Source organism: Mesoplodon bidens, assembly GCF_964165515.1.
Source record: "Mesoplodon bidens genome assembly, chromosome: 7".
Classification (NCBI taxonomy): domain Eukaryota; kingdom Metazoa; phylum Chordata; class Mammalia; order Artiodactyla; family Ziphiidae; genus Mesoplodon; species Mesoplodon bidens.
Genome location: NC_138164.1, coordinates 69,089,432 through 69,217,052, shown reverse-complemented (window position 1 = coordinate 69,217,052; position 127,621 = coordinate 69,089,432). Strand labels below are relative to the sequence as shown.

Here is a 127,621-nt window from a genome sequence, read left to right as displayed (position 1 = left end):
CTTCCCTGGTGGGGCAGTGGTTGGGAGTCCACCTGCCAGTGCAGGGGACATGGGCTCGGGCCCTGGTCCTGGAAGATCCCACATGCTACAGAGCAACTAAGCCTGCGTACCACAAAAAAAAAAAAAAAAAAAAGATCGTGTTGGAGGTCACAACCATAGAGGAGTCTAGAATAACTCAGGAAATATCATTTGGAGACCAATTCAAGAAGAAATCTAATTGGGAACTAAAAGTGTGGCTTCTGAGAGCAAAAACTTGAGCTAAGAAGTGATGTTTCTTCTATCTCCATGGCTTTGCTTAGTTTCCAGAAGCAGCCATAGTTCAAAGGAAGTAGAAATCAGCTGAAGGTCACACATTAGTGAAAGGATAGGGCCTTGGAGCCAAGCCTTGAGTCACTCTAAAGCTCTGTGTGTGACACCACACTGCTGCTGTAAGAAAGAGCTGATGAAACATGCCAGCTGTTCACACTGACATGAAGATGAAAAAGTCTGAAGATGAAAAGTCACTGCAGGAATATTCTGAAAACAAAGTGCTGAGCAATAACATTCTTCCTCCAGCTTCCCTTTCTCCTCCAAGTTCCTGGATCCTTTGTAAGAGGCATTTCTTCTGTAAGAAAGTTGAGAGTGCAGACGTTTTCCTGATGAGGGTGAATGATGGTGAAGAGTTCCTTGCTAGATAGATCTGGGAAAGCTGATGTGGAATTTCCTGTGTCCCAGATCCCCTTCATGTCCCCCTCTACCCTGTCAGTAACTCAGCATCTGATACAAGAGTGGCTGTGAGTTCATGAGATCTCTGCAGCCCATCTGATGGGAAAACTGGCACCTCAGGCACAGCACCATGTTTCCTTTCTTAGGGCATCGCTGGTACAGGGCCAGAGACAAAAGGACTTGCTAGTGTTTTTAAGAGTACTTCACAATTTATAAAGGGCTATAATCCATGTTTCTCTTGTTACTCAGAAAAATCCTGGGAATTACTTTCTTATGGGGAACCCAAATCTCAGAGATGACAGGTGATTAATCCAATTCACACTGCCTAAAAATGTTAGTGTTGGGATTTGGGACCTAAATTCTTCTAACCTTAAATCTCACAATTACTCCCATCACTGCTGCCTGTCTTCTAGGCAATTAGTAAACATACCAATAAAATCCTGTTTCTGAGGACCATCTTCTGAGGACTTGAGCTTTTGGATATGAGAACTTATTATTAAAGGATTTGGCCTCAACTCTTGCCCTTCTTTCTGGTAATAAAAACTACCATTTACTGGGCACATTCCCTGTACTATGCATCACTGAAGCAAGTAAGTTTTTCAAAGCTTAACTATTGATTATTCAGACCTTAAACACGCTCCTTTCCAAAACAACGTGAGTCCTGCTCATCCCCTCAAAATGTTACAATCTTTCAAGTGCCTACTTTTATTTTTCTTAATATTTATTTATCTGGCTGTGCCGGGTCTTAGTTGCAGATGCGGAATCTACTTCCCTGACTGAGGATCGAACGCGGGCCCCCTGCATTGGGAGCATGGACTCTTAGCCACTGGACCACCAGGGAAGTCCATCAGGTGCTTACTTTTAATAAAGACTCTACTACGGTTTCTCAACTAGATGTGGTCAGCCCAGTTTTTGGACTTTGGGTGAAATTTGCAGGGTTGACATCTCCAGGAATGCTCAAGTGTTTTGTTGAAGGTACACATCCTCTTATCTTTCAGCGAGGAGGGTCCTGTGTTAATTTTCCTGAAGGTTTAAGATGAGGAAGGAAGTCACAATGAAGAGAGGGGGTAGGTCAGGAACGGGAACTGCACGACATCTCCTGATAGGAAAGATTCAGAACAGGGCCCCTGTGTGCTCACTGCTTCACTTAGTTGATTAGCAAATATTTACTGAGCACATGCAACACCTACATGCTAGCTGTATGGGGCCTCTGGCCATATCCTCCTAGCACATGGGAGTAGATAGACAAGTTAATAGGTCATTTTAGTTTCCTCTTTCTACTCAAAATGCCTGCAGAGATTAAAGGATCAGTACTCGATTTTAAGTTCTAATCACAGATATTGATCTGCAGGTTGGGGAACATTGCTTTTATTCTTTTTTTTAAGCTCACATATTTTGAGCTTTTACTATTTGCCTGGTGATATGCTAAATACTTTTATATTCATCATCTCAGACTCTTGTTTCCTTATTCGTAAAATAGAGGCAATAATGGTAGCTGGCTTGTGGGGTTATATTAAATGAGATGATGAAAATAATAGCTACAATTTGTTGAGAGTGAGCCTTATGCCAGGCACCATTGTAAGCATAGTAATTATTTAATTCAATCCTTACAAAACTCATGAGGTGGATACCCTTTTCTTTTATAAATTGAAGTATAGTTGATTTATGATGCTGTGTTAGTTTCAGGTGTACAGCAAAATGATTCAGTTATATGTATATACATATATAATACATATATATATTCTTTTTCAGATTCTTTTTCGTTTTAGGTTATTACAAGATATTGAATAACTATACAGTAGGTCCCTATGCTATACAGTAGGTCCTTGTTGTTTATATATTTTATATAAAGTAGTGTGTATATGTTAATCTCAAATTCCTAATTTATCCCTTTCTCCCCCAGCCCCCTCCTTTCCCTTTTGGTAACCATAAATTTGTTTTCTATGTCTGTGAGTCTATTTCTGTTTTGTAAATAAGTTCATTTGTATCATTTTTTTAGATTCCACATATAAGTGATATCATATGGTATTTGTCTTTGATTTCCTTCACTTAGTATGATAATCTCTAGGTCCATCCATGTTGCTGCAAATGGCATTATTTCATTCTTTTTTATGGCTGAGTAATATTCCATAATATTCCATTGTGTGTGTATATATATATATATATATATATATATATATATATATATACACCACATCCTCTTTATCCACTCATCTGTCGATGGATATTTTGGTTGCTTCCATGTCTTGGCTATTGTAAATAGTGCTGTTATGAGGTGGATATTCTTATTAGCCACATTTTACAGATAAGCACATTGAGGCTCAGACTGATTAAGTAAATTGCCCAAGCTCACAAGGAAAATAAGGGACAGAGTTTGGACTCTAATCTAGGTTGGTCAGAGATTAAAGCTATGTGCTCAGCTACTGATCCATGGTGCCTTTGTAATAAAAGTGTAAGAAGATTCTAATGCATGGTTTGGCGATGGCCGCTCTCCATTTGTAGTTTCTAATCTATTTTGCAACACTATAAACAGTTTTATAAACTAAAATTAAAAATTTTCTCTGCTCAACAGCATTGCACAGGTTTATTCTTGATCAAACAAATAGAAAAACAAGGCCATCCCTTTGGGGCTTGGAAGCTAAAGTGAATACATTTCCACTGCATGCTCCCTTTTTGCCTTAATTTTTTTTTCTTTGGTTAAAAATAGTCTTTGATGACCTTTGGGAGCAATCTTGAAGGAGAAAAATTCACCAAAGGGCAACATATAGCCTGAACTGAAAGTGAGAGGGTAGAGAGTAGGGAGGGAATTAATATGTATTAAACTCCTCCATATGCCAGTCATCTTAAGTATGTTATTCAACTCATGTTGCTCAACAAGACTTATTGAGCACCTAAAACACACCTGGAAGTGCGCTGATGATGATCTATCAAATTCTTACCACAACACTGCAAAATGAGGACACAAAACCTCAAAGAAGTTAAGTAATTTGTCCAAGGTCACATGACCGGTTGTTGACAGAAGCAAGTTTCAAACTCTGGTCAGCCTGCTTTCAGTCTGTGTTATTTTTATTACCTTTCTGCTTTGCCCAGGTGATGCTGGAAAAGGAATTCTCTGAGATTCTAAGTTGATAAGCCCAAGTTTTAAGTCCCAGTTGATAGACCCAAACCACATCCCAGCCCCTCACCCTTATTCACCATTGGTTGACTCACACCTCCAGAAAACATGGGAAATTAGAGGAGACCAATAAATTCAGATTCAGTGAACTAAGCATTGCTTTCAGCGCTATTTTGGAAAATGTCTAGTAATTTTCAGTTTGGCTTTGAACAAATGCCTTTTAGGAGTTGTTGATTGCTCTGGAGAGTCTAAATACCACGGTTTTCCAAAGTTTGGAAGCTCTGCAATGAGTGTAGTGTTTGTACATCTCAGAGGCAGGTCACTAGAGCTGGTGGGCCCAGAAATCCTCTGACATGAGGCAGAGCTCCTCCAGGCATAAACAGGCTTGGGGCCAACGACTCCTGCTCTGAGCAGTCCAAACGGAGCTAGAAACAAAAGGCATCGAGTGAAATGTTTCACAGGATAATCCACAAGGTCAGTCTCACACTTGCCCCTGTCAGCTATGTGGAGAGGCACGTGTTTTTAGAATGTTTTGTACTATTCTCTTATGCATTAGAAAACCAAACATCAAAGAGAATAGCTGGTCCTGAATTCTGTGGCTACAGTGTTTACCATCAAGGTTCCACTTTTTCCTTTTTATTTTTAAAATAAATTTATTTATTTTATTTATTTAATTTTGGCTGCTTTGGTTCTTCGTTGCTGTGTGCATCTTCCTCTAATTGTGGCAAGCGGGGGTTACTCTTCCTTGCACTGCACGGGCTTCTCATTGTGGTGGATTCTCTTGTTTCGGAGCACAGGCTCTAGGCACGTGGGCTTCAGTAGTTGTGGCACGTGGGCTCAGTAGTTGTGGCTCGCAGGCTCTAGAGCGCAGGCTTAGTAGTTATGGCGCACGGGCTTAGTTGCTCCACGGCATGTGGAATCTTCCCGGACCAGGGCTCAAACCCGTGTCCCCTGCATTGGCAGGTGGATTCTTAACCACTGTGCCACAAGGGAAGCCCAATTTTTTCCATTTTAAATTGCTTGGTACAATGAAGACAGAAATTAAAATAGTCTACCTTGGGAGTTCCCTGGTGGTCCAGTGGTTAGGACTTGGTGCTTTCAGTGCCATGGCCCGGATTCAATAACTGGTCAGGGATCCAAGATCCCTCAAGTTGTGCGGTGCAGCAAAAAAAATTAAAAAATAAAAACAAAATATTCTACTTTTTAGAAAAGATGGCAGGTTCTAGCATTTACATCTCATAAATATCTGGTTGCTAAAAGAAAATCATGTGTTGATGTCAACAAACTTTTACTGAGCACTTACTGCACCCCAGCCATTGTGATAGTAGTTGATGATAAACTGATGAATGGCTCTTGCTTTCAAGAAGCTTCCAATCTAGTGAAAAAACAGCACAGACATGCAGAGTCATACTTAAAATAAAATGGGGTATTTTTCACAATTTAGGTACTTCTGAGGCAGGCTGTAGGGAGTTGGTGCCAGGTAGGGCCAGGCTCATATCGCTTCTGCTTCTTAATGACACGGGGACCTTGTCCAGACATTCCATCTCATCCATCATCAGTTTAGCTTTTTGTTAGAGATGAACAATGCCATCTCATAGGACTGTTTTGAATTCAGCACAGTACCAGACTCATATATCATCAAGGTGATCTGCCATAATTTGTTTAGCCATTGCTCTGGGGTTTTTTTTTGAAAAATAATATATGTTCCTGGTGAAAAAAAATTCAAACAGTAGTGAAGAACATAAAGCGTAAGTCTCTCCTAGTTCACCTCCTTGGAGGCTATCACTCTTTTCAATCCTTTGTATGTTACTCCAGAGATGTTTTAATACTTAATATTCATGCATATGTATCTTTTAAAATTTTATACAAATGATAGCATCCTACATATGCTACTCTGCATTTTGGGTTTTATTTTATTTTAGAGATTTTAAAAATATCATTGCACATGGGCTTCCCTGGTGGCGCAGTGGTTGAGAGTCCGCCTGCCGATGCAGGGGACACGGGTTCATGTCCCGGTCAGGGAAGATCCCACATGCCGCAGAGCAGCTGGGCCCGTGAGCCATGGCCGCTGAGCCTGTGCGTCTGGAACCTGTGCTCCACAACAGGAAAGGCCACAACAGTGAGAGGCCCGCGTACAGCAAAAAAAAAAAAAAAAAAATCATTGCACAGAGATTGCATCATTCTTTTTGACTCTTTAGAATTACATTTTGTGGATATACTGCAATTTACATAACCATCGCCCTGTTGATAGACGTTTTGGTTATTCTCCACCTGTTACTGTTCCAATGCTGCAGTGAATATTCTCCATATATATCTTGTATGTATATTTCTGTAGGATAAATGGGATGCTGGGTCAAAGTTATGGTCATTTTTGATACATATTGTCAAATTATTCTCCAAAAAGATTGTACTAATTTATGCTCCCATCAACAATGTATGAGAATAGTTCCCCATACACTAGCCAAAATAATGTATTGTCAAACTTTTTTATCTTTGTCAAACTGATGAAAAATAATATCTTACTTAGTTTTAATTTTCAGATCTCTCATTCTAAGTGAAGCTGAACATCGTTATTATATGTTCAGGTACTTCCCCGGTGGCCCAGTGGGTAAGACTCCATGCTCCCAACGCAGGGGGCCCAAGTTCAATCCCTGGTCGGGGAACTAAGATCCCGCACACATGCCACAATTAAGACCTGGTGCGGCCAAAAATAAATACATAAATAAATAAATAATAAATATTTTAAAAATAAAATATTATATGTTCAAAAGCCATTTTTTGTTCAGAAAGTTTGCTATAACCTAATGCAATAACAGAAAGTTAAAGAAGCTAATGGAAGAGGGTGGATAACATAGAACACCCTGTTTGATATCAGAGATGAAAGATGAAGAAGACAAGATCTGTGCAGTAAAGACTGGCCATTAAAAGTACTTAGGCGGGGCTTCCCTGATGGCGCAGTGGTTGAGAGTCCGCCTGCCGATGTAGGGGACATGGGTTCGTGCCCTGGTGCGGGAGAATCCCACATGCCGCGGAGCAGCTGGGCCCGTGAGCCAAGGCTGCTGAGCCTGCACGTCCGGAGCCTGTGCTCTGCAACGGGAGCGGCCACAACAGTGAGAGGCCCGTGTACCGTTAAATAAATAAATAAATAAATAAATAAATATAACTGAGGACATTGGGGGTTCCATGGAGTAATAAAATTTTTTTAAAAAAGTACTTAGGCAAGAGAAGTTGCCATAGTTAAAACTGTGTTTTGAGAATCTTTGGACAGTGTGGATGATGTATTGGAAGTGCCAAGGGAACTGGAGGGAGGGAAAAACCTTAGTTAAAAACTTGCCGCAATAATCTAGGCTAAAGACAATAGTATCTTGAACTAAGACATTGTCAAAAAGAATGGAGGTGCTGAAACCAATTTGAAAAGCATTTCAGAAGCAGAATAAAAAAAAATTAACCCAATAAATGTCAGATATGAAAGAAGAGAGAAGTAATTTAGGCAAATGAATGGACTGCAAAGAAAGGGAACACATGGTGGGGAATTTGGCCTCTAACATTACTAAATACCTACTAAGTAAGGGTTTTTGTTAGTTGGTTTTATATATATATATATATATATATATATATATATGAACATTGAACAATGACAATAATACACACACATTGTATTAATCCAATTCACAATAACCTTATTAGGGAGATATTATAATCCATTTAAAAATTTAAAAACCAAATTAGAAAAGTTAAGTAACATGCAAAATAAAAAACTATTGAATTGTCCTGATTCATATCAGAGTTCAAAGTCGGACATATCTGACTGTAAAACCATTTACACTATTTCAAGTTACCCACGCTTAAAGAAAAGATTTAAGGAGAAAAAATTATCTTACATCATGCAGGGAAGCAAACTGCCCACAACACTTGCAAAGCACCAGGAATTATTCCCTGAGCTACCATATCATCAGTTTAGTTTAAATATGACAATTATCAGAGGAACCCATTATAATTCACAGCTGTGTCCATTCTGAATTGACCAAGGTCAGTCACCCTCTTCACAGAAAACAACCTCTTGCCTTACCCCCGTCACTTCTTTGCAACTCATTTGGGAAAACATGTCAAATTGCATTAAGATTTTTGATACTGTAAATACAGTTATATTCAAATGTTACACAAAAATGCCTGGCCAAGAAGATAACATGTTCATTAAATATATTGACTGTTAAATTGGATGGGGATTGTGAACACATAATTAATGTAACTACTTTGGAAGAATAATGGGCTACTGGGGAAAAAAATCTTATTATTTTGACTGGATGTTAGATAGTATCCATAAAAGCAGATTCTATACCGTTGCTTATCTTGGAGAAATCATATATTTCACTTAGCACAAATCAATTTGCTAGCTTCCTTCCATATGCATTATTATTTTATTCTGTCTTTTCATTGGGTAAATGCTTTTATCGTTGTAACCAGCTAGTGTTTGCTGAGCCTGGCAAGGTAACTGATTACATGGCTCTTTAGTCTATTGTTTCCAAAGCTAATTATACACTTCACATACTAACTCCTTAATGAAGACAGTTTAAAAAAAGGAAACACTAAGTCAAAACAAAAAAATATGAACAAGAATATCTAACTATATATAATGAACACTAATTCCCCAGGTATTGAATTATGGAGTAAAGGTAAAGACATGACATAATAACTCTTCAGAAAAATAACACAAAAGTACAAGTTTCAAGTTTCTTAAATTTGGACCAGGATAAAGAGGGAACTTGGAGTGAGATCAGGTTAAAAAAAAAAAAAGAAAAAAAGAAAAAGGGATAAGAAACCCCACAAGGGGGGCTTCCCTGGTGGTGCAGTGGTTGAGAAACTGCCTGCCAATGCAGGGGACACGGGTTCGAGCCCTGGTCTGGGAGGATCCCGCATGCCGCGGAGCAGCTAGCCCCGTGAGCCACAATTACTGAGCCTGCACGTCTGGAGCCTGTGCTCTGCAACAGGAGAGGCCGCGATAATGAGAGGCCCGTGCACCGCGATGAGGAGTGGCCCCCACTTGCCGCAACTAGAGAAAGCCCTCGCACACACAAAAAAACGAAGACCCAACACAGCCATAAATAAATAAAAATTAAAATTAAAAAAAAAAAAAAAAAAGAAACCCCAAAAGGCTATGATTAGCTTTACAAACATCTGGGGTGTGAGCAGCATAGGAAGAGAGATCAGCCTTGTTCTATAAGAGAATTTAGACAGGAAACTAGAAGACAGAATCTGCCAGGAAAGAAACTTTCTAAGAGAGTTGTCCTTTTCTCTGAGTTCCCCCAGAGAGGGGAGTGAATCTTGATTACCCATGTTTCTTAGGGCCCCACCCAGTACCTGATGAAGAGAAGGGTTTGCGGAGTAAATTGAGTAAATGGAATGGACTACATGGGAGGTAGGGAGCTCTCTATCACTGGAGGTGGCTGGGAAGTTGGAGTGAATCCAAGAAAAGATAGGATTAGAGTACACACTTGATTATATTTATGGTCCTTTCTAACTAACTATGATTCTTATATTCTGAAGATTTCCAAGATGTTTGCAAATCTTTAACATAATATGATCAGCCTGTTCTCTGCCACATATTTTACCTTTGAAATATATTTCCAGTCTATTGACTTCCATCCATCTCTGCTGTCAGTCTCTTAGCCCAAACCACAATCTTTTCATACCTGAATTACTGTACTGGACTCCAAAAAAGTTTCCTTGGTTCTGCTTTTGCAGACAATGTAATCTTTAATATTGTAATCAGATTAGATAGCCCTCCTGCTTATAACCCCTTAATGGAAAAAAAAGAAGAGAAATAAACAGTAGAAAGAAGGAAATAAATTGTATATTGTTTAGAGATGATATAATTGCTTACTTGGAGAAAAACAAGAGAATCAACTGAATAACTATTACAGACAAGAAGAGAATTTAGTTCAGTGGTGGATTACAAAATTAACTCACAGAAAAACTACTATGCAAACTTCAAGCAAACAATGCCCAGTTTGAAAATATAATGCAGTAAATATCTTCATTAACAATATCAACAAAAAAGACAAATGTCTAGGAATAAATTATGAGAAAGGCACAAGGTCTATATTATAATACTAAGGAACACAGAACAATTAGAAAGGCAGCTCCTCTTCATGGGTAGAAAGACTCAACATCAGAAACAGAATGTATAATTTCAAGCTCTCCTAATGAAAATCCTAACAGAATTTTCTTTTGGAAGTAGATAAGCTGATTCTCAAATTCATATAAATAAAATTTAAAAGAATAGCAATAAATACTCTAAAAAAAAGTCCCACCATATATTAAAATATTTTAAAGTTAAAATAACTAAGACAGAAAGAGATCAGTCAACAGAGGAAAAACCATAAAAAATACAGTCAAATACACATAGGAATTTAATATATTATAAAGGTCTCATTTCAAATTATTGGGGAAAGATGGCTTATTCAATAACTGTTAAATAAAAAATCAGGATATCCATCTGGGAAAAAAAATTAGCTTGGAGCCATACCTCATACTGTATACCAAAAATAAATTCCAGATAAATCAAAGATTTCAGTATCATTTTAAAATTACTAACAGAAATAAGGAGGTATTTTGTAATTTCAGAGTGAAGAAAAGGAATAAACAAACTGTCATTATTCACACATGACATGGTTATATACACAGAAAATCCAAAGGAACCTACAAATAAATTACTAGAATTAAAAAGCGAGTTTAAGAAGGTTGCAGTATAAAGACCAAAATACAAATCAATTGTATTTCTATGCACCACCAACAAACAGGAATTAAAATCTTTAAAGTTTCAAATAATACTTAGAAATAAATTCACACCAAAAAATGTGCAAGATATTTGCATAGAAAACTATGAATTTTATTGAGAAAAATTAAAGAAGAACTAAAAAAAAGAAAGGAAGGATATACTATGTTCATGGGTTGAAAGACTCGATTATTTTATAGATAACAATTCTATTATCTATAGATGCATTGTAATTCCAATCCAGATCCCAAGAAGACTTTTGTTTTGTTTATGAAACTCCATAAGGTGATTCTAAAATTTATAGGGACATGGAAGGTCCAATAGTAGCTAAGACACTTTTGAAAAAGAACAAGGTAGGACTAACTGCTTCATCAGATATCAAGATTTATTATAAAGCTATAGTAATTAAGCCAGTATGGTAATGGCAAGGCAAGAAAATAGACCAATGGAATAAAACACAAAGCTTAGGAATGAACTGCCGCATTAACATCTGATTTATCATAGAGGTGGAACTTCAAAACAGTGAGGAAAGGATGGTCTTTCAATAAATGGTACTGGGTCATTAGATATCCATATACTAAAAAAAGGAAAGACAATATACAAAACTCAACACCAGGTAGATTATAGCCCTACATGTGGAAAGTGGAACAATACAACTTCTAGGAGATTGCATCAGGGAATATCTACCTTGAGATAGATGAAAAGTTCCTAAACAGAACCCAAAAAAGCACAACACAGAAAGATTGATCAGTTAACTACACTAAATGAAGAACTTCTATTCATATAGAGACAGCATTAAGAAAATGAAAAGGCAAAGCACAGACTGAGAGAAGATGTGCAACACATATAATCTACAAGGACTTATATCTAGTATATAGGAAAAACACCTACAAATCAATAGAAGTCAAACAACTCAAATTTATAGATGGGCAAAAACCTTCAAAGGCATGTCACAAAAGATGATATCCAAATGGTCAAAGAACATCAGTACTCAGGGGAATGTTAATTACACAGTGATATACCACAACATATTCACTAAGATGGCAAGCATTAAAAAGAAAAAGAAGGAAAAGGATGTGGAGCAACATCTTTTCAAACATTGCTGATGAGAATGTAAATTGGTACAACCAATGGGGAAACTCTTTGGTATTTGCTGTGGAAGTTGCATTTATACATACCTATGACCCAGCAATTCTACTCCTAGGAATATACCCAATACAAATGCATTTACATGTGCACCAAGATACATATACAAGCACATTCACAGCAGCATTCAGCATTATTCATACGAGTGAAAAACTGGAGACAATCAACATGACCTAAACAGTACAATAAATAATAAATGGTGGCATATTTTTATAACAGAATACTATACAATAGAGAAATAAACCCACAACATATGAGCTAAAGAAGTTAGATACACAAAATATTGCTGTATGTATTATTCCATTCTTAAAGCTCAAAAACAAGCAAAAACTGAAACTATAGTGTTTAGAAATTCACTATTATGCAGTAAAACTAGAAGGAAAGGCAAGAAGTTATTACTATGAAAATTCAGGATGGTGGTTACCTTTAAATGCGAGGGAGTGGGCACAAGGGGGCTGTGGGGATGCAGGCAGTGTACTAGTTCTTGATATTGGTGTTGGTTATATGGGTGTTAGCTTTGTGATCATTCATTGAGTTATACATTTTGTTTTGTGGACTTTTCTGTATGTGCATTATATTTCACAGTTTGAAAAAAGCTTTAAAAAAACCCTTCTCTCTAGAGAGAAAGCAAATATGGCAAAATGTCCAACAATTGCTACAACTAGGTGAAGAATATATGGGTATGGTGCTATTCTTTCAACGTTTTACATTTACAAAAATGTAAATGAACATTTTTAAAAGTTGGAGGAAAAACTCTATTTTGACCTAACTTCTCCTGTGGCTACTACCTAATTTCATCCATTTCCTTATGGCAAAACTCCTTGAAAGTGTCTCTATTTTCAAGGCCTCCAGTTCCCTTACTCCAATGCTCTCTGAACATACTCCTACTGGGCTTTTGCTTCCACTATAGCAGTGAAACTGATCTTTCAAGTCACCAATGACCTCCACCTCCACATTGCTAAATCCAATGATTGTGTCTCAGTTCTTATCTTTATTTACTATCTGCAGCATTTTACACTGTTGATCTCTCTCTTCCCTGAAACGTCTTCTAGCTTCCAGGACAATTGCCTGATTTTTCTATTACTATTCCAGATACTTTTGTCATTCCCCTTTCCTGGTGCTCTTCATCTTCCTTGACCTCTAAATATTGGGCTCTGCCCCTGGACAGCACATGGACACTTCAAATCTTTACATAAATGTAATTTTTTCAGTGTGGCCTTATCTGGCCCCCCTTATCTAAAATTGCGACCCTACATGTAACTCCTTTTCTTAGTTTATTAAAATATTCTCCTTAGCACTATCTAAAAATGCTATCTATTTTACTTATTTATTTTGTTTACTCCTTGTCTCCCGCACTAGAATGTAACTTTCAAGAGTTACTTTCAATGTTGCATGTCCAGAGCCTAGAACGATGCCTGGCACAGGTTAGACACTCAGTGTTTGTTGAATAGTTAGTAAATTACACTTAAAGTAAAATCTATAGTCCTAGCTTATAAAACCCTATTTAGTCTTCATTTCATTTCATACTCCTTTAATTTCTCTAAACATACCAAGCTCTCCCCCCTCTCAGGGACCTTTCCACTTACTGTTCCCTCTGCTGAGAAAGCTTCTTCCTGGCTTTTCTCATATTGGCACCTCAGGGCTCAATTTATTTATTTTTATTTTAAAATATTTATTTATTTGGCTGCATCGGGTCTTAATTGCAGCATGCGGGATCTTCCGTTTTGGTGCGCGGGCTCTTTGTTGAAGCTTGTGGGCTTCTCTCTAGTCATGGCATGCGAGCTCTAGAGCTCATGGGCTTAGTTGCCCCGTGACATGTGAGATCTTAGTTGCCCAACTAGGGATCGAACCCAAGTCCCCTGCATTGGAAGGCAGATTCTTAACCACTGGACCACCAGGGAAGTCCCAGGGCTCAATTTAAATAGGCCCATTCCGACCACTCTGTTTCCCCTCTCTACTTACTTACTCTTTTATACATTACCTGTTTAGTTCTTTCACAGTAATTATCTATCACAATTTTCTTGTTAATTTATTTGATGACATGATTTTTGGTTTTTTGGTCTGTCTACCCTGGTCTAGTCTGTCTTTTTCATTGATATATCCCCAAGATCTAGCACAGGCCTGGTACATAGTTGGTGGTCAATAAATGTCTAGTGGGGCTTCCCTGGTGGCGCAGTGGTTGAGAGTCCGCCTGCCGATGCAGGGGACACGGGTTCATGCCCCGGTCCGGGAAGATCCCACATGCCGTGGAGCAGCTGGGCCCGTGAGCCATGGCCGCTAAGCCTGCACATCTGGAGCCTGTGCTCTGCAACGGGAGAGGCCACAACAGTGAGAGGCCCGCGTACCGCAAAAAAAAAAAAAATAATAAAAATAAATAAATAAATAAATAAATGTCTAGTGAGTGAATGAATGAATAAATGATGAAGTAAATAAATGAAAAAAACAACTTTTCAGTGTTTAGAGCAGGGTTCAAATAGAAACCAAGAAGCTATGGCGTCACTATCCAGGAGAGAACAAAGGATATTTGTCCTGATGCATCAAGAGCCCAGGATGACATACTCAGCATTCTTCTACAGTCAACAACCTTTCAAGATCCTTTTCCCTTCTGTATAGTCTGACCAGTTACTGAGGGATAAAGAGCAAATGTGGAAATAGTCCACCTACACGCAATGGGCTCCTTTTGATGTACTAATCAGAGATGGCCTGAAATGCTTGGTTTTGGGCAATTAAGGATGACTGGCCTTTGAGACCCAGTAGTTTGTTCTTGAAACAATGATGGTTGCGTGGGAAGAGAAGTGGGAGGGTGGCTTCCTGGTTGGGGGCAAAGTACACTGTGTGTCCCACTCACTTCTCCATTTATTTTATTATTATTATTTGTTGGAGAGCAGTTTTACAGCAAATTAAAGTCAGGTTTATAGGGGAAAAGAAACCACAACAAAGAAAAATGCAATTTGGAGGGGAGAGGTTGGAGGGGCAGAGGGCCGATCAATTTCATGACGAGGGGGAGCCACTAAAGGCCAAGCATATCATTTACATGACACCACTGAATCTTTATAATACCCTTTCATGGTAAGTATTTAGTTCCCATTTAACAGACGAGGAAATGGGGGGTTAGAGATATGAAGAAATTGTTCTAGTTCACACAGAAAGTAAGCAGCACCTTGATTCAAACCTTGATCCCTCTGATGTCAAGCTCATACATTTCCCACCATAACTGGTAGTCTGCCCCTTCTTCCTCCAAACGAACAGTCCTGGACCCCCAGAGCTTTGTACCTGAGATGATCGCCCCAGAGTTCCCTCTACAACGTTATTTTATGATGTATTTCTCTCCATTCTCAGTGACTAGCATAGCACCTGGTACATAGCTGGCTCTTCAATAAAGGTCCATTGAGTAAAAAATAAAAGAATGAACAAATGAACAAAGGAGGTATCTTCAACAATATAGCTTCCCTGTGAATCACATGTTGAGAACCAAAAACACTTAGTTTCCAGGGGTCTTCCTCCCCTCTGCAGCTCTCTAGGGAAAGGATGCCTCTTTAAGAATAGCACAAAAGACCTGGCAAAAAGAGGCTGCAGTTAGTCTGGGGTTGTGCTTCCTCTGCCTTGATCTGGGCAATACTCGGGTTGTAAAGCCTGTGGGATTATCTTCTGGTGGTATAGTAGCTGCCAATAACAATAAATGCCAACAACATTTACTAAGCACATACTATGTGCTAGGCACTCTGCTAAGCCCTTTCCATTTTTTACTTTATTTAATCCTAAAAAGTCTGAGAAAGAGACATAAATCTATTATCTCATGTCACAGGTAAGGGAAAGAAAGTTTTGGCTTGACTATAAAATTTAACTGCCAGAGAGGGGGGGATAAATTAGGAGGTTGGAATTATCAGATACACACTACTATACATAAAATATATAACCAACAAGGACCTATTGTACAGCACAAGGAACTATATTCAATATTTTATAGTAAGCTATAAGGGAAAAGAATATATATATATATCATGGGTTTGATCCCTGGTCAGGGAACTAACACAACATTGTAAATCAACTATACTTCAATTAAAAAAAAAATCAACGGCCAATTTGTGAAGCAAGTATTTTAAAGTCCCTACTTTTCTTTCTCCTTTCTCTCCTTTGCTTTCCTTCTAAGATGTAAAAATATAATGCCTTTAGAAACAATTGTTTGAGCAGAGAGGCATCAGGAAAAGATTTGCCCAGTCAAAAGACTCAAGAATCTGTAAGACATTGTATTTACCCTGAAAAAGTGGTAGGACAGGGTTGCTCTCAAAAATATGCTGTTTATAGAAGAGAATGCATCAAATTTGATGTCAAAAGCCCTGGATTTGAGTCCCAGCTTTATAGTTGACTATTTTTGGTTGTCATTAACCTTGAGGAACCTCAGCTTTCTCACATATGAAATGGGGGTATACAAAACTGCTCCCCATAGGCTTGTACTAAGGATCAAAAGAAGGAATGTGATTTGGATAGAGTGAACCCATCTATAAATGCTGACTTTTCTTCTGTTTGGAGATGTGCTGGGCTTCCCCTGAACTCTCAAAGGTCAGGGTGTACCATGTAGTCCCAGTAGAGTGTCCCTTGACATCAGAGCTGGTGACAGTTAAGTTTGTGTCCAGGATTGGACACAACAGTGCTGAGACTATTAGGAGCTATTTCTGTGCAGAGTTTTAGTTCTTCCTTCTTATCCAGACATTTGTTTACAGCAACTAAGAGCTGGAGACAGGAAGGTTTCTGAAGCACCAGGACTTGGGTTTCAGAAACGGTATTATATTCAGAGCATTAAGAAGTGGGGTGAAAGACAGTTAGTCTGAACATGGAATATTTCTCTATTGTGTCTTCTTTAATGTCTCTGAATAAAGTTTTGGTCTTCTCTCTAGAGATAGACACATCTTTTGTTAGATTATTCCTAGGTACTTGTTATGTTTAATGCTATTATAAGTTATCCATTTCAGATACTTTTAAAAACTATTTGTGGGGCTTCCCTGGTGGCGCAGTGGTTGAGAGTCCGCCTGCCGATGCAGGGGACACAGGTTTGTGCCCCGGTCCGGGAAGATCCTACATGCCGTGGAGCAGCTAGGCCCATGAGCCATGGCCACTGAGCCTGCACGTCCAGAGCCTGTGCTCTGCAACGGGAGAGGCCACAATAGTGAGAGGCCCGCGTACCGCAAAACAAAACAAAACAAAACAAAACAAAACTATTTGTAGCTGGTATATAAAAAGCAATTGATTTTTATAATTAGTCTTGTATGCAATAAACTTTCTAAACTCTTATTAAGTCTAATAATTTAAATGTAGTTGTTTTTGGATTTCCTTTCTCCCTTTCCAATCCTTAACACCTTTATTTATATTTCTTTCTTGCTTTACTGTGCTGGCTAGGATCTCCAGGACAATGGTGAATAAAATAAGTCTTTTATTCTTGATCTCAAAGGAAAAATTTTCATCTTTTAAACATTAAGTATTATATACTTTTAAAAGTTATCCTTTATCAATTTAATACAGCTTTTGCTTCCTAAAGCATAAGTTTTTAAAAAATAGATATCCTTTATCAGCTTAAGAGCTTCTCTTCTAGGAACTTCCCTGCTGTGGTTAAGAATCCGCTTTCCAATGCAGGGTGTGTGGGTTCAATCCCTGGTCAGGGAACTAAGATCCCACATGCCGAGGGGCAACTAAGCTTGTGAGCCACAACTACTGAGCTCGCACGCCTCAACAAGAGAGCCCACGTGCTGCAAACTACAGAGCCCACTCATTCTGAAGCCTGCGTGCCACAATTAGAGAGAGAAAATCCGCACGCCACAACTGGAGAGAAGCCACAATGAAGACCTGATGCAGCCAAAAAACAGAAAAAAATAAATTCTAGTCCCAGTTTGGTAAGGTTTTCGGTTTTATGAATGGATGTTGAATTTTATTAAAATTTTTTCTGCTTCTATTGAAATGATGAAATGTGTTTATCCCATCAATCAGTTAAGGTATAAATTACATTTTGATTTTTTAAAATATTAAACCAAACATATTCCTGATATAAATACATGGTTATAATGTACATTCTGGATTTGGTTTGCTAGTATTTTAAGATTTTTTATCCATATTAAAAAAAATGAAATCAGGGACTTCCCTGGTGGTCCAGTGGTTAAGAATCTGCCCTTCCACCACAGGGGGTGTGGGTTCAATACCTGGTGGGGAAACTAAGATCCAGTATGCCATGCCACATGGCCAAAAAGAAAAAAAAGAAAAAACAGATATCAGCCTATATATCCCATTTATCTTTGCAAAGTGGGTTTTACCATCTTAATTTTAGTTGTGACTCCTAAGAAGTGAATAACTGACCAGTGTCATATGTAGATAGTTGGTGGCTATGCCAGTACTGGAAATCAGGTCTCTCTGAATACAAAGCCTGTTTGTCTCCTCTAAGCCACATAGCTTCCGTGAACACTTATCAAGGCTTCAAAACCCATTGCCCAGCTCCTAAATGTTTTGAAAACATAAGATTCAGAGAAGGAGCATGATAAGGGTAATAGCAGCAAATAGTCTTGGGAGGCTGTGATAATATTCTGATTCACCAAAGTCAAGAAGAAATAATTCATCTGCATTTGAGGAGAAAACGTGAAGCTAAAAGCCTAAGTAGCTATCCGTGCAATTCCATAGGAATCAACTTTGCAAATAAGCATAAAAAAGAGAGAAAACACAGCAAAAAGTTGCTAGATCAAAAATATGACACAAGGGCTTCCCTGGTGGTGCAGTGGTTAAGAATCCACCTGCCAATGCAGGTGACAGGGGTTTGAGTCCTGGTCTGGGAAGATCCCACATGCCGCGGAGCAACTAAGCCCGTGTGCCACAACTACTGAGCCTGCGCTCCAGAGCCTGTGAGCCACAACTACTGAAGCCCCCATGCCTAGAGCCCGTGCTCCGCCACAAGAGAAGCCACCACAATGAGAAGCCCACGCACCGCAACGAAGAGTAGCCCCCGCCCGCCGCAAAATAGAGAAAGCCCCCACGCAGCAACAAAGACCCAACTCAGCCAAAAATAAATAAATAAAATTTAAAATATATGACATTAGGGGCTTCTCTGGTGGCGCAGTGGTTGACAGTCCGCCTGCCGATGCAGGGGACACGGGTTCGTGCCCCGGTCCGGAAAGATCCCACATGCCGTGGAGCGGCTGGGCCCGTGAGCCATGGCCGCTGAGCCTGCGCGTCCGGAGCCTGTGCTCCACAACGGGAGAGGCCACAACAGTGAGAGGCCCACATACCGCAAAAAAAAAAAAAAAAAAAAAAAAAAAAAAAAATATATATATATATATATATATATATATATATGACATTAGATCATTCAAAAGCCAAGGGTAAGCCAAATTATAGAAATTCAATTCCTCGAGATAAAAATATGGCTCCAGCTAAATACCGCAATGTTCAGAAAATGTGTTAGAGTGAAGGAAGCTATTGACTATATATATAGGCTAACTTGAGGGAGAAATTGAAAACCCACATTTCAGCTCTTGGATTTGAATAAACAAGAGAAGAACATCAAGATGGAGGAAGGATTCCCAATGCAGCATAAAAACTGTATTCATACTTGTTATTATATCTTTATAAAACTTAGTGAAATGTGTTCACTTGATTTAGCAGCACAGCATACAAGATACTGTAGGGATGGTATCTTCATTCCTTGAGGTGTCCCCAGGGTGTCTATGAAAATCTTTGGAAACAAGAGTGTAAATCCTCACATTTTTCACACTTTACCTGAAGTACTTTAACAGCTATTTGCTCATAATATCTCCCATAAAGGTAATCGTCATCTTTTAAGTTAATGAGGTTAATCACCCTTTTTATTGTACATAATGAGCCAGACACTGTGAACAATTTCTCTCTTCCTTCTCTGGGTTCTTGTCAAACCTTGTTTTAGTCAGGGTACACTAACTGCTGTAACAAACAGTCACATCTCAGTGACTTAACACAACGAGTTTATTTCTGCCTCAAATCACAATCCAATGGAGGTTGCAGGTGGTAGGGGGAGAAAGAGAGAGACCCTTGCATAACGATTCTGCTGGATCCTCTGATAGATGAGGGAAGAGAGCATGGAGAATTGCATGGGAAAGCTTCATGGCTCAGGTTTGGAGGTGGTGTTGATCACTTCTGCCCATATTTCATGGCCAGAACACAGTAATGTGGTTGCAAAGGAGGCCAGGAAATGTAGTCCTTTTACTTGCCCATGTTTTGATGAACAACTGGTTAGTCTCTACCACACTAGTAAATCAGGAAGATTAAATGAATTCTTGTAAAGAGTTTAGCTCAGCATCTCTGAGCACACAGTGACAGTTCAATAGCATCATGTTAAATTCTTCTCAGTGAGGTAGGTACTGGTGTTAATCATCCTCATTTCAGAGATGAGAAAAAGACTACAAGAGGGTGCTTTCCCCAAATTGCATGACTCGTAAATAGTGGAGCTGGGATTAGATCTAAATAGCTCTGACAAGGTCCGTTTTCTTAAAAAACAGAATGTATGCTTTTGAGCCACTCAGTGAATGTATGTTCTGCCTTTGTACAGACAGACCACACTCTCAAAGGTTCAGCTATGCTCCGCATTTCTGATTTCTGGCAAAGTCATGTCATAGCCTTCCCATTTGTCATTCATAAATGAATCTGGACCAATCATTGCTAAAGATGAGATTGGGTATTCCCACTTCATTGCCCCGGGTCCTGTTGCTTAAACCACTGATCTCCAAAGTGGAGTGTGCTCAGTCTAGAGGTATGCAAGACAACCCACTGAGGTTTGGTAACAATTTCTGTAGCTTCTACGCATGTTTGTTATTCATCAGAAATAAAAATTAACCTCTATTAATATGAATTGAGCTTGGCATTCCCACACTGTCCCTATATTTGATGTTCACATGTCACATGAGGTATGAATGGGGGTTCTTTCACTTTCAGCATTTAGCGACATATTGCAGTTCAAAAAAGGATTTATGGATTTTTAAAAAATCTAATTTTCACTAAATTTCACAAAATGAATTGGTTTAAAAAGATTGCTTTAAAAAACTCTGAACTGAAGATGACACATAGAAGGACAAAAAATATGGCAGAATTTATATTTCTACTTAGTGTCAGTCACATTACGAGGTTAAATACAACGGTGATCTAATCAAATCTGACAATTTGACAAAAAAAAATCCAAAACTATTAGTGTATTTGAAATATCAATTTATATCCACTATTAATAACAAGGTATAGAATTCTAAGTATACATTTTGCCCTGTGATAAAATTATTTAATTCAACTTCATTTTATCTCTTAAAATCTTTTATTGTATCTACATTTCATAATGGACATCTTATACTAGTAGAGTAATATACATATATTGTATGCCTAAATTAGTTGTACTTAATTTGAGATTACTGACTTAAAGCCTTTCCACCTTTCTGCAGTTAAGAGTTCTGGCCTGTGAACACAGCAGTGACTATAGTACCTAATGATCCTACAATAAGTGTTAGTTGTTATTACTTATATTAATTCAGTTACAAAGCCCAAGGTTATATAGATGCTTCTGATACAGACACACATCATTCATATATAATCCCCACCATTTTACTTCAAGTAAATAACATAATCTGGTCTCTCTGGAGATAGTTTCTTTGCCTGCAACTATAACATTTGCTGCAATTACAATGCTGGATCTAAAAGGCAGTCATATTGACTTGAGGAATTCCAGAAAGGCCTCCTTCTAACCACTCTCCTTTAATGTGACTTGAGGAAACCCAATAAGACCTCTCTTGCAAAAAAAAAAAAAAAAAAAAGCCCCCAGGGCTTCCCTGGTGGCGCAGTGGTTGAGAGTCCGCCTGCCGATGCAGGGGACACGGGTTCGTGCCCCGGTCCGGGAAGATCACACATGCCGCGGAGCGGCTGGGCCCGTGAGCCATGGCCGCTGAACCTTCGCGTCCAGAGCCTGTGCTCTGCAACAGGAGAGGCCGCAACAGTGAGAAGCCCGCGTACCGCAAAAAAAAAAAAAAAAAAAAAAAGACCTCTCTTAACTCTTCCTCCATCAGCAAAAGCCTCCTACCTCATTCCTACCCAAAGCCCCACTGTTGGCATTTATTCCTGTGAAGGGGACTCACTTAATTTCCCCCAGCCCCCCAAGTTCACCTTCCCTGCTCTGGACTTCCAAGCACCAAGTACAGTTGTCTCTCGTATCTGCAGGGAACTGGTTCCAGGACACTCTGTGGATGCTCAAGTCCCTTATATAAAATGGTCTACTGTATAAACCTCAATAACAGCACTTTGAATATAGATACTTGTTGATGTGTCTGCCTGCCTGCAGAATAACATGCTCCAGGGGGCATAAAGGTTATCTTATTCACAAACTTTGGAGTTAGTGCTAACTAGAAAAATCTTAGGCATGTTACTAAACCTCTCAAGACTAGGGTCTCACTTATAAAGTGGGAAAATACTTCATAGGGCTGCTGTGAACATTGAGACAACACATTTAAAAAAATATCTGGCTCATTTTAGGTGTTCAAAGAAAGTTCTCTATCCCTCCCACCGAACACACTAATAAATGCCTTTTGGATGTATGTTAAGTGAAAGAAAGTGAAATTAATTAATTTTGTTTAAGCCTTGAGATTCTCATAAAATGACTTTTCTCTGAATAATGACTGTTTCAAGAGTGTTTATTACTACATCTTAGGTACTGTGATATATGCTTTATACTCATTTAATCTTCACAATAACTATATAAAGTAGATACTGCCTTAATCCCCACTTCACATGTGAGAATACTGAGGTTTAGTAATTTATCCACAGTTGAGTGGAGGAGTCAAGACTGGAATCCAGGTCCATCTAACTCTAGGGCCCATATACTTTAAAAAATATGTATTTATTTGGCTGTGTCAGGTCTTAGTTGCAGCACGTGGGATCTTCCTTGCCGCGGGTGGGATCTTTTAGTTGCAGCATGTGTGATCTAGTTCCCCGACCAGGAATTGAACCTGGGCCCCCTGCATTGGGAACTTGGAGTCTTAGCCACTGGAACACCAGGGAAGTCCCTAGCACCCATATTCTTAACTGCTTATTTACTACAGAGGAATACTTAAGGTTTAATACCCAATTTTCAGCCATGCTTAGGGCCGGCCCTGGGGTTTTTATTGCCAAACCCAGAAAGAGCTGTATGTATCTGGATTTAGAGCAAACACTGCACAGGCCTTTCACAAACACCTCATGGAGACTATCCTGTTCTCTCCCCAACAAGGCTGTGCCCTCTGAAAAGCAATGTGCATCACAGTGTCAGGAATCAGATCCTTTGAAGTATACAGCCCATGAAATAAACCTGTCTGGGCTTTGGTCAATCCCTCAGCTCTGAGTCAGCTGACAGGCAAAAGGCCCAGAGGCTCAGATGTAATCAGTTCCTGGACAGGCTCAACCATGCCACCTACACCTTCCTCAATCTTTCTTATCCTTCCCACCTGATTTCACTGCAAGAAACTTGTAGTGAAATGCACTTCTTTCAGAAATTGCCCAATAGCACCCCCTTAATCCTCCCCTTACTGACTCCCTGCCATGGACAGCCACACTTACTCCATAAATGACAATAGTGATTAGAGGTAATTAACAATGGAAGCGTTGGTAGTGGATTGGAATGGAGTAACAGATTTTGGTGTCAAATAAGCCAGGATACAAAGCCCCGGCTTGGCGATATTGCTGAGCAAATAGCCTAATCTCTTTAAATTTCAGTTTTCTTATTGATAATTTAATGATTACAATATTAACAGTATTTTAGTGAGTTGTTATAAAGATTGAGAAACACGTGAATGGAATGAATGTAATGCCCTTGGAGCAGCACCTTCGCTTACAGTAAGCACTCACCTGTTAGCTATAACTGTAGCCTGGGGTGAGTGAACAGTGGAAACCCGATTACTCTTCATCCAGAAAGTTCTTGTGTAAATTAAAAAGCCACTGGCACATAGTAAGTGATCAAAATATTGATCCATTTGATCAACAAACTTTTTGTTTTCCAGCTTAATAATAATACTAGTTCCATCACAAGCCTGGGTTAGATGTAGTCTTGCTGTCATGTATAAAAGGGACAACACTATTGGAGATTAGGTAAACATCCAAATAGCTTCTCTAGTTAGACTGTACTAGGCTCTGAGGATTTTATAAAAAGTTAGGGGCTAGATGTGTTTAGAAAACTTTATATTTTACAAGGCATTCAGTTTTCCCTTAACCAATTTGGCCCTCACAATTTTATGGGGTAGTTATCATTCCATATTTGGAATTACTTGGAATGTTTGTTTTACACAACATTCTTCTCCAACTATAAGACAAGGACAATTTTTTCATCATATTTCTCTACCCAGATGAAAATTCAGATAAAAACACAGGCCTAAGTGTTTTAAGTGGGTTTCTGAATGGGGAGAGGTTAAAAAAAAGAAATAGAAATCATTCCATCTAGAAAGCCAGAGATTTGTTACCAACATAAAACAAGCTTTGGTACAAACCTTAATTTGTAAAATTACATAACCTCTACTTCAAAAACCTTAAAAAGATAAAGAATGTAATGCTGATCTTTTGGTTGGCACACAAATTAACGAACTTAAAAGCAAGTTGGATATAATTTCTGCTCATAAAAGGCAAATTGAACATGACTGTCAGTTAATGATCAGGAGGCATGGAGTAATTTTCTCAAATCTATAAAGGACGGATAAAGGACGGCAGCACTATACAGTACTAGAAGCACAACAAATTAATGGAATATGTATCTAAGCTGTCTAAATACCCAGAGATGTTTCCAGGGCTGTGTTCTTACTCAGGTACATGAACGAGTTACAGAGGGGCTGAAAACATTCCAAAATTATGGGTTTTGCACAAATGCAGATGTGGTATTAGGGCAAGGAGAGGGACTTAGCTGTTTCTTTTTGTGTGTAATAGGAGAGGTGACATCCTAGATGGGTCCACAGATTTTTCTAAAATCCTTAAGAGGTCCATGGATCCAGAAAATCCTTCTAGGGCATGAGTAAAATCCCTATTCATTCAGCAAACACCTGTCTAACACTTACTGTGTAGAGGCTTTCTGTGCCCTCATAGTGGAGAATGACATGAAAAACAAATATTCTGAACAATTCCCATGAATTCCTATGTCTTGTTATCAAGACAAATAGGCTCCCCTTTGTGATGTCTACCTATATGCTTATCTCAGTGACCTAAAGGAGATAGGTGTATATAAAGTGCCTAGCACATAGTAGGCCATCAACTGTTAGTTCCTTTCCCTTCACATATCAATTTAAAGCCATATACATCTTCCCCTCTCTAGTGCTACTTCTAATATTCACTGAAATGGGATCTTGCATATGGAGGAATGTTTTCTAGGATGAGGCATGGTGTGAGTTTCCCATACCTGTACACATATAAAGGTCAGCAGCACTATAAAAATCCTTAAATAATGTAGGTAAAATACCATACATTAAAAGTTCCGGCACATAGTAGGTACTGAATGAATAGTGGCTCATTAAAATTAAAAAAAAATCAATGTCAGAACAGATGAAAACCCAGAGGAAGAGAAAATAGAAGTAACACTGGTAGTTTTAATAGGTTTCATAGTCATAAAATGTGAGAACTACAGGGAACCATAGAGTATATACAGTCATTCTATAAATGAGAAGACTGAGGGTCAGAGAGCTGTGTCACTGAAGCCCAATTCAGATCAGCCTTAACTGTGCTCTGCAGCTTCTGACATCAAACTACATAAAATTTTAGGGGATCATAATGCGTGCTAGAGTTTGGTTATTGTTATCTACAGATGGGTCTCTTTAGTTGAAACTGGAGGACAGAAATTCAGAAACACACACACACACACACGTTTGTTTCTAGTTGAAGAAAACTGAAATGGGCTTTAGAATACACTTAATCCAAACTTTTTTATAGATGATGAAACTGAGGCCCAGAAAGGGGATGTGACTTTTTGAGAACAGGTTACTGGCAGAATCAGTACTAGAATCCCAATTCTGTAGCTCCAGATAAAAAATCATCTTCACATGAAGACCTCCTCTTCAGGGTTCATCTCTTTATTTGGTGTTCCTTATCTCTGAGAACCCAGTGACCTTATACTAAACACAAAACACACTACCTATATCTACCCTTCCATGTACACTGTTCCACTGTCAGGCCCTAATCTCCAATTCTGCCCACTGACCCCTATCCTCTTTCTAACCTAAGACACACACACTACATACACCATGCACCCTTTACCTTTTCTGAGTCCTAATTCCTTTCAACAGCTTCATCTACAAACCAAGGTGTGGATGACTAACAATGGTATAATGATTCAGCCCCTCCTTGGATATCTGTATTTCTAAAGAGGCTTAAGATAAAAGGTGCTGTCCCAAAAGACATACTTTTTTGAATTAAGAGTAGATATACATAGAACATTCCAGCATTAATTTTAAAAAAATAAAATTAATTTTTATCACAACAAATTATAAAAAGAGAATTTTGGGGGGTGATCGAACTGTTCTATATCTTGATTGTGGTGATTACATGACTGTGCATTTGCCAAAACCTGTAGAATTATACATCAAAAAGAGTGAATTGTACTATGTAAATCTAAAAATTAAAAAAAAAATTAAAAAAGGGGAATAAAAAAGTGATTTCACAGCCCATTAATATCCTTTAGTTTTCCTGCCCAGAAGCAGCCACAGTGCAATGTCTTATGACATTCTAGTGGTGGAAATTTAGTCACTGAGTCAGATTTACTGGGGAGATGTTTTTGGAAATGATTTTTTTAGAACTCTTAAACCAGGAAATCATCTATTCCACTATAATATTACACTGCAGCTTTTTTGACTTACAGATCTATTTTTCCACTTCTCCTCCACAAGACTGTTAGACTCCGAATAGCATGTTCCCTGTTTAGTTACCTTGGTGTCCCCAGATCTACCTAGTGTATCTGACACCTAGTGGATACTCAATGAATATTCACTGAAGAAACAGAAGTCCTGTTTTAAGCACAGAAGGAAATGTGAAAATAAATACGGTATAGCTCCTGGTCTCAAAGAATCTTCAAACTTAGTGGTCATGTTACCTCAATATAGTTAGTAGTACACAAACTAAGTGGGAAATAAGAAGACAAAAGGTAGGGAAAGATTTTTGTGTAGGCTGATAATGGAAGCTGTCATCTTATTTTAATGTTCTATAATGAGCATTAGTATATTGTGTGTAACAGGAGACCCTTCAATGTCCTTTCATAGAGCTGTGGTTGATGAAAAACCTGGGTGATAGGAAAAGAGACCAGATGGAGGTAGTCTATCTAAAAATGTTTCACCTAATTGCAGAGTATTTTTTTTATTTTTAAAGAAACTGAGGATGGAAGCCTTTGACGAAACTGCATCATCTTGGAATCTACAAAGAATCAGGTCCCAAAGGAAAACAACAACTAATATCACTAAAAACCAAGTCATTCTGGAAACATTTCGCAGGCTTCCTTTAGAAGATAAACTTAAGTGTTACAGTAATGGCTTTATGGTCATGACATTAAACATATGATATAAAGCTCAGCTATTAATATTTATATTCTTAAATATCAAGGCCCTCTCTGCACTGGGAATTAAGGATTCCAATTTAGTCTCCTGTCCAGGCCATCTAGGGTTTCATAAACAATGTTCTATTTCCTTCATTGTCTGTAACAGTACACTTCACTAGCTAAAATCTGTCATAAAAGAATAAGGTTATAAGAGGTGATGTAAGTCAATTATTACTTAAAGGATTAAGCAATCCATCAAAGTGTTATAATTTAACAACTTATTTATCCATTAAACCATTGCTGCATGCCTAACTGCGTATGTGCCAGGCAGAAGAAAAGAGCGTATTACCTACTGTTAACAATAACATCTGGTGGCCAAAGGCAGTTTACTGGTTTATGACCCAGTCACGTTGCAGCTTTGCACTGAAAGGGGAGAGGTTAGAAGGTAGAATATTGTCACTGTATTTATGCTATGCTTCTAAGTACCAAATCACCTAGATGACTATTCTGGAAAGAAAGTAACTACAGGTCAACAATCCCTTATTGTAAGCCCTTGGGACCAGGTGTGATTCAGAATTCAGAATTCCTTATAGTTTACAATGGCAATAAGGTCCATATACCACATATTATGGAATATCTCCAGCAGGGACTGGGGCAGCACGCTGTGTTCAAACAGTATTTCTGCAGTGAAGTGAATGAATGCTCACACTAAGCAGCATGGATAAAGCCTATAAATGGTTTCACATAAGTACAGGCCAAGCCAGGTTTTACTTCCCAGGTAGCCAATTTCTTCATATGTAAAATGAAGTTCTATTGAACTTCTCCAAGTTATGGATTGACCAACATGAATGCTGAGTCAGAATTGAAATATGTATCTGTATCATGCATTAATTTAGATACTGGTCTAGTGCTCCCCATGTGGATCAAAAGGGCTTGAAAATCACTCCACTTTCATAAACATTTCCTTAGTCTAAACAATGATGTTTTTGTCTAAGCTGCTTTACTGCCTTCTAAACAAGCTATATGAAAATATACCCATTGATACTGGTGGGTATAGGTAGGAGAATGGGCATTAAAGAATCCTTTTAGCTGTAAATTACCAACAGAAACCCCAGAAACCCTGAAATGTTTTTCTTGGAGGGCAGAATAGAAAATATGAGAATATCAAGTACTAATACATTGTGAAAATAAAGCAGAGATTATTGCAGCATAAACTACAGCTTACCTATATTTAAAGTTTAAAAAACGTGTATTTTCAAATGAGACTTTAAAAAATGTGATTTAGGGGCTCCCTTGGTGGCGCAGTGGTTGAGAGTCCGCCTGCCGATGCAGGGGACAAGGGTTTGTGCCCGGGTCCGGGAGGATCCCACATGCTGCGGAGCGGCTAGGCCCGTGAGCCATGTCCGCTGAGCCTGCACGTCTGGAGCCTGTGCTCCACAACGGAAGAGGCCACAACAGTGAGTGGCCCGCGTACCGCAAAAAAAAAAAAAAAAAAAAGAAAGTGATTTAACAACTTACTGAACTTCCGTTTTGTCATCAAAACGCCTTGGTGTCACATGGTTGTTGCACCTCTGAGAAATGAAGGGAAAAAACTACATTTGTAGTCTTGGCCAAATGGAAGCCTACTTAGGTCTGGGACATTTACTTTTTCCTTTTTTGTTTCACCTAAAAGCAAAAGATACTAGCAGCAGTTCTTGTGTAGACTTAAAAAATGTCAAACAAACCTGGGTTCTATTTTCAATTCCTCTCTACTTGTTAACAGGTGACCCTCAGCTGATTTGTCCCTTAATTTTAAAATGCAGGTGATTTCTACCCTGAAGTACTGTTGAATGAAAATGGTAGCTAAACATGTATTTATGGGGCCTCCCTGGTGGCGCAGTGGTTGAGAGTCCGCCTGCCGATGCAGGGGATACGGGTTCGTGCCCCGGTCCGGGAGGATCCCATATGCCGCGGAGCGGCTGGGCCCGTGAGCCATGGCCGCTGAGCCTGCGCTCCACAACGGGAGAGGCCACAACAGTGAGAGGCCTGCATACCGCAAAAAAAAAAACCCAAAAAACACAAAAAACAACAACAAAAAAACATATATTTATGGCAGTACTTACTAGCTTGCTGAGAAAAACAATATCCCTCGATTCACTTATTGAATGTCTAAGGAAGAGGTATTCTTTTTAATTTCCATAGTTGCAGGTAGGTTAATGTTGAAATGTTTGAGCAGTGTCTAGAGAAATAGAGGTACCACAGATTTGAGGCTGATTAGGTAAGAATAAACTAGTTGAGTGTGCCAGGAACTTTCCTAGGTTTTTGGAATATATCATATACAGTGAAAAAACAGACAGAAATCCTTCCCTCAGGGAGCTTACACTCCAGTACGACCACTTGAAGATACTAGCCCTATTCTTTCATTCTATCTATAAGCGATACTAGTTACAAACACCTCTAATCTGTTCACTTATGGAGCAGAGCATGTACTCCCTAGCATGGTATTCCATTTTTCATGTTACACCTTGATGAATTTAATATTCTCTAAAAGGGTGAACCCCTTATGGTAAAGGTTCATTCATTTATTCTGTTATCAAGCTCTTAACCACGAACCAAGTATAGCAGATATAGACAAGCTTGGATACTTTCAGAAAACAGCAAAGCAGCCTCTTTCCCTGCCTGCCCCCACGAAACAAATGGAGATAATTTAGTACTTTCTAAAAGTATCTATGTCCTCAACATGAGAAATTTGAGAACTTCCTTAAGTCCACTTTATGGTGCAACTATTTTGATTTTGAATATATGAGGTAGAGCGTCACAAGTTTTTCAGTGCTTGGGTCTCTAAAGATCTTAATTGGGTCTTGGGTACAACAGTGAAAAAGAGAAAGTTCCTATCATCAAAAAATTTAGCCAGGGTTCTTAATCAGGGGTTCATAGTCAGAATTCAGGGGTCCATGAAATTGGATGGGGAAAAATTACATCTCTATTTTCAATAACTTCTAATAAAATTTGAATGCAGGCAACAGATCACAGTAGTGTTAGGCGTAAAAGTGTCACAGCTGAACTCTGATGTTTTCCTATTACGAATGTTGCAGACAACTTGCTCGTTAATGAATTATAAGGCATATATATATTTCTATGTCCAAAATTTGTTTAAAATTTTGATAATTATTTCAATATTATTGTCTCCCTTTATTATCCAATATACTGTATTCTATGTTTTTTTTTTTTTTTTTTTTTTTTTCTGCGGTATGTGGGCCTCTCACCGTTGTGGCCTCTCCCGTTGCGGAGCACAGGCTCCGGACGCGCAGGCTCAGTGGCCATGGCTCACGAGCCAAGCCGCTCCGCGGCATGTGGGACCTTCCTGGACCGGGGCATGAACCCGTGTCCCCCGAATCAGCAGGTGGACTCTCAACCACTGCGCCACCAGGGAAGCTCTGTATTTTATGCTTTTTAAAAACTTTTTTGAAAAGTGATACATAGACTTCACTAGATTAACCAAGGGGTATATGACAGTAAAAAGGTTGAGTCTAATGGTCTAAAGGGTCATAGTAATCTTTGTACCTCCACAGCCTCTCACTTGGTAACTAATCAATACATATGTACAGAACAAAAGAAATGGATTTAGAACTGGTTGAAACAGTGCCCCCTATCCCCAAATACTGACACTCTGGGTGTCTATAATAATAAGTAGGGCTGCTTCTTATTCAAAATTTTTTAATCAAATGCTTTAGATGAAGACATGGATCATATAATTTGTTCATTTCCCAAAAATGAACACCTGAATTAAGCAATACTTGATGTGTGTTAAGTATTAACACACATTCAGTATTATTGATGTGTTAAAGAAACATTTAAAAAGTTTTGGCAACTGTGTCTTGGAATTGCAGCAATAAGTAGTGAGCACAATGGAAAGTAGAGTTAGGAACACAAAAATGAGAAGAGGCCTATGTATTGAGGCCTGACTTTGGCAAGTTAATTTACCACGGTGCTTTGAAGTAAAACTAGGTGAAGAGGAAATCACATGGTGAATGCCTTAAAAATACAGGTCCCCAGGGACTTCCTAGTGGTGTAGTGATTAAGACTCTGTGCTTCCACTGCAGGGGGTGTGGGTTTGAACCCTGGTCAGGGAACTAAGATCCTACATGCCACGTGGTACGTGGCCAAAAAAACAAAAAAAACCTATGGATCTGGTGTTCTATGTTAAATGTTACTGTATTTTTAAAGATAAGGAAACAGATTCAAAAGTTAATTTGCCTAAGCTGATACCTTACTTCCTAGTTTATTAGACCAGAAATCCAGAACCCAGGCCTGACTCAAAGGCAGTTCTTTCAAACTATGCCTTTGGAATGTCTTACAGACCTAACATTCTTAAAGTGGACCATAAAGATTGAACTCACTTCAGGTATTTGCAGACCAAACCCTGAAAATGGTTTTATTTTAGACAATACTTTCCTTATCTTCTCAATCTTTAAACTGTGATAGAATCCCTCAGTTAATTGTAAATTATGGTATGAATATCACACATATATGTTATGCATAAAATAGAGTATAAAGTATCATTTACTAAGCTAGGTATTTGGTAAACTGTTAAAACTGATGAGGCATTAACTTATAACATCTAAAGCACAGAGAACCATACTCTTCATGGTTAAAAATGGTTTAATTTTGAAGGATGTATGTACTTTCAGCGAATCCTAATACATGGTGAGTAGATTTTCAAAAAACTAGTTTTTGCCTCAAGTGATCTCACAGGCGATACTGCTTTATATATGCATTCAATTCTCACAGCAAGCCAATGAGGGAGGTACTATTCCCACTGCACAGATGAAGCTGAGGCAGTTAAATAACTTGCTCAAAGTCAACACAATCGGCAGAAGTGTGACTTCAACCCAGGCTGACTGGCTCTGAGACTATGCTCTAAGCCACTACACTATACTGCCTTTTGAGAGCTTATTAAATTTCATATTATTTTCTTAATTCTTCAGAAAACTCAATGAAGCTGACAAATACTATTTTTATAGGATTCAAAGTCTCAGACTGATGAATATACCCCAAATCACGTAAGTACTGAGATTCAAACCCAGGTCTTTCCATTGCTAATGCTCATACTCTCAACTACTAAATCAACTTCTCATGATCCTATGGTGATGATCTTAAGTGGATTTAACCATCATAATGCATAATATAAACAAATACAATGTGACAGATAGGCTGTAGGTCTATTTTGACTTCAACTAGCACAAAAATATTTTAACAGCATGTCCTTGCCAGTGTTATCAGAGGAATTACTTTCCAGTTACTTGAACTGTTAAGTGCATTTTAAGTGAACTTTACACAGTATCAAGATATATTCTAGAAATTTAGGGTTCTCTCAAGCTATGATGGGTTACACATAACTTTTAAGTTTCTACTCAGATTACTGAAAAGCAGAATGGGTTCAGGTATGTAAATTAACAGCCTATATGAAGTTTATCTTTATCTGACCACTGAGCAGGTATTAATAATTAACAATTACATAACACCTTAAATAATTAACTCAGCAATAAACAGGGGTGTCCAATAACTTTCTGAATCTGGGTATAACTTTGGGCCCATGACAATTACTCTAGTAACGTTGTTTTATCTTTTCCTCTCTCCAGATGGTTGAAGAGGTGGGAGACTGTGAGATAGTCTTAAATTTGTTAGAAATAGGTTATTAGGGCTTCCCTGGTGGCGCAGTGGTTGACAGTCCGCCTGCCGATTCGGGGGACACGGGTTCACGCCCTGGTCCGGGAAGATCCCACATGCCGCGGAGCGGCTGGGCCCGTGAGCCATGGCCGCTGAGCCTGCTCATCCGGAGCCTGTGCTCCGCAACGGGAGAGGCCACAACAGTGAGAGGCCCGCATATCGCAAAAACAAATAAATAGCTTATTAGTCTGGACAGTCAAGTTTTAGCCTAAAATGGGGCATCTTGCTGGATGTATGGAGGCTTGTACTATGCACTGCAATCCAAAATGTAACTTATAGCAGAGAGCAATTCACGGGTAGCCCTAAGTTTGTCTTTTCATGGAAATACCTCAGGTTATTTCTTCTGGTACATCTCATGAAAAGCAATGAAACCTGGGTTACTGTGCCAAGATCTAGTAATAACCAACACCTTTGATATATTTTTTGATTATACAAAATCTTATCTGTCTTACCTGCTTCCTTCTTTCGCTGACATCTTTCCATTTATTCTGCCAGTTAAACTCCCAGAGAGAAACAGCAGCTCATTTACATTACTGGGTAATGGGGTGAGAGTGAGTACAGGTTATGGAAAATTTAGTTCATCAGTCAGAATTGTATTTTCCACTTTTGTGGAGGGCCTGGTTGTCCTAAGGTGTTAGTTGCTTTTCTCTCCTTGTGACAATTATACCCTCCTCATTTAAGTAATCTAAAGAATTTGACTATCTCAGATTTCTACTCCTTTAGGTAAATGTACATTGATAAAATCTTAGCTGGGCAAGAAACAGACACGTCTTGTTCAAGTCTAACCTCCTGGTTCAACTGAGCACCATTTTTTCTAAAAGTGGTTGTGAAGATCATCCCAGTCAGTCTGGCTAGGAAGAATTAATGATATAGGTATAAAGGGCAGACACCACCTTTTAGAACAAGGCATTTTTCAAAAGAAGCCGAGGCTCATGGTCATTGCTATGCTTTTTTTGGAACTGTCATAAAACCCACTATTCTTGGAGTACAAGTTAGGTTAAATGAAAAGACCTGAAAAAATAATCAAATCAAATGAAAAGCACTGAGTATTATGTACAAAAAAAAAAAAAATCACAAAAATACTTCAGAGCTCTTCCTCATCTCCTCCTGGCCTGATTTCAGGGCAAGGTAGAATTTTAAGTCCTGATTCCTTTGGGCAATGATCAGACTGCATGAAGTAGAATGTGATTTTGACCCCGAAGTAGGAAGATTTAAATATAAACCCTCTTTCAATCCCACATGCCCTCTGTAAACTCTTTACCTCTTTTGAAGCCAAACTTTTTTTTTTTTTTTTGCGATACGCGGGCCTCTCACCGTTGTGGCCTCTCCCGTTGCGGAGCACAGGCTCCGGACACGCAGGCTCAGCGGTCATGGCTCACGGGCCCAGCCGCTCCGCGGCATGTGGGATCCTCCTGGACCGGGGCACCAACACGCGTCCCCTGCATCGGCAGGCGGACTCTCAACCACTGCGCCACCAGGGAAGCCCTGGAGCCAAACTTCTTAAAAATTATCTACATGCAGTGCCTACTTCTTTCCCCATTCCTTTCACTCACTCCTTAAACTCCTGAAATCTGGATTCCTCTCAGTACTCCATAAATATTAGAATTTCCATATAAGAACCCAGAACTGCAACAAATGCAAAACGGATTCCAAGAATGAGAAAGACGAGAGTGCAGAGTTTATCCGGAAAACAAGAAAATCCAGCAACCCATCTTAGGCAAATAGACTGCCAGATGAAATGCTACAATAATTGCTCATAAATTATCTCAGGACTAGTAAGAAACAAAGAAGCAAACAATTTTAGAAAGACAAAAACATGAATACTGAAAACAGAATAGTCATGGGACTGAAACTCAAGAGGCATAATACCTGATATTAAAGTTACAAAGAGTGAACAAAGCAGAGTTGAAATGGGGATTCTTCCATTGAGCTTGCCAAATGTAAAATAAATAAATGTAAAGTTCATCATCAAAAACAGTACTTCATGTACTTAGATTTCACATGACCTTTAAAAAACTGAGACTGCAGGTTAGTATCAAAATCAACTTTTCAACCAAGGTTTTTTGCCTTCCAGGCCAATTCTCTTCCTACAGATGTGTTACCCACGCTGGGCACAGAACAGGACATTTCTGTCCCTTCATCTCAGGGACCAGATTTCAACCAATCCACCTAGCTGTCCTCAGGCTTTGCGTCAGAACTCTCCAACCTTTGCAACTTTAATATCCCAAGCTCAAAGAAAAATGTCATAAATTCCAAGTATAGGCTTTTTAGTAAGCCTATCCCCAGAAAAGGACCAGCATTTCTATCATGTTTTATCTAGCCAAGAAGAAAATCCATCTCCTCTGAAGCACCTCTGAAGCCTTCCTTTTAGTAGTTCGTATGGATTTCTTTATTCACTCATCAAGTCTTTGTTAATAGACTAATATTTCTCAGTTCTGCAGTTACTTTAATATTTCAGATCGTTCTGTTTAGAATGCTTGCTAACAGATCACTCTGATAGATATGCTTAGGTGTTTAGTAAATGTTGCTAAATTCCCCAAAGGGTATTACACAAACACACATAGAACTGTGTTGATTACTTCAGAGGTATCTTATGTTTTTTGATGGAGTTTTTGGTGGAAGGAACTGTATTTCAGATGTTTGTTTTAATCCATTGCAGTATTAGAAAAGTTATCTTTCTTGTACATAGTAGATGCTCAATAAACATCTGCCGACTTGAAATACAAAAAACAAACAAAAAAAGCACTTAATTTTCACTACATTCTCAATTTTGGGGACAGAGTAAACGCTGTACCATCCTACTATTAGGAAAGTATTTCACTGAAATAGCATAGGACTGGTAAAGGTCATTTATATCACACTTATGTAAGACATTATTTAGTTGCAGCTTAGCAATTGTAATGAAGTACTGTTAACGTTATTTGCAATTGTATACTTTTGTACATCACCACTTAGGCAATTGCTTTATTTCAGCATGTTTAAAAAATAAGCTTTTCTATAATTTTTCTGTCTTGTATATAAAATATTATGAAACGTTCACAAGAAAATGGCTCTACATATGCTAACACTGAGCCAACAGCATAAATGCTGTCCAGTTCAATGGGGACAACTGCCAAGAAACTATGAAAGATCCCACTTAATACTACATTAATGACTAAAAGTCTGGTGGTGCAGGGTAAGGAAGGAGGAAAGCTGAGTTTTATTTTGCCTCAAAGGTGAAAAAAAATTATCATTTAGGTTGTGCCAAGCGTTATGGTTACTGAACTTTATCTTATGGTGGTGGAGTAGCTCAAAAAGTCTCCAAGCTGTTCCATTTACAAGCACCTATGTGCCAAATTCATCAAATCATGACTTAGGTGTAAAGAGGGTGACTCTGACAAACATTTCCTAAAATGTTTTAAGACAGAACTCACTGAGGACTAATCTTTACAGCAAATTCAAAAACATACAGCACCATCAAATAGTCCATATCAAATTAAGAATTATGAATATGTACCAACTTACTGTACATTAATTGCTTACAATTGTATATCTCTGCACTTTCCTTAAGTGGCTATATTCATTAACATATTTATATTGGATTCAGTTCATCTTCATATTCTTGTGAAGAAATGTTTTTCTAGTGCCACTTTAATTATCCAAACCTATTAAAAACTGAAAAATAAAAATCATAGGATAGAGGGCTCACTTTTCTGGTTAATCATCAGCTATGAGCATCTTGATTTTGCATCTTGACATCGGGATATTTATATTTACTACATATACCTTTTGTGGCATATTAAACCCAGCAGGTAAAATTATGCCAACTTGTTACAAACACAACAGTGGGTCAACTAAACAAGACTAGAAAACATACGTTTTAGTTTTCTGAATGCTGTTAAAGTAAAATGCTTAAAATATGAAACATTAAAGTTTGCTGAATGAGTTAAAGATCTTCCCTGGAGAAACTCCAACTGCTGAACCCTGTATGACAGGCTACTTTAAAAATGTGTCTACTTTAAAAATACATGCTGTCAAAAACATTTAACTCAATATAAAGCTATAATTATAATAATTATAATAATTATAATATATAATTATATTATATAAGGTATAATAATATACCTTTATAATATATAATATAAAGGTAACTTTGGTAAAATGTTTTTCATGTTCCCCCTTAAGTTTGCTTGTCTCAATTCTGTGATCAGCTTAAAATAATTCTTACTGTAACTGCTGGGTTTACATCACCTTTGGGTTGCCGGCATTTCATTTCTGAGAATGCTAAGAAAATTGATTCTATTTTGGAAGAGACACAGACAGGTGGACAACATAACTGATGGCTATTCTCTCAAATTTCATAGCTTAAAATATAAAAGCATTTTAGAACTTTGAAGGCATAAAACAATTCTAACATTTTTCATAATTTAGGACATCATCTTTTACAGAATTAATTAACTACACTGATTCTCAGTAAAGACAGGGCCTAATTTTCATAATCAACTGTCGGGATTTTTCAAACTATACAAGAACACAAACAAAATTTTATTGTAATGTAATTTTTTTGACTTCAGCCACCCCAGGCACTACCACGATCTCAATAACAAGAATTTTACATTCCTTACGTGGTATGGGCTGAAAAAAACTGTTGCCCTGTATCACCACTTTATCAAAGGAGAAACTGGAACTGTATTTTCCTAAGAATTTGGTCATACAAGTTTGACTTATCAACAAATTGTTAAGAGTTCAGCTGAGGTAATCCCTGTCCTTGGGTCCTAAGTACTTTGAGACTACTTTTTAAAAACTTAAAAAAAAAAAAATCCACAAGAAACTTACATGTTCCAAAGTCCTCTGCTAAATGCTTTACATAACTCTGTTTAATCCTCACCATCACCCCCACGAGGCTGCTATTACCATTGAGGCTTAGAATGTTACGAATTTCTGTAAAAAAAAATTAGCAAGCCATTCAAGATAGATTTAAAACTGAAGCAACAGGAGTCCAGAAAGGCCACTAATATTACTGTCCAACACACTAAAGTCAGTCTTCATATACCATCTCCAAGAGGACCTCCCTCCTCTGAAGGAAGACTTACTGAGTGTTTGACTCTTGGGGCTGCTTTAAAATTTTCATATGCTTGTTCTCTTTGTCTTGTTTTTATCCTTTAGCAGATATGAATGAAAGAATGTTACATGATTTTGAATGTAAAGATCACAAATGTAGTAATGAGTCAAAGAATTTTGAGCTAAAAAAGATACTCTCTTATATATCATGTACCCAAATACCAAGAATACTACAATAACATCAATAATTTTAAAAAATTAGGATTTAGGGCAAGGAGTTAAAGAAAAATTATTTTCAGAAAATTCTAATATCTTTTTGCCTCTGTCTAGATACTTCAGTTTCTTTTAAATATCTTAGTAACTTTACCATAATTACCATAATTCTGTCATAGCTTTGAGCTCTTACTGGTTAAGTGTCTCTTATGATCAGACCTTCTTCGTATTAGACTAAACCCTCACTCTAAGAAATATCCAGGAAGTCAGGATATTGTGGTATTCTTAAAGCTAAAATTGATGTCCCCTCCTCCACACCATGCATAAATTGATCCCTAGGTCATCTACACATCTTCAAAATTCATTTATGAATGTATTTAGTAATAAACCTAAAATCCTTGCCAAAATTTAATTATTACTTGTGTGACACACCATAAAAAACCACAAATATGGGATGTGGAAGGCTGCTCTACCCCACCCCTGTGCACTCACCTCTAGTGTTTTAAAAATACAAAACAGCTGGTTATAACCCTGGACAATAATTCAGCTGGATGAATGGTGGGCAACAGCTACACATTTCTAGAGTTCTACAGGTGATCCAGACACTTGACCCTGTTGAAAAAACCCTTGATATAATAGCAACTAACTCAATACTCTTTAATGAACTACCTATAATTATAATACAAATCAATGTCCTAACTCCCTTTTGACAGAGAAAAAGAAGGTAGATTTCTTTATATACTTAAGACATTCCTAATTCCACTTTTCAGCTTTCTAACCCAGTTTTTTCTCTGGGACACTGAGGTTATTCTTTCAGAAGCTAGCATCATCAATTCCTCTAACACTAATTTTTTAAATGAAATTTCTATACAGAGTACATAATTTTTTTTCCTAAAAATTAAGGGTCATGGAGTTGTTTTTTGAGATAGTAACTAGACTTGTTTCATTTCTTTATGGTTAGATGTCCATTGAATATAAGGCTGGAAAAATTTCTAACTACCCAATCACATGACAAATTATAGAAATCGCTACATTATACAGGTCTCATTTCTCACATACAGTATTTCTGTGAAATCTGCTGGGTCCCTCCCCCCCCACTCCCCGCCATTTGTCTTCCATAGTAACTCAAATTGAGGAGGTTATTGCTTACATAAAGAAGCATCATAAAATGAACAAGATAAGCTCATATAAGACACAACACCACCCCTGAATCACCAAGCCCTAAAAATAATTTGTAAGAGTTTGAAACTAAGCCTAAATGTAAACCTGTTCAGTCTATTTCATCTCTATTAAGCTTAAAACACGTCTATAGTTATACTGATGATCAGAAAGAAAATAGTAAACATTTTGTACCTTTTCCTATACTTACCAACATTACTTGCAAAGAAGGTATTTCTGAATAACAAATAATTTCATAAGCTCTTCCCATTGTTGTATCCATGGATAAGTGAGGCCAATACATATTACCTTTGTTTAAAAATGAAACAAAGCCACTCATCTGCCTTGTTCCCAGAAACATGACATATATAAGATCATTCTTTATAAAACTGTTTTTGTAGTTATCATCTGCATACATTTGAGACATGTTTCGACCATGCTTTTGTCGTTTATAATCACTCTGCCTAGTCTTTCCTTGATACGATAATCCATTTATCAGCTATAATTTTAACTAACAAGTGAAGTGCATACCCCTAATGACCCAAAGTGTCAGTTAATTTTGTTTTTCAGGATAATGCACAAAAGGAAAGGAGAAAAACAGCACATATATATCGGCATTTTTAGCCCTTCGGACACCCTCAGGAAGAAAGAAATTTCCCATCTTTTCATAGTGTAGACAGACTCTGAAAAAGAACAAACACACAGCATTGTTTTAGTAACACAATTGAGAAAAAAAACACAGTCCATTTGAAATACTGGGCAAAACAACTTAAAGACCAATGACTTCGGTTTCAGCTACCGAGTTTAAGAGAAAATTAGTTCCTAAAGTGGTCGTATATATGGAGTTCCACAAATTAAACACTAAATGTATTTTTTAAATAAGTCCGTGATCCATGCTACTGAAGATCCCGTCTCCGCAGTATTTTTAGCATAACACTCTAGGTTTATTCAAGAATCCCCGTTACTCCGGAACCAATCGCCAGCCGCCAATAGGTCTATCATCAATATTCCCTTTCAACACCTCCCTGCTTTCGTTGGCAGGTATGAAGATGACGTTTTAAACCGGGTGTGTTACTCCTGTAGGACGCTTCCTGTCTTGTCTTTATTTCGGGGCCAAAGCACCGTCCCTTTCCACCTTAGCTACCTTCCAACATCGATTTCTTTGGAACCTTTTGCAAATCATTCCTGTATGAAAAACCAATGAGGGTACGACACCCTGGGAAAGGGTAAGGATGGTTGAAAAATGAATGACAAGAAGATAAAAATAAATTTGGGAGAGCCCAACTCCGTAGGTGGAAGCTTCTCCGACCAAAGGCGGCAGAATCGCCACCCGGGGTCTCCGCACCCCCCAAAAATCACAACCGCCCCGACTATCCTATTAGCGGGTCTCAATGATGCTCTGAGCCCAGGAGTAAACTGACTCCCTCAATCCCTTAGTTATAAAATGGAGCAAGAGGAGTAGAGGGCCTCCGCAGCCCCTGCAAGACCGTGAGGTCAAGGCCCACTCGGTCTCTCATGCCGCCACCAGACGGACGCGTCCTACTCAGTCCCCAGATGCTGCCTCCATCCCCCGGTGCCCAGGTTTGGAACCCAGGCTCTCCGACTGGCTTGTGCTCCTCCTCACCGTCCCCTCTGCACCACCACTCGGCTCCCGCGTTCCCTAAAACCTCAGACGGCTCCGCAGAAACGTCCTAGCACTCCTAACATGGCGGCCAAGTCCCCTTCTCTCCCTTTGCCAGCTCTGGGCGGGTCCGACCTTGGCGCATTTTGGGCATTGTAGTTCCGGCAATAGCCTCTGTGTCCCCGCCAGGCCTTGAGGAGACTACAATTCCCAGAATGCATCGCACCTGAGCATGGCTATTGGGGCCTTTTGGACAGAGGGATGATGTCATTGCAAAAACCCCACTGCATTCATTGTGCTAAGGTCTATCCACCCCCCTGCTGCTGCTAGGCTTGCGATTGCCGCTCGCTCCAGCTGAGCTAAGAGTAGCAGCAGCACCAGGGCAGGGACTGACTCCAGCCCTTGGACTTAGGACATCGCAACACCTTCCCTTGCGTGCGTGACTCATTCGCACATCCTTTCTGTTTATGCCTGGGGTGGGGAGAAAAATCCCAAACCAGGTGAGTTGAAGTGATTTATTCAAATGGTTCTTACCAAGTTATTCCTCCCGCTTAGTTCTCAAGCCTTTCTTTTGGGAAGATGGGGGCGGGAGGACTGGGGAGGTGCTCGCAAACGCTGCTAAGCGAAAAGCTCTGTGCAATTTGGGTCACTGCAAAGAACAACTCCAGCAACCTTCCCCCGCCGGAGGACCTATGCCTGCCAGTTCCCTAGTCGCAACTCCCCTCAACCTTTTTGGAGGCTGGGAGAGGGGGCTGGGCTGGGGAGGACGTTGGGAAGTGCTCTTGGAAAATCAGAGGAAGGCAGAGGTTGGGGGACTGCAGTCCTGTCACACACGGCCCTAGTGCTGAGATTTGAGTGGGAAGGGGTGATGCGTGGGGAGAAATGGAGACAGTGATTTAATGTGGTCGCACTACTTTGGAACATTTCATGTCACTTGGGCGAGCACACACTATTCATTTTTAAGATGAGCGTGCTTCTGAGTAGGTTAAGTTTTGTGGGGCTTTATTTTATGTATGTGTGTGTGTCTACGTCGTTTGTCTCGCCTTTTCTGCTGATTTGAGGTGACAGTGTCCTTTAATGGTGCACTCCGTGCCTGTCAGGAACATTTCACGTGTCTCGTGAAGGTTCTCTTGGGCTTCTAGATGCAGCATTTTTGTTAAGTGTTTTTCTTCTCCCAACTGCAGGATTTCAGGATTGTTTGGAAGTGGAGCCGACGGATTTGTGCTTGTGTGAGTGTTTTAAATTACATTGCAATAGGCTCCTTGCCACTGACAATGGTACCATAATGAGCTGCCGTTTCCTGAGGCACAGTCACCAGTAACGGTTTGGAGAAGAGATCATTAGGGACACTCCAGTTCATTTTAAAGCATTAGGGAAAGGAAAAGTTAGAAGCGCCATTAACCTTCATTTGCCATTACTGAAAGGTACGCATGGAAGAGTGATCCTGGAGGTTGAAACCGAGGAGGATAGTAGAGGTTTTTTTTTGCTTTTTGGTTTTGGTTTTTAAACAAACTGACACGTTTAACAAGACAGAGAGCATTTTGACCCGTATGATATTGGCTCTCTTCTTGTAAGAGTTAGTAGGATGATTAGTACAATAAATATGTTATTTTGAAATAAACAGCTGGCTGACTCCAGAACAGATGGGGCCAGTCTTAGCTGAGAGATCTACAACCTTGGAAATGAATGGACCTGGGGTCAACCACACCCCCTCTTGGAATGTCAGAAGGAGAAATGCCAGAGTGTTTTATGCTTAACTTCAAAACGCTAAACCTTTCATAGCCAAGGCAGGCATTGGGGGAAAGTCATTACTGGTTGTCTTCTGTTGCTGAACCAATTTTGTTCATTTTTAATTCAGACCCTTAGGTCTCCAAAGTTGCAGCTGGGCGATGCTTCGTTAAATGCTGCTTGTTACTGAATGCAAAGGACAGTCCATTGTATGGGCTTTGTGGTAGAGTGATTTATTGGGATGCAATGAGCAGCTTTGGGATTTGGGAAAAGATGGACTGCCTGGCTTTGCTTCTCTCTCTGTTTTTCTGTTGCTTACTGTCTGCTTTGCTGAGCATCCCTCCCGCTGTACCTTCCTTTCCCCACCCCTCTGTGTCTCTTGAAGTTCTTCCAGTTTCTTTCCCTGCCTCTCCATTTGCCATTCTCATTTTTCCTCTGTGTTTCAAAATCTCCCTTCTATCGCCAGTAGATGACATCTCTTTCTCTAAGTCACTTTCACTTTTCTCTGAATACCCTCTCATCCATTCTCTTCTTCACCCAGAAACTCCAGGGTGAATGAGAATGTGCTAATAGTTATTCTACAGAGTCCTCATTGAAGAGGCTTTGCCTTTTCTTTTTCTTGCAGTTGGTGCTTGGCAGGATGAACAGCAACGAACCTGACCCCTTGGCCTGGTTTGTGGCTTCTGTGACAGACATAGTTTGGCCTCAGCAGCACGTGGACAGTGAACTGTTGCGGTTGAGCCCATGCCACTTTTCCTTTCCTTGGTACCTGTATTAAGAGCTGCCAATGCATTAGCGAGGTTTTTAAATGCTCTACGCAAAATGTTCTCATAATTCCCAAAGAACAAGTAGACTTCGAATGGCTTCTGCCTCATTTAATACTTTTTTTTTCCTTTTCCTGCTTTAGTATGTGGTGGGAAGGCTGTCTTTTCCCCTCCCTTCCCTGTTGATTGCTGAGGAGCAGGTCCAGGTGGCCAAACTAGCCATTTGGGTTTTTTTTTTCTTAAGGTGCTTGGAGCAGCAACAGCTTTTCCTCCTGTTATTTCTTCTCCTTTGTGGATGAAAGAAGTTTGTTATTTTATAAACTTCCTATTAAGGAAAAGGATGTGGTAGTGGTTATGTTTGTGTAAGACAGTGCTTCTCTAGGCATGAAAAGTCTAACTGCTGCCCATCTGGAGGCAACTAGTGTGACAGGCAGATTCAGAAGCTGTCATCTTGGACCTCTCACTCATCATCTTTTCATCCCTCTTCTAAGCTGTGCCCTCTCCTACCCAGGGTTTTTAGTGTTTTAGGGAGGAGAAATGAGCAGAATGGAAGGTTAGTTTTGGCCCTATCACTGCTATCTCTGTGACCTTGAAAAACTATGCATTTCTTTCTCCCTTATTTTATTTTATTTAAACATTTATTTATTTATTTATTTATGGCTGCATTGGGTCTTCATTGCTGCACGCGGGCTTTCTCTAGTTGCGGTGAGCGGGGGCTACTCTTTGTGGCGGTGCACGTGTTCTCATTGCAGTGGCTTCTCTTGTTGTGGAGCACGGGCTCTAGGCACGCAGGCTTCAGTAGTTGTGGCACGCAGGCTGTAGAGTGCAGGCTCAATAGTTGTGGCGCATGGGCTTAGTTGCTCTGCGGTCTGTGGGATCTTCCCGGACTAGGGCTTGAACCTGTGTCCCCTGCATTGGCAGGCGGATTCTCAACCACTGCTCCACCAGGGAAGTCCTCTCCCTTAGTTTAAATCCTTTGCAAAGGGATAAGAATCCTTTCCCCTTGGTTTACTTGGCCTGATGTTATGGCCTCAGGCTGTCCTTCTGTCAGCAGATATGGTGAGCAGCTACTATATTCTAAGGACTGGATACCTCAGTGAAAAGAGACGCTTCCACTGCCATCATGGAGCTTATGTTCTAAATAGGGGAGATAATCATTGGAGAAGTAATTGCAGGTGTGATGAATGCTCCTGCCAAAGGGGGATGTACTACAAGGTGGTATAGAAGTGCCTAATGTGGTGTGCTTCCCTTGTTTGGGGGAATCAGGGAAGGCTTCCTGTAGGAAGTGACATTTCAAGAGACTTGAAGAGTGAGTGTAAGTAATTTAGGACTGCAATGGGAGGTGCTGAGAATGGGAACAAAGGGCAACTGCATGTTCAAAATACAAAGGAAAGCGATAAATATGAGGATTTAAAAGGTTAGTATATGGAGGCAGAGCAAGGGAGAGAGACCGGAATGAAGACAAATGAGGCTGGAGAGGTGGACAGAGTCTAGAGAGTGGGCAGTTTTCTGAGCCACAGGTGAATTTGGTCTTTATCTTAAGTGAACGGCTTTAATTAGCTAGATGAATTACATATGCAGGTAGAATGATGTTAAAACCATCACGGTGGCTGTTAAGTGGGAAAGAGACTGGAGAGAATTAGCCAAAGTGAACGTGAGATGAGGTAGCACGTCATTTTTGTAGTCTACATGTGGCATGGTGGTGGCTTGGATCTAGGGTGGTGGCAGGGGCTAGGAGAGAAGGGAAGAGATTGGAGAGACACTAAATTTGAAGATTATAAGTGATAAGACTGTAGACTGATTGGATGTGGGTGGGTATAGGGAAAAGAGGGAGTCGAGATGACTTGAGTTTTTCCTTGAGCCACTGGAGATGCTGCTTACAAGAGAAAGGTAACATTCGCTGGGGACCAGATTTTTGTTTGTTTTTTCAGGGAGGAGGAACTTTTGGTCATATTGAGTTTGAGCTTCCAGGAAGGCATCTAAGATCTCTCACTCACCCTGTCTGTGTGTAGGATGCAGCATGGTGGAATGGAAGAGAGCTCTGGTGAGGCTTTCTAAGACTGAATACTACTTATTTATTAGCTGTATGATTTTGGACACGTCATATTTTTTTGGTGAGCTTTAGTTTCCTCATCATAAGATATATTTATTCCACTAATTTATACTGATCACCAGGTATACGTGCACTGTGCTAGGAATACAGCATTGAATAAGATAGTATTTGCTTTGGAAAAATTGCTCAGGTGAGGGAGCGGAACATAAACATATAATCACACACAGAGAGGTTTGTAGGCAGTGCTAGGAGAGCACAGCCCCAAGGAGGACGGACTTTCATGCTTCCTTGGCGGGGGAGGAGCAGTGTTCACAAAGTTGATGGTGACCTTTGACCTGAGACATGGAGGCCAGAAAAAACTCACCAGGCTGGGTTCTCAGGCACCTAATAGAGTGCCTTGCACAAACTGGGGACTCTGTGAATGTTTGTAGATTGAATAAACTAATCTAAGTCATAAGGGCCCATTCAAAAGCAGGAAATATCAACATATCGGAAGATGGCAACGAGTAATGCAAATATAAAATGTAAAATGGTGGCTTCCCTGGTGGCGCAGTGGCTGAGAGTCGCCTGCCGATGCAGGGGACACGGGTTCGTGCCCCGGTCCGGGAAGATCCCACACGCCGCGGAGCGGCTGGGCCCGTGAGCCATGGCCGCTGAGTCTGCGCTTCCGGAGCCTGTGCTCCGCAACGGGAGAGGCCCAACAGTGAGAGGCCTGCGTACCGCAAAAAATAAATAAATAAATAAATAAATAAAACGTAAAATGGTTTTAACAAATGCATTAAAATGAGGACACCCAAGCTTCTGAAATGTTTTTTGGATGACTTAAAGGGAAATTTCAGAAATATTTCAGATCTGGTTTCTTTTTGGGCTGAACTTCATTTATTCCAGTTAGTTTCTCAAAAATAATTTTGATTGTATAGAATTCCCTAGATCAATGGGTTTCAGACTTTTGAATTTTATAGATAAGTAAAAATACAAAAAATAAGATAAAATTGGGTGAGTTGTTGCCAAGGGTTATTTTTCTGTAGTAAAGATATTTTAAAAATATGTCCTCCTTCGCTTTATCTCATGAAATAAAGGACATTTTATATCAAAAGTTGTAGAAAGAACTTAATTTTAAAATTAAAAATATATTTAGCTTTGTGAAAAATTCTCTATTTTTTTCATTTTGTTGCAGAATAGTAAAAAACAAGACAAACAAATACCAGAATGTTAAAATAATTTATGGAACCATTGCCCTATTTTCTTGGCTATGGTGGAAAGGTGGCCCATCTCTAAATATTTCCAAGTTTGGAATAATTTTGTATGGACCACAGATAATTTATTTTCAGTTTATTCTTCACAGGAATTCAACCCTTGAAAGCTAGGTAGGACTCCTCAAGATTAGTTTAAGGTAGGGCTTTTTTTTGCTGTACACGGGCCTCTCACTGTTGTGGCCTCTCCCGTTGTGGAGCACAGGCTCCGGACATGCAGGCTCAGCGGCCATGGCTCACGGGCCCAGCCACTCCGCGGCATGTGGGATCTTCCTGCACTGGGGCCCGAACTTGCGTCCCCTGCATCGACAGGCGGACTCTCAACCACTGCGCCACCAGGGAAGCCCTAAGGTAGGGCTTCTTAACTTGTCACTGGAAGATCCTCAGGGAGACCATGAACCCCAGAGATCATTTGTTTGTGTGTGTGTGTGTGTGTGTGTGTGTGAGTTCACATGTGCATGTGTGCACTTTCCTATCACTACATGTGTGTCCTTGGGCAAGTGACTTAACCTCTTTGAACCTCTTTCTTTGCATGATTGTCCTGAGGTTTAAATGAGATAATACATTTTGAAATGTCTGGCACTGTGCCTGGAATAGCTGGTGCTCATTGAAGCTGTTTTTGACATTATTTATTACTTTACATATTTTATTTATTGGCTGATGCTTTCTTCGTACCCACAGTGACACAATGAAGAAAAAGATAACTCAGTGTAACTAGACAACTTGATGCAATGGGAAGTACACAACATCGCCAAGGTAGAATTTTTGCCAGAAATGTTTAACCTAAATCTAATCATGAGGAAATAGTCAGGCAAGTCCAGATTGTGGGACATACTGCAAAACAGCTGGCCTGCGATCTTCGAAAATGTCAATGTCATGAAAGAGAAACAAAACAAAAGAAAACAAAATGAATGGGGGACTAATCTAGATTAAAAGAGACTAAAGTGCTGTGACAACCAAATGCCACATGCAACCCTTGATCGGATCCTGGACTTAAAAAAAAAAAGCTATAAAGGACATTGTGGGGACAGTTGGGGAAATTTGAATGGGAGCTGCATAGGAGATGACAGTGTAACAATAGTAGTTTTCTTGGATGTGATAATGATTCTGTCTGCTTAGCCTGCCGCATTGTGGATATTGGTATCCAGGTCAGTTGCCCATTCCTGAATGTCATGTTTAGGAATGTCACAGCAAAGCTAGAAGACATCAAGGCCTGCTTCAGAAGATAGTGATTTTCTTGATAACTGCACATATTTAATTAGCCTATGGGCTGGAATACCATTTGTTGGCAGATATTGTAGGTGACCTTTTCTGTCCTTTCTAACCATGATTCTGTCATTCCCTAAGAGTGCAAACTTCTACAGCCAGCACTCTTTATTTCTAGAGGTAGTAATACAGGTAGAGCGCTAGCGGTTTCCAAAGTGAAGAGCAAAGATAAGCGGGGCTATAACTCAGGAGTAGAGCATTTGACTGCAAAGAGGAAAGGCCACGAAAGAGCACATAAATATATATCTTAAATTAGTTTTTTGATTCTAGACATAACATAAGATTAAGCAAAATTCATTACAGAAATATACAACGAACTACTGTACAAAGGGAAAATTCCCTTAATTCCACCCCCCATAGTCAATTGTTGCGATTTTGATGTGTATGGCGGTCATTTTGTCCCACACATATGCTAACGATATTATTATAATACGTATTCTGCTTGCTCTTTTACTTAATATATTTCAGGCATTTGCCCCGTGTATTTGCATGTTCCTCTAACTTGCCCTTTTCAGTGGCTGTTGGACACTGCTGCAGTGAGCATTTGAGCATGCATCCTTTTGTAATGAACTTGTGGGAATATCTCTGTAGGATTCATTTCTGGGGTAGAAATGCTGGGTCAAAGGGCACGGACAGTTTCCCTTTAATTGCCCCCTGATTTAAATTCTTATCGCAGGGACTTCCTTGGTGGTCCAGTGGGTAGGACTCCGAGATCCCAATGCAGGGGGCCCAGGTTCGATCCCTAGTCGGGGAACTAGATCCCGCATGCCTTAACGAAGACTGGTGCAGCCAAAATAAATAAAATAAGTATTAAAAAAAATTCTTATCGCAGTCTTTGACACTGCCATTTGTCAAGTCCATTAGCCACTTGGGCTACCCTCTCTTACTAAGGGAAGGAATTTGTGATGGGTGGACAGAAAGTGGGGAAAAATGGAATTAAGAGTTCCTGCTGGTTTTTGTGATGGCTGTAGTAAAGGTTGATATGTAAATAACATGGAAACCTCTGGAAGAGAGAAATAAAATATATTTCCCAGTCTGCAACACAGCAGGATGTTTAAAAAGTGATCTGAAATAGTAAAGCAGCCAAGAGTTTTCCCCCAGAAAATTCTGCAGAAAAATTTTATTTTTGAGTTAAGGTTAACTTCACTAAAATGCGGACACCATCAACCTTGAAGTGAAAATAACCTCTTCTGCTCACTTCCTCTCCATCTCCGTCACATAACCACACAAGAAAGGGGAATTTAAGCTCCACTGTTTTAATATCTGAAGCACGTGGTAAAAAGGCCTGATTTTTCATCTTTCTGAATATCCACAGAAGCAATCCCAAGGCAGATTTTTGGCATTTTTTTTGTAGAAAAGGTCTGAGTTTAGGAGTGGCCATCAGTGACTCACTGTCCCAACAGAGACCCTGGGATCGCTGAGCTGTGAATTATTTCCATTCTTTTAGCCAGTTATTTTCGTTCTTCTGTGGCTGGGTTGAGCAAACACAAATTTGAGTTGTGTGCTAGGTGGGTAATTTGTCTTTTCAAGCCTCAGTTTATTCATCTCCAAAATGGGGATTATTGCGAGGCTCAGATGAGATAATGTGTGTAATAGGGCTTTGGCAAATTTATGTGCACATAAATATGTGTTTTTGTTAAGGTGTTGCTGTCTCTGGCTGGGCCAGCTCATATTAATCTTTCCTCTAATTCCAGTGGCATCTGTTACCCAAAAGACTTTCTTTAGGCATTCTGTCTCATAATGTCTTATTATTATGTCTTCATCCAATATTTGTGAGCATAAGCTAAATGCAAATTCTTCTGCTGGGTGTTCTGATAGGGAAACAAAGGTGGAACCATCCAGGAGCTTTCCTTCTCTGCTTTTATTCTAGGAGACTAATATCATTTTTTTTGAGACTAATATCTTTTAATGAGAGTCTTCAATAATATATACTTTACAAAGGTGTATTATGTATGCTGTCTTATTCTGTCAACCTGGGCGGTAGATTTTAGCTCCACTTTTCCATGTAAATGAGGAAACAAATTCTTAGTGACGTTAGGTAACTGGTTCTGTTTTGTTTTTTAAAGTTACCTAACTTAAAAAAAATTTGCAGTTGTAGGCCCCAGGTAGATTTTCTGGAACCGAAACCTTACTTCATCTCCAGCTGCTTCCTGTTTTTGCCTTGCCATCTGATCAAAAGTGTAAGCATTCTGAAGGCAGGACTGGCTGGCTGGTGGTGTTTACTTTGATTTGGTTTATTTTACCCATGGGCACAGGGGAGGAGCTTTTTGTAATTGTATTGAGTTAGTTGAAGCCATGATGGGAACAATCATAGCACCTACTAGGTGTCAGGTGGTTTACATGTTTGGTTTGATTTTTTTTCCCCAACTTATTTTGAAAATTTTCAAACATATAGAAAAATTGCAAAAGTATTACAGTGAACACTCTTACACCCTTCATCTAGATTTGTTTGCTTTACCATTCTGCGCATGTGCGCACACACACACGCACACATACTCACACACACACGCGCGCACATACTCACACACACACTTTTTTTTTTTTCTAACCCATTTGAAAGTGAGTTGCAGACACCACAACACTTTACCTCTAAGCATAGGAGCATGTATGTCTAAAGAACAAGGACATTCTCCCCTGTAACCACAATATCATTATATTGAAACAGTAATATTTTTCAGATTTCTCCAGTTGTTCCAATGTCGTTTATAACCTTTTGGGGGGAGGGGGACCCAGGATCTAATAAGGATTACTTACACAATGTAGTCGTGTCTCTTTAGTTTCTTTTAATGTAGCAAAGTTTCCTTGCCTTTTTTGTCTTTCATAATATTGACATTTTGATCTAAGCTGCTTTGTAGACTGTAGATTGGATTTGTCTGATTGTTTTCTCATTCTTAGACTCAGATTAAACATTCGTGGTAAGAATTCCCTGGAGGCGATGCTGCATCCCTCCCCGTGCATCACATTAGGTGACACATTCTGTCAGTCTGTCATGTCACTGGCGACATGAGGTTTGTATTTTGGATGAGGTGACATTGCCTGATATCTGCACTGTAAAGGAACACTTTTCTCTTTGTAATTAATAAAATTGTCTGTGGGGTGATACTTTGAGATTGTTTGGATATCCTGTTCCTCAAAAACTTTCATTCAGTGGTTTAAACATCTATTGATAATCCTGGCCTAGGTTAATTAACATCTATTAAAGGATGATTTTCTAATTCGCTCTTCCGTTCTGTATTTGCTTCCTGACATTTTTCTTTTTTCTTTTATTTTTTCACACACACACACACACACACACACACACTGTATTTTATTTTTACAAGAGATAAATAAACTGACACCAAGCATTGTAAATGGATGACCAAAACAAAAGCAACAATGATTGCAATTGCCAAACACGAAACACACTCATACTATGTCATAATATTGACATTCAGTCCAGTAATCCTCCACTGTAACAGCTCCTATACTTTGCAGTGAAAATTGGTTTGTATATTTTTTGCCTCTGAGCCCTTGTGGGATTTTTTTTTTATTCAAACAGAAAGTCACAAAAATTATAATCATCCTCATCAGTTCACTCAGTCCCATGTAATTAATTTTTTTTCATCTTGATCTTTTGTTAGAACTTTTATGAATTCATCAGTTTTCCATTAGAGTTCTGAAAATGCTTATTCATTCAGTTCAGCAGTATAGTCAGTTACCAGAAACCTGTACTTGTCAGAGTCTGACATTTTTCTTTTTTTTTTTAATAAAATAAATAAACTTTATTTATTTTATTAAAAAAATTTAGGCAGTAAATTTTTTCTGTATTTGTTTCCTGGCATTTTTCTGATAGATTAGCTTTCAGCTCCCCTCCTCTTTTTTTTTTTTTTTTTTGCGGTACGCGGGCCTCTCACTGTTGTGGCCTCTCCCGTTGCGGAGCACAGGCTCCGGACGCGCAGGCTCAGCGGCCATGGCTCACGGGCCCAGTCGCTCCGCGGCATGTGGGATCTTCCCGGACCGGGGCACAAACCCGTGTCCCCTGCATCGGCAGGCGGACTCTCAACCACTGCGCCACCAGGGAAGCCCCCCTTCTCTTTTATTTTTGTATTTTTATTTTATTTTTTAGTATCACTTGGATTCCTGGATTCTTTTCCCCCCAATGTGTTATAATCCATTACCAACCTTCTGCCTCCCCTCCCCCAATATTTATGCTTTTTGATACAAAAATTGTCCCAAGTTTGGCCGGTGGGAGCCAGTCTTATCTTATTGAGCCCTAAAAGCAAACTGATAAAGTAGGTGGAATTTTGCCCACTTTATGAAGTGAGGAAATTAAGGCTTGGAAAATACAAGTAACTTTCCTAGAGGCATGTAGCTAGTAGCTAGTTAGCAGAGGAGGTTAGATGCAGACCCGGTTCCAACTAACTCTGAAGTGGTTCCTGCTATTGGTGCTGTCTCCTGACAGTCCAGGAGCAGAATGTTACCTGATAAAACCAAGTTAAAAAGGAGGCACACCCTGGTGGTGCAGTGGTTGAGAATCTGCCTGCTAATGCAGGGCACACGGGTTCGAGCCCTGGTCCGGGAAGATCACCTGGAAGAATCCCACATGCCACAGAGCAACTAGGCCCGTGAGCCACAACTACTGAGCCTGCGCGTCTGGAGCCTGTGCTCCGCAACAAGAGAGGCCGTGATAGTGAGAGGCCCGCTCACTGCGATGAAGAGTGGCCCCTGCTTGCCACAACTAGAGAAAGCCCTCGCACAGAAACAAAGACCCAACACAACCAAAAATAAATAAATAAATAAATATTTTAAAAAAAGAAAGCACAAACATTGTATCATTGTTGCTAATAGCAAATGATTGGCAAAAACCTTAAGTGTGCATCAGTGGGAAACTGGTTAATTAAATGGGTATGTTCACAAAAGGGAAAGCTATTAAACTACAAACAAAAATGAGGGTTTCTCTAAGTATTGATATGCGAAGATCTCCAAGCATATTTTAAGTGAAAGAAGGATGATCCAAAAAGAAGAAGAAAAGAAGAACGCTGGTGTAGAAGAGTGCATACTTTGTGAAAGCAGTGGGGATAAGAAAATACATTTGAGGGCTTCCCTGGTGGCTCACTGGTTGAGAGTCCGCCTGCCGATGCAGGGGACACGGGTTTGTGCCCCAGTCTGGGAAGATCCCACATGCCGCGGAGCGGCTAGGCCCGTGAGCCATGGCCGCTGAGCCTGTGTGTCTGGAGCCTGTGCTCCGCAACGGGAGGGGCCACAGTAATGAGAGGCCCGCATACCAAAAAAAAAAAAAAACATTTGAATTTGGAAGGATATAAGATAACAGAATGGTTACAGGTACAGGGCAGTAGGAGTGAATGGGGTGTGTGTGTACATAGTGAGCTTTCTTAAGATTTACTATTTTATATAACACTGCCTTAAAAAAATTTTTTTTAAATTATTTATTTTATTTATTTTTGGCTGCATTGGGTCTTTGTTGCTGCACGCGGGCTTTCTCTAGTTGTGGTGAGCTGGGGCTACTCTTCATTGCGATGTGTGGGCTTCTCATTGCAGAGGCTTCTCTTGTTGCAGAGCACGGGCTCTAAGCGCACGGGATTTAGTGGTTGTGGCTCGCAGGCTTTAGAACGCAGGCTCAGTAGTTGTGGTGCACGGGCTTAGTTGCTTCGCTGCATGTGGGATCTTCCCAGACCGGGGCTGGAACCCCTGTCCCCTGCATTGACAGGCGGATTCTTAACCACTGCGCCACCAGGGAAGTCCTATAATGCTGACTTTTAAAATAGCTTTATTGAGATGTAATTCACACATCACACAATTCACCCATTTAAACTGTACATACAATTCAGTAGTTTTTTAGTATATTCACAGAGTTGTGCAGTCATCACCAAAATCAATACTTAGAGCATAGTGTTGTCGTGAAGATTAAACAGGGCCCTGTGTTTCAAGTCTCACCCTGGTGCCCTTCACCTAATGGACCTCGACGTCATTTGGGTATCCTGGGTGGGTAAGGCAGCAGTAGCCCTTAGCTGTTGTTTGGGAGCCAAATTAAAATTGACACGTAGCATATGGGGAAAGTATTGTTCTGAATTCAAAATTGGAAGGTATGGTCTGACAAAGAATTTTTACCCTTATTTATAAACTAATTGCAAGGTCTTACAAAATATATGTATATCATCACATTTAGTCATCCATTTAACAGATCATCTCAGCATAGAGTTAAATTTACATGAAGTCATGATTGTCCTAGGAAAGTTAGGAGTTATGGTCCCTTGGGGTCACATTTGGGCCAATATTAGCATTCGGGCGACTCTGTCTTACCTTCTCTTTTTCTTCCCTTCCCTCTCCTCCACCACACAACTGAGTTTCTGATTTTGTCTCAGAGAGCCATTTAAATTAGCCATGGCAAATGTTAATTGTTTTGGCAGACAAAAAGAAACTCGACTAAGCTTTTCCTTCTAAGATTTAAGAACTCTACTTTCTAAGAGCTAACTTTGGAAGGAATGTTTCTGGTCTGGAAAATTTGGATAGCAACCTCAAAAGGAATTCATGTCCAAGAAGATCTGGGAGTGGCGTGGGGACACTCAATTTCCTTTGAGACAGATCGAAATAAATACTTCTGTCTGAAATAGTAATAAAGATCTATTTATTTCTTTCATCGTTTTGTTAAAATGTTCAAAACATGAATGATCAAATTCAAAATAGATTTAGCCCAGGCACCAAAAAAAACCCTCAAGTCATCCTGATTAAAAAAACGTTTATGAGGGACTTCCCTGGTGGCACAGTGGTTAAGAATCCGCCTGCCAATGCAGGGGACACGGGTTCGAGCCCTGGTCTGGGAAGACCCCACATGCTACAGAGCAACTAAGCCCGCGAGCCACAACTACTGAGCCCACATGCCACAGCTACTGAAGCCCACGTACCTAGAGCTCGTGCTCCGCAACAAGAGAAGCCACTGCAATGAGAAGCCCACGCACCGCAATGAAGAGTAGCCCCCGCTCTCCGCAACTAAAGAAAACCCACGCGCAGCAACGAAGACCCAACACAGCCAAAAATAAATAAATACATAAATTTATTTTTTAAAAAAGAAAATTACAAACAAACAAACAAACACAAAAAACGTTTATGAGATCTTAGGCTGCTTTGCTGAGTGAGATGATTCTTAGTACAACATTTAAGTCTGTCCCTTTGATGTGACAAAGTTTTCAGCTCCCAGAACCGCAACTGTGTAGCTCAAGATTCCATGTTTAGTGATACCAGTCTGGATTCATTGTAACTGCTGTATAGTGTCTTTCTGTTTTGACTATGACCTGTCATAAATTGTTTGGTTTCAGAATTCTGTACGTTCTTTGCTTTTAAAGTCATCTTGGCCAGGAAGCTAAATGGCATGTTTGTATGTGTAATAAGTTACTTTTATTATATAACTTTATAATAATAATATTGGCAAACATTTTTTGAGTTTATGGTGTGCCAAGTGCTGTGCTAACTGCTTTACATAAGTTATAGTATTTAATTGTGGCAAAAACCACATAAAGAAACTGAAGCTCTGAGAGCTTAAGCAACATGTCTAAGATCACATGACTAAGAAGAAGCAGATCCAAGACCAGAAATCAAGACTGTCTTACTGCAAAGACTGTGCTTTTCTGCTGTGTAATACTGCCATTTTGCAAATTTGTGTGTGGAAGATCATTACTTTTTTCATCTTTGGAGCAGATTACTGTCTTATTTATTTGATAGGTATTTATTGAGTGCTCATCATGTGTCAGATATCTTGAGAACTATAGAGACCCACCCTTTGTCATTGAAAAATTCACACTTAAGTAGAGGAGATAAAACAGATATACCTCTATACACCCATGTTCATAGTAGCATTATTCACAATAGCCAAAAAGTGGAAGCAACCCAAGTGTCCATCAACAGATATATGGATAAGCAAATGTAGAATGTACATGCAATGGAATATTGAATAATCATTCAATGTATTCAGCCTTGAATGTAGTTCAAAGCTGAATAGCCTTGAAAAGGAAGGAAATTATGACACATGCTACAACATGGATGAACCTTGAGGGCATTACGCTATGTGATATAAACCAGACACAAGTGGACAAATATTGTATGATTCTACTTATATGAAGTACCTAGAGTAATTAAACTCCTAGAGACAGAAAGTAGAATGGTGTTTGCCAGGGTATGGGAGGAGGAAGCAATAGGGGAGTCGTTGTTTAATGGGTATAGAGTTTTGGTTTTGCAAAATGAAAAAGTTCTGGAGATAGGCTGCACAACAATGTGAATATACTTAACAGTACTGAACTGTACACTTAAAAATGGTTAAGATGGTAAATTTTACATTATATGTATTTTGCCACAATTTAAAAAACCAAACAGATACACCCCTCTACTCTAGGGTGGAAAGTAATTAGTGAGACAGGAAGGACTGAAGACATCATAGGAACGAGAGAGGGCTTTCTAGACAGGGCATATATAGCTGGGTAATGGAAGATGGGTAACAATTGTGTGGCAATGAGGAAGGTAGCAAGGGCAACCCAGGTGAAAGGAACAGTGAGCAACATTACAGAGGCTACTTGGCTTTAAAATCCAATTCCAGCAAGAAACAAACTCCAAGTACATGGCTCTATAATTATGGGTGTCCCAGCCACCTTCCACGTGGGCAGAGATTTAAGTATAAAGTCTAAGCCAGGATCATGAAGTCGTGGTATGCTAGACAGGGACTCATTCATGATTCATTCAGTAAACATTTGTTTAGCACATAGTGCTGATGCTATGCAAGGCACTTTATGTATGTTGGCAGATTTAATACCCCCAACAACCCTGGAGTTGTTAATAGCCCCAATTAGCAGATGCAGCCACTGTGACTCAGAGAGATGTAGCAATTTATCCAAAATCACATGACTGATAGGTAGCAGAAGACGTCTCCGGGGAGCCCATGCTGTGTCTACCAAGCTACACTGCCTCCCCTTGGGGGTGAGTGTGAAGTGATGTCTGCCTTTGAACTCACAGTCAAAATGGCATGTGACTGCCACCACTTGTCATCTTCTTACTGCCTTTGAGGCTACCTTGGCTGAGTCATCTTACAGCTCTGAGCCTCAGCTTCCTTATCTGTGAAATGAAGCCCTTGTATTCGACTAGATTATTTCTAAGGTTTCTTGCAGATCTAAAAACACTTTTTGTTTATTCATCCATCTATCCATCCATCGATCCAATGTTAATTCAGTATCTGTTACGCACCAGGTACTGTGTCGGTAGTTTCTGGTAATCGAGATTTGGTAGAACACTGTTCTTGCCTGAAAGGAGATTGTAGACTAGTGAAGGAGGCATAAAATAGATGACTATTGTGTAGTACAGTCAAAGCACTGGTAGTGGTATATACAGAAGACCTAGAGGAGGGGCATGGCCCTGTCTTGGATAGGTGGATGTCAAGAGGAAATGGTCCCAAAGACCAGGAAGGTAATGAAGAAGAAGACCACAAGATCCTCATCCTTCCTGTTGTCCCTGTGTTCACAGGCACACTACATACTGATCAAATTCAGTAAAGCTTTGGTGAGCTCAAAACTCTTTTATTTTAAGCCTTGTGGAAAGTTTAGTCGAATTTGCCAGTTGTTAAGTGCAGCTATGTGCTAAATATCCATAAGGTTTGGATTCTCTTTCAGACTGGAGAAAGGTTATAAGGTTGCAGTTGTTTGTTTGTTTGTCTAAAGGAATTTAGTAAGCATGAAGTAGACTAATAAGAGGCCCAAGGGCCTGGAGTTATTTGAGATGTTCACAGCTAAAGTCGCAGATGCTTATATTTCAAAGAGGCAAAGTGAAATGGCCAAGATATTGGATAATATACATGATCCTGTCAAGACTACTAAGGACTGGTGAATTACTAAGAATTAGAATGACCAAGTATTAGAATTCTAACACTAAGGAATTGAAGTGAGGATTGAGGGGGAAAAGAACTAATATTTATTGAGCAGCTTTTATATATCAGACACTGTGCTATGCCCTTTACATTAATAATTTTGTTTTATCCTCCCCACAGTCCTGTAAGGTCAGTGTTGTATCCTTTACAGATATTGAAGCTGAGGCTCAAAGAGGTTGTGACTTGCTTAAAGTCCCAGCTACCAAGAGACTGAGCAGTGGCTCAAGCCCAAGTTGTTCAAATCAAGGCCTTTGCTCCTTCCACTATCCCATGTCTCTTCAGGATCCTGGATTTTTCTATTTCTGGGAGAACTGTACCAGGGTACAGGACCTCCCTCTCATCCTTGGAGCCTGGGAAATAGTGATATTCAGGAGAGGCCCACTCCTCAGTTTTCCCAACACCCCAAAGGGCAGCTCCCCCAATTTCCCATGTCTTCTTTCTGAGGTGGTGGATCACCAGCTGCCAGGGATGAATGGCTTTTACTAAAGCACTTTTTTTTTTTCCTTTTTCGTCTTTCCCAGGTAATATGTATGTGTTTGATCTTGGCAATTTGTCTCTCAGAAGCAGCTCATGAAAATCGTCTGAGAGAATGCTTTTTGAGGCCAGCTAAGTTTATGCATTTGATCCCCTCTCCCTCCAAAGCAAAGAGTAACTTCAGTTCATTTGCTCCAGATTCTATCTTTGGGGTCCTGAGAGAGCTTGCTGCCTGATTCTCAGAGGCTTCCAACCATGAGTTTCTGCCAGGATTACATGAGGGGCTCAGCACTCCTAACCCCCTGCTTCAGGCTCCTTTCTCCTCTGTCAAGGCCTCCCTGTGGGTACAAGCTGTGGTGTCTTGTCAGGGAGTGTTTTCCCAGCTGGGTTTGCAGGCAGACCAAGCATTTATCCCAGGCCCTTTAATGCTCCGCCACACCCCCCCGGGAAAGTTCCCACATATGACTGCATGAAACATAGAAAACTACCCTCCAAATGGGTTGATGAATTATGGCAGTGGGGAAAAGTCTTCTCCAGCTTTCTCGGCCCTGGCATTCCATAGTCTGGGTGACAACGAAATGGACAGAGGATATGGGGTCAGGAAATTGGAGCTCAAGTCTTGGCTCAAACCACAAATCCTGGGGCTGTGAGCACTTGACCTGTCTGAGCCTGTGTTTTTAGCTGTAAATGGAGAACTGACGACAATCCCAGCTTCCTACTGTCATTGTGAGAGTCAGATTACTCAATGTATAGTGTAGAAGTGCTATGTAACGAGCCCCTAGAAAGTATTATAGATGTCGGTCCTTGTTATAAAAGAAACTTGGGCTCATTGAGAGACATTTCTGGAAACTGAGCAGGATGCATGCTCTGTCATTTCTGGCTCCCAGTTCAGGCAAAACTTTTCATTGCTCACGTAGGCATTCATGGCGTTACTCTTCTGTTTATTTTTGTAATCTTTTAATTATAGTCTTATAAATGCTCCCTTAAGCTTTGGTGGTTCCTGAATATTTATTTTTGAAAATTCTGGTCAGGCTTGTATACTCATACCCAGGGCTTTGTGCCCCAGAGTAATTATCTGACTTTCTGGAGTTACATGTGGATCCATTTCCTAATAAATCCTGGGACAGCAGGGCTGACTATGTATGGTAAGTGATGTTTATCTTGCTAGGATTCTAGATGGGTGAGAACTCATGAGGGTATACCCTAAGGCAGGGTTATTACAACTTCATACATGTTTCTGTTAATAAAATGAGAATGGAGAGAGTATCTTACTGTAAGTGGCTTATGAGTTCAGAGCTAGAAGCCCTTAGAAACTGAAAAGAATCTTTTGTGATTTGTCATCAGTTTGTTGGAATTATTACTCTGTTCTGAGAAATATTCTAGATGTTCCCTTGACACTTAGGGATTGTTGCTTACTTTTATCTTCTTGCCACTTCAAATGACGGCAGTTCATTTTTCTTGGCTGTGTTCTTCAGAATTCTTCGCGTTGTAAATGAAAGACACCCAACTCAAACTAGCTTGGGCAAAGAGGGAATTTATGGGAAGAATCCTGGCATGTTTCATGTAACCATAGGAACGTTGGGTGCAGCTGGAACCAGGAAATATTACAGTAGGCAATTGCCTTAACAATCCCCCCAAATTTCAGTGCTTAACACAAATGAAGTTTATTTCTCATTCATACAACAGTTCAACATAGTTTTTTTCTGGTTAGGCTACCTTCTATGTTTAGGGACCCAGGCTCCTGCCATCTTGTGGCTCCCATCTCTTTTAGGTATCTCAGAGTTCTCTCCTTTTAACCTGAAGATGGAGAAGAAGATTGAAGGATCTCACGTGTGAGGTTTTCATGGGCCAGGTCTGGAAGTGGCTTATATTAGTTCTGTCCTCATTCCATCAGTTATTACTCAGTACATGACCCCACCTAATGGTAAAGGAGGCTGAGGAATATGGCCTAAGAAGAAAAAGAAATGGGTTTGGTGAGCATGTAGCTAGTTTGAGCCACACAGGCACTCAAATGATATCAAAACTCTGTCTCTTGCCTTTGCTTCTCTCCTACATGGCAGGGAGCATGGCCAGGGATTGCTCCTGAACGCTAAATCTCACTGTTGCTAACATCAGAGACAAACTGACCTACACTCTCATTGGCTTCAAGTAAAAAAAACTCAGGGCTTCCCTGGTGGCGCAGTGGTTGAGAGTCCGCTTGCCGATGCAGCAGACACAGGTTCGTGCCCCGGTCCGGGAAGATCCCACATGCTGCGCAGCGGCTAGGCCCATGAGCCATGGCCGCTGAGCCTGCACATCCGGAGCCTGTGCTCCGCAGCGGGAGAGGCCACAACAGTGAGAGGCCGGCGTACCGCAAAAAAACACCAAAAACAGGGCTTCCCTGGTGGCGCAGTGGTTGAGAGTCCGCCTGCCGATGCAGGGGACACGGGTTCGTGCCCCGGTCTGGGAAGATCCCACATGCCGCGGAGCAGCTGGGCCCGTGAGCCATGGCTGTTGAGCCTGTGCGTCCGGAGCCTGTGCTCCGCAACGGGAGAGGCCACAACAGTGAGAGGCCCATGTAACGCAAAAAAAAAAAAAAAAACAAAAACAAAAACTCAGAGTAATAATGATTGGCTCGCTTTGGATCATGTGACCACCCCTGGACCAATCAGTGGTAGGCGGAGGGACAGGGTTATTTAGCATAGACTGGCCATTGGGCTGCTTTTAGAGAAGGGGCAGTCATTCTGAAGGACATAGCCACTCCACTTGCCAGCCACTAAGAAGTCCCAAGCTCTCTTTTTGTTTCTACTCTTGTGGAAAATTCATTGCAACTTTACACTCACCTTTCCAACCCTTCTTACTGCAGCCACATCAAATGATTGTATTTCACTGAATCTATGACTATTATTTTTGAACGTGTAAGACTATTCTATGTACCACTGAGAAAGAAACAGAAGGTTCCAAATAAACTATGACACAATGCCAAGATGCCATCCATTGTAAAATATATCCTAATTTCTAAGCTGTCAAAATGTAAGAAAACATGTTTTTAGAATTGACGAAAGATGATATTTATTACTCCACAACCAAGCTCTATACTTTCATGCCCTAGTACCACTGGTCTTTTATTTCTTCGGTACATCCATTCATTCAAAAAATATGTATAGGCCAGGTAACAACGAATAAGACAGATTCAGTTTCTGCTCTCTTAGTACCTACTGCATCTCCTGCTTTTCATCCTGGTGTTATGAAGTACCTGCTGGGTGCTAGACAGTCTATTGGACACTGAGGACTCAAGAAAGAATATGGGGGACTTCTCTGGTGGTCCAGTGGTTAAGAATCCACCTTCCAGTGCAAGGGACACGGGTTCGATCCCTGGTTGGGGAACTAAGAGCCCACATGCTCTAAGCCCGCACACTCTAGATCCCATGCGCCACAATTAGAGAGAAGCCTGTGCACTACAACGAAAGGTACCTCGTGCACCGCAACGAAAGGTACCCCTTGCCGCAACTAAGACCTGATGCAGCCAAATAAATAAATAAATATTAAAAAACAAAGAATATGATGGGGTCCTTGTCCTCAAGGGACTTACAGCCTGGAGTAGTGGAAGCAGTGGGGTGTGGGGAGATGATCATACAAACAAACAAGTAAATAAAGGGTCACAGTTCCTGTTATTAACATCCTTACAGGGTCCAGTGGGCCCACAAAGTAGAGGAAATGGTCATTTCTGCTTTGAGGAGTGAGAATGGTTGTACCATGTTTACTAAGATGATTGTGCACTCTTAAAAGAATAAGCAGTAGTGTATTTTGAGTATTAATATGCAGTTTTCTCATATATACTTGATGATAATATCTGAGTAGTCCAATGTGTCTTCCAACACCTATTTGAATCACCTCAAGCTTCCTATGAAACTTTACATTCAAAAGGCACGTGTGGGTCTCTTTTCTTTGTTCAAATGATAATGAATAGTCTGTGAAACCTTTTATAGAGACAGAGTGAGTAGATATCAGATTTATCTTATGGTGGAGGCAGTCAGTCTGCGTTTCTGTACATTAATTACCTAGACTCCTTCCAGGGATTTTTTAAAAACCACGTGATGATTTTTTTTTTTTTTTGGCCCTAGTGGTTCTGAATCACATGCTCCAGCAGGGAGAAGAGGCAGGAACAGGTGCTCAGGGCTGTGCTGGGTCCCGCAGCAGGGGTTACAGTGATGGAATTTGGAGAAAATGTGGGTGAGGCTATTTGGCCCTGGGATCATTGCGGGGGCGGAGGGTCTTAGAGCTCCGATAATATAATCCAAGTGTTGGATTCTTTTTTTTTAAAATTAATTTATCTTATTTATTTATTTTGTCTGTGTTGGGTCTTCATTGCTGTGCACAGGCTTTCTCTAGTTGTGGTGAGCGGGGGCTACTCTTTGATGCGGTGCACAGGCTTCTCATTTTGGTGTCTTCTCCTGTTGCAGAGCACGGGCTCTAGGTGAGCGGTCTTCAGTAGTTGTGGCGCACGGGCTCAGTAGTTGTGGCTCGCGGGCTCTAGAGCGCAGGTTCAGTAGTTGTGGCACATGGGCTTAGTTGCTCTGTGGCATGTGGGATCTTCCTGGACCAGGGATCAAACCATGTTCCCTGCATTGGCAGGTGGATGCTTAAGCACTGCGCTACCAGGGAAGTCCCCAAGTGTTGGCTTCTTATCTTTAAAGCAAAATTCCAACTGGGATTAAACCCTTTTTATTGGTTGAAAAACCCATGAAAACAAGACTGAGAAGGAATGGAATTTTTTTTAATTTTTTTTTTGAAGCTCATGCAGAGGTCAGCAGCGGGTCAGTGTCTGTCTGTCTGTTCTGGCTATTGGAAAAAGTTTACCTAATGAGTCAGGAAGAGAATCCAAATAAACTATTCTTCTCTCCTCAGGTTTCTGAAAAGCCTGGAATTAAGGATTGAGATATACAGGTTGTTGTTGTTTTAACCTTCCGGGCCAGTATATTTGGGGCATGGTGCCTGGGGGTGGGGATGGGAGTGAGATGTATGAATCCACCTCTGTGGGCACCTTCAGACTCCTCTGGTCATCTGGGAGAAGAGAGAGCTCCAAGTAGCTTCTTTAGCAGAGACTGTAGAGGGCAGAATCTCCAGATCAACTTGGTTTTCCTAAGGGACAGTCTGACAAGGGAGGTTGGGGTTGTGTGTGTTGCACGTGGACTGGAGATGCTCAACTGAGGGATTGTAGACAAGCACCCCCAGGTCCATTCAGGACTCCTTGGTAGCATCCAGAAAGAGGAAGAGTGAAGGTAAGGAAGAAAAAAAAAAAAGAAAAACCAGAAACCCCCTCTTTGAAACCAGCAAAAGATATATGCCCAGGAGTGATTTATGGGTGTACAGAGAAGGAACATTAAAAGAATAACTGCTAGCTGTTTATTTTGGAAAAGTATGTGTAGTGAGAGTGGAGGTAGGCCTTATTGTCTCTGTTACCTTGCTCCAACTTCCATTAGTGATAATAGGATCATATATTCTAGACTCTCCTTGGCTGGCTGCCCTGACATAAATGTTTGAATTCTTGTTTTGGTATTGTGTATTCTTTTTCTTTTTAAAAATGTATTAATTTATTATTTATTTATTTTTGGCTATGCCGGGTCTTAGTTGCAGCATGCGGAATCTTTGTTGCGGCATGCAGACTTCTTAGTTGTGGCATGCAAACTCTTAGTTGCGGCATGCGGGATCTAGTTCCCTGACCAGGGATCGAACCCCGGCCCCCTGCAGTGGGAGCATGGAGTCTTACCCACTTAACAAGAGAGGAAAAGAGAAACAGAATGTTGGGAGCTAAATTATCCTATATGCCTTATTTTGGATGGGATTTATTCTCTTGGGCCCATGGCTATTAAGATTATCTGTTTAGATGATCTGTGTTTCTGATAGCTACTTCTAGACAGTTTTACAATTTACAAAAGGCGTCTGTTCAGGGGATGGCTAAGTGTATTTTTTATTTGGTGGAACAAGGTGAATCTTAATCCTGGTTATCTGAGCTCTGGGCCATTTTTGGTGCCGCTGTCATCCAAAGGGCCAGTAGAACTGCTGCATGGTCCCCGTGTTGTATCATTTGATACACATTGACCCAGTGTACCCTCGTGGTGGGGGATTTAGTTCTTAGGGTTACTGCTGCAGAATCCATTTATTCAATTAGACAAATAACAATTGAGCTCCTGCTGTGCGTACTGATTCAGACTTGGGAATGCTCTGTGTGCAGAGCCAGAATGGGATTGATTAAGCAGAATTAGAATGCTAACACTTCTGGGTTTAAAGGGACCTTAGAGCTCATCTAATCCAGGGTCAGCAAGCTTTAAAGGGCCAGAAAGTAAATATGTTTTGTTTAGAGAACCTCACTGGTTTAGGGGGGGTCTCTGATGCATATTATTCTTTATTTGCTTCATAACCCTTTAAAAATGTAAAACTCGGGGCTTCCCTGGTGGCGCAGTGGTTGAGAGTCTGCCTGCCGATACAGGGGACATGGGTTCGTGCCCCGGTCCGGGAAGATCCCACATGCCGCGGAGAGGCTAGGCCCGTGAGCCATGGCCACTGAGCCTGCGTGTCCGGAGCCTGTGCTCCGCAATGGGAGAGGCCACAACAGTGAGAGGCCCGCGTACCGCAAAAAAAAAAGATAATAAAAAAATAAAAATGTAAAAATCACTCTAAACTGGGGGGACCATAGGCTGGATTTGGCCCAGGAGTCATAGTTTGCCATCCTCTGATCTAATCCACTTCCCTCATTTTATCAAAGAGGAAACTGAAATGATCCTCCCCCTGCGTGCCTCCCCCCTCCCCCTCCCACCCAGGGTCACACAGCTATTTCTTGACACAACTAAATTGGTGACCCTTTGTAAAGAATCCCCAGAGGTTCAGGCCCATACCTCAAAATGCCTAGTAACTTTGCAAATGTATAGTTTTGGTTTTGGGGGAAGTTTGAATTTTAGTTAATTAAGTCATTAGGTGTCTGCCACATTCCAGGCACTGTGTCTGGGACTGAGGATGCAAAGTTAGCATGACAAAGTCCTAGCCCTCAATCAATTTAGTTGCTGGTGCAGGCAGATAAGATGACAGTGTGGAGAGTAGCATATGGGGACAAGTTGTGGGTGCCACGGGAGCACAGGAAGGCTCTCTTCCCTCAGTATGTGGGATGCTTGTGTGGATGAATGAATGAATCCATTCAATGCTCCTCCCACACTTGTATTTTGGAAACCACTACCCAGCCTAAAGGAAGGGGACAGGGACCTGGCTTCCCCTGCACTTGCCTATTTTTCTCTCTGGGGACTGATACCTTGTGCACATCCTATATATCATAGGTAGGTTATGAGATTAAAGGAACAAAAGTGAAAAACAACTCAGAGAAAGATGGTTTATTTGTTGTACCAGTTTATCTAAGCAGTGTTACTGAGACACATATGAAATCATATAAGATCAGTCATAGAGCCTTTTAATATTCTAGTGCTGGAAGGGATTTTAGAGGCCCCTTAGCTATACCCTTTCATTTAACAGATAAAGAGTGTGAGGCCCAGAGATGTTAAATTTCTTACTCTGGGTCACAGCTAATTAGTAGAATCTCAGGGTTATAAAGGACCTAAAAAGATATCTAGTATAACCACCCAGATAATAATAAATAATAATAATCATAGCCAACATTTACTGAAAGTTTACTGACATGTATAGTAATATATATTATCTCACTTAATTCTGACAGTAACTCAATGTAAGAGATATGATTACTGTCCCCACTTTACAGCTTAGGGAACTAAGCTTGAAGATATTAAATAAATTTGCCCAAATTCACACAGCCAAATGGTAGAGCCAGGATTCAAGTCCAGGCTCAAGTGCTTAACCTGCTCAGATCCCTTTACTCCAGCTTGTCTAAGTGTTTGGACTGTGCTTCTCCATTAGCTTATGAGCTCCTTGTGGGCAGGGGCCATGTCCCCTTCATCTCTGTTTCCCCATTCTGGGTTTGGCATGTAAAATTTCCTCAACAGATGTTTTCTCAATGAATGAATCAATGAGTCTATCAATCAACCCATGCTTTAAGCAGTTAACACGTCCAGTAACAAGTAAATGGGGACTCTGGCTGAGCCAGACCCATGCCCAGGTCTGCTGATGTCTAGTCCTTCTACCAGACACATATGCTAATATGCAAATGTGGGCCAGGAAAGCCCATCATTCTGCAGCTGTCTTTACAGTGTCAGTGAACAATTTTGAGAATTAATGTGCACAGAATTCTCTTTGAACGTCAAAGATCTCTTGAAGACATGACAGCCTGGTTGTTTTTTCTAATTCGGATGAAGTTTATGGAGCCACTGGAAGATGTTGCCTGTATGTGGTACCTTCTTCCTTTTGCACAACCATTTTAATTTAAAGTTCTAGTTTCAAACTATAGTCTGAGACATCCTGGGGTTTGTGGGTTAGAGAACTGAGGGATTCTGTAAGAAAAAGTGGGTATGGATTTGGCTTTGAGTCAAATAATGCCTAAAACAAATATTTTTGCTGCATTAAACTTTCAGTTTTGATGGATGAGAACAACAACTCATTAAAAGTACAGTACCTTGAGACATTTTCTTTCTTTTCTTATATAAATTGAATGTTTTTCTTACCTGGCAATGGTAACACATGGGAATGCTTGAATGGAGTTTTTTGAAGTCAAAGACATTTTAATAGATTTGTAGAGGTTGTTCTAAAAAATTAATCACTCTACCTAGATTACTGTTTTTATGTAAAGAACAGTGTGGGCTTTGTTTGCTGTTCATTGTAGGCAGACGTCCTCTATATGGCACAGGAAAGCCGAGGTCCTTGGACTTCATCTCAGAAACCCATATCCTTTGAACCTAGGCCCTTTGGTTGGTTCACATAAGTCAATACACAGCATTAATAATTGCTGCATATCACTTGGGGGAAAATTCAAATTAAATAAAGGAGGCTTTCATCTGGTTGTGAAAAAACAGATTTCCACTCTATTGATAAGAATCTTGAGGGATTTTCAGGGGGAAGAGATGTAATATAAGATACTTCTCTCATTTGTAGGCATTTGAGAAATCCCTTAAAGTAGAGAAACATATGATATTTGTTTCTAACACAAAATAATTCAAAGACCTGCCCATGGTTTTTGCCAAAGCTTTTTTTCTTTTCATGCTTTAGCCAACTTGCCACAATTTTTTTTTTTTTTTTTTTTTTTTTTTTTTTTTTTTTTGCGGTACGCAGGCCTCTCATTGTTGTGGCCTCTCTGGTTGCGGAGCACAGGCTCCAGACGCACAGGCTCAGCGGCCATGGCTCACGGGCCCAGCCGCTCCACGGCATGTGGGATCTTCCCGGACCGGGGCACGAACCCGTGTCCCCTGCATCGGCAGGCAACTCTCAACCACTGCGCCACCAGAGGAGCCCTTGTCACAATTTTTTTCTGATTATATCAGGGAGAAAACCTCACTTAGGGATTGCTTGCTACTTTTAAACTGCAGTACCCCTGGTTTACTGCAGTTTCTATCTGTTCTGTCTCCCCCTTCAACAACAGTAGTCTCTATCTGTTTAAAGCGATGGGAGGCGGAGGATGGCAAAAAAAAGGATGAGAAGGATCTGTTCACTACATAGTGGTGTGCTGGGTTACCAGATAAATATTTAATGTCACCATGTTCTGGAGATAGGTGGATAATTTTTCTTTCTAACTTTTTATTTTGGAAAATTTCAAATGAACAGATTAATGCAAAGAACATTCAAAAACTCTTAGATTTACTAATTGTTAACATTTTGCCACATTTGCTTGCTCTCTATATGCAGATTTATGTTTTTGGGGGGCAGACATCGTCATACTTGGTCTCTAAATATTGTCAGTATTTATCACCTAAGTATAAGGACATCCTTCTGCGTAACCACAATACCATTATCATGCCCTAGAAACTTACATTGATTCCCTAATATTGTCTAATATACAGTCTATATTTAAATCTCACTTTTGATCAGTTACCTTTCACTGCATAATAAATCCTGCCAAAACTTTGTGGCTTAAAACAACTACTATTTATTAATGCTCATAATTCTATGGGTCAACTGGGTGGTTCTTCTAATGTGGATCAGGCTCAGCTGACCTTGGCTGGGCCCCCTCAAAATCTGCAATCTGTGCTGGATCCACTAGGGGCTGGCTGGTCTGTGTTGCCTCAGTTTGGATGGCTGGTCTCTACCCTAGAGGGTCTCTCAGCCTCCAGCAGTACAGCCCAGACTTATCCACGGCACACAGGCAGATTCTGAGAGAGAGTGGAAGTGTGCAAAGCCTTTTGAGGCTTAGGCTTAGAGCTGGCACAGCATAACTTCTGTTGCAATCTTTTTGCCAAAGCAAGGCACAAGCTCCTTTTGAAGGGAGGTGCTGCAAAGTCATATTGCTCAAGGGCATGGATACAGGGGAAAGCACAAGTGCAGGCATTTTTGCAAGCAATCTGTCACACCCCTATTGTCCAAATAATAGGAATAATATTGTTAACTTTATAATGCTGATAACAGTTAATTGTCTTTAATCCAAGAGCTAATCAAGGACTATGCATTAAATTTAGGTATGTATCTTTAGTCTTTCGCTCTCTGTGTCTCTCTCTGTTAAGTCTCTCTTATTTTTTTATTTTTATTTTAAAAATTTATTTATTTTTTTTTTGGCTGCGTTGGGTCTTCGTTTCTGTGCGAGGGCTTTCTCTAGTTGCGGCGAGTGGGGGCCACTCCTCATCGCGGTGCGCGGGCCTCTCACTATCGCAGCCTCTCTTGTTGCGGAGCACAGGCTCCAGACGTGCAGGCTCAGTAGTTGTGGCTCACGGGCCTAGTTGCTCCGCAGCATGTGGGATCCTCCCAGACCAGGGCTCGAACCCGTGTCCCCTGCATTAGCAGGCAGATTCTCAACCACTGCGCCACCAGGGAATCCCAGGTTATCTTTTTTAATACTAATTTTTGAGTATTAAGAAAATCAGTGTCATTTTGATACTGATTTCAAAATGGTGTTATCTAACTTGATCACTCTGTATTCATCCAGCTTGATTTGGAGTCTCTTTCAGAATGTCCATACACCTGTTTCTCCTCCTTGATTCCTGTCCCAGAGCAGAAGGTGACCTCTCCTTTCCCAAGGGTAGCCTTTCCCTATGCCTTCTGTCCCTCCCCTCATGACTTCCTTGGGTCTGGTCCTTCTTCTATTTCTTCTGTCTCCTCCATCTGTCTTTTGTCTCCTGCTCCTTAACCTTCTATACTTGTCAGTGGTCCTTCTGCTTCTCCTCATCAGGCTGCTGTTCTTTCCCTCTCCTTTTTATCCCCAAACTTTTTTTTTTTTTTTTTTTGCGGTACGCAGGCCTCTCACTGTTGTGGCCTCTCCAGTTGCGGAGCACAGGCTCCGGACGCGCAGGCTCAGCAGCCATGGCTCACGGGCCCAGCCGCTCCGCGCCACGTGGGATCTTCCCGGACTGGGGCACGAACCTGCGTCCCCTGCATCGGCAGGCAGACTCTCAACCACTGCGCCACCAGGGAAGCCCCCCAAACTTCTTAAAAGACTGCCTCCTCTTCCTCTTTAACCCATTCATCCAAACGCCTTTATGCGACTTGGTTTCTTTCCTCACCATTCTAGTGAAGTTCATCAGCAGACTCCGAGTTACTAAGTTAGCCTTTTGTTCTCTTAGATTTCTGCTTCCTTTGGAAGTCTTACTCATCTTTTCTTTGAGACTCTCTCTTTCCTCAGCTTCCATTTATCGTGTGCTCTTGGTCATCTGCCTACTGCTCTGAGTGTCCCTCTAACAGTTTTGACTTAAGAACAACAGTAATTCCAGCTTCTTTTGGTCCGTATGAGAATGACATTTCTTAGTACCTTTTTTCATGGACTATGGGTCATAATTATCTGCAGTTTGAAGATTGTGGTTCTAAAGGCAAATTCTCAATTAAATCGATGTAAATTCTCTATAACCTTAGTTTCTTAATGCTGTGCCTGATGGGAAATCAATAAATGTTTGTTGGAATCATTTATTCATTCAATTATTCATTTATATGTTCAAAAATATTTACTAAATGGATTGAATTGTTTGTGAAATTTAACAGTAAGTTACTTTTTTTCAAATTATTGAAATATGGCTTCTTTGTCTTTTTCTTTCAACCTTTATTGAAGTTTGTTTATTTGCTTGTTTTTTCCTAATTTGAATAATTACTATCTATATGACTCTTGGATAAGTTATTTAAGCTCTAGAGTCTGTTTTCTAATTTTTAATACAGGGATAATAAGTGCCTACCTTCTGGGTTGTTGTAAGGATTAGATGGAAAAAATGCACTGAGAATACACAGCATATGCCTAGCATGTAGTAATAGCTCAATAAATATTGATTATCATTATTATTCTCACTATAATGTGTCAGATGCTGGACTTGGGTCCACACAACAAACATCCTAAATTAGGTATTGTTTTTCTCATTGTTCAAAGAGAGAAACTGAAACTTAGAGGATTTAAATATGTTGCCAGATGTCACAGAATTCATAAATTGCAGATCTAGGATATCTGATTCCATAGCTTGTACCTTTTGCTTATACAAAAAGCCTTTCATCATCTTATATGACACTTATAAGTAAACTAGGAGTCACTTTACAGTGAATGAAATAAGCTAATATTGTTCTCATTTACCTTCTAGAGGGTAGGAGGGCTCTGCCCTGTTGGGCAAACTCCAGTCCTGAAGGTCAGATTAATAACATTTTATCGTAAAACCGTAGAATTCTAGGGTTTAGAAGGATTTTAGGTTTCGAAGGATTTGCCCACCCAATTATTGAATTCTCTAACCATCTAGCCAAGGGGTCATCTGGTTTATTCTTTAACTCTTCCAGTGACAGGGAAGTCGTCATCACCCCAGGGCACCTCATTCCACTTCCCACAGCTCTGACCACGAGACAGCCCTTCCTTACATATAACTGAATTCTGTTCCTAAATCTCCCTTCCATTCGTTGGTCCCGGTGTGGCAGTGATGGATGGCCCATGAAGTAAGTGGAACCCCTGTTTCCTAAGGCATTTATTCTCCATTTTCACCCCCAACACCTTTTCTTCACCGTTAAGTAGCTTCAAGCCTTTAATTCACAGCTTTCCCTGAACAAACAACTGGGTCTACTTTTTTTTTTCTTCTTGATGTGATAAGAATAAAAAGCATGCTATCTCATGAGCATTTTGCTTTTTCTCTAGTCTTTCTCATAATACATGGTACTTCCATCTACCCAGTTGTTCAACCTAGAAACCCAGGAGTTTGTTTCTTTCCCCATTCACATACAGTTCATCATCGAGTCTGTTCAGACCTATCTCCAAATATAAAACCCACCTCTACTGCCATCATGCTGGGCCAAGCCACCATCATCCCTCCCCTGATTCCTAACTCTTGCCCCCTCCCTGCTCTCTGTCCTCCACACAGCAGCCAGAATCATCTCTTTAAAGCACAGATCAGATAGTGTCACTGCTTTAATTAAAACTCTTCTTTGATTTCCCATGGACCTCCCGACAAAATCCAAACTCTCTTCTGTGGTCAGCAAGGCCCTGCCTTATCTCAAATCTTCTTTCTTCCCTGTTGCTCACTCAGCCTTGGTCCCTGGTGTCCTTTATGTTCTTCAGCTGCCCCAAGCCTTCTTCTTCAGGCGGTACTTGCCCTTCTAACATATTCCTTCTGCCTGCACTCTTCTTCTAGTTTTGCAAATGCCCGGCTCCTTCTCATCTTTCAGATCTCAGCTAAAATGCCACTTCTTCAGAGCACCCTGCCCTGATCACCCAGTTGAGGTCCTAATCTCATCATCTGCACCTCTCTTTCAGATCGCCTTGTTCTTATCTCCTCATGAGAACGTTAAGTTCTTGGGTAACTAACTGGTCCTACATTACATGTTAGCAGTCGGATCTTCTACAAGTGGCACAATAGCTTCCCAGAGAAGGTGCTCAGTAGATATCGGAGGAATAAATGCATGGCCTCATGACTGAATGTTGGAGTCCTATTAAAAACGCATTTGAATCTGAGCTTTGCCACTTTCTGTGTGACTTTTGGCAAATTATGTTACCTCTCTGGGCTTCAGGTGCCTCATCTGTACAATAGCCGTCTTATCTACCTCACAGCATGTTATGAAGATTAATTAAGATAGCGGCTGTGAAGGTACCTGCCACAGCACCTGGCAGTATTAAGGGTTCAGTCCTCCTCCAAGCCTGGTGCTTAATTCTAAACATGTGGAGGACAGTTCTATCATGTTTCAGCCTGATTAATGGAACTGTTTGTATGGTGTGCCTGTGTGTGCGTGACCCCGTAGCCTGGGTGTAAGATGCCTGTGACTCCCCTCAGGTAACACTTGCCTGCCTGGGAAGACAGTTCCAACCCTGCATATCGGCTGTGGTACAGAGTGTTGCTCAGTCCGATAACTCAGAGGTGCCAAGCCCAGGGCCTTCACTGGGCTGCTGAACAGAGACTCCCAAAAAACTCAATGAGCAAACATGACATTGTGTGGCCCATCTCTTGCCAGGATGGATTGCGATGCTCTGTCTAGACAGTAGTCTCCCTTGGGAAATCACAGTTGCTCTAAGAGAAGGCACATGGTCTCCTGTTAGGAATACGAAATAGACCTGTGAGCTATTGATGGGAGAGGGAGGGGGGGTGCTGTGAGGTGTGTGGGCTTATGGAGCAGAGCCTGCAGAAAGGAGCTGTCGGCTTCTACATGCACAGGTATCACAGGCTACACCGTCACGGTGGTGGCCTCCTCCTTCATACTTGCAGTGTCAACAGAGCCCACGGGAAACAACCCTATCAGCCTTCCCAGAGCCACGATTCTGTGGATTGCTTGGAGGAATTGAAAGGTAACCCCAGAATGTGAATTACCTGCTGCGAAGCTGGCAGAAGTCTCTATGCAACTTGCTTGCTGGGCATGATTGGCCTCTGTGATTCCCATCTGTAGGCTGTAGGGTGAATGGTTTCACATGGGTGTGGGCTCTAGAACTAGATAGACCTGGGTTCAAATCCTGGTGGTGTCATGACCTTGGCCAAGTTACTTAGCATCTAGCCTTAGTTTCCTCATCGAAAATGGGGATAATAATGACCCCTATCTTGTCTGGTTGCTGTGAGGAGTAGATGATATAGTGTGTACAGAAATCTTAGCTTACTTCCAGGCACATAATTTTTTTTATTAAACAGGACAGGTCAGGATTTTGAGTTTATTTATGATGAGCCTCACCCATATTGAACTTTGAGTCTTGGTTCCCCACTTGCCAGCTGTGTGCCTTGGACAAGCTATCTAACTTCTCTGAGTTAGGGTCTTTATCTGTTCAATGCAGTTTACAATTCCCACCTCATAGTCAAGGTGGAATGAGACCAGAGTGCCTGACACGTAGTAAGTGATCAAAATATTCATTTCCTCCCTTTTGGTTCTTGAGTATCTGAAATACGGTCCCTTTAAGCTTGTTAAGATTCCTCACTAGCCTCGTATGCAGCTGTGTTCAGACAGCTTTGGCAGAAGGAAAGAGGCCCTTTTTTTTTTTTTTTTTTTAATGACTGTTTCATAATCTGTTGGCTCAGACCTGCTGTTGCCACACCCTGTGCTTCTCAGGGTCCCTTGGTCCTGTTGCAATTAGCGTGTGCCTTGCCTCTCACCTAAATTACCCCGGAAGGTGGCTGCTATGGAAAGCATTGCTGAATACAAAATGGATCTTCCTCCCTGCTCCTTGGGGCGAAGCTGGCTCAGGGACTCCTAGCAGCAGAGGGAGGGGCTGGTGGGCCTGGACTGCAGTTGGACTTAGTGGCCAGGAGTTTTCTGGTTTTCATTAAAATTCTCTGGCTGTGTTTTGGGATTGCTCCATAGTCATTGGCTATGACTCTGCAATAGAGCCAGTTGTGCTGTTCTCTCAGCTACACAGGCCCATCAAATCACAGTGGCCCTGAGGATGAGAGAAAATTGAAGGTGGGGAACAGGCTGGCTAAGGGGTCTTGCTCAGCAGTCTTTGTGATAAGGGACCCCCATCTACAACTGCAGAACTTGAGTTTTGCAGATTCTTAAGTACCGATGTGGAGATAGACAAAGCTGAGCTGGGAATTGGTAGCAGAGAGAATCCCCTTAGAGCTTACTCCTAATGACAGACTTGCTCTTGAGAGCAGATAAAGGTTTCTTGGCAGCTGTAAGAGGATCCCCAAATGTTTAATGAATGAAATCATTCTGGTCGAATCATTTTTCTAAGGTGCTGATACCCTCATATGCCCAAGGGATTGGGGTTGGATGTCACTTCTCTGAGGGTGACAGACGGTATTAGAGTAAAGAAGATTCTGTTTTTAAATGTTAATCTGTGGTAGCTGAAGAAATCTCACTTGAGATTGAAACTTGAATCTGAAAACCTAGGTTCAAAATCATGACTTTGCTGTTGACTTGCTCTGTGACCCTGGGCAAGTGACTTCCCTGGGTCTCAGCTTCCCAGTGGGGTTGTAAGGATTAAATGAGATAAACTCTGTTAAACTCTTGGCATATCATATATTCACGGTAGATGGTAGATGTTGAGATAAATTGGGCTAGATTTGACCTGTCACTCCAGCTCACCAAGATATATCCCAATTCTGTCATCTAAAACATTTGTTCCGTGTCCCTCTCAGCTTTGTGTCTTTTTTTTTTTTTTTTTTTTGCGGTACACGGGCCTCTCACTGTTGTGGCCTCTCCCATTGCGGAGCACAGGCTCCGGACGCGCGGGCTCAGCGGCCATGGCTCACGGGCCTAGCCGCTCCGCGACATGTGGGATCTTCCTGGACCGGGGCACGAACCCGTGTCCCCTGCATCGGCAGGCGGACTCTCAACCACTGCGCCACCAGGGAAGCCCCTTCTTCTTCTTTTTTTTTTTTTTTTTTTTTCTTTTTGTGGTACGCGGGCCTCTCACTGTTGTGGCCTCTCCCGTTGCGGAGCACAGGCTCCGGACGCGCAGGCCCAGCGGCCACGGCTCACGGGCCCAGCCGCTCCGCGGCATGTGGGATCCTCCCAGACCGGGGCACGAACCCGTATCCCCTGCATCGGCAGGCGGACTCTCAACCACTGCGCCACCAGGGAGGCCCATCTTCTTCTTTTTTTAAAAATTTATTTTATTGAGGTATAGTTGTTTTACAATGTTGTTAATTTCTTCTATATAGCTAAGTGAGTCAGTTATACATATATATGCGCTTTTTCATATTCTTTGCCATTGATCTCCTTTATTCTTATAAGGACATCAGTCAGGTTAGATTAGGACCTACCCTAAAGGCCTTATTTTAACTTAGTTACCTTTTTAAAACCCCTATCTCCAATTATAGTCACATTCTGAAGTATACCGGCACATAGGGATTCAACATATAAATTTTTTTGGGGGGAGGGCAGATACAGTTCAGCCCACAACAGCCTAAGTATAAAAAGGCATTTTTGAGATGGTGGGGAAATTTTGTTATGGACTGATAAAAAGGAATTATCATTAATTTTTCTAGGCACGATAATAGTAATGTGGTGTTAGAAAATGGTAATGTAGAGATGGATTCTGAAGTATGCCGAGGTGAAATGCTATGATGTGGAATTTGTTTTAAAATATTTAAACAAAGAAAAAAATAGAAAAAAGAGGATAGATTAATTAATAGGCCAAAACGTTCATAATTGTTGATTCTGGGTGATGGGTATCAGGAGCTTACTTTTTAGTATGCTTGAAAATTTTATAATCATATATTTTAAATACTTAGGTCAACAATAGCCAAGAGGGTTTAATGGCAGTGGGGTTGTTGGTGATGACCGTCTTCAACATGTCTGCCCTTTGAGTTGTACTTCTCCAGTCTGGTTGACTTCTTTATGTGGTCCTCTTGGGGTCCTCTGTTGCCTGTCTCTACTAGATCCACTGTTTCTTTTATACAGCTTGGTGAAGGACCTCCTACACAAGCTTCTTAAGAAAAGGTTCATGGAATGTGAATTTCTGAGATCTTATATACCTGAAAAATGTCTTTGTTCTATTCTCATACTTGATCGATAGTTTGACTGGGTTCTTAGATTTCATTCTAAGTTGGAAATCATTTTTCTTCAGAATTTTAAAGGCATTGCTCATCATCTTCTTGTTTTTATTGATGCTGTTGAGAATTACTATCTTGTTATAATTTTTCTTTTTTCTGTCTTCTCTTTCTTGGAAAGTTCTCCTATTCAGATATTGGGCCCCCTGTACTGGTCCTCCTAACTTCTCTTTCCTGTTTTCCATGTCTTTATCTTTTGATTTTACTCTCAAGGAGATTTCCTCAGTTTTGTCTTTCAATCCTTTTGTTGAATTTTAAAAATTTCTGCTATTAAGTTGTCAATTTCTAAAAAAAAATTTTTTTTTGTTGGCATTGTTCTCTTAGTGTGTCTTTTTTTATAGTGTCCTATTTTTGTTTCATGGGTACAGTTTTATTTCATTTTTGTGAGAATATTAATGGTATTCCCTGCCGCAAACCCCACTCCTCTCCACATAGTAGCTGTTTCCTTCAAGTTGCTTTTATGTGTTTGCTGTGGTCTGTATCTTCATTAGAGACTTCCCCAGTATGTCACTCTGAATGTGATCCTTGGTTGTGTTGCTTCTAATTAAGGGCAGGGCGGTTGGATAAAAAAAGCTGTTGAGACCTTGACATTTTGGTAAGTGAAAGAAGCCACTCACAAAATACCACGTAGTGTATGATTTCATTTATACGAAATGTCGGGAATAGGCAAATCCATAGAGACAGAAATAGATTAGTAGTTGCCTGAGGCTGGAGAGTAGGGTGACTGCTAATGTTATAGGGTTTTCTTTGCGGTGATGAAAATGTTTCTAAAATCAATTGTGGTGATGGTTGTACAACTCTGAATATACTAAACACCGCTGAATTGTACACTTTAAAAAACTGAATCGAGGGCTTCCCTGGTGGCGCAGCGGTTGGGAGTCCGCCTGCCGATGCAGGGAACACGGGTTCGTGCCCCGGTCCGGGAGGATCCCACATGCCACGGAGCGGCTGGGCCTGTGAGCCATGGCCACTGAGCCTGCACCATGGCCACTGAGCATGCGTGTCTGGAGCCTGTGCTCCGCAATGGGAGAGGCCACAACAGTGAGAGGCCCGCGTACCGCAAAAACAAACAAACAAACAAACAAAAAAAACTGAATCAAGTAAGTTACATGTTAATAAAGCTTAATATCATAGCTTAATAAACCACCCCAGTGGTGATGGTTATACAGCTGTGAATATACTAAACACCATTAAATTGTACACTTTTTAAAAGGGTGAAATGAGTTGTGAGTTATATCCTAATAAAACTCTCAAAAAAAAAAAGCTTTCGGTGGTGTGATGAATTTGGAGATTGGGATTGACATTTATACACTAATATGTATAAAATGGATAACTAATAAGAACCTGCTGTATTAAAAAAAAAGCTTTCAAGAAACCAAATATAGGATGGAGATCATTATCTCTGGGCCTCCCTGTAGCTTGATCTGGGTGGGCTGTTTGCTGGGAGCCCCTGGGACAGCATCTTCAGGTTTTCCCTTGGTTCTGTTCACCCAGGAGGACTCTTCCATCCTCCTAGCAGAGTGTGGTCCACTTGACAACGTTCTGGAAGTCAAGAGGAGAGGACATATGAAAACCTGTTACATTTCACCTTCAGTAGACACAGCGCCCTGTCTTTTTCTGTTCACCTTCAACTGTGCTGGGTATTCCTGGGCCAGAGGCACTCTTACTTTTTATTATGGGAAATTTCAAAGATTTACAAAAAGTTGAGAGGATAGTGCAATAATCCCCTATGTTCCTATTACCCAGGTTCACAAATCATCGCTTCATGAACATTTTCCTTTCATCTGTATCCCCCATCCCCTTCCTCAGATTATTTTAAAGCACATACTAGACACTTCTGTTTTATACTTTCTAGAGACTGAGCCTCCAGAAATTCGTCAGTCAGCGGGGGTGGGAGGTGGAGGTGGTGTCTGGGGCTCTAACTTCTTTTCAGGCAGCTTTCACTGTGGTCTCTATTTAAGCATCCTACACGCCTGCTCTAGGGATACCGGGTACCGCCAGTCCTGGGCCTGGTAAAGATTCTGTGGTTTAAATCAGCCAAATTCTCAGCTTTCCTTGCATCTGGTTTAGGATTCAGATTTCTTGAGTCTGCAAAGTCTGTTAACTACTTATTCATCTGTTTCCCAGGCTTCCCGAATTTGACACCATAATCTCTCCTGCCTCCCTGGCCTGAACGGTTTTGTTATTAAGAAAAAAAGCAGGGGTCAGTGAAATTAGATGCATCTGTTCAGTGTGCCCCCTTCTCAGGAAGATTGGCTGCTTTTTTTTTTTTTTCAGTGTTGCTATGTCCATCCCTATTCTACTCAAACCTAGACCCCTCTTTTATTTATTTACAGATGATTGATTTATTTGCCTGGAAAACTCCTTTCCGATCTTCTGAGAAGTAAGAGGAATGTCCTTGTTTTAACACGCCTCTCTTCTGACCTTATGGCCAGGCAAAGTTAAGGAGTCCCTGCATTTATGCCTTGCTGGCATTTTGTCCTCACGTCTGATTCTAGCAGTGTTTGCCTGAGCTCCGCGTGCTGCATTGCAGTTGGTTTTTACCTGTCTTCCCTGTTGGTCTGGGAAGCAGGACTTGTGCCTAGGACTATATCTTGTTTTTCTCTGTACCATGAGCACAGTGCCTTGCTCCCAGTAAACATTTGTTAACCCCCAGACTGGGTAATTGAGCACCATGCTTCCAGGGTGGGGACAGGCAAGCAGACAATGCCCCTTTTCTTCTTGCCTCTCACAGGTCATGACTGTTTGATAAATATTAAGGAGCAAAACATACCTTGTTGGCTTGTTGTTATGCAACATTGTTCCCTTTGCTTTCAAGTCTGGTGTTTTTTTACCCAGTCAGCAGGTTGGAGAGGGTGGGAGGGCTGCTGTAAGGGTATAAACATCCTACCAAAGAAGGAATGGACTCACTCAGAAGAGGGTCATTTTCCCTCCCTTGATTGAAAGACTTGTAGTCTACACTCTGCCTCTCACTAGAGAAGGGAGGGAATTCATTCTGTCTCAGCTACTCACTCAGCCCTGCAGGGTCTTCTTCCTTTTGGACATGATGCCAGGAGACTTTTTTAAATTGCTGATTATGTTGTTAAAGAAATATGGTGTTAAGATATTATTTTGGAGAGGTCCTGTTAAAATGCAAATATATAACTTTGAAAGGGTACCATTGAACTTGTTTCTTAACATATGATCCTTAAGATGCTATAGATATCTTCCAGGGGGGAAAGAAATGGAGAACTAGCGGCCGAACAAATATGGGATGCTACATTAAGCAAAGTTAAATAGGGTCCCTTCCAGACCTCCCAGAGCCTTGCTGCTGTGTATTGTGAATCTCCTAGAGGGGTATGCAGTAGGCAGCATTTCCTAAGTTTAGTTTACTTTTCATCTGAGGGGCCAAGAGCATTTTAGTAACGTGTTTTGTGGAACACATATAACTCTAGAAACAGCCCCTCAACTTAAGTTTATCCTTTGAGGTCCACTTGAAATGCCACTTCCTCTAAAGCCTTCCCATCTTCCCCTAGAGATATCTAAACTTTTCCTTCTTTGAATTGCCCAGGCTTCATTTGTTTAATTGTCTCCCTACCTCTTCTCTACCCCCTAGTAGGTCATAAATTCCTTGTACATGTTGCATCAGTTTCACTGCATCTGGGACATTGTCTTGCACAGAGGTACTCAAGAGATGGTTGCAGTACTGCTTTAGTGCCTTAACTGAGTCATCCTCAGAGTTCAAAGGGCACTGTCAGGGGTAGGAACCAGGGCTATGGACCAAGGAGAGGGCTCACAGTGAAGGCACAGGGCCAGTGTAAGAGCCTGGGCATGAAGGACAGAAAAAGAGAAAAATCTGGAGATGCTGAGAATATAAATCAAATGTACTGAAGGCCAGTTGTGTGCCTGACACCGTGCGGTAGCCTTTGAATATTTAAACTTAATCCTGACCTTTCAAGTAGGTGAAATTCTTTCTGTTTCCTAGATGCAGAAATGGAGCATCAAAAAGGTGAAGCAGAAGTCAGTGCCTGTGCTGGGGATACAAAGATGAATAAAGCCCAGTCCTTTTCCCCAAGGAACCCTTGTTTTATGGAGTAGGTGGGCCTGTAAATAAATAATTATAAACAGTGGGGTAACTACAGAGATTAAGCTGTGGTCAGGGTCATATGGGAGAACCAAATGGGAGAACCTAACCTGTGTATGTGGGGAAAGGGTAGAAGCTGACAAATCCAGGAAGGCTCCCAGGAGGAGAGCAACGCCTGAGCAAGGTGGGTTAAGGGTGCAGGGACAGCAGGGACCAAAAAAACAAAAGCATGGGCGTGAGAAATATCATGAGGAATTCATTGTTACTACAGTACGGGATGTGAGGTAGGTGAGAAATAAGGCTGGAGAAGTTGATAGGATGTAATAAACAGGTTGAAGAGTTTGGGACTTGATTTTGAAAACCATGGGAAGCCATCATAGGGTTTATAGCAGAAGAGTGGGCTGTCCAGCACATTTTGGATACCTACCCAGGTGGTGGGTGGTAGGTAGTAGTATTCCTGTTTTCTAGGTGGGGGAACTGAGGCTCAGAAAGTGACTTGCTCAAGATCACTCAGTGTATCAGAGGTGGAACAGAGCCACAATTTCAACTCAATCTGGATCTTTCCTCTCAAAGTAACAGTGGCCAACAATTGCACTGAATTTCCTACTGAAAAGTACTCTCATTCTGATATTTGACTCAGAGAATAGTTTTAAGACTTAATGTGATCAAGGAGTTCGAGTCTTTTGAGCATGAGCCACCCGTTCTCCTTGCTTGGACCTTGCAGTAAACCTTTTTCTGTTTCCCTCCCCACAAAAAACAAAAACAAAAACAAAAGGCTTAATGTGAGCAAGAGCTAAATTTGCATGGTACTAGTACTTAGTGCTATAAAGTTTCAGAGAGGGAGAAATCAGGGAGGACGTCATGGGGGAGATGGCATGTATGTTGCCCTGAAGGAAGAAGTAAACTAGAACAGATAGTGAGAAACCAGGTGAGAGAAAGATGGGGCTGAAGGGGTGGTGCTGTGCCCATGTGGTAAAGCAGGAGTGGGCATGGGAAACAGATGACAAGAGGCCACTTCCTGGCACAGCCATAGTCACTTGCTTCCTGAGGTCGCTATGTAAATAGGAAAGAAACAAAACGATCATATAATGATTTCCATCTTCACTTTGCTGAATATAAATACACAACTAACCTTCTAAAAGTATTTTTAACTACCTTATGACAGTCACTAGAGAGTTTATTCCCTGCAGTGTTCCCCCTTACTCTGCTCTGTGATTTATCTCAGTGTCCCCTTCCCCTCCTCAAACCCACTCTTTACATTAAAGGGCAGTGTTGGAGAGTTCTGCCACTAGTAGGACTACAGCTAGATGTGCACTCATGAATGACATTTGAGTGAAAATGCAATAATAGAATTCTGTATGATGAACAGAGCTTGGTTACATACAAGAAGCGGTGTGTTTGTGTTAGCTTTCCCAGGTTCTCTTAAGATCCCTTCTAACTCTGTTCTGATTATCTTCAGAGCCTGGAGTCGTGATCTTTTGCAAATGCTACTCTATTAGATTACAGTCATTGGTGTGGTGGAAAAAGGATGCATGTATGAGTCAAAACAGACCTGGATTAGTATCCCATCTCCCTGCCTACCATTTCTTTTGCCTTGGGCACATTATTAACTATGTTAAGACCAAGTCTTGTAGATTCTTGATCTTCTAATTATGCCCCCTCTCTCTGCCATCATGAAATTTACCCTCATCACAGGATAATTCTCAGTAGCAAATAAGCATTCTCTAGTATTTCTTACCTGAAAACAATCACCCCCCCAAAAAAATCCAAAATGTTTTCTAATTTTGTCTCTCAAATATTACAAAATAAATTCGTTATTTAATTTAAAACTCTGTTGACCTTATACTCCCCCCTAGCTATCTTCTAGTTTCTTTGTTCCCTTTCTCAGTAAAACTTAAAAGTTGTCCATTGTCTTGGCGTTGACTGCTTCCCCTGATTCTAATCTCTTCTCATCATTCCACAGGGACTATTCCTGTCTGTGTCTGCCAGTGACCTTGATGTTGCCAAGTCGAAGGTCACTGCTTTGTTCTAGTCTTACTTATTCTCTCAGCAGCATGTGACAAAGCAGATCTCTGTTTTCTTTGACACTCTACTTTCCTGGGTCTCTTCCTACCACTCTGGACTCTCCTTAAGTCTCCTTCTCTCCTCAGCCTCTAAATGGAGATGCGCCCCATGTTCTGAAATGGCCCCCTTCTCTTCTCTATTTATTCACCCTCCACAGATGTCCTCTTCTAATCCAATGGCTTTCCCTAACATCCATTTGCTAATGACCCTCAAATCTGTAGCTTCATCCTCAGACTTTTTCTGGAACTCCAGATTCATGTCCAGGTAGATCTCTAAGAGACATTGCAAATTTAATGTGGCTGGAAGAGAATTCTTGCTTTAGTCTCTACCCTAAACTTGTTCTTTTCTCAATCTTCCCCACCTCAGTAAGTGGTGCTAGTATTCCCCCCAAGTGCTCAAGCCAAAATATCTAGGCATTACTTTTGATTTCTTTCTTTCTTCACCATCATCATCCGATCCTTCAGCAAGTTCTGTCTTCTCTATCTTCAGAAACATTCCCAAATTTATCTCCTTCCCTCCATCTTCATTACCAGCACCCTAGTCCAAGCCACATCATCTCTCACCTAGACTACTTGCAGTAACCTCCTAACTAGTTGCCCTGCTTCAACTGGTATCTATACCGCAATACCCTCCATTGCAGGGACCAGAGAAATCTTTCAAAAATGTTAATTGGTTTATGTCACATTCCTAACCACCCTTCTCCCTCCAGGTGGCCTCCTGTTGCACCCAGAATGAAGTCTAAACTCCTTGTCCTGGCTGACCAAGCTCTCTGTGACCTGCCCCATGTCAGTCTCAGCCCTCTTCTCCTTGACCATGCATCCAGCCTCATTGTTCTATTTTTGTCTCCTTGCACATGCCAAGTCCATTCTTGTTTTAGCGCACTTTGCATAGTTATTCCTCCAGCCTAAAATGCTCTTCCAGTCTTCATGTGCTTGTCTTTTTCTTATTCAAATCCCATCTTAAATAGAGCCGCCTCAGAGAGGCTTTCTCTGACAACTCACTCTAAAATTGCTGTCTGGGTACACTCTGTGCCTTCCTTTACTTTTATTTTCTATTAGCGCTTGCTACTGTCAGGTATTTTTCTTGTTTATTTATGTATGCGCTCACTTCCACATTCATTCATTGCTCTCTTTTCTGCCTAGCTAGAATGTATACTCTATGAAGGTGTGTGGTAGGGGAACTTGTCTGCCTGTTCATCACTGTATCCTCTGCTCGTGGGTCAGTGACTTGCACATAGTACGTGCTCACTACAAGTGTATGGAATGAGTGAATATGTTTATCTCATCTGTAGAATGCAGAGGCTAATACTTATGTCTCAGAGTTGTTGAGGACTTGCGTTATCAAATTTGATAATGCGTCTAAAGGGAACGGTTCTGTGTCTGGCACTTTCTGCTTAATAAATAGAAACTATATTATTTTTAAAGTATCTAGCTCATTATAGACATTGAGCAAAGATTAATTCTCTCTTTTTCTTGCAGTCTGGGTCCCCTGCAATATTTTATATTGAAATAACCTGCACTCTGAACAAGGTAAAAAATAGTTCCCAATCAGCTTTTTATTTTTCCCTAAAGAAAAGGTTTAAAAAGTGCTGTTCAATGACTAGTCAACATCAGTTAGTTTAGAACCATTATTAATGTCACTTCTCCCTCCCCCTCCTCCAGTACACACAGAGACACTTCATTATAACAAGGTTTGGCTTTTCCCTGGGAAATTATCATTTTCTTTTCTTTGGTTATATGATCTTTGCCAATTAACTCTCCTTAGGATCAAAGTGTTTTGGGGTTTGCTTTCCTCATCCTTGTGTTTAGGTTCTCTGAAAAGTATTCCTAGCTTTTGCATGTTCTGATCAATATTTCTTTTGCATTTATTTAATAAATATTTATTCAGGATCTACTGAGTGCCAGGCAATGGGGATACAGATAGGAATTCATAAGGGCCTCTGTCCTTAAGGTCTAGTGGAGGAAGCAGGATACCTAAACCAATGAGGATAATGAAGTATCTATGAAGAGAGTCTCCATAGAACACAGTGGAGGCCTAAAGGAGAGAGCAGCTAATTCACATGGGGAGAGGGGAGGAAGGTTCCGGAGCTATGTGGTTGCTTGCCAGCAACAAGGAGAGAATGGCCCCATGTGAGTAAAGTTGTGGATGAACCTGCCTTGGGGGCCACACTCTGGGAGCTGGGCATGGCTATGTGATCATCGTGGTGATGGTAACTCAAAGGTCATGAGAAATGAAGCCAGAGATATGAGCAGGGGCTGGGTCATGGGTGGCTCTGTATGCCCTGCTAGGGAATTTGAACTTTCTCCAACAGTGACAATAATAAGAGCAACACCTAAGGTTTATTGGGTCCTTCCTGTATGCCAGGCTCTCTTCTTCATGCTTTGTTGTATTAATTCTTTTCAGCCATACAGTAACCCTGTGAGGTAGGTACAGTTATTATCCCTATTTACAAATAAAGAAATGTAGGCACCAAGAGGATAGGGAACTTGCCCAAGGTCACCCAACTCATGAAGGGCAGAGGCAGGACTCAGACTCGGGCAGTGTGGCTTCTACGTTCGCCCTCTTCACCAGGGTCCTGTCCTTCCTCTCACAGAGGGCTTGTGTAGGCAGCCAGGAGCCCTGAGGAGACTGAAGTGTGGGAATGACATGGTCAGATTAGTTCTTTGGAAACGTAGTGGAGTCGCATTGCATCTTGTCCAGGGGTTAGTGTCTAAAAGCCTCTAAAGCAAAGAATGCAGCGTGACATTTTTCCTTGAAGTGGGGAGTATCTGAGTGAGGTTTGCTATGTTAGCGGTGGCATCTCATTGTCTCAATCAGCCCAGCAGCTTTCCCCCAACCTTGCAACAGAAGGCAGAGGCTTTGCTAGATACGCATGTAAGAGATGAATAGTCAGTTTGTATTGAGGGGCCCTGTTTTTTTTTTAAACATCTTTATTGGAGTATAATTGCTTTACAATGGTGTGTTAGTTTCTGCTTTATAACAAAGTGAATCATCTATACATATACATATACATATATCCCCATATACCCTCCCTCTTGAGCCTCCCTCCCACCCTCCCTATCCCACCCCTCTAGGTGGTCACAGAGCACCGAGATGATCTCCCTGTGCTATGCGGCTGCTTCCCACTAGCTATCTATTTTACATTTGGTAGTGTATATATGTCCATGCCACTCTCTCACTTCGTCCCAGCTTACCCTTCCCCCTCCCCGTATCCTCAAGTCCATTCTCTACATCTGCGTCTTTATTCCTGTCCTGCCTCTAGGTTCATCAGAACCTTTTTTTTTTTTTTTTTAGATCCCATATATATGTGTTAGCATACGGTATTTGTTTTTCTCTTTCTGACTTAACTTCACTCTGTATGACAGATTCTAGGTCCATCCACCTCACTACAAATAACTCAATTTCGTTTCTTTTTATGGCTGAGTAATAATTCCATTGTATATATGTGCCACATCTTCTTTATCCATTCATCTGTCAGTGGACACTTAGGTTGCTTCCATGTCTTGGCTATTGTAAATAGTGCTGCAATGAACATTGTGATACATGTCTTTTTTTTAAATCTTACAATTAAAAACTCTATTTTACCATGAATTTGGTTGAACTATGGATCAAATTTTACTGAGTATGTATAGATTGAGCCATTTCTAGAATTTTTTTTGAATTTTATTTATTTAGTTTATACAGCAAGTTCTTATTACTTATCTATTTTATACATAGTAGTGTATATATGTCAATCCCAATCTCCCAATTCATACCACCACCACCCCCCCGCAACCCCTCTTTCCCCCCTGGTGTCCATACGTTTGTTCTCTACATCTGTGTCTCTTTTTTCTGCCTTGCAAACCAGTTCATCTATAACATTTTTGTAGATTCCATATATTTGTGTTAATATACGATATTTGTTTTTCTCTTTCTGACTTACTTCACTCTGTATAACAGACTCTAGGTCCATCCACATCTCTACAAATGACCCAATTTTGTTCCTTTTTATGGCTGAGTAATATTCCATTGTGTATAGGTACCACATCTTCTTTATCCATTTGTCTGTCGATGAGCATTTAGGTTGCTTCTATGACCTGGCTGTTGTAAATAGTGCTACGATGAACATTGGGGTGCATGTATCTTTTTGAATGATGGTTTTCTCAGGGTATATGCCCAGTAGTGGGATTGCTGGGTCATATGGTAGTTCTATTTTTAGTTTTTTAAGGAACTTCCATACTGTTCTCCGTAGTGGCTGTATCAATTTACATTCCCACCAACAGTGCAAGAGGTTCCCTTTTCTCCACACCCTCTCCAGCATTTATTGTTTGTAGTTTTTTTGATGATGGCCATTCTGACTGGTGTGAGGTGATATGTCATTGTGGTTTTGATATGCATTTCTGTTACTGATTAGTGATGCTGAGCATCCTTTCATCTGTTTGTTGGCAATCTGTATCTCTTCTTTGGAGAAATGTCTATTTAGGTCTTCCACCCATTTTTGGATTGGGTTGTTTGTTTTTTTGATATGGAGCTGCATGAGCGGCTTGTATATTTTGGAGATTAGTCCTTTGTCAGTTGTTTGAAAAGCCCCAAAGTGTCACACTCCTGCAGAAACCGAGCCCCTCCATGATGACAGCATACTTAGCCTCCCCTCACTCTCTCCAGGGACCACATTCAATGGGCAGCAAAGCCCAGGCATTGCTTACATAGTGATTTTCCCTGTTGCTGTTTCTCTCCCTGAAGGGGTCCATGCTGCCTTGGATATCAGTAGATATCAAGGAGGTTAACTATTCTGGATCAGCTGACCAATTGGATTTGATCCCTTCAAGCTTTTTCTGATCTGAAAACTTAGTCCATTGTTATATCTATTATCTTTTCCAAGTCTGAGAAAATTCCTTCTAATTTCCAACGATGTCAGCTTTAGTAGCACAGCACTCTCCATGCTCCCCACTTATGGTTACTGATACTGGCCTGCGAGTCTTCCGCAGGTGTTAGGAACTTTGATCATTCCATGTGTTCTGTCACAATGGTGCGATATTGCTGTTTTTTGCTTACAGTCAGACATTGTATGAGGTCATTTCTCTTGATAGTATTTCAAAAAACCCATCGCTGTATGTTCCTACAGGTCTTATGTTACGTTCTCCTGTTTTTAAAAATTGAAATGATTTTGTGACTACTTTAAAGAAAATGTTGTCATGATTACATTGTGATCAAAACCAAACCAAACCATCTAGTGTACAGGAAAAAGAGACAGGGAAGAACACATCAAAATGCTGGCAGTGATTGTGTTCCTTTCGGTAATTCATTTTCCCTTCTTCTACATTTTAAAAAAATGTTTCTGTGGTACATGCAAAATGTTAAAAGCTTGTTTAAAAAGCTGGTGTGGGGGGGAATGAAACTTAAAAAACAAAAAGCTCCCTGTGATCTCATAATCCAAACACAGTATATGTTCTTGCTTTTGAAATGCTCTTGTTCACATACATGCTTATTTTTTATAGCTGCAGTTCTGACAAATGCAGCTTTGTGTATTCTTTTAATTTTACAGCCTATTTTCAACATTATTTCATATTTCTACATAGTTTTCATAACTGGCATGTCTAATGGCCGCCCTGCATTCCATGGTGTTGATGTTCCATACAGAACTATCCCGAGTTGGACATTTGGATTGTTTCCAGTTCTTTTAGATAAGATGTAATGAGAATTTTTGATCATGTTGCTTTTTGAGTTTGTTCAGTTCTTTCCTTAAAGCGAATTCCCAGTAGTGAGCCCTTGGCATGGAAGGTTTGAACTCTTTTATGGCTTTTGGTCTGTACCAAGGAAGATGCTGCTTTCTAGAAGAGTCAGTTGAAAATGTGGATGATCACTAGCTGGGTTTGTGTGTACCTGTCTCCTGTTTCACTAACCAGTATTGAGTCCGTGTATTTTAATAAAATGTATTGTTTCTAAATGTCATGTTTATTGATGAAAATTTAGAAAAGATATAAATATATAAAGAAGAACATCTATAACCCCACCACCCAGACTAAGCATTTTTAAAATGTATTTTCTAACTGAAAGCATTTCCACTAAGATCAGGAACAAGACAAGGATGTCCACTCTCGCCACTCTTATTCAACACTGTTTTGGAAGTCCTAGCCACAGCAATCAGAGAAGAAAAATAAATAAAAAGAATACAGATTGGAAAAGAATAAATAAAACTGTCACTGTTTGCAGATGATATGATACTGTACACAGAAAATCCCAAAGATGCCATCAGAAAACTACTAGAACTAATCAATGAATTTGGTAAGGTTGCAGGATACAAAATACACAGAAATCTCTGGCATTCCTATACACTAACAACAAAAAATCAGAAAGAGAAATTCAGGAAACAATCCCATTTACCATCGCAACAAAAAGAATAAAATACCTAGGAATAAACCTGCCTAAGGAGGTGAAAGACTTGTACTCAGAAAACTATAAAACACTGATTAAAGAAATTAAAGATAACATAAACAGATGGAGAAATATCCCATGTTCTTGAATTGGAAGAATCAATATTGAAAATGACTGCACTACCCAAAGCAATCTACAGATTCAATGCAATCCCTATCAAACTACCAATGGCATTCTTCACAGAGTTAAAACAAAAAATTTTACAATTTGTATGGAAACACAAAAGACCCCAAATAGCCAAAGAAATCTTGAGAAAGAAAAACAGAGCTGGAGGAATCAGGCTCCCCAACTTCAAACTATACTACAAAGCTACAGTAATCAAGACAGTATGGTACTGGCACAGAACCAGAAATATACATTAATGGTACAGGATAGAAAACCCAGAGATAAACCATGCATATGTAGTCACCTAATTTACGACAAAGGAGGTAAGAACATACAATGGAGAAAAGACAGCCTCTTCAATAAGTGGTGCTGGGAAAACTGGACAGCTACATGTAAAAGAATGAAATTAGAACACTCCCTAACACCATACACAAAAATAAACTCAAAATGGATTAAAGACCTAAGTGTAAGGCCAGACACTATAAAACTCTTAGAGGAAAACAAAGGAAGAACACTCTTTGACATAAACCACAGCAAGATCTTTTTTGACCCACCTCCTAGAGTAATGAAAATAAAAACAAAAATAAACAAATGGGACCTAGTGAAACGTAAAAGCTTTTGCACAGCAAAGGAAACCATAAACAAGATGAAAAGGCAACCCTCAGAATGGGAGAAAATATTTACAAATGAAACAACGGACAAGGATTAATCTCCAAAATATACAAACACCTCATAGGGCGCAATATCAAAAAGCCAAACAACCCAATTAAAAAATGGGCAGAAGACCTAAATAGACATTTCACCAAAGAAGACATACAGATGGCCAAGAGGCACATGAAAAGATGCTCAACATCACTAACTATTAGAGAAATGCAAATCAAAACTACAATGAGGTATTATGTCATATGGGTCAGAATGGCCATTATCAAAAAAATCTAGAAACAATAAATGCTGGAGATCAATGGAAAAGGATCGAAAGCCCAGAGATAAACCCACACACATATGGTCACCTTATTTTTGATAAAGGAGGCAAGAATATACAATGGAGAAAAGACAGCCTCTTCAATAAGTGGTGCTGGGAAAACTGGACAGCTACGTGTAAAAGAATGAAATTAGAACACTCCCTAACACCATACAGAAAAATAAACTCAAAATGGATTAAAGACCTAAGTGTAAGTCCAGACACTATAAAACTCTAGAGGAAAACATAGGCAGAACACTCTATGACATAAATCACAGCAAGATCCTTTTTGACCCACCTCCTAGAGAAATGGAAATAAAAACAAAAATGAACAAATGGGACCTAATGAAACTTAAAAGCTTTTGCACAGCAAAGGAAACCATAAACAAGACGAAAAGATAACCCTCAGAATGGAAGAAAATATTTGCAAATGAAGCAACTGACAAAGAATTAATTTCCAAAATTTACAAGCAGCTCATGCAGCTCAATATCAAAAAAAAAAAACCCAATCCAAAAATGGGCAGAAGACCTAAATAGACATTTCTCCAAAGAAGATATACAGATTGCCAACAAACACATGAAAGAATGCTCAACATCACTAATCATTAGAGAAATGCAAATCAAAACTACAATGAGATATCACCTCACACCAGTCAGAATGGCCATCATCAAAAAATCTACAAACAATAAATGCTGGAGAGGGTGTAGAGAAAAGGGAACCTCTTGCACTGTTGGTGGGAATGTAAATTGATACAGCCATTATGGAGAACAGTATGGAGGTTCCTTAAAAAACTAAAAATAGAACTACCATATGACCCAGTAATCCCACTACTGGGCATATACCCTGAGAAAACCATAATTCAGAAAGAGTCATGTACCACAATGTTCATTGCAGCTCTATTTACAGTAGCCAGGACATGGAAGCAACCGAAGTGTCCATCGACAAATAAATGGATAAAGAAGATGTGGCACATATATACAATGGAATATTACTCAGCCATAAAAAGAAACGAAATTGAGTTATTTGTAGTGAGGTGGATGGACCTAGAGTCTGTCATACAGAGTGAAGTAAGTCAGAAAGAGAAAAACAAATACTGTATGCTAACACATATATATGGAATCTAAAAAAAAAAAAAAAGGTTCTGATGAACCTAGGGGCAGGACGGGAATAAAGATGCAGACCTACTAGAGAATGGACTTGAGGACATGGGGAGGGGGAAGGGTAAGCTGGGAAGAAGTGAGAGAGTGGTATGTACATATATACACTACCAAATGTAAAACCGATAGCTAGTGGGAAGCAGCTGCATAGCACAGGGAGATCATCTCGGTGCTCTGTGACCACCTAGAGGGGTGGGATAGGGAGGGTGGGAGGGAGGCTGAAGAGGGAGGGTATATGAGGGTATATGTATGCAAATGGTTGGTTCACTTTGTTGTACAACAGAACCTAACACAGTATTGTGAAGCAATTATACTCCAATAAAGATCTATTAAAAACTGTATTTTCTTCCAAGTATATATTTCATAGTGTTATATCATGTTGCTCAGTAAAAGTGTAACCATTTCTCCATTGTTGGATAGAGGCTTTACTCGCTTCATTTTGGGGGTCTATTCTAAGTAATACTGGAATGAACTTTCTGTGTGTGCTACTGTGAATAAACCGTTGTGCACATCTTGGAATCATTCCTTAGGAAAATTCCCAGAAGCAAAATTGCTAGATCAAAGAGTGTGGATGTTGTTAAGGCTTTTGATAATATTGAAAATTTGCTAGTGAGGAAAGTCGTGCCACTTTATACTTCACCTGCTTAGACGTCACTGGCTGGGTGAGAGGTGACAAGGGCCTGAGCCAGGTTGGTGTCGTAGAGACAAAGGTAGTGCAGAGGGGGGTATTCAAGATACATTTCTGACGGCACATCTGCAGGCCTTGGTGACAAATGGCTTATGGCAGGCTGTGTGCTTGTGCGTGTGTGTGTTGGGGGACCAGGCTAGAGGAGAATTTCTACCCCATCTTCCAGATAGGAATTTGCTAGGATGCAGATAAGATAATTTACAGGACAGCACCTAGCAAACTTGAGGTGCTCTATAGATGTAAAAGCTTATTGATAGTAACTACGAAATCCCACCCAAAGGCTGTTTCAAGGATGAAATGGGCTGGTGTGTATGAAGCCTCTAAGCTCTAGGCAAATAGTCATTCTCCTGTGACCTGGCACAATCTTGGGAGACAAACTTGGGAGAATTGCTACATTTCATCCTCATCCGTTTGAGTCATAGAGCACGTGGACACTTGCTTTCCTTTTCCTTTGTCTCCTGCTTCCAGTGAGGAGGGAATCAGCTTAAACAGCTGAGGGTAGGGTCCAGCCTGGAGTGACAGGGAAGGAGATACCTCCATCCTTGGTCTGCCTTGGGTCCCTAAGGCAGAGGGAAGTGCTTGGGGCTGCAGCCGTGACCTCTGGCCTCCTGGCTGGGCCACATTGTGCGCTCACCCTGGGGGAGGAGCCTAAAGATGCTGATAATGAGGCCCTTCCGGTGTAGCCAAACAGGCGCAGGAAAGCTTCTGCAGAGGAAAGATTAGACACAATCCCCGATTTAGAGAACACGATGGGGGGAACAAACCTCCTCCCCCTCCCTGGAGCTCTTTGTGGGTGGTATTGTTTATTGTTGGAGGAGAACAATAGAGGGAGCCTGGCCTGGGCTTGTGCAGAAGCTGGAAACAGCAAGTTGGGTCTGGGGAAGGCCTTTTTTTAGATCAGTGCAACAAACATGTTTTGCAGACTGAGGCTCCCAATCTTGGAAAGGGATTGAGTGGGAAGGGTATCATCCTTTTCCCCTGGAAATCAAGGTGCCAATACTACCAAGTGCATCCAAGGCTCATGGTCAAGCACCTGCCCCCAGGTGCTGTGGTACAAAATAAATTAGCTCTGCATGGGGAATGAACTGAATGGGGGCCCAAGTGGGTCCTCAGCAATGGCCCTCCCTCCTCCTCTCACTTATATGTGGGAAAACACATTTGGGCTCAGGGCAGTGACACCTTCTCACTGTGGAAGGTGAAAGAGCATTGTTTACTTAAACAAGATCATTTGGACGTGTGCTTTGGTTAACGTTCTGATGAAATGCTGTTTCTTGGATTACTTTTCATTTTTCTTCTTTGTCTGGTATCCCAAATACATTTTGTATTTCGAGGAAATAGGAAAATATAAAAGACAGTATGTACAAAGAAGAAGGTAAAATATTTTATTGTCTTGGTTTTGAAAGTAATATTGTGGAGATCTCAGGCCTACTTTATTTATTTATTTATTTATTTTCATGTCTTAAAAACTATTCCCAAGGGCTGCTTTTTTTTTCTTTTTCCTCTCTTCGAGATTCCTTTCATTGGACCTAATATCCCTCCCAGTGCAAGCAAGCCAAGGGCTGCTTTTGACCTGCCTCCCATCCACGGGTCCATGCCAGCTTCCACTGGTGGTTAGGCCCGTGGCCTTGCCCAGTAGGGATTTATATTTGCAGACTTTATTTGTCCTGGCGGCAGCTCTGATTTAGCGTCAGGGGACCCACGTGTCTCTTCTGACTCTGTTGCTTGCATGCTGAGTGGCCTGAGGCGAGTCACTCTCCTACTTTCAAATGCCATTTCTGTGAAATGGGGAGAAAAGGACAGGCTTCTCCTGCTTCCTCAGGAAGATTCTGTGTCAGGGTACAGTGAGAGTAATTTCTGAGTGGTAATACATGATTTACATGGGTGAGAGTTTTGTTTTTATTAGTGACAAAAATAGACTATTTTTCTGTCCATTGGATTTGGCTGTCATACTTGGTACTTGGTTTTAAGGGAAGTTGATGTGAAAGAATGAGCCTACCATGTCGAGTCTCGCTGCTCTGAGACGTGTTTTAATATACACCATGAACTAGAAAAAGCAACTGCAGAACCTGGGTGGGACATTCCTTCCTGAGTCTCTGTCACAGGAAGGGGTGCAGCAGGGCAGACAAAGAGAAAAACAAAAAGAGACAGAGCACCCCAAACAAATAGTTTTAAAAGGGCCCCTTTCTCTGTATTAGGACAACTACCTTGCCTTTTAAGCACTATTGTAGACTGAATGAAAGGGCAGAGTCTATTAAGAGTTAGAGGGGGCTTCCCTGGTGGCGCAGTGGTTGAGAGTCCGCCTGCCGATGCAGGAGACACGGGTTCGTGCCCCGGTCCGGGAAGATCCCACATGCCGCGGAGCGGCTGGGCCCGTGAGCCGTGGCCGCTGAGCCTGCGCGTCCGGAGCCTGTGCTCCGCAATGGGAGAGGTCACAACAGTGAGAGGCTCGCGTACCGCAAAAAAAAACCAAAACAAACAAACAAAAAGAGTTAGAGGTTATCTTCTTTCCCAGAAAGAGCTACATACTACAGCCTCTCCAGAAGCAAACACTGTTGCTAGTTTTCTTTTGTATTTTTCAGAGATATTTTATGCATATGCAGATAAATAATTATATGCCCCTCTTTTCATACTATACACACCATTCTCCACCTTGCTTCTTTCACTTAATGTATCTTACAGATATCCATTGTGGGCTGCGTGGTATATTGATGTATAGTTTTCACCATCTGTACAACTATTTTCCTGCTGATGGATTTAGGCTGATTTCTTATTTGCTATTACAAACATTGTTGTAGTGAATATCCTACTTCATGTGCCTTTGCACATGTGTATCAGTATAAGTGTAGGACAGATTCCTAGGAGTGAAATTGCTGGGTCAGAGGGGTTATAATAACAGCCCTTTTAGTTTTAACTCAGTATTGCCCTCCATAGAAGTTGCATTGATTTGCCTCCCACCAGCAGTATTCAATGCCCCATTTCTCTACACTCTGTCCAATACAGAGTGAATGTTGCCAATCTGATATGAAAAATGGCCTCTGATTAAAAATTGATTATAGTTTTCATTATAAATTATTATTTATAATTATAAATCATTATAGTTTGAATTTACTCAAACTATATGAGGCTGATCTTTTTTTTTTTAATGTAAGTACCATTTTAATTTCCTTCTTGTAAACTATCTGCTCATGTCCTTTGCCCTTTTTTTCTATTGGGTTATTCATTTTTTCTTATTGATTTGTAGGAACTCTATGCATTTAAGGAAATTAGCCCTTAGTTATATGCATTTCAGGTATTTTAGTCAGTTTATCTTTTACTGTTTTGCAATGCAGAATTAAAAAAAAATTAGTCAAATGGGTCAATATCTTTATTTTATGGCTTTGATTTTGAGCAATTCTTAGAAAGCCTGCCCCACTTTAAGATTTATATATTTATGTATATCCTGCTTTCTTCTAGCACTTTCATGTTTTCATTTTTAAAAATCCAAATCTTTAATCCATCTGGAATTTATTTTAGTATAACTCTCACAGAGTTCCAACTTAATTTTGTCACAGAAAAACTTGGATTTTGAATCCTGATACTTTTACTCATTAGCTGTGTAATTTTGAACAAATAGGTTAACTTCTCTGAACCTCAGTTTCCTTATCTATATATAGGAATAATAAGCCTACCTAGAAGGAAGAGATATGGGGATATATGTATATGTATAGCTGATTCACTTTGTTATAAAGCAGAAACTAACACACCATTGTAAAGCAATTATACTCCAATAAAGATGTTAAAAAAAAATAAGCCTGGGGCTTCCCTGGTGGCGCAGTGGTTGAGAGTCCGCCTGCCGATGCCGGGGACACGGGTTCGTGCCCCAGTCTGGGAGGATCCCACGTGCCTCGTAGTGGCTGGGCCCATGAGCCGTGGCCGCTGGGCCTGCGTGTCCAGAGTCTGTGCTCTGCGGCGGGAGAGGCTGCAGCAGTGAGAGGCCCGCATACCGCAAAAAATAAATAAATAAATAAATAAATAAATAAATAAGAAGAAGGAAAAAAATAAGCCTACCTAATGAGGTGGTTGAAAAAGTTAAATAAGATTATATATGCAAACAGCACAGTTCCTGGCACATAAGTGTTCAAATCATGTTCCAAATACCCAGGAACCTGGGAAAACAGTGTGTTCGCGCAAGAGGGAGAAGTTCTAGGTGTGTAGGATACAGAGGTCACCTTGCAACTCACCAGTGTGTGACTTAGGATGAATCACTTCATCACCTAAACCCTCGGTTTCCTCACCTGCCTAATGAATGATAAGAACCAGTTCTTGTCGGCAGGTCCAGATTAGATCATGTCTGTGAAAACATTTGGTAAACTGTAAAGGGCCGTACGAAAATGCTGGGGATTATGGCCTGATGAATGAGGAGCAGCCACGGCACAGGTGGGTGTTTGCCATCCCTGGCCAAGAAGAATAATTAACTTACAGTAACTTGAAATTAGCACTGATGTAAAGCAAGTGAGCTGCAGTAGTTGATTAAAGTAATGTTTAGTAATTGCCTTCTAGTAATTAAGCAATAATGACTTTCCTGAGACAGAACCTTGTTAGAGGAAAAGACAGATCAAACAGTTCCAATTCATCCTATACTTCTTGAACACAGCCAGTGGAGTATGCAGACATGAGTATCTTGTTGAAGTGTGGTCCTTGTCTTTAAGGACAGACAGTAGGAGCAATAGATGTGTAGGGCATGGCCCCCGCCACCAGACAGAGCACGTGTGGATATGTACTTGGAGGAAGGTCCACAGTGCCCTGGGATTGTCCAGGAGGGAGAGACTTACTTGCTCAGCCCTGTGTGCCAGTCTGAACCCAGTCCCTGGAGTCTGGCCCAGATTCTGAAGAACCCCAGCTCAGTAATGCTTTCTTCAAATGTTACTTGCTGCCCTTTTTTATTCCTTGTTTGGTTGTTTTTGATGTTTCTCATGTCCTGCCCATCTTCCTCCACAGCTGGGGTTGTGCTTAGGGCCTCTGTTTCTCCTAGACCTGATGAGTCAAATTTTCCCTGGGTAGGAGTTGCTAGATAAAATATAGAATGCCCAGAGACTTCCCTGGCAGTCCAGTGGTTAAGACTCCACGCTCCCAATGCAGGGGACCTGGGGTCGATCCCTGGTTGGGGAACTAAGATCCCACATACTGCAACTAAGCCCACAAGCGACAACTACTGAGCCTGCGTGCTGCAACTACAGGAGCCCACGTGCTGCAACTAGAGAAGCCCACGTGCCGCAATGAAGACCCAGCTCAGCCTAAAAAAAGTATTTCATAGGAAGTATTTGGGTCATACTTATATACTAAAAAATTATTCATAGGTCCCATGTAATATTTGGAGCAAACATTAAAATTTATTTGTTGCTATCTGAAATTGAAATTTAGCTAGGTTTCCTCTTCCTTCCTTCTTCCCTCCCTCCTTCTAGCAACCCTACCTGGGTAGCCCTGATTTCAAATGCTATAAAATAGCATTTACCACACTAATGTTTCGTGGAGGCTTAGTAGCAAGTGATGTTAAAAGGTATTAATATAAGAAAAGATTTTTCAGCTAAAGTCATGTTTGGTAAATCCTGGATTAAACAGTTAGCCAGTTTTCTTCATTGTGGAAATTTTCAAAACCTTTTAAATCTCCAACATTGGGTTATAGTATTTAGTATTTCTCAGTTATGTCACTGTCTTCCCCCTCCCCCTTCCTGAGTTTTTAGGGTCATAGGAGCAAGTGTTGAGTGAAGGCTGATGGGCATTCTGGGTGTCCATTCTTTTTGTAGACCGTGAGTTCTGATTCTGGGTTTTGGGAAAATAGCACTCTGTAGAAAAAAAAAAAAGTTTTGTAATATTATGATTGTTTTTGTTTTAAAGATCCATAAATTAAAAAAACGCATAGATGTGAGAATATATATATTAAAAAAATTAGAAGGATGTATGCCAAAATATTAACTGTACTTACCCCAGGCGGGGTGTGGGTAGGGAAAAAGATTTTCCCCAGGTGATTTTATTTCCTTTTTGTTTGGCTATGTGCTCTGCAATCAGTATATGTGACTCTTGTCAGAGGGTTGGGGAAAAAATTTTTTTTTGATTATGATATTTTTTAAAACATTTGATTATTATACATTTGATTATGAATCAGTTTTCCATATATTACCTGATTTGCCTCTCAAGCAACTCAGTGGTGTAGGTTCTAGTACTATCCCGATTTTAGGGATGAGGAAACTTTACAGGGCTCTCTCGCAGAACCAGGTCTCTTGGTTTCCTTCAGCACTCATACTGCCTCTTTGGGTTAGAGAAGGGGCAGCACACGCCGTCCTGGGGAGGGGCTGTCCTGGGGAGGGGCTGTCCTAGGAGGGGCCCTGGCGCCTGTTCACCCACCCCCTCCGTTTATAGACCAAGGTTGAGACCTTGAAAGAGAAAAGGACCTGCGTGAGACACACGGTTTTTGAACAAGGCCAAGTGCCCCGAGTATCATTTTCTTGGGCAGGGGCTGGGGGTCAGAAGGCAGGGCAGGGATCTGTCCCTGTGTTCACCAGAAGCCTTGACTTTATCTGTTACCCTGAGCCCAAAAGGGCAAGGGGAAAAAATGTTCTGATGTACAGCAGTGAATAGTTTGTTTTTTAAAAAGGTCACTTTGATAAATGGTTTATGTTGCCAAAATCACATTGCTTAGAATGTTTTTTTTTCTTTTAAGCTTTTCATAGTACATCTTGTTTCCTTATCTTTTTTAAACTCATTTTTTTCTTTTCTTCGTCTATTTTTCCTTTTTTGAATCTTCTGTACATATCCATTTATTTAGAGCCATTGTGGTGATAATGATATTTGAGGTTTGGCTTGTTTATCTGAGTAGTGTTCCTGTTTATATTCCCTGCGCTGATACTTGGTTACAGTGACATATGGTGACTAAATTGTGGGTGTGGTTTTCAAGGAAAAGTCTGGGTCCAGCTCCTAAAAGAGACTTGGGCTTTGAGGGCATCATGAGGAGCTGTGCTTGTACGACCTAGAATCAGTGTGTGGTCCTTTCAATGTGGGTGAGTTGCTCCTAGACCAGGGAGGTTCCAGAACACTGCAGCTCCAAGGGACCTCGGGGCACATTCAACTGACCCTGCAGCCCTCATGACAGTTACAGCAACACTGTCAACCACGAGGCAGGGGGCAGCAGCATCCTATTTCAGTAGGAGCCGGGCTCTGGAGTCAGATGGATCTGTCTTTGGGTCCTGGTCCTAAGACTGACTAGCTGCATGACTTTAGGATAAACTCTTTGTGCCTGTTTCCTCTGCTATGATTAGGGATGGTAATCATGGTACCCTACCTCATACGGTTGTTGTGAGGATTAAATGAGTGAATGCATTTAGAAGAATACCTGGCACATAATAAACATTGAATTAAGTGTTAGCTATTATTAACAATAATAGAACATACAGTTCTTAGATTTGTGCCTGGCCAGTAGCACATCTTTTGACATGTTTGCTCCCCAGACAAGGTGCAACTTTTGTTGTCACTTTTAGGGCTGCGTGTAACTAACTGCTACTGAGTGAGATCCCCCTCCTTGGACGCTGTCTCATCACTTGGTGATTGGTGATGCCTGAGCTGTTACATTATTTCCCAGACAGAAAGGCTTCCTCAGAGCGTAGTTTCCAGAGATTCTTGTGAGCTCTTCATCCAGCAATGTGTTTTCTATTAGAAACAGAACAGTAACCACAGCCAGTAACCTGAAGTTTACAGTCCAGCCTTAGCCACAGGCAGCCTGCATTTCTAAAGAGACCAGACACTTTTCCCCCAGAAGTTTATTTAAAAAAACATTCAACGGAGCATTGAAGTAATTCCTTATAGAAAGGAGAAGGGCCTTCACTTTTTTTTTTTTGCGGTTTGTGGGCCTCTCACTGTTGTGACCTCTCTGGTTGCGGAGCACAGGCTCCGGACGCGCAGGCTCGGCGGCCATGGCTCACGGGCCCAGCCACTCCGCGGCATGTGGGATCTTCCCGGACCGGGGCACGAACCCGTGTCCCCTGCATGGGCAGGCGGACTCTCAACCACTGCGCCACCAGGGAACCCAGTGCCTTCAGTTTTAGTCTGTGGCTTGCTCCAGGTGGTCTCTACCCGAGACTTGACTATGAACGTGACTCTGGCCACGTAACTCTTTGCCTTCCCTCCCTGAACGTGCATAATTTGGGCACTGCTGACCTTCTCTTAGGAGCCCTGTTTTTCAGATCTTTATTTTTGGACATTCTTCTCTCGATTCTCTGCTTTGTTTCTTTGACCTCTGCCAAAGATGGAGAAGTAAATGTGTTGCAAACGATCTAAGCACAGAAAAAGAATGTGGCCCAGTACTGTGTTCTCTTTTTGTTGACTTAGGAAGCAGTGAGTTGTGGTCCGTGTATGAGCCACAGAGCCTCACATCTTCCTGCTCTCCTTGCACCTAGCCCTGAGATTTATTTCCTTTACACTTTTAACAGCTTTATTGAGTTTTAATCCCTGCGTTTTTAGCCAGAGTCTGACCTTGATTCTTATTTAAAAGTGTGGTAGAAAGAGTTCTGGATTTGAACCCAGAGGGGAAGAGAAAAAGGAAATCACATTTATTGAGTCTTACCCTTCATCATTACATTTCTTCAGATCTTTCTTAAGATGCTATTATAAGCCAGGCATTGTGAAAGGCACCGTAGGGCAGTGCTTCAGGAATGTGGGAGGTGGACCCAGGCTATCTCAGTTTGAATTTCACTTCCATCAGTGAAGTGGGACCCACCATTAAGTAGGACCTTAATGACTTCTTATTTAACTTCTCCTGTGCCTCAGTCTCCCCATCTGTCAAGTTAGAATGCTAATAGTGTCTACCTGATAGGAGTGTTGTGAGGATCAATGAGTTAATAATAAAAAATGAGGTGATGATGTTGACGACGGTGACAATGATGATGATAGGGAGGGGCTGGGGTCAGGGCTCAGTCAGACAGAGACTTCACTGCTCTCATGCTGTTCACAGCTGTGTGTGCGCATGCACGTGCATGCTGAGGGATGAACTTGGAGTGTGAGACAGATATAAATAATTAAGTACAGTAAAACTTGGTGAGTTACTATAGGGCAGGGGAGGGGACTGTGGGAGCATATGGCAGTGAGGCTTATTTTGATGGTATGTATACCTTCTGAACTTGAAGTCTGGCTGTTAGCTTTATGACTTTGGGTGACCCTCAATTTACTCACCTGCGAAACAGGTAACATAAAATACCAGCCTCGTAAACTTGTAAAAACAAATGGAAATAGACATAAAGTGCCAAGTATAGTGCCTGGCATATAGTGAGTTCAGTGACCGTTTATGGACCCAGATTCTTGACAGAGAGATATTTTTCCTTCACAGTCCCGGTGAACAGAGACAGAACCCCCTGGGCTGCCACCTGCATGTTGGCTTGGCCATCAGTCATCTTTCCAAGGATCATTGGAATCTGCATAGAAACCACCTTTGCACACAGGGAATCTACTCCCCTGGCTCCTTCACAAGTCTCAGTGCAGTGGACTCTCCTTCCGTCCTTCCACCCTGCAACCCTCAGCCCTTTGAGCTTCAGCTGGCTGGTAGGGGTGACTCCGGGCTGCTTTAGCCTCCCAGGCACCCTTACCGTCTTGGGCTCGTCGGTCATCCTTTTCCTCTTCCTCCAGAGTCCCTCAGGCTTGTTCTGCCTTCACCTTAGGAAATGAGGTTTTTTCTGGTTTTCTCAATTTTATTTAACTTTGTTATTGTTTTTTTTTAATTTATTTATTTAATTTATTTATTTTTGGCTATGTTGAGTCTTCATTGCTGTGCGCGGGCTTTCTTTCTAGTTGCGGCGAGCGGGGGCTACTCTTCGTTGTGGTGCGTGGGCTTCTCACTGCGGTGGCTTCTCTTGTTGCAGAGCACGGGCTCCAGGCATGCGGGCTTCAGTAGTTGTGGCACATGGGCTCAGTAGTTGTGGCTTGCAGGCTTTAGAGGGCAGGCTCAGTAGGTGTGGTGCACGGGCTTAGTTGCTTCGCGGCATGTGGGATATTCCCAAACCAGGGCTGGAACCCATGTCCCCTGCATTGGCAGGCGGATTCTTAACCACTGTGCCACCAGGGAGGCCCTGTCATTGTTTTTTAGCTTTTCTCACGTTGGTTTCAAGGGCAGAGACTGTCTCATCTCTGTACTTCCTATGGTGACTAGCACAGTGCTGTAGTAGGTACTCAATAGACAATAATTGTTTTTACCAGGATAGGGCTTTATGGGTAACCAAGGCTCTTTTGTACAGTTTTTTTTTTTTTTCTTTCAAATCTGCACCACAGTCCTCTGAAGTAGACAGAGCAGGTAGTATTCTTTTTAGTACAATTAAGAAACTAAGGCCTACACTTCAGCCATAGGTCCATTAATTAATTATTTAATTCTACAGAGAAGCTATTTACTGAGTGTAACTCTGTCCCATGGGCTAGGAAAATAGAGCTGAAAGACATCATCCCTTCCCTCAAGGATGAGGCAGACGTTTGAACAAATAATTGTATGAAGTTTCAGGACAGAGGAACAATGAACGTGTTTATTGGGGGAAGATCAGCGAAAAATTGAGAGAGAAAGAGATGCTTGCATTGGTCCTTAAAAGGGTTGACTTCACAACACAGAAAGAGTGGGCGGTAGGGCATCCCAGGTAGAGGAAATACCATGTACACAGCCTATGGGAATGAAAAGACCAGCACCTTGGGAGGTACTGCAGCATCAGCAAGGCTGGCAGGAGGTGTATAGCAAAGGGGTGGTGATAGAAGGGAAGATGGCGGTAACTCCCACTGGTAAGACCCCAAGACCCCCAGGACTTGCAGGAGACTGGAAGCTTCCTCCCTTTGTTCAGTCTCCCAGTTTCTAGCCCTTCCTCCCAGAGGCACTCACAGCATGTACATAAACCACCTTTCAGCTTTGGATGGGCTCCCCTTCGCTCTGCTTCCTTGCACCCCCAGCTTGTCTGCACAGAGATTTGCAATCTCCTTTTAATGCTAAAAGAAAACATCTTATCACATGAGAGACCTGCGACCTGACTGCTTGGAAGAATAAAGTTTACCAGGTGAAATGACATCTGTGTCATTTGCTCTTTGTGGCGTGAGGTGACTGGGAAGGAATAAAGTCCGTCTGTGACCAAACACCTATGTTCCTCTCTCGCTGGCAGGGTCACCAGAGGGGAGCGTTAAATTGCTCCTCAAATGAGTCAGCCCTGCTGTTCCCGAGGAGACAGGCTGGCGCAGCTTGAGCTCTGTGGGCAAGTCTGACCAGGCCCATCTCACTCGTGCCTGTGTTTGCCTTGCAGCTGTGTAAATGAGTATGGAAGATTATGATTTCCTGTTTAAAATTGTTTTAATCGGCAATGCTGGTGTGGGGAAGACGTGCCTAGTCCGACGGTTCACTCAGGTAAGAAGTCTGAAGTCTGGGGTCGGGTTTTTCCATCTGGCCTTCGGGGTTAGGGGATCCTGACAGGATGGGTGAGTGGTACCCACGCCAGCCTCTTGTCTGCCAGTGCTTAACGAGCCCTTTGCAAGTGTACCAGCTCCATAGCCTAGTCTAGAGGGTTTTTTTTCAACATTTAAAAATTTTCATCTTATTTGAAGTCTCAGCAACGGTGAACATGACCACTATTTTCTCTGTGAAATATCCTTTGCTCTTTTCTTTTAACTTTTTAAAAAATTGAAGTATAGTTGATGTACAGTATTATATTACAGGTGCACAACATAGTGATTCACCATTTTTAAAGGTTAGACTCCATTTATAGTTATAAGATGTTGGCTGGATTCCCAGTGTTGTATAATATATCCTCACAGCTTATTTATTTTATACGTAAGAGTTCGTATAGACTAGAGTTTCTGAACCATTTCCAGGGAGCACGGCTCAATGGGTCTCCACCAGCCCTCCCACGCCTCTCTTGTGGCTTCTTTTAGTAAAAGGGGTGAGTGGTTTTTCTTTCAGTCTGCAGTATCAAAAATAGCTTATCAGATAAAAAAATAGATTACTCATTAATAATAATCCAAAGGTGGAAACAAATGAATCTAGATGTCAAGTTAAACCTAAATGTTAACTTTTTAAAAACTCAAATTCAAATTAAACCCCTCAAGCTCCCTGCTGATGCCCTCTCAGTTCCTCCCAGAAAACTGATCAAATCGTTTTGGTTTAGAACCAAATATGCTGATTTTTCTAACCTATTCCTCGGGAATGAAATGAGAACAGTGAAGGACTATTTGAACTAAATTAAATGTTCCCTCTGGGTTGAGTCCTTATCGTTTGTTCTAAGTACAAGTTCCCTTTGGGGCTGCCCTTTTGAGAGTTACTGCCAGAGATTATATACCTGATTTCACACAGAAATGGGTGGGAAGTCATTCTGAGGTTGACCTTCTTCTGTGTTTTCCTGGAAAATTATGAATGGCATCCTTTTCAGGATTTATCATGCATGCATCTTGGATTTTCATAAAGTGCTAATGGGGAAGGTTGAGAATAGCTCTTCTGTCTAAGGCACAGGGCAACCTGGTGCCCAGGAGAGAACACTGGCTCGAGAGTGGAGACACGGGCCCTCGTCCCAGCTCTTGCCCCGTGAGCCTGGGGAAATTCCGCCCCCTTGCTGAGCCTTCCTGCCTCCCTGTGATCTCCAAGGCCCCTTCTAGCTCTGACAGTCTGTGGTTCTCTGGAAAACTGGAGAGACAGATTGGATAACACATACAGCTTGAGGGCAGAGAGTCACCTTTGGAAATGTCAAGGTTTTTCCCATGATAATGAACGCAGAATAGGACTTTTTACTAAGCCATGGCCTGGTGAAATCAAAAGTAACAAGCTGACAGGCATCTGGGCTCAGTCAACCGCCATGGCGTAATATTGGAAACTCCAACTGGTTTTACTTCCCCCTACCATTAGTAACCTTTCTGCTTTTGGCAGGAGGACAAGACTGCAGAGATGTAAAGTTTTCAGTCCCTTTGTCAGAAGTTCCCTTGACCTTGTCTAATTACTGAAAGTTCCCTTACAGACTTTTAAGCCCACTCTTCTCATTTTATAGGTAAAAAACTCAGGTCTTAGAGGGATGAAATGACTTATTAGCATCTCATATCATGTTAGTGGCAAGGCTAGGATTAGAATCCAGATCTTCCGGTTCACAGTGTGATATTTTTTATCTTTTGCATGTTCTAACCTCTGAGACCATAGGAGTCTGGCTTTTTTTTTTTTTTCTTGGGTTTGCGGGCCTCTCACTGTTGTGGCCTCTCCCGTTGTGGAGCACAGGCTCCAGTTGTGCAGGCTCAGCGGCCATGGCTCACGGGCCCAGCCGCTCCGCGGCATGTGGGATCTTCCCAGACCGGGGCATGAACCCGTGTCCCCTGCATCGGCAGGCGGACTCTCAACCACTGCGCCACCAGGGAAGCCCTGGCTTTTCTTTTTAAAAGCATAATTCTTGTCATTAGGGGTAAAAATACTTTGATTTTTAAACAGTAATTTTTACCAATAAGCACACCACCCCTTATTTTTCTTTTCTGTTTACTTTTTACCACTCGCAGTCCCTCAACTCCCCCCAAAGTTCATATTTCATAGACAGGATTATGTTTAGTTTTGTTATTTAGTCGACAGTTAAAATGAATTGGATTCAGCTGTTTTTGAGGCATGAGGAATTGGGGAACAAAATGATGAGGGAGACACTGGGAAGGATTTGTTTTCTTTTTTGGCATTTGTTATACTGCAAAACAGCTGGAGCTGTAAACTTGAAGCTTGGCAGCCTTGTGTTTGAGCCAAACCAAAATAGAAGAAAATTGATTCAATATTTGTAAGAAAAGTTATGAATGTTTATATTTACATCTTTTGCAGACATTCAGTGGAACAGTTTCTGTTGGTCTGATGCTCAGTCTTTTAAGATCAAACTTTAATTAAAGAACTCTCTTGTTAGGGAATGGACTTAAAGATGCCCCAGTCTTAGCTCCCAGAGCTAATGAAGTCCATTTTACTTTAATTTCTGGAAATTCTGGAGTATGAATGTGAAGAGGGAAGAGAAACTAGGTGAAGGGTTCTTTCTTGATAGAATTCCTTCCCACTTCAACTCCCTCCCTAAGCTTACGGGAAATATTATGTGACAGTAAATTACATTATACATGTAATTTTACTAAAATCATACCTTTCTAGTTCAGCTTCCAATTTGATGTAAAGCTTTGTTTTGAAATACTTACATCAGACCAGAGAGAAGGACTGGTTTGCCTAAGGTCACTCAGAGATCCTTAGGCTGCTGCCTCCTGGTTTGGTGCTATTTCTACTATACTGTCTCCCTGGATGACTGCTTTTCTTCAGTTATCTTCCCAGGGTCATTGGCCCTGATCTCATATAGTTATATCTGTATGGTACAGAAATAGTTATCACTCTCAGGGCAGACAGAAATTCAAAGGATCACTGTCTCATTCACGTTTCTTGTGTTGAGTTCTTGTTTGTTTTTTCATCTTGGTTGTTCACCCCCATGGCTGTCCATGCCCTAGACTAATAGCCAGTTTTAATCTTCCTTGATCTTACCTTTTAGAGCACCTGTCCATTTTGCCCCCACCCAGACCATCCCAATCTCATCCCTGCAGCTCCGTGTCTTATCCTTGTGTCTGATTTTTCTGTTTCATTCTTTGAAGTCAGGTCCCCCGTCCTTTCCCAGTTCTCTCTTCCTTTACCCTCTCTGTCTGCTTCCTCCTTTCTTTGTCCCCCTTTCCCCTTCCTTCTTCTTTCAGCATTTCTCTCTCCCCCATGCACCCTCCTTTCTCCTCCCCTCAAAATATATATACAAAGTTAAATTAAACAGGGTTCCCATGACACTAACCAGAGTTCTCTCTTCTACCAGTTAACTCAGCCAAAGGAAGGAGCTGGCGATGGGTAGTAATGGGGTGGGGTGGGGGGAGAATCTCATTTAATTGAAAGATTTGCTTATTGTTATTTTCTATTATTTCTGCTTTAGGGTCTTTTCCCCCCAGGACAAGGAGCCACAATTGGAGTTGATTTTATGATTAAGACAGTGGAGATTAATGGTGAAAAAGTAAAGGTAAGATACTAAGTGTTCAATAGGGTTTCATTGTGTTGTGTGAGAGGAAGTAGTGTTTTCATAACATTTATTAAATCACCTAATGGAAACCCACACTGAAAATAACATACTCAGCCGTGGCAGCTTATTTCCAAACAGAGTTCCTCTCTTCCATTTATAGGGGCAGGAAGGGGTTATGGGTGATGTGTTTACAAATGGGAAGACAGCGAGAGAAGAGCTAAGGCAAGTTTGTCCTGTCTCTTGTCATGTCAGACTTCCCTGGTGGTCCAGTGGTTAAGACTCCGTGCTTCCACTGCAGGGGGCATGGGTTCGATCCCTGGTCAGGGGACTAAGATCCTGCATGCTGTGTGGCATGGCCAGAAAAAAAAAAACAAGGAAGAAATTTCTTTTGGGGATCTCTTGAGTTGGGCCATTATGCAGAGCTATTTCTTCTTCTTCTTTTTTTTTTAAGTTGGAGTATGATTGCTTTACAATGTTGTGTTAGTTTCTGCTGTACAATAAAGTGAATCAGCTATGTGTATACATATATCCTTTCCCTCTTGGACCTCCCTTCCCCCACCCCCATCCCACCCATCTAGGTCATCACAGAGCACGGACCTGAGCTCCCTGTTTCTTCTTAATAGCAGCTTCATGAAAGAGCCCCCCGATTCCTACATTCACTATGGGTCATTCTGTTGTATGAATCATTTATTAGAATTATTCTGTCTACCACCCTACCCCTATCCCTAGTAAGGAAGAAATACTAAATGAGGGGTCCAGGAAGGGTCCATGATCTGCCCCGTCCCCTTTGTGGCCTCTGGATGGTTTGGTACCTGTATGAGCTATGGTGTCTGAGTTCAGTAACAGGAGAAGGGAGGTAGTATTTTTCCAGTGCCTAATATGCATCAATCCCCCTGCTACCTATTTTTACATTTAACTTAATCCTTATTGTAAACTCTGTGAGGTAAGTGGTAAATTGTCTTCATTTTATAGTTTTCAGAGAGGTTGAGTGACTTATTTATCCACGGCTACACAGTTTAGCAAGGGAGGTAGGCAGGATCTGAAGCGGTTTTGTGTGGGCCAATGCACCCCACTGCCTCCCTGGCAGGGCTCTCTACTGCTCTGAGAGCAGGGGAGAATGAAGGCATAGTAAGCCCATTATCTCGGAGCAAGGAAAGAGGGAGGTGATGGAAAGAAGTGTGCAGTAAGACTAAATTACTTGGGGGACTTCCCTGGCGGTCCAGTGGTTAAGTCTCTGTGCTTCCACTGCAGGGGGCATGGGTTCGATCCCTGGTCAGGGAACTAAGATCTCACACGCCGCGTGGTGTGGCCAAAAAAGAAGAAAAAAAAAAGACTCAATTACTTGGAAGGAGGGTAGAGATACTGATCTTTGGCACTGTGCCCCTCAGAGTTAGTGAAATTCCACGGTCAGATCTTTCAGAGTTGAGTCCCACGGAAAGAAGGGATGACCTTGGCATCAGCAGCACAGTGAGAACCATGGCATCAGAGTTCCAGCCAGATCCCAACCCCAGCATCCCAAGTTTGAGTCCATGTCACTTGCATCCTTCTCCCATAGGTACCTGCACTCCCACCTTCAGATGCCTCAGGAAGGGCAGAGAAGCTCTGGGGTGCTCTTACAGCATGTCACAGACATACAGAGATGTGTTTAGGATGAGGCTTCTGAGTGGGGGACAGTATCTTTTCTAGTGTCTCTTCCAGCCCTGACTCTTCAAAGGGGTTTTTTTTTTTTTTACTGCAAAGACATCTACACCAAATACAATAGTGATGGAGATCTGGGGGCTCTGGAAAATAAAAGCAGGGTGTTGAATCCACATAAATGCCAACTGGAAAGGTCAGAAAAACTGTGCGTTGGGGTGGTGAGAAGGAGCTGGGTGGGGAGAGAAGGGAGCCAGGAGTGTGCACTCAAGAAGCGGCGGCAGGAAGAGCCACTTGTAGTTCTCTCTTGTCCCAGCAGAGGCAGGTGGTGCCATCCCAAGGAGCTGGGTTAAGATAACTTCTGTTTTAGGCATTGTATTTCCAGATATTTGGGTTTCCCATTTATATACATATATATGTATGAGTTCATTCCTTTGACCAGAAAGGTTCATGCCTGCCATATGCCAGGCCCTGGGAATAGATAGCAGTGAATAAGAAATGGTCCCCATTGTTAAAGAACAGGCTTATTTTTCCTTCCTGAATCCCCAGATTTAGGTATTACATTTATGCCACTTTCCGTGAACCATAACCTCATTTTTAAGTACTTATTATACTCAGCTAAAATCCATCTTTTTATAGCATCTAACTCTACCACGAGACCACAGGCTCCCCAAGAACAAGGTTTATATCTTACTCATCTTTGTATCACAGCACAGTGCCCGTTCCCATCATCACTTTAGGCCTCTGGACCTTCGTCTATGAGAAGTGAGAGTTGGGTCATCTCCGAAATCCAGTCCTAATTAATTTGCCTGGGATTTTTTCTAGCCGTATATGTAGAATCAAGATAGAAAATGACCCTCTTCAACCACATTAGTCCAAGGGTCTCATTACACTTGGACACGTGAGGAGAGCAGCCCAGGCTTCACTAAGGAAGCAGTTGTTGTCTTATTATTGTTGGTGTTCTTTAACATTTACTGAATACCTCTTCTTGGTGAGAGTTAAGTGTCTTTTTGCTAGTAGTTTGCAGGCTTTCTCAGGGCCCCATAAAGCCAATGGAAAGAGAATCCACCCGTGGTTTGTACAGGATCACCCACCTGGCAAGTGGCAGGGCAGGACCAGAACCCTGGTTTCTCTCCTGACTGCTCATCATCCACCCTCAGCCTCTCCTACAAGTCCCATTCTTTCTAGGATGACTCCCAACATCACAGGCAGCTAAGCAAAGATGTTAGAAAGATTCTCATAGCTGTTAAGTCTTAGTGCCCAATCAGTAGAGGCAAAGTTGAGGAAGAGGCCCTTCTCTTAAAGTGGTCTGTATTATGAAGGTGACCTTGGGTAGAAAATATAATTAAAACTTATATAGAATTTTCTCCTAACCACTGATTTTTTTTAGCCTATCAAAAATTAATGAGTAATAAGCAAAACTCTAAGCTCAGTCTATGACATTTTAACCTTAGGAGATTAATTATAATAGAAGTAGAAGATTTGCTGGATTTTTCTCTCATCAGGTATATATTGCATAGATAGGAAAGTCTTGAAAGTATGCATGTGTATTTCCTCTTTCAGCCATCTGTCCATCCTTTCATTTATCCAGCCATCCTGTGTTAGGGTGGATGCTTTGTGCCAGGCACTGTGTTAGGTAAAGTATCTTTGTTCCCTAGTAACTTACTGTCATCTTGCTGAAATGTTTCATCTGTGAAATCTTCTTTAATACTCTGCTAATCATTTAAGCAGAATGAATCCATCCTTCCTTTGTGATTCCACCATCCTTTGTTCATTCAGTGAGCCATCATTCCAATGTGTCCACCACGTACCATGGCCTGTTTTAGGAAGGCAGTAGGGGTATAAGGTTAAATATAAGGCAACCCTTACCCTTAGAGAACCTAGTCTAACAAGGGGACATAGTAGTAAACCAATGATTGCAGTACGTTCTTGTAGCAGTGAGGCAATAGAGGTGTAAGTGGTGGTACAAAGAAGAGAGTAGACAACGGTGCAGCCCCATACTGGAGGTGAGAGTGGTTAGAAAGCCCAGGGCAGTGGTATTGAGAACATATTCATGGACATAAGACTAACACCAGGAGACACTCTCCTGCTGGCCCCTCTTTAATAAAACATCTCATATCTTACCATGGTTAGTCAACTATGTATTCATCCTCCCTGTACTAGGAGCTTTTTGAGATCAGGGACCATGTTTTATTTATCTTTGCATTCTCTCTGTGCTTAGCACAGTGTTCTGCATCTGTTAATGATCTATAAATGCTGAAAAAGAGCAAATGAATTGCAGAGAGAATAGTGAAACCATTGAATAATAATAGTGAAACCATTGAATAATAATAGTGAAACCATTGAATAATAAAGGCAGTGGAATATGGATCTCCTCAGGAATTTACCATAAGGCTAGAAACAGGCAGCCCCTTTGGGAAAACAGCCTACATCTCAGCCAAGACATACAATCACTATTCTAGAAAATATCTCAGTGGTTTTCATTCTCAGAGCTGTTCTCAGGATGTGCCAGTCATGAGAACATACTGATTTCTAATGATTGGCAGTATTAAATCCAATCACAAGTGTTTTTCGAGGCTCCGTGCAGCATTAAAATAATAGTCTCTTGTTCTAAGACACAGCCTGGCAGAGGGGAACCATGTCCCTAGGTTTGAGGCAGAGAAGAGAAGTAGCTTTTGTCCTGGCAAAAGCTGTAACATCTGTATGGTCGCCTTCAGCATACACAGGCTTTCATGTACATCATCAAAGGGCAGCTGTGACTCCAAATCAAAGGAGAGCCTGTGTGCCGCTGATTGGTGGCAGGGACCACCGGTCACTCATCAGCTAAACTGGTCTGAGCAGAGGGTGATACCAACTGCCTCATCCTCTTTGGATGCAGATGTGCATTTAAATCAGTCTCTGGCAGCAAAGCAGCACGGTGTATGGACTGAGTCCTCTCCTGGGAGTCAGAAGGCCTGGAGTCTGCGTCCCAGCCTTGCGAGTAACCTGTTAATGAAAGAGAGGCATAAACTTGCCTACCTCACTGGGTTGTTGTAAGGATGAAATGAGACCGTGAATAAATATTTGAACATTTACTCTTTGCCAAACACTGGATTTGGTATAGGGGATAACGGAGAGTAAAATGGACCCCAACTTCCCTCTCATGAAGCTTTCAGTCTAGTGAGGAAGACGGTTCTGAAAGTAGTTATTACAAGTAACTAAGTGATTCAAGTGTGTCAGGTGCTGTGAGGGAGAATTGCAGGGTAGGTTGCAGGAGAGATTATTTGGGGGTGGGGATGGGGAATCTGGCCTAATCTGAAGGTTCCAGAAGGTCTCCCCTGAGGAAATGATGTTCTGTTAATGGGGGTGAAGGCATTTTGTGACATGTGAAATTGATGCAGTTAGAAGGGAAGATTGTTGTTGGTGTGATTTTTCAAGGCCTCTGATTTGTTCTGCACTCAGCAGTCGCTCTGGGGAAGAGTTCTCTTTCAGAGGTCTGCTCTGTGCAGGGAAATTCAGGTTGAAGTGAGAAGTGTTTTGCCTTCTTTGTTATTAGAACCATCAGGTAAATGACTTCAGCAGGTTTGCATATTATTAACCTTTTTTTATAAAGAAGCCACCGAAGCCCAAAGAGATTAAGTGACTTGCCCAAGGTCACAGAGCTTACAAGTGGTGGAGGGAAAGTATTTTCTTTGCCTGCCATGGCATTGTTCCTGTTTTCATTAACAAAGATAATACCTTAATATATTCATTTGAATGGATTTTTTTTTTCCCTCTCCAGTTGCTGACTGAAATGCCAACAGTCACAGTGACAGCTTGCCCTGGATCCTGACTTTTGTAATAGGGCATTATGATTAAGAGCAGGGACTCTGGGACCACACTGCCTGGTTGAATCAGCTCTAGGACATATTGGCTGTGAGACATTGAGCAAGTTAATTAATCTCTCTGTGCCTCAGTTTCCTCATGTAAGAAATGGATACAGGAATAGTACTTACCTCATAGAGTTGTTGTGAGGGCTAAGTGAGTTATTCTATGTAAAGTGTTTAGAATAGAGCTTGGCATGTAAGTGCTCAAGAGTTTGGTTGTCTTTTTTTTTTTTTTATAAAGAATAGAGGGGATTGCTTATGACCAAAAGGAGAACATTTGAAATATGTTATATGAATGTAAAGCTTTAATAAGACATAGGAGGGCTTCCCTGGTGGCGCAGAGGTTGAGAGTCCGCCTGCCGATGCAGGGGACACGGATTCGTGCCCCGGTCCGGGAAGATCCCACATACCGCGGAGCGGCTGGGCCCGTGAGCCATGGCCGCTGAGCCTGCGCGTCCAGAGCCTGTGCTCCGCAGTGGGAGAGGCCACAACAGTGAGAGGCCCGCGTACCGCAAAAAAAAAAAGACACAGGAATATACTTTCTGATTTAGAAAATAAATAAAATGGAAAATTAAAGATATGAGCAATGAAGAGTCTACAGATAAAAAAAGCAATTCTTATGGGAAATAGGCTTATAATAAAAATTAAGTAGATTAAGTAAATACCCTAATTTCACTTTTTAAATGAAGTTATACAAAAATAATCTAAATGCCTTTAAAAAAAAGAATAAAGGGGAAACTCAAAATAATTTAACAAAGAAAAAAAAATCAAAGTGAATCTCTATCTTTAACCAGGCTCACCCAACAAATCTTTAAAAAAATTGTAGGTGCCTTTTTCTTAGGGCAAAAAATAACCATGAAATTATTTGGGTGAAGGTGCTTCTGTTTCTAAACTAAAGCAAGGCAGTGCTGTCTTTCTTTTTTGCTTCACCAACCTGATCCTTCTCTTATGCCTTTACAGCTCCAGATCTGGGACACAGCAGGTCAAGAGAGATTTCGGTCCATCACCCAGAGTTATTACCGAAGCGCCAATGCCTTGATCCTCACCTATGACATAACCTGTGAGGAATCCTTCCGTTGCCTTCCTGAGTGGCTGCGGGAGATAGAACAATATGCTAGCAACAAGGTCATCACTGTGCTAGTGGGTAAGTAAGGACTAATGAGGAGGGACATTGATTTGTGAGCATCAGAGAATTTATAACCACATAAGGCCACATGCCTTGGTACCTTCCTGTATAATTCATGTGGTCAACATTCAGTTCTTCTAAATGAAATTGAAGAGAAAATGAAATAGATCCTATCCCATGGTGATGGTTTAGAAAAGTAAAGTAGAAAATGTTGCTGATTGATTTTCCTATCAGTGCAGTCTCTAGGGAAGAAGGTGGATTGCCATGAAAGTTATGTGGGCTGCTAAACATTACAAAAAAATCTAGGCCATGGAAACTGCTGGTCTAGAAGTAAAATATATCTACGTTGATAAGGAATTCATTATTGAAGCAATTATTTTTGCCTAAAAAATGGACTTTGGTTAATTTTTTCCCTTCTTACATTTATACTGATTTGAAAAATTCTAATTTTCAGAAAGAATAAGGGAAATTCTACAGTTTGTTTCCTCTTGTAGGAGGGTAGACCCTCTAATTAGTATGGGGGGAAAGCAGAAAATAACCATTTTTTTTTGTGGTGACAAATGCACCCATTAAAAATGAAATTGCGGCAAAACAGATTAGATTGTTAAAAATCCTCTACTGGTGATGGAAAAATGTTAATAATATTTGATTGTTAAAATGTTTTCTTCCCGAGAATTCCATGTCAGTCCAGTGGTTGGGACTCTGAGCTTCCACTGCAGGGGGCACAGTTTTGATCCCTGGTCAGGGAACTAAGATCCTGCATGCTGTGCTGTGTGGCCAAAAAAAAAGAAAAACAAAGTTTTCTTCCTAAGAAGGAGCATTGTTGTATATTCTAGAAAGACCTGAATTTTGGAAATCCAGGAGAGAACCTTAGAAACATTAAGTTAAAAATCATGGTTAACAGTAAGTTAAACACTTTATAGAAAGCGTTATAGCTAGTGTATATGTGCCAGGAATCATATTAGGAATATTATGTGTCATGATCCCAAATTTACAGATGAGGAAAGCAAGGCTCAGACAGGTGAAGTTCTTTCCCCAAGGTCACTCAGCATGTAAGACTGACTTCAAAGCCTGTGTTTATCCAACTGTAATGTGCTGCCTTGTAACAGATTGCTGGACTTTTCCTTCAGGCTGCTGGGTTAAGTATCTGCCTCTCTATGAGCATTAGCTCGGTCCTGAAAACCCTCCTGCACACTGGAGAACCTTTGCTGTGAAGAGCTTGAAAGACCTCCACTTTGGACATAAAGCCCTTGAGAACATGAGTCAAAGCATTACTACTTGGGATTCTATCTAAGGAAGTTAAATGAAGATATGAGGGGACATGATCAGTCAGCTCAGTATGAAAGAGGCACTACCTTTTTTTTTTTTTTTGCGGTACGCGGGCCTCTCACTGCTGTGGCCTCTCCCGTTGCGGAGCACAGGCTCTGGACGCGCAGGCTCAGCGGCCATGGCTCACGGGCCCAGCCGCTCTGCGGCATGTGGGATCTTCCCGGACTGGGGCACGAACCCGTGTCCCCCACATTGGCAGGCGGACTCTCAACCACTGCGCCACCAGGGAAGCCTGGCACTACCTTTTTGTTTATTTTTTATTTTAAAAGAAGTTTATTTATTTATTTATGGCTGCATCGGATCTTAGTTGTGGCAAGCAGGATCTTTCGTTTCAGTGCATGGGCTTCTCTCTAGTTGTGTGCGGACTCCAGAGCACGTGGGCTCTGTAGTTATGGTACACGGGCTCAGTAGTTGCAGCACAAGGGCTTAGTTGCCCCGTGGCATGTGGGATCTTAGTTCCCCGACCAGGGATTGAACCTGCTTCCCCTGCATTGGAAGGTGGATTCTTAACCACTGGACCACCAGGAAGGTCCCAGCACTGGCCTTTTTTTTTTTTTTTTTTTTAACATCTTTATTGGAGTACAATTGGTTTACAATGGTGTTAGTTTCTGTTTTATAACAAAATGAATCAGCTATACATATACATATATCCCCATAACTCCTCGCTCTTGTGTCTCCCTCCCACCCTCCCTATCCCACCCCTCTAGGTGGTCACAAAGAGGGGTGCTCTCCCTGTGCTATGCGGCTCCAGCACTGGCTTTAAAAATATTTTTTATTATGGAAAATTTTAAACATAAGCAAAATAGAGAAAACAGTATAATGAACACCCATATACCCATCTCTCAGATTTGACAATTAACAACTCATAGCCCATCTTATTTTATCTTTTCCCCATCTCTTCTGTCTGCCTTCCCCTTCAGATTATTTTGAAGCAAATCCCAGATGTCATATTAATTCAATTTACATTATTTCAGTGTGTATCTCTATAAAAGATATAAAAATTTTTTAAAAAGAGAACCTAACTGCAATGCCATTTTCACACCTAAAAAATATTAACAGTTCCTTAACAGCATCAAAAATTTACGCAATGTTCAAATTTCCTTGATTGACTCATCCATCAGAAATTTATTCAAATCAAGATCCAAATAAGGTCTGTATGTTGTAATTAATTTTTATGTCTTTTGATTCTCCTTTTAGCTGTAGCTTATCCCTCCATTTTTGCTCCCTGGGAATTTATTTGTTAAAGCATTTGTTTGTCCTGTGGAGTTTTCAAGTCTGAATTTTGTTATTTCACCCTGGTGGTGTCATTTGATATGTTCCTCTATCACCTAAATTTCTGGCAGATATGTAGGTAAATCTAGAGCCTGGTCAGATTTAGGTTTTGTTTTTCGTTTTAGCAGATATACTTTATAGTTGGTATTACAAGGTACTGTTCTCATAGGACAGTCAAGAAAAATGCTTGATTCTTTCTTTTCCATTTATTACTTTCCAAAGTAATGAGTTGGTTCCCTAGATTTCCAAAAGCAACTATTGAAGTTTGTTTATATTTTGAATATTGCTATAGATTTAAATATATTTGATGTATTCTAGCCCCTTGTAATTATTATTATTGATGCTTCAGTTGTTCCAACTTTGACAGTGGGAGCTTCTTCAAGTGGGTTCCTGAGTCCTTTTGACATGACCCAGGAATCTTTGATAATTTTCTTGATTTCTGGGATGACAAGTGTTCGAGGCACATCCAGTGCATTTCCTGCCCCAGACCTGGAATTAGCCATTTCTTCAGGAAGCAGTGTTTCTTTTCAATGGGAGGTTGTATTTAGAGGCTACAACCAAGGTGATAGGAATCGTCTTTACTAGGTGATGGCTTTTAGGCTTTTCAGTGGACAGAGCTGGTGTGTGTGTGCGTATGTGGTGAATTCTGTAGCATCCACAGGGGGTTGTCTCATTAGGCTCTGTGAAACATTTTGACTGACAAGACTACCATAGGCCACATGGTATCACAGTCACTTAGAAGGATACAGGACAGGAAACACAGCTTAGTAGTAAGCCAGCATCAAGCATTCCTCTTCAGTGGAAGCAGCCCTCATAGCAGTCCACAGAGCTGTCCAGGACCTCCCGGGACAGTTCAGATGTGAAGGGAAAAGGTTCACTTCAGGCAAGTGCAGGATCTGCCCTGGCTAGAAGCCTCAATGCCCCATAGGAGCCCATCTCTCTTGTAACAACCTGACAGGCCTAACTTTCAGGGTCTCTTCAGATGAAGAATCATCACACTCAGGGAAGCCAAAAGTTAAGGCTTTCTATTAGGTATTTATAATTCATACATAGAATTCCCAGGCTGGATGGAATTTATCAATCAACGGTCACTTTTACCATGAGCAATGTTGGGAAGTAACACAGTTGACATATCACCTTTGTCAGATTTCCAAAACAGAAGTAGAAAATTTTTTAAAGATAAAATAACACCATGAATTATTCACACTGATACTTCCATTTGTAATTCAGGACTACAGAAATTTTACTTAACCTCATTAATCTTATATCTGTATTTCCATTCTCCCATGCTAAAAATCCCTGTCCTAATGCCACTGGCATAATTACTTATTTGCTTTATCCCCTAAAACATGTATAGCAGCCCCAGAAAAATGATGCCAACACTACCACCAACAAGATAATCACTGCAACAGTTCAAGATTTTTTCCTTCAATTCTTTTTGTCCTTAGGGTATGTGCCACTGGGGATACATGGTTAAATTACTGGTTACATTATCTTCAACTCACCTGAAATAGTTCCTCTTTGTGTGGTTATGCCACTTCATGATAAACAGGTTCATTTGTTTAATTTTGCTTTCAACTTTAGGAATTGCTTTTTAAATTTAATTTCATAATAATTGTGTAATCGTGTAAAACATTGATAAGATTCTGAAGTCAAATCTATAAAATGAAGTATATTTAGAAAGGTCTGGTTTTCATCCCTCAAACTTGTTCCTTTCGTAGGTAACCATTATCTTTAAAATTAAAATTTTGTTTTAGTCTTCCATTAAAAAAATAAGAATAAAGTGTATTTTTTCATCCCTTTTTCTTAGAGAATTGTATATTATATACACTTTTTTCAACTTTGCTTTATTTGCTTAACAATATATCCTAATGTCTCATTCCATGGCAGCCTACAGAGATATTCCTTATTGCTTTTTACGGTGCTAAGTAGCTCCAAATAACTGTAGATGTGACATAGTTTATTCAGCCAGTGCCCAACTGATGGGCTTTTGGGTTGTTTCCAGTTCTTTGCCATTACAAATGGCATTGGTATTTTAAAATAAATAATCCAGGAATCACAGTCACATTGGTTTTGCTTTACTTGCCCATCTCTCTGGTTTGACTTCAGATACGGAGTTGAATTTTGATGTTTCCAAACTTGCAAAAAAGTCAAATGACGATTCCCTCTTTGATTTTACCGCTATTTTAGGCAACAAGATTGATCTGGCTGAAAGGAGAGAGGTCTCCCAGCAGAGAGCTGAAGAATTCTCAGAAGCTCAGGACATGTATTATCTGGAGACCTCGGCCAAGGAATCCGATAACGTGGAGAAACTCTTCCTTGACTTGGCGTGCCGCCTCATCAGTGAAGCCAGGCAGAACACACTTGTGAACAATGTATCCTCACCCTTACCTGGAGAAGGGAAAAGTATCAGCTATTTGACTTGTTGTAATTTCAACTAAAGGCTGAGGCAAGGAGAAGCAAGAGGAATCAGCAGTTGCCCTGATGGGCCACCAATTGCTGGGGAGATCTGGCGATGACTATGGGTCCCGCTCTAGGACCTTCTGACTCCTGTGGGCTCCTGAGCTTACAAAGCATGGCAGGCCAAGGGCCTTGTCCACAGGCCAGCATTAGCAGAACATATAATGGTTTCACCCTTTTGCAGTCTGGAGTCGGATCAAGGAGAAAATTGCACTAGGCGCTCCATGATCTGCAGAGCATGTTGCTTTTGTTTTTTTTAAAAAAGCAAGTAAAACGCATTCCTGAACACAGTCCAGGGGGAGACGTACTGTAGGGATCCCTCCTGCACGTCAGTGGGTGCATGTGGGGGCTGCTCTTTAGGGCTTCTGGGGGCCCTGGTTTTCTTGTCTACCAGGTAAACCAAAACTGGGAACGCCAAGTCCTGTCTCTGGTGCGTGCTGATGGCTCCATGGAGATTTTGAAAAGTGTTATTTCTCTTTTCCATGGGCACTTTCAAGAACTTTGGGATGTAAAAATGAAATGAAACCTTTACCCGTGACAACAGTAGCAATCATTGTTTTATTAATGTATACAAGCTCCATGACTCCTTATGGTGCTAATGATTCCACTCTTTCACAGACCAAACGTTTTAGTACATTGATGTCCTTAAATACATTTCATAGAAATAAAAACAAAACAAAACAAAAAAAAAAGAAAAAAGGGAAGTCCATGTCTTTCTCAAAGTCTCATTATTACCTTTTCTAGGGTAGATTTGTTGGGAAAGAGAATACTTTTCCTTTCCTGTTCCCCTCTAAATCTCTACCACTTTCTTCTTCCATTCTCCTTTCTTTCCTGCCCTTTAACTAAATGAAAAAGTTTGAAAAATGGAAAAAAAAAAGAGAGAATGGTGGATACCCTAATATAAAAGATGAGCTCTAAAACATGAGTAGTGTAAGAAAACAGACCCGATCTGACCAAAATACTGTGGATTAATGGACTGCCGTGCAGAGTTCCAAGCAGAGCACAGTCCTTGATAGCAGGTCACGTCTTTTACTTCCTGGTACTATCCATCTTGGACAGACCAAGGCTTAGGATTTTGTAGGTGTTTTTAGTACGGTAAGTGAGAATAGCAACAGATGAAAAGTCTCACGATTTTTGTATCTGCAATGATAACCTTAGAAAAATTCTGCTCGTAGCAGCAGATTGAGTAGTCATTTGTCATCTCCTTGTAGTAATGTTACTTTCAGACTCGTGACCATTCATTCTTTCCTGTTTCTTTTTCTTTTCCTTTATTTCCTGGTCTTCCCTTTTTACCTCCTCTCCTCCTTATCCCCCTCCTTCCCTCCCTTCCTTATATACATGTGTTACTACAAATCTCCAATTCAAATGGAGGTATATATGCCTTTACTTAGCCAATTTAAAAACAGAACTCAAAATGGAAGCCATGCTGCTGAATATGTGTTACTGTTTCTTCAGTGCCATACTTTGATACCTTCCAATTTGTTCACTGATATAAATGCAAATTGGGAAAGTAATTAAACGTATTTGCTGTTGATGCTGTCAGATGTTTCTGTAGCTTGCTGCTTAGTATAATTGAGGGATGAGTAATGGGATAAGGATATGATACATAATTCCACTGTTGCTGTAGATGGTGGCAGTCTTGGTCCTGATATATTGATGTGTGAAAGCTACTGAGTTTTAAAGCAATGAGTCATGTAGAGACGCAATATTGGTGAAGCCTTTCTAGCATTTCTTTAGTAGGTTTCAGAGCGACCTATCTGCTCATGGGGACTGTACATATTGTTTAAGGGACTGATACTTATGGTTGGCCTCACCATGCTTGTCCTGATCCTATGGGTAAGAGAAAGAGATCCCAGAAGTTTGAATTGCTTTTATTTTAGAACCTATCTCTATAGGAAAGAAAAATCATTTTAATAAACACCAAACAAAATAATTTATCATGGTTGCCTTTCCCTCCCCGTTTTCCCCACCAAGCCAGCAAGTAAAGGTGTTCAGAAAAGTTCCTCAAAGTGGGCAGAAGAACTCTTTAAATGTTGAGGAAATGTCCCTAAGTTTAGGTTTACTATCTTTCATTTAGGGCAAAAATCCAAAGTCCCCAGCACATCATGACTCAACTTTGTCTCACAGAAGCAAGTGTGTTGAAAATAAAGTTGCTTTATGAACTTAGAAAATAGAACATTGTTAGATTGGACAAATTTAGTTGTAAAATAACAGGTTGTAGGGCCACTCTTGCATTCTGAGATTATTTCCTAGGGCTCAGTCTCCATTATCTACTCTTGGCCAAACTCAGAAGGGTATTAGAAAGCTCTGCTCTTGGCCCCTTTCTTCCCTGTTACCCTTCCCAGCCTTTCTGTACTTACAGTCACCCATCTATGGCACATCAGCAGGGACACATGAGAATGTAGGGCTTTGTTTCTTTTTTTCTCTTAGTTGTATGAATTCTAGATTAGGCCTTATGGACACTTGTTCACTGATGTATCTCAAGTTTGAGAACAAGCCCTGACAATATTGTAGGTGCTCAATAAATATTAGTTGAATAAACAACTTAGCGCCAAGAGGAGCTTTTTCAGTTAAACAGAAATTTATCAAATAGAACTTGAGAAAGGACACTAATTAAATGTGGCCATCTTAACCGAGGCCAGGACCTAAACTTACTGGTTTGCCTACTAGTCCTTATTGTCTTGGCAATATTTGCTAAGATGAGCCTTCTTAAATAAAAATGAATTCTCATTTAATGGTGGGTGAAAAAGAGGGTTGCTTTCTCATAATTCAGTATGGCTTGATCTGACTCATAAGACTACCAGAGTCCATGTCTGCCTCCATTTTGGTGTGATCTTTTTCTTTTTTTTAATAATGTTACTAAATATATGGCGAACTTTTCTTCAATTTACAATACATCATATCCGTCATATAGTCAGATTTGGGGAATCTGTGAAATCATGTAGTTTGCTTATATTAATGATATTATGGCTTTGTCTAGACTGTATCCTCGAAGGATTTTATGCTTTGTCCTTTACCTATGCAAGGCTTTTTAGTCCTTTATGTGCTTTTGTTAGATCTATTGAATTATATTAACATTTAAATTTGATTATATGGGGCCAGTTATCCTTTCTGTGGATTACTTAGAGTAGGCCATTCGTTTTTCCTAGCCATTTTTTCCTTCTTTTTTTTTAAGTCATTTCATGTTAGCACCTCTACCTGAGTAAAGAGGAAAGAAAATAACTAAAAATGAAAGTGAAATGGATTGATTTGACAATGTGTCAATTTCTGAGTTAGAGTTTGGTAAGAAAGGTAAAAACCACTGGCCAAAATAAGACACTTGGATTAGGGCTATTTCCTGTAAACAATTTAGACTTGCTGGAGAGAGGAGGCAGAATTTAACCAAAGGCTGGATTCTTCTTTCTTCTTCTGTTTACGAATTTATGTCTTTGGAGGACACTGGTGACGTCCAGTGTTAGATCATGATTTGCCTCATTTGCCCTTTAAGCTACCCCATAATTCTTCTAGATCCAGCATCAAGTTTCAGTTAATGAATCTTTCTGAATAAATACCAGTTGCAAGTGATTTTGAATTGGTCCTCTGACTAAAATGAAAACTTCTTTTTTTTATAATAAACTAAGCTACGTGAATGAGATCATATTATAATCAGGAAAAAACTATTTAATTTTTTGCCCCACGTATCAAACCAATAGCTTTAAAGATAGACATTTTCTATTTCTTAATCCTGCAGAACTCTGTATTTCATAATCATAAGTACTTTAGGGACTGCTGCCCTATTAGCCTGTAGAAGAGCTCTTCTAGGGTTTTACCCTTTCTTTTTTCTAGAGTTTTTTTTTTTAACTTCAACTGGTTACTTATTCTCAACCATGGCCCTGACAGATGTGTTTCGGTGCAACTATAATCCTCCTGAGACTTAACTTGAAAATGAAAAGCAGTGAAAAAACATGTGTTATCTCATCCTTCTGACAAAATGTACTCCATGTAAGCAGTGTGTGGTTGAACACTAATTTGGGGATAAGAGAGGGATGTGTTTGGTTTTTTTTTTTTCCTTCTTTTTGGATTTCATATCTGTGACATGAGCCTATTTGTGTTTGGAGGGAAAACTGGCTTCCCTTACATTCTCACACTGGGGAGAGAGCATACTGAATTAAGAAATTATCATCCCTTCCAACAGCTCATTAATAATGTTAGAGCAAGGGAGATGATACTTCATCTCCTTTCCTAAACCCATGGGAACACTGCAATCATTTTGGGGAGCCATAGTTTAAAAACAAATTGAGGCATAACAAAGATGGTGAAGGAGTTTAAAATTTAAGACATTTGAAGAATATTTGAAGGATTTAGGGAAATTTAGCTTGGGAAAGAGAGAGGAACACAGTACATTAGAGCAAGACCCTGTTGTTCAAAGGGGTGGAATGAGGCCCACTGAATAGAGGTCATAGGGCCACAGATTTGAACTTCACGTCAGGGAGAACTTTCTCAAAAAGTTGGTTCACCATGGAAGGGGCTGCCTCTGTCAAGCAAAGCCTAGATAAGAACTTGGCAAAGATGATGTGGAGAAGATCCCAGCGTTTGTTGGGGTGGCCCAGATGACCTATTAAAATTCTATGTTGTAGTACTTTGCTTCTCATAACATGTTCAGTTAAATATCTGTTGACCCACAGCTATTTTTTTTTTTTTTTTTTTTAAGGCTTTGCTCTTCTGACCAAAGTGCATCCCACTCTCCAGGAAGGAGTTTGGTTACATGTCATTAGGTCGAGACTGGCTTGCTGTTATGCCCTAGGCTGGGATTGCTTTCCAAGTCCATTCATTGATGTCCTGTTGAAATCACAAACTGGTTCTTGAGTTAAAGATTAAAAAGGTATTGTTTTAGTAGAAGTTGAAATCTACATGAAATCATGGAAATTATGTATTTGTCACTTGCCAAACATAGGCCAAGCTCAGTGTTAGTGAGTACTTGGTATTTCTTCAGGATTTCAGGATAGGCCTCTTTAGCAGAGCGGAATCTTCAGTTAAAATCCCATAAATTACCAACTTAAGGTTTTTTTTTTTTTTTTTTGCGGTACGCGGGCCTCTCACTGTTGTGGCCTCTCCCGTTGCGGAGCACAGGCTCCGGATGCACAGGCTCAGAGGCCATGGCTCACGGGCCTGAATGCTCCGCGGCATGTGGGATCTTCCCAGACCGGGGCACGAACCCGTGTCCCCTGCATCGGCAGGCGGACCCTCAACCACTGCGCCACCAGGGAAGCCCCAACTTAAAGTTTTGCACCTCCTGTCACAGATGGGCTGGTGGTCACTGGCAAAAAGCAGGCCCCAAAATCTATTTGGAAAAGTCTCAAATGACATTTGGTTACTCGGTTTGATCCTCTTGAAAAAGCATGATCTGAAAATAATTTTAAAAGAACGGAGGCCAAATTGCTTTATGTAGAAAGTAACAAAATATAGGTCTTTGATTTGAAAATCAGAGATAACTATAAGCAACATTTGCTAATGAAGCCCATTACCCAAGTGATTCCACCTGCAAGGTAACTTGCATCCTTGCAAGGCTGGTAGATGGCTCTTCATTGGTCTTTCTAAAAAAGTCATTGGTCTTGCATCAGTATGGTGAGAAACACTTCAGTTTGGGTGAGAATTTCTTTGACTCATTTGGATAAGAAGTCAGAGCACAAAAGCTACCCTCTTCTTTAACTGACTTTGTGAAATGCAAGAGTCAAAATTTTACTTTCCTACTGAGTTAAAGCAGAATTTTCAGAGGTATTGTGTTCTAGTTCCCTTGGCGGGTTGTGACTTTGACACTTCAGGGAGTGATGTAGGGAGGTATTTAGAAGGGGGAACACTAGGCTAGGTGTGAGGTGTCCTAATATTCCCATGAATTAGCTATAACATTATGCAAAGCACAATCTCTTGCAGTTTCCTCCTCCTCCACAAGATAGACTAATAGTAATAATACCTGTCAGAATTATTGTAAAAATTAGATAAATTGAAAATGCTTGGTAAACAGTAAACACTCAAATATTAGTTTTCTCCTTGATTAAGAGCAGACTTTGGATGGTCTGATACAACTACAGATCCTTAGAACAAAACAAGGAATCCTCCTGACGTAAAAAAAAAAAAAACTCCATTTCTGAAAGGGCCTTAAAAGAAAATCACTCATTTGATCCATTCCTCTGCCTTAGGGCATAACTGTTACCCAAGAGACTCCACTTCTTTACCTACTTCAAGAAAGGCATTCTCTCTCTCTACCCAGTGGGCAATTCCAGGGTCGTAAAGTCATTATCAGGAAACTTAACCTTATTACTGAGATACCTCACAGTGCAATTTGAACCTCTCTCTTCTTGATCCCATTCTCCATTAGAAGAAAAATGGGTTGATCCTGTTTTCTTTTTAAAGGGCCATGTTTGCCATTTATTATAGCCCTTCTGCCTCAATTTTTTTTTAATTGACAGAAAAAGCTCATTAAGGTGATAATTATTATTTCCTTGGGGAATGTCAGGATAGGTATTTATAAATTCTTAGCTTCTTATTGATATCAGATTTAGATCACAATCTTACTTTTGATTAACTCTTCAGTTATCCATGTATTTTCTTCTTTAGTTAACATATAATTGATAACCAAGTATGCTTCTGAAGAATTATTCTGGTTATGTGGCTCTTGTTTTCTCTTCTTGGTAAAAATGGAGTCATGAATCCCAGTTTTGTCAACTGCTTTTAGGATGTAATTTCATACATGACATTATTTGATGGACGTAATTACCAACACCTACATTTAGTAGGGTTTCTTTCCCTTTCTACATGTGCACTAAGTTCTGAAATAAAAATTGGTATACCAAATGCCTAATAAAGCAAAAATTCCTGCACAGAATAACAAAAGATACGAATCTGGTCTGCTAGGATAATTTGTCACTAGTTGCTTGAATGGTACAGAGCTTTTGTTTAAGGTTACACAGTTATGCCTGGATTAAATAACAATAGCAAAACTTGATAAGCCCTCTGAAAAACAGCTGCTAAACATACTGCTTTCTGGAAAGTAATCATTAAGAATATATATTCTCTTGTCCTATACAGTTGCAGAATGTTAGTAGAACTTTCTTGTAGGCTCCCTGACAATGAATGTCAATTGATTTATTAAAAACATTTTTTTTGTGTGAACCCTTTTATCCCTTTAAGGTATGTTGGGGCTTTCATGTTCCTGTTGTAGAAAATTTCAAATGACTGGAATGCTGGCTTCTAATTTCTGCTCACTGAAGTGTCCTCTAGATATACCAGAAGGTTGGGGCTTCTTTGTTGATATGTAAGGGAGCTACTTAAATACACTTACATAAATGTAAGTGTGTGAGTAAAATTGCTATTTTCAGCAAAAAAAAAAAAACTTGCTTAAAATTTCAGATAAAAAAAATTTCAGATAATAAAGGGTTGAGATTTTTTTAGATCACCTAAAGGGAAAAAGTGTGCCCATACATATTGTTGCATACATTTTAATGCATGACTTTTAGTATAGGGATGAAATAAAATACAAAATATATAATTCTGGAGGTCTTCTCAGCAGCTAGTTAAAATATTTAGAGAAGCTGTTTTATGAAGACTTAGAGAATCCCTGATTTCCCTTTTCCTATCTCTTTTGATCAAAATGTAAACATAATTTTAACAAACATGTTCATCATGGAATCATATGAACTCAACTCTTAATTGGTTGTTGGTTTCAAGCATAGGCTCTCAGTAATATCTGAATACATCTGAATATGAAATCTATTTCAACACAAGCAAAATACTTGATTTTAAATGTTAATATGCAGATATTAACAGGATGCTGTATCATATCTTATGTGTTCATGTATTTTTTTAATAAAATGCCTGTTAGAAATATAAGCTGATGATGACCTGAGTGCAATTAGCTGAAAACATTGTATAGAAAGGTGATTGTGTGAAAACTTCACTCAACATTAAAAAGGGGGATGAGGGAGTAGGAATCTGAGCAAAATATTTTAAAATGAAGTTGCATTTCTCTTTTTAAAATTAAGATATAATTCATACACCATACAATTCACCCCTTTAAAGTGTACAATTAAGTGTTTTTTTTAGTATTTTCACAAAGTTGTGCAACCATCACCATTATCTAACTCCAGAACATTTTCATCATCTCCCAAAGAAATTCTGTACCCATTGGCAATCACTCTCCCTGCTTCCCCACCATAATCTAGCAACCACTAATCTATTTTCTCACTATAGATTTGCCTATCCTGTACATTTCATATAAAAAGAATCATATAATATGTGCTCTTTTGTGTCTGGCTTCTTTCACTTAGCATAATGTTTTCAAGTTTCATGTTATACCATGTTTCATGTTATAGCATGAATCAATACATTTCCTTTTATGGCTAAATAATATTCCATTGTATGTATATATGTACCAGATGTTACCTGTCCATTCATCAGTTGATGGACATTTGGGTTATTTTCACTTTTTGGCTATTATAAATAATGCTGCTATAAATATCTGTGTACAAGTTTTCTGTGTGGGCATATGTTTTCACATCTTTTAATTAGTCTAGCAAATCAAAGTCACTTGGGTTCATTTAAGCAGGTCCTCTTAAAATCCTACTTAGAGTATGCAACTTATAATCTTAGATCAACTGGTCAATTAGGACATTCCTGAATAATGGCTAACATCCTAATATGGCTATAAGAATTTTTCTATGAGCCTATCATTTAGATAGTCAATTTCATGAAGACTGCTTCAGTCTTGTAGAAATTGAGTTGTTATCACATAGAGAATTTCCAAGTCCTCCACATTTTTTGAAAGGGCGGCTACAAATCATGCTGGAGAGCAGCACTCAATCTTCTAGGATTCAATGAAGGAGCACTTTTTTTTTTTTTTTTTTTTTTTTTGCGGTATGCAGACCTCTCACTGTTGTGGCCTCTCCCGTTGCGGAGCACAGCTCCGGACGCGCAGGCCCAGTGGCCATGGCTCACGGGCCCAGCCGCTCCGCGGCACGCGGGATCCTCCTGGACCGGGGCACGAACCCACGTCCCCTCATCGGCAGGCGGACCCC

General features: G+C 40.8%; 1 protein-coding gene across 4 annotated transcripts; it reads left to right on the top strand.

Annotated features, from left to right (window-relative positions):
• Positions 1–41,313: 41,313 nt before the first annotated feature.
• RAB30 (RAB30, member RAS oncogene family) lies at positions 41,314–126,864 on the top strand. 4 transcript variants are annotated; one of them, XM_081239124.1, is made up of 7 exons: positions 41,314–41,496; positions 103,179–103,279; positions 106,821–106,904; positions 113,345–113,528; positions 118,302–118,486; positions 122,451–122,552; positions 123,262–126,864. In XM_081239124.1, exons 2-6 carry the CDS (start codon positions 103,187–103,189, stop codon positions 122,535–122,537), a joined length of 633 nt encoding a protein of 210 aa, XP_081095250.1. In that variant the 5' UTR covers positions 41,314–41,496; positions 103,179–103,186; the 3' UTR covers positions 122,538–122,552; positions 123,262–126,864. The 4 variants fall into 4 exon arrangements, with proteins under 4 accessions (XP_081095250.1, XP_081095249.1, XP_081095252.1 ...); XM_081239123.1 differs by having other exon boundaries at positions 122,451–126,864; XM_081239126.1 differs by lacking the exons at positions 122,451–122,552; positions 123,262–126,864 and adding an exon at positions 119,978–122,443.
• The last annotated feature ends 757 nt before the right edge of the window (positions 126,865–127,621 follow it).

Coding starts and splice junctions, on each gene's coding strand:
- RAB30 (XM_081239124.1), top strand. CDS start 103,187: ATGAGTATGGAAGATTATGATTTCCTGTTTAAAATTGTTTTAATCGGC. Junction 106,905..113,344: donor TTAATGGTGAAAAAGTAAAG/GTAAGATACTAA, acceptor ATGCCTTTACAG/CTCCAGATCTGGGACACAGC. Junction 118,487..122,450: donor AGAACACACTTGTGAACAAT/GTATCCTCACCC, acceptor TGGCCCTGACAG/ATGTGTTTCGGTGCAACTAT.